This window comes from Epinephelus fuscoguttatus, linkage group LG3 (assembly GCF_011397635.1).
Source record: "Epinephelus fuscoguttatus linkage group LG3, E.fuscoguttatus.final_Chr_v1".
NCBI classification, from domain to species: Eukaryota; Metazoa; Chordata; class Actinopteri; order Perciformes; family Serranidae; genus Epinephelus; species Epinephelus fuscoguttatus.
In genome coordinates, this window is record NC_064754.1 from 20,061,640 (window position 1) to 20,163,640 (window position 102,001).

Below are 102,001 nucleotides of genomic sequence, written 5' to 3' on the forward strand. Positions count from 1 at the left end.
CTTCTGGCTCCAGGTCCAGCTTTAGGGCTTCATTTCAGATGGCAGATCCCAGCAGATTGAATCCTAATGTTGCTGCTCAGTTTTCACACTGTGTAAAAGTCTTGCAGCTGAACTGTGGGCATGAGCACAGTGTCACTTTGCAAGAGCAGTGGAAGACTTATGAATATCTCAGCAGGAGTTCCTGCAGAGTATAAAAGTGGGTTGCTCTGCATGGCAGGCAGTTTATATTGCTTGCAGCCAGATGTTTGTGCCTCAGATTGTTGGAGAACACAAAAGAAATCACAAAGGCGTTATGATGTGGGAAGTAACTTTTTTAGCGTGTATGATGAGGGAAAAGGCCCTTGAGGACCGGAGCCACAAATGTTGTTTATGTTGTAGTTTCTTAGGAACAAGTGTCACGCAGGATCCTCATGGGGCCTGCACTGCAGACAGTTTATCATAGATTGCAAGATTTCAGACGACACAAATTGCTGGTTAAGTCTGTTGCTGTCAGCTTTTGTGCATGTGAATGAATGTGCAAATTAAGAACAAAGTAAAGCTGTGTACAGTGTGAGTGTCACTGGCAACAACTCAAACACAAATGGGAATATATTGGTGTATTAAAAAAATTACCTCACCCGTTCGTTTACAGTTTATTCACATCAAGCTAAAAAGAATGCAGTACACTCAGGGGTGTTTCTAATATTTTGTCTGCCCTTATTGGTATAAATTAGTTGGATAAAAATATCTCACTCTTCAGACAACATAATAAATCAACATTGATTAAGTACCTCTTAAAACACAACATTATGAGTGCCAAAAAATATAGGATACATTCATCTAGATGTACCTAATAAACTGGCAACTAAGTGTAAATGTTAAAATGCTAAATAACTACACGAGACATTCAGGATGCAGGTGATTGATTTAACATTTACAGAAACTGTGATCGTATTTGGTCCACCCAGCTGAAGCCATGCAGAAACCACACTCAGCTGCAAATGAAACTGTATATAAAAGCGCGTAGAGCTTTTATTTCCTGTGTTTCGCCTGCCTTCGTTTTGCATGACTTAATTTCGGTGTCATCTGAATGAGGTGGTAACACCTGTTTGGTGTTCGTATCACTTTTTATTTTTGTAATTTACAAATCCATTGTTGCCATGATGCAGATCAGGATCGAGTGGATGGTTCCCATGTTATCTTTTGTTTGTCCTTTAAATACCCACTTATGAGGCAGGACTGCTTGCCAGTAAGATGATTAATGATCTCTCCTCCTGTGCAATTTTAATTCACTCTATACGCATCACAGGGGAGATATTTTTTGCTTTTTTCTTTATTTGGTGTCACTCCTTAAGCTTCATTGAATGTGATGATTTATTTATGAGGAGGTTTGATCGCTTTTCACAGGAGAATATCGCTTGCTATGTGTGTTCTTCGTGGTGATATGAAGACACAGTAAACAAGAGACCAAATTAGCCTCAGTGCATCTTTTTCTGAAACAGTGCAGCCAGTGTACAGTCATACTGAGAATAGCTGCACATACAGCGCAGCTAAGCAATTTCATTTTCTCTGGTCAGGCCTGATGCAGTGTTTGGACTACACCTCATGACTGTTTTCTGTGGTAATTAAAGAAACGTTATGCAACTTGCACACTTCTTATCATATGCCCACATAGACAGTTTTGTTGATTCACTCTGCCACTGAACTTTGTACATAGCTTATTTCAGATTGCAGGGGGTCACAGGTTTATGGAGTCACACGGGGTGTTTGTCTCTTCAGGTTTTGTTGTGCGGGCATTCATCTGACCTCGCTCGAGGTCAATGCAATCGAGCAAACGCTCGTGAGAGACTTGACCTCGACCTCTTTATGTAAGTTAGCATTCATCATCTTGCGCATGTTATTCATTTCTGAGGTTTTTGGCATTTATTCAGCCTGCATAGTTTTAAGAAGTCCTGTTTCCTCTCTCACTCAAGTGGACTTCGTCAGAAAGATGTGGCTTTTGGCTGCTGCTGCGTTTGCTTTAATTATTCAGTGACACGGTTTGACAATCATCTCAGTTAGAGTGATAACTTCAGCCAAGTGTCTTTATAAAAAGAGGTTAGTGTGGTTAATGAATGCTGATTAAGCAGACACAAAGGAAAAGCTCAGGACCTTCTGTTCTCTCAGAATGTAAAAGACTCGCAAAATAACATCTGGTTTTGTAAAATGCATGTTAATCTACTTGGATGTTTTGGATTTGGGCCTGTGTTGCATTTACAATACACTTCGAAATGGAAACTGAACCACTGTCACGGAGACGTGTGCAAATCTTTGTCTGCAAACCCAGAATTCATTGACAAAATCTCTTTGATCACCAGGAGCATTTTCACAGCCATGAAGAAGCCCAGTCATTGCCAACACTAAACATCAGTTGCCATGTATTGTGTGTTGGATGCAGGAATTATTACTTTTTATATGGATTTTTTGTGCTACAACTCACCTCATAAGCCTGACTGGTGCAATGTGATTACCAATCTAACCTTGATATTTATTTCAAATATAAAATAGTCACCATGCTCATGTTTATATCATATAAAATGCAATGACAACAAGTCACGTCCTAAATTGCTCATTACAGTACAAACATTCAACCATCCTTTTGCATCATTTGAAAGGAAATAGCCTTTGTCCCTCCTGCTGCATGTTTCTATTTATAGACTTATCATCTGCATGCTCTCTGATCATAGTGGCTCAGGCCTTGCATTGCTCATTGCTTCGGGCCTGTCAGCCAAATGACTACTCTCTCCACTCTTTCATTGTTTTCTGCCATCCATCGCTCCATCTTGGCCAAACATCTCGATCCCGTCCATCCCACCGGTTACCAGCTGCCCTCAACAGTAAGGGACCGAATCTGCACAGCAAACAGGAGCATTATGTCTCCTATTTGCAAATTTAGGTCATGATATCAGCAGAGTAAAGCTTTTGTTAATGATTATAATACTGAGGGTTTGGATTTTTAGTTTAGTTCTGTAGTTAGGTAAAAAGCAAGCATACTAGCCTGCACTATGTTCTACTGTTATTAATGTTTACTTACTGTAATTGTGACCATAAAACATTTGTTACTTTTAGAACAACTGTCCGCTTCACTGACTGTAGATAAAACTATTTCAGAGTCAACTGAAACTGCAGGCTTCTTCATTATGATCTTTTTGGCCACTCTCATTTCCCTTTTCCCTTTTTAACTTGGATTATTATTGGGCAAAATGTTTGGGGTGATATTTAAAGGAATACTTCACCCACAAAATGATCATTTGTATATCAATTAATCCACCTGTGCTACCTTGAATTTGTGAAGAAATATTTGTTTTTCTCGCATGCCTCCACAGTGAACGAAGAATCCAAAAATGGTGAACATTCTTGATCAATTGGAGTCAATGGGGCCCATGTTTACCAACAGCAAAACTATATCAAAACATCTGTTTATAAAACTCTCACATAACTTGTGTAGAGTAATCCAATGCTAGGAAATACTTCACACCCGAGTTCATAGCTTTCAAGAAGAGCAAGTCGGAAAACCAAGATTTTGTTAGCAATACAACTTTTAGAGAGGTTAGCCATTGTTAGCAATACCATTTGATAACAATGCGTCACACTATGTTTTGCACATTCAAACACTGTAGCAAAATGTTCACAGACAGAAGTTGGGCAGGACTGTGTGTATGAGTGTTTTAGTGAGACGCTAGTAAGGCAGAAGTGCTAATAAATTGTGTATACTTACAGTTTTCACTATCGTTGATGCGCAGAGCAGCCATATTGGATTTTTAGGTTGGAGTTGGTGAGGTTTCTCTGACTTTCCAAGTTGAAAATCCAACTTCAGCGCACATTTCAGTTAAAATTTCTGACCGAGAACTTGGAAATTCAAACTTTACAGTACAAATGTAACGCACTACAAGTCTAATTTATCCAGTCGTATTGTCAGTACTTCCCCAATACATTCATTTTCTTGAAACCCTTACAATTTGAAACACTTCTGTATAAAAGTAGCGCACCTGGGCACCAGTGTTGCAAACTATTTTCCAAGGATAGTAGCTAGCACTAGCTTGAAAAGTCGCCAGATGGTGTCATATGCTAATTTGCATGTTGGCGACATCATCACACCTCAATGGAAGCATTAAAACTTTGCTGAAGTTTTAAGCCTTACAAAGATAAAATAAAAAGAAGAAAAAGCCTCAAAAAACTATTTCAATGGCATGATAGCTATGGCGGTTTTGTTATAGTGTACCACTTCTGTTGCTTACAATTCAAAGAGAGTTGGCTCCTCCAGTCTGCATGTCGAAGTATCCTTTTAAAGATTTGTTTATTCAAAAAAAAAAATCCTGTACAGCATTGCTCATAGTAGAGTACAATACAAATATCTTTTTTCTTTTTTATAACCCAACCAAAATATAATATATATACTAACATATTATAGAGCGAATAAAAAACAGTAATAAACAGTATTATACATAAAAATACGAACATTCACATACACAAAACACAAGGCATGGACATATAGGAAGCTGAACTAGCTCATTGAAATGATCTATGAAGGGCTGCCATATGTCATAGAATTTCTTACTTGAGCCTCTCAGTGTGTATTTTATTTTCTCAAGTTTCAAAAAGAACATGACATCATTAAGCCATTGGGCTGTGAAAGGGCTCTTGGCGGACTTCCAGTGTAGTAGTGTAACACGTCTAGCTAATAGGGAAGTGAATGCAATGATTTGTTTTTGTTTAGGGTTAAAAGCAACCTCAACAGAGGGGGTTCCAAAAATTGCTATAAGTGGACATGGTTGCAAAACAAAGTCAAGGACTGAAGACAAAGTGGTAAAAAAAACTGCCCCAGTAAGCTTGATGTTGAAGTATCCTTAAGCAAGATACTGAACCCCAAATTGCTCCCGATGGCTCACTCGGTGTGTGAGTGTGTTAAAAAATGAGTAGCAGGTGGCACCTGCTACTCAGGTAGCCTCAGCCACCAGTGTGTGAATGTGTGTGTGAATGGATGAATGTGACTCTTCCTCTACTCCTGCCTGTCCCACACCTACTGCATGGAGGGAGGGGAGGAGATACTTCTAGCTTCCACAGAGCCATGGACTGCGATTACTTTGAGTAGCACACATGTGAAGGAATTACAACATAATATATTTCTCTCATTTTTCTTAATGGTCTGAATAAGTCTCTAAATTTTAGTGGTAGTCGCTTTTTTAGAAATGAAATCACTAAGATGGTCTGAAAAGTCGCTAAGTTTGCAAACACGTATGTTTAAACTCTATTTGCAGAGTGCATGCCCATGCATACACCTGTTTGACCCAGGCAGGCTATTTCTACACAGAAGTGTTTTGAATTGTAAGTTTGTAAGCACTAAAATGATTATACTACTCTTGGATTATACTGAGCAAATTGTTTGAGAATGTGTAAACAGATGTTTTTATATAGTTTTGCTGTTGTTACACGCGGCCCCCTTTTACTCCAGTTCATCAAGAACTTTATAATTTTTTGGATTCTTCATTTACGCTGAAAGTATGCAAGAAAACCCAAGTTTCTCTTCACAGATTTGACCTAACACAGGGTGAGTAATTGATACACAAATTATCATTTTGTGGGTGAAGTGTTCCTTTAATTCACACCACACTAAGGCCTGTGCTGCAGCTCTGCGGGAGCCTTCCACATGTAACCACTGAGAACTGAGGAACTGAGTCTTTATTTTTAAGAATTATAGGTTAATGACAAGTATATTCTCTAACGTGCAGTTCAGCCATATGCAATAGTCATCCATCATAACAGGTATCAATTTCATGAAATGAAAATGTAAGTGGGGTTTTTTTTCTTCTGCTTTGGTCAATTTCCATTTTTAGGCATGACCAAGGAACAAAATATCAGCAACATGTGTTTTCTGGTTCCTGAGCCACAGCGGGCAGTCGCAAAGTGATAATCCCCCAATCAAAGTGATGTTCTCAGGAAATAACCCAAATGCTTTCAATATGTGACTGGAGGGTGGTTCCTTTTTTGCACAAGTCTCCTCTGTCAGTCTCACTGCATTTACAGTCATGCTCAAGGCTCATGAAACCTTCAACAGTAAATAGTCTGGAGACTCTCAAGTCTTTTAATCTTAAAAGACAGCAATAAAACGTCTGGTGCCCCGGAGCCACGGCCGACAAGCTCAGCCAGTTTGTGTCATTTATTTGTTTTTGACGGTTTTTGACTCCTCTGTGGTCTCTTAAGGTCAAAATCTAATCACCACTATCTCAGGAAAGCTAATGGGAGATAAGGGGAGAGAGATTGTGGAGTGGGGGAGTTTTTTATCTTGTAGACGCTAATTGATTACTGACTACCTTTCTCCCATCTGCAAACACCCTTCACTCCATCCTTTAGGCCAAAGGTCAGTGACTGTAGTCTGCTTTCCACCATTTCGCCTCCACTTGTAATCAGGATTAGGCTTGTTAATGCCATTAGCTTTAGTGTAAGTGCAGAAAGGACAAAAGTCCACATACACTAGGTGCATTTTTTGTCAACAGGCACACACTCAGATTATTGTTAAAGGGTTAAAAGCTTTCTTTAAATGCAAATCGAGCCATACAGGCCTTGTAGGGCGTTGAAATAGATGCTAACACCCTGAGCTGATAGAGTTAAAGCCTATTACGGGGCTAAGATCAGAAATGTTCATGCCCATACTGAACAAAGGTCACGTCGTATTAGTGTGAGCACGCTCTGATTGGCCTCGAGCAACATCTCATGTTTGCTGGATTAATTACATGACATGACAAAAAAGGTGTTGCTGCTTGTCTGGCTTCACAATTTTCCATGCAGATTTGGCATGATGCAATTCACCACGTGGTTTGCGTAGTAGATACTGAAACAAAGAGATATTACAGGTCCCATCATCCGTCCCTCCCCCAGTTTCAGGAGCATCCTGTGTGTCATAGAGAGCGACGTCACCACCATAGAAATACCAAAGAGTTAACTGTCTGGAAATGTTCCTAAAGGGCGAGGTGGGGCATGTACACAACAGGAGTTGAGTTTGCACAAACGTAACCTAAATTGCATGATCCAATGTTTTTCAGAGTTAGATGAAAATAGTACTGAGAGGCAGACAACTCACTCACAACTAACTCTTTTTATTTAATTAATTTAATCAAATTAAAACAGTTAAAAAATGTTATTGTACAAAGCAAATTGAGAAAATTCTTCATGTCGATTTTTCTGTAACAGAGATCAAATGTTTCTGCAGCTACAAGCACAAAGATTTGCAAGATTGCATCATGTTATTATGATTTTAGGGCAAGGCGTTCTCATGGTATAGCTGGCAGCTTGCGTCACATAGCAAAACCTCTGTGAGCCTGACACTCATCTCAGCTCCGGGTTGAAACCTTTGATGTTGCTAGGCTTCAAACCTCAGTCCGTGGGCCTCTACTTCTTTCGTTCAGCCAGAATATCTCAGATGTATAGGGCAGTCCTCCTCCCCACACACACACACACACACACACACGTACATAAAGTCTAGACATTTTCCTTCCACAATCATCGTGCTCGATCTCATGTTTATGTTTTGCAGCAACATTTAGAAATGTTTTGGGAGGACCTGTCTGGTGGCTTCACACAGACTTTTTTGTCTTATTTACTCTGTCAGCTTTCACAGTCCAGCTTCAGTGTGCTGGCTGTCACGTCTGTTTGAGTCACATCTGCTTATCTCAGCATGTGTGATGACCATATGATGTGGATATTCTTAGGTCACAGTTTGGTTGTTTTCAAGGGCATACAAGCACAGGCCAAATTATGTTAACAGATGTTAGCATAGTTTCAGAGGTGGGACCAAACCATTATGTTGCAAGTTACAAGTAAGTCTCAAATCAAATTGGGAGTTTCAAGTCCTGAACAAGTCAGAATGCACTCTTCACTAATGCCATTTTAACAACAACAACAACAACAACAACAACAACAACAACAACTTCATAGTTTTTGTATCTGAATAAAATTATCTTTGATATGTTTTTTTTCCCAACTGGTGCTCAGTAACGTAATGTTAGTCCTTCATGGTTCACTCCTGCAACGTGACTTCCATCCATCCATCCATTTTCATCCACTTATCTGAGGCCGTTTGTCAGGGGCAGCAGTCCAAGCAAAGCACCCCAGACATCCCTCTCCCCAGCAATGCTTTCCAGCTCTTCCTGGGAGACCCCAAGGTGTTCCCAGGCCAGATGAGATATGTAATCCCTCCAGCATGTACTGGGTCTAACCCGGGGCCTCCTTCCAGTGGGACGTGCCTGGAATGCCTCTAGCGGGGGGCGCCCAGTAGGCATCCTGATCAGATGGCCGAACCACCTCAACTGACTCCTTTCGACGTGGAGGAGCAGCAGCTCTATTCCGAGCTCCCTCTGGATGTCAGAACTCCTTACCCTATCTCTAAGGCTGAGCCCAGCCACCCCACGGAAGAAACTCATTTTGACAGCTTGTATCCACAATCTCATTCTTTCAGCCACGACTCAGAGCTCATGACCATAGGTGAGGGTTGGGACGTAGATGGACCAGTAAATCAAAAGCTCCGCCTTTCAGCTCAGCTCCCTCTTCACCACAACGGTCCAGTGCAGTGCACGCATCACTGCAGACTCTGCTCCAAACCACCAGTCCATCTCACGCTCCATTCTACCCTCACTCATTAACAAGACTGAGATACTTGAACTTCTGCACCTGAGGCAATAACTCTCTCCCAAACCAGAGAGGGCAATCCACCAGTTTCCGGCAATGTAATTTGGTTCAAATAAAGTTGATCTGGGGTATTAAGTGTTGACTCACTGGGAATGAATAACATTAAAATTAGCTGATTTAGGAAATGAAGGGAAATGAATTGATTCGTGACACACTTTTGAAATAACACTTTTATTCTTGGGGCTTGGGGAAAGGTTTTTTCAAGTCAAAAGACTCAAGTCCAAGTGAAGTCACAAGCTGAGTCAAGTTGCAGGTCAAGTCTAAAGTAATTAAATTATGTGACTCCAGTCATATGACTTGAGTCCACACCTCTGTAAGTTACTAAATCTTTGAATCTTTTATGTAAATTTGAGGTAGCTACATCTCCAATGCAAATAGGTTGCATGACTATCAGCAGTATTTGTATATGTATATGTCCATTATATAATTGTCTATCATTACACGCTCTCTCTCATTAATGTAATGACTTCAGAGACTGTCGCTTGACATTTTTCTTGCACCCTATTTTCTGCTCTCACAATTTGCATATCGTTGATTTCGCATCTTTGGAGCTCTCTGTTAGTAATTTACTTGTCACCATGGCTGCGGTATGTTCTGGGTCTGTACAAGTGCATAAAGACCATCTAAAGGACTCTTTCCTCCCCTTCCACCCATGCATTCTCCCATCTGTGTCCCCTCCCCTGTCCCGCTGTCTCTGTCGGTGTGCTTCTGCCTACAGAGCTGACGTCTGTTCACACAGCAAGAAGCTGAAAGGTGGCAAACTATTCAACTATCCTGTGCCGTTTCAGCCTTGTGGTCCAACGTCTTTTTTGTGGCTCTGGTGGCAGCACCTGGACAGGTTTCAGCGTCTGGCACTGGTCTCCTGGACTCTCTCCAGGCTCCTGGGTTCCTCAGTTCCTCTGCCTGGCTGGCATGGGTGCTGCGGTGGAGCAACTGTCGCTTGGTCGTTACCCTCTTGTGCTCGTTGGCACATGACAACACCATGCTGTTGTGGCATATGTCCTCCATGGGACCGGGAGCTCATGTGATGTCAAAGCATGAGTGCACAGGGCTGCTGCCTTCACATTTGTAGTTGAGAAATATGGTAAACGTGTCAAAGAAATCTGTGACGCAAATTAAAACATACTGTCATTTGCATCTTTTACCTCACTAGGTTTTTAAATGTTAATGTTCCCACAGGTTAACTAGCAAGTCCCCCTAGTCTGAAACACAAACACCAACACAAAGTAAAAAGGCCATACAGCCACTGAAACTGGAGGAGGGGGGTGGCAGGGATGTGTGTATGCGAGGCTGAATGGGCTCAAATAAAACAACCATATCCGTGGCCATGGCAACTGGTGAACTTAAGCTAATTCATAGACTCAAACAGCGGGTCTCTAACAACAAACATCCTCCCTATAAATATGCAAACCAGGCCTATCTTCTCTGGTGGGTGGGCAGCGGAGAAGGGTGGTGACAGACCACCCACCAATGGATGTGATTCCCCTCTGATGGTGGATGAATATTAGAAAATGAAAGCGGTCTATAGATGAAACAAGAAGCAGAACCGAAGGACCTGTTCTGCTTTTAGACTTGAGTCTGACATCCCACTGAGAATCCTTGTCAGGATGTCTGGATTTATAAATCCCTGGTGTGCCATTGGCTCTAGCCTTTGTGTCATGTTTACCGTGCATTTCCGTTCATTCAGTCGAAGTGATGCTCCACCCAAAGTCTGTCTTTTGATTAATTACCCCCTGCTGGCTTGAAAGGTGGCTTCAAAGGTTTGTAATATTTCTGGGAGAAAACAGCAGCAGTGGTCAGCTCTATGTTGATTATTTTGATGCTTACTGGATTTCACAGCGTTAAAACATAGATATAATGCAATTTGGCCTTGCCCTCTTGCTGACAGAGAGCATGCTAAAAGAACAGCTCTAATGTCTGTGCATCAAAGGTCTAGTATCTAGCTGTGAGGCTGCAGATTGCAACCAACTGAAACTTCTTCTGTGTGCCAAGCGTGTAGGAGACCTAAAGTGGCAGACTTGACAACGCAAATGGCCCTATCTAGAGCCAGTGTTTGACTTGACCATTCTGGGCTACTGTACAAACAACTTAGCAGACTCCTTTAGGATGACACGCTTTGTATGTTACTACCAATACCTCATGTTAAGCTAACAAAAACACAACCATTCTTAGTTTCAGGTGATTATACACTGATGAAAAGATAGTTATAAAGGGTATATCATGCCAAATCCCACACACTGGCCCTTTAAGTACAAGTCTAGACCTGGGGGATTAGCCTAGCTTAGCATAAAGACTAGGAGCAGGGCAGGAGGGAAGCTTGAGTGGCTCCATCCAAAGTTCAAAAATATGTCTACTAATGCATCACTAGCTCAAAATAATATTGTTACTTCTCTTTTGGTAAATCTTGTTATATATTGTTTTGTTTAATCTGTTAAAACTCAAATGCAAAAAAAATTACGTGCTGTACTGCTCCTTCCAGTCTTTATTCAAGCTAATCACCTCCTGCCTCCAGTTTATATAAACTGGAAAAAGACAACTATTTAAATCATTGTTGACACCGCTGTCACAAAGCATCACTCTGTGATTTCTCAGAACCTAATGGGACTCCTTTTTCTTTGGGTGTGTAAAGTTTGCACAGCTACTTCGGTTATTCCACCGTCCGTCAAGTACACTACTACAGGTATATACCCCACTGCTGGGCATATGACTTTAAAAAAAAAAAAAGTACACTGATACTCTTTGGTACCTGGGGATAGCTACATGCTGTAAACGGAGCCTTCATTTTCCAGGGAGCTCACACCTGGTGAAGATAGAATTGCCAAGTGAAAGCGAGGTTTCCAGGGAACCAATCTAAATGCTAATGGTGTTATTATTTAAAGTATTCTCATACAATGGTTTGTATGATATCTGACAAATTAGCGCTCCATGAATGACGTTACATACATAACATAATGTTACATACTAAATGTAAAGTTACGTGGGCTGGGTTTCGGAAAGGTTAGGTTCAGTAAAAGAAACATGGTGACAACGTACTTTAAAATGACTCAAAGTTCTCTTGGTTTCACATGGTTCCAAACACCGGCTTCCTGGTGAAAAGTCCTGTGTTTGTTGACCCACCCACCACCCCAACCTACATCTTTACATGGACATTTTGGTCTTTGTACAACTTCCTTATTTGGTCATGAGATCGCAACCTTCCTCATTATGTGTGCTGTATATGAATTGTGGTACAATATATTTGTGGGTATGCATACAAACGGTGCATGAGAATAGACATTAGACAACATTTACTTCATAATAACTGCAGAAAAAACTTGTCTTTTTCTACTTTAATGCTCAAACTTGAGAGTGGTATCAATCTTCTCATCTAACTCTCAGTAAAAAGGCAAAAAAATCTGACTATTAAACTGATCACAGAAACTTTTTGAACTGCTTCTGCAGCACAGCCCACTCTTAAACTATCAATCTGTACGTTTACTTGCCAACACATGACTAAATATGCTGCAAGGGACACACAAATTACAGATATAAAACATCACAACAAGGCACAGAAAGCAGGCATCACACACACACACACACACACACACACACACACACACACACACACACAAAAACATTTACTATGTAGCCCATATTTTGAAGATGCTTTGGTTGGAATATCTCTCAGTTTCTTAGCTAGCAACTGTTAGCATCTATAAGCAGAGAAAAACACACATGCACACGTGCCCCACCAATAATTGGTTGCACGTGTGAGGGAATACCTGCATTGCTGAAATGTCTAGCTTAAGCTTTTCATCAGCTAACTCGCGAGTGGTCAAAGGGCGTGGCAGGGACAAATGTCAGAGACAACACGCTGCTGTAATTACTACCATCTTAACCGGGTCATACATCCAGCGCCATTTGTTTCTGCGACTGATTGCATGTGAACCGTTTTGTTTATGCTCTTCGTATGCTCGCACGCACACTGGCATTGTGAGTGTGCTATATGTGGATGTGTGTGTTTGGGTGTCTGTGTGCATTATTTTGCCCATCTGGCGTTTTAGGCCCACAGCTGCAAGGTACAGGGTTTGGCTCATATCCGCTGCTGAGCTGGCAGTGGAGGGGAGGGGTGTTAAAGGGTCCGGACCGTGAGGAGTCATCGCAGCTCTCTTCCTGCTGTACTCTTCCACTGCTTCACTTTCCTCACACACAACTTCAGTGGTGTGTTTTCTAGTCAGTGTGGTTTTCTCTCCAGCTTTGGGGAGGGGTCTCTGTGAGGACTTGTGTAACACTGAATGTGAAGATTTATATGCCAGGCGCTCCTCTCTACAAAAATAAGCCATCTTTCTTTTCTCTGTACACACGCTGAGGCCCCTGACAGGTGGCATCCCCTTGGGCCGTGACAGGTAATTACCCCCAGGTGCCATGTGTGTATATATGTATATAAGAAGCAGCACTGGCAATAAGGGCAGGTCTGAAGGGGCATGGAGGGCTAATCCAGACATGCTAGTATTAGTGTCACCTTTAGGACCACCGCAGCTTTGACTCAGCTCAGGCACTGGCTGGTTAATTCATGTTACACATCAGCTATTGTCCAGAGCAGCAGGAGGGAAACACATTCTGCAGTTGAGCAATGTTTTCATCACAAAACAATAGACAGAACCACAGATATGCCCGGCTGTTTTTAAGGGCTCGGAGAAAAGGAGGGCAATGAACCTCCAGGGGTGTTTTTATGAGGGAAGCAAAAGAGCAACAAGAGAGGAAACATGCGTGTTGGGAAAGACAAAAACATGCTAACACATTTTTTATTTTTCTGTACAGAGATTAGTGAGACGGCAGTGATGAGCAGCATTCTTAACATTTGTTTGCATTTAAATCATAAGCGCTGACCAAAACCAAAGTGCTCCTGCAATCCCCTTATTCATCATTTTTAGGGGAGGAAAGTGGAGCGAAGCGCAGGAGTTTCGGAGCAGGGGGGCATTTGAGCAGTGAAGTTATAACTCAGTAGGGCTCTGCGATGGCTGCTGGCCTCAGCAGACAGAGAGAATGGCCCACAAATGCACAGCTGTTTCTAATCGGTAACTCAGCACCGATGGTTGACCTACATTCTGGTGCTTGCACGTCTTTGAACCCGTGGCCCTGCCAGACTCAGCCATGGGGGAAGGTAGAGGGAATGAGGGAGAAAAACAAGAAGCTGGAGTCAAGAGGGGTAAAAGAAACAACAGGGGGAAAAGAAGATGAGAGAAAGAAAGAGTTTTGTTGCTTTGTTTTTATGCTGTAACGCCTTGTGCAGGTATAGGTTTGACACAGGTTGCATGGCCTGTATACATGTTTAATGACAGAGTGTGTCAGAGAGCCAGAGCCCTGTGCGTGCCTCCAAATGTTTCCACAGCCCCAAAGTGCAGCTGTGCACACCTAAAAAAGAAAAAAAGGGGGAAAAAAGAACTCATGAAAACCTCCTGACCGTCAATTTTCTGGTTCTCTGGATGGCCCTGTTACGCTTGGAAAATCCTCATTTTTCAAAATTGCTTTTCTTTGTCAACACCCTGCTGTCTATCAAACTTTCATAAAGTTCTGCTGTCTGCATCTGAATGAGTGCCCCCTTTCATTAAGGCTGGAGTGCATCTAGCTAGCATTCCTTGCATGCAGAGGAGGGGTACAGCCGAGTGCCAGGGGTCCCCTGGTAATGACTCATGGCAAAGATCCCTATCCACTCCCACTTGCAAACAGGACGCTTCCATGGGTCATGCAGAGAGAGTGAGGGAGTGGGGGGTGGGTGTGTTGTATGGGAGAGAAAGAAAGAGCAAAGGAGGGGAAGGGTGGTGAGAAGGGAGGGGGGGGGGGGGGGGGGGCTTGGAGCAAAAATGCTGCAAAAACAAAAACCGTTAGCTTTAACATTTACGCACACTCGGCTTCGGAGAGAGGAAGGAACTGGAAGTGGGTCACTGTGTCTCAGGACTCCAGAAAAAAATAGAAAGGAAAATAGAGAGGACCAGAGCGGGGGGAGAAGGGAAAACTGTGAGAGGAGGAGAGAGTCAATGGTGGACTCCGGCCAGCGAGGAGTTCACTGGATTGAAATCTGCAGCAGCAGAGACACCAGATTACTTGAGAAATGTTTCACTGTGAGTCAGAATGACAGAAAATAGCAAATTAGTGGCGTTTGTGAGAGTGTTGCTCCTCACGAGCACGCTTTCATCTTGTGTCACCAAAAGCAGGTGTGACACAGAAAAGTGCAAGCCTCAAAAGCTGTTTGCAATTCAGCACAAAAAGGGCATGTTTCAATACCAGTCAGGCCCTTTTTATAGATACTATATCGACAGTTTCTCATCGCATCAGACGCCACGGTAATTCCACTTGCTGCACAACAACAGCAACAAAAGAGCATGTTTTTCTCTTTGTGCGTGTGTGTCATCTACCAAAACACATCTGCAGCAGCGAGTACTTAAATCAATATTTCAAAACAGTGTCACTGAACTCAAATAAGACATGAAGATGGGGAAACAGACGAACTGCAGACATGCAATGGGAACCAGTTTTTCTGCTTGTGCCGGAGTTTCCTCTGCCGACTGACTTGCAGCAGTCAGTGGTGCAACTGAGCTCGGTGCACTTGCTGTCCTGCTCATGCTTCTCTGTTCCTCTCTGGGCTCTGATGGTCCTCTGGGTTCCCTTTTGTTTTTGTGTGGGGCTGAAACAAAAGCCTTATGTCAGCAGCAGCAGCAGCAGCAGCAAACACTGAAGAGAGACATCAAGGTCCTGTGGAGGGAGTGGAACCAGCAATGGAGTAAAGGAAGGAACTGTCCTGATATGGAAGCCCTTTTTTGAAAACTTATTCATAATTTCTCTGTCTCTCAATTCCCTTCCCCCGCTTGCTACTCATTTAAAAGAATGGGGATGAATGTTGTCCGATACTTTAGTTATTCCAGCCAGAGATTTGTCTCAGTTAGCTATGGATAATTCATTTGGAAGGCGTAGAAGCCTTGAATGAGATCCCAATTGTGGGCTTCATCTCCTTTCTCTTTGATATATTCTGTTTTTCCAGCACTCAGCAGCATTGTAAACCGCTGTTGTTTGTGTCACTGTGTGCATATTTAAGCAAGCACATCAGAAATAGACTGAAGGGGTGGCTTCTAAAAGCAGCATACATCCTATGCGCCAACTTTAACTCCCATTTATTACATTAGGGAGTCAAAAACATCATTGCTTTCTATTTATGCATGTGTTCCTCCCGAGCAAGCCTGTGCATATTTCCTCTCTTATTACTGTTAGTGGTTTGGTATTATTTCCTCCTGGCCACATATTTTAACGTTTCAATGCATCTGACGTCTACGGTACATAAAGAAAAGTTACATTAGCTTACTTAAGTATGCACATGGCTCAGTAGTCAATCCTTTTTAACCTGCAGGTAAACACAAATATCAAAACTAAAGCCACTGGATTAGAATATACATTTTTTTGTTTGTGTTCCTGGGCCACAACGCTCTGATGTGAAGCACTGGATTTCAGGCGGCGGCAGTGTGAGGTAACCTGATGCAAGTCTTCTCATATGATGTTTTGGTTGTTTCACTCAACGGCATGATAATCATGTTTGATAGCATGTGCTTGTGTGTGTGTGTGTGTGTGTGTGTGTGTCAAGGTCTCCACTACCCTCATTAAGTTAACTACGGATGACTTGCCAGGACTTGTCATGAACCCCTGTTTGGCCTGTGGTTCCAGACTGTGTGTGTGTATGTGTGTGTTGAGGGGGGGCGGGGTCTGACAGTTTAATCCGCTGTCAAAGAGAGGAACAGGAGACTTTGGGTGCAAAACAGCCTGTCTGTCATGTGTGTTTTTTTCTCTGAGTAAAACCAGTGTTTGTCTAGATACGTTATGTTTGCATCATCTGTTCGAAAAAATACGAAATAAAAAAAATGCAGGGGAGAAAAAGTGAAATGTTAGAACAGGAAGCTGTTTGTGTCAGTGAGAAGTTTGTGCCCACAGCACAACAGCAGCTCTTTACTGCCAACTCATAATTTAGCCGACTCAGAGTGTTCCCTCTTTCTCAGAGATAGTGACTCACATTAATACAACCGTCTCGCCTCTGTGGAACTAAACACCGCACACTGATTGGGCACGCATCAGCAAAAATACGTTTCCCACTGAATATCGCATGATGCCTACTCACATGAGACAAGGACGCTTCATAACGTGATAAAGCAGGACAGAGTGTGAGCGGTGAGGCCTGCTGTGTGTGTGTCTGTGTGTGTGTGTATTGACATATATAGCAGTGTATTGTGCATTCTCTGTGTTTGGTTTGCATGCGGTCGGTGCAGGGCCGTACCACGGCACATAATGACAAATGTTTGCAGCCGGATTAGCCATGTGATCCTTCGACAAACATCAGAGAAATAGTTTCGTGTATCTGCCTTCTTGTAGTTGTGTTTGACAGCTGTGGTATATTAGACTAGGGACAGCTGATTTACAATGCTGGTGATAACAAATTGCAGTCGTTCTTCAAACAAAGACACCAAAGACACTGATCCGGTGACTTGGTCTGACTTAACCAGTGACAGCTGGTGGAGGATCATCTAGAGGGCATATGAAGGCCTCGTGCTGGATGTCAGGTATTATTGGCAGGTACTTGATTGATGGGACAAGTGATGACAACGTGTCTAAGTGCTAGTTGACAAGTCCTGAAGCGCCTGAAAACTTTTCAAATGTAGAGTATTTCTTTTAACATTAAATATTTAAAGCAATCATCAAATTTAAACTCATACATAAATAAAAGTTAAGCACTCATAAAGTCTGCTAATCTGCTTCATCAGGACAGTGTGGATGTGGTTAAAGCAGAGATGACTGACAGTGGCATCGCCTGGGAAACACAGGCACCAAACCTAAACAAAACTGTCACATTTTGATTCTTACAGCATGTCAGAAAACACTTCAGTGACATTACTTTTAAATATTTCATGTGACTGTTGGATTGTATGCACAATAGAGTGGAATAAAAAAGTAGTGTCCATGGCATGTACACTGCTTGCTAACAATCTCACAATGTCACTTTTACAGATTTAACAAAAATTAAAGTCATACAACCGTATACCTTTCATTGAGGACTTAAAATAATGATATTTAATAAGGGTCTGAAATCTCAAGTTACTCCTAGTTTGGGTTGTGACCCCTTAAAATGAAACAAAGTCTACTTAAGACACAGGTAATGTAAAACAGATAGTTTAATTTTGATTTAATTTGGGTTTTAGAGGCCTGGAGAGGAAAGGACTTAGGATATAGCTTCATTGCTATATTGCTGAATTGTGATTGGGGCTTGTAAATATGTGACATCACCAAATTTCACTCTACTTCAAACTAGTAAGAGCACCACAGACAAATATATAAATATCTGAAGTTAAAACCAATATTGTTTGACTGATAATGTTGTAATCATGTAGCACCCACACTGCAACTTCCGGGGCTGAAAAACTAAGCCACCACAGAGGTGCCAAAAACCGCAGTTCCTTGAATGGCCACTTGAGGCTAGCTCCAAAAGCAAGTCAATCCCCATAGACCCCCATGTTAATTTGCACAATTTGCCCGGAACCAAAAATAGTTTGGGTCTGTTGGCTATAGCTAATAATCCTGTTCATGAGAACGGTATGGTGTTAAACTTTTATATAACTCTATATACTCAAACTGTTATTTCATAATTTAGGACGTGGATGTATGAGTGACAGATGGGCATCATCTATTGAGAAATGGCTGCCATGGCGACAATGATGGATAAGTAACGTAACCATGGCATACGCGTCCTGTCACAGCGCTGCCGGCATCTCCCCGTCGGGACAGCTCCAGGTGAAACCACGGTCATCTCAGGGCTAGCTCGATGTAGCAGGCCAAGCTTGCTGCACATCCTGAGCTCTCTCGGTTGTAGTGTTAGATCTCTGCAGCGCTTTCTAATGTCTGTTAGAAACTCGCGACTACAGCTCGCGGTTATGTCAGTCGGAGGCCTCCACGTGGGGAACACAGACAGGACAGGTACAATGGTATAACGGTATAATGCTATAATTATGGGTTTTTATTTCTGGTGGAACTGACTTACATTTTAGTGTGCCATCAGCGTATTAATAGCATTTTAACCTAGACAAAGAAAAGTGTAAAATTTCCAGAAAGGTAAGTGTCGCTTTAAGCCATTATATCAAAGCCACCAGACTCCATTGACAAACACAGTAGTTCTACTTAGCAGAGCATTGACTTGCTGGTTTACCACACCTTCGATTGGTTAGTGTGTAAGGTAAAGTGGAGCACGTATTCAAATTTAGCAACACTTACACTGATAGTGATTTTTTTAGGTGGCTAAAATACACTTTGTTGTGGCCCCTGTCCACAGCAGTGCATTGCTTCCATGCCAGTAGATTTGGTTTATCAAGGACGATAGCAAAGCAACGAAGTGCATAAAATAAACACAGCAGACATGTCAGACCACCATGTTTAACTATATATCTTTTTATATCTTATAACAGAAATCAACAAGTTTTCCAATTTTACATACCCCCTGACTTATAATCAGGTGCCAGTTTTCTACCTGGAAGTGATTATTGTTGTTAGTGCGACATCACAGTCATTCAGTTTATAAGCGTAGCTGTCGTTATTTCAGTGTGTTTTCATTCATGACAGTCAACTGTAACATTTTGATCTCTTAAAAAAGTCTTGTTCATCATTTGGTTGTATTAAAGGATCCTCCAAGGAGACAGATGTTCATTTTTTTGGTAAGTACATTTCCAAATATGGTTGCTTCTGGCACCAAAAATCCAAGATGGCAGCCAAAATGCCAAAGTCAAAGCTTCAAAATGGGATTTCACAAACCAGTGAGTGACGTCAAGGCAGTTACATCCATTATTTTTTACAGTTTATGTGTAGGAGCCTAATTCTCAACATAAGAAGCTGATTTTTTTTTTTTTTTTTTTTTTTTAAAAAAAGGGTTTTAGGGTGTTTAAACAATACGTACAGTTTGGAAAAACAGGAACAGGCGATGCAGAATTAGATTTTGTTGACAGACAAATTATCTTGGTGTGTTGAAGTTAAGCACTGATTGAGTTTTATCTGAAGATCTCTCGCCCAGGGAGGAGCAACATAAAGAGAAGAGAGGGTGACTTGCTTGCAGAAAATTCAAACATTAAGGTTTCTGACACGAACATGTGATCAAAGGCACGCACGCAGAGAAAAAGAGGAACACGCAGAACGTGGCTGTAATTTGACATGCAGGTGAGGAAAGAAGCTCAGTGCTCCTCATCACTTTGGAAAATAGCTGATAATGATGCAAAGTATATGGAATTTTTCTCTCCCCTTCAGGGACCCACAGTGCACTGTCATTTACAGTGGTATTTTTAAATGTCACATGTCCACGAGGCACAGGATGTGACTTGACAGTGTGGTAAGTGCAGGCAGATGCATGTTGTTTTTGCAACACCAGACACTTTGCATTTCCCAGCATTAGCAAATTATTAAGCTTTGCCAGTTGATTCGTGGACTTTCTGTTGGGCATTTAATGAGAAAAGGGAAGTCTGCAGTTGACTGACCGGTGCTTTTTCCCTATCAGCTTTCCAGAGTGACATCATTGTCAAGAATTATGACTCTTACGTGTTGGGAAGGTTTAAAAATAACAGCGACCACGTAGCCACAGGAAACATTCCTTATTGTCTTATAAGGGCTTTTTTTCTGACAACTGTGTCAAAGTCCACATTATGAACTCCAGACTTGTGGGCCTGGCCTGCGTCTAATCTCTCACAAAACAACCTGTGTTTTGTCACTCCCCCATGCTGTCATACAGCATCCATTGTGTGTGTGCTGTTAAAGACGTGACTGTCAGTTGTACATATGACAGTGGAAATTTCTGTACTTACATTATGTTGATCGTGCAAGTGAGATTGTATCAGACAGTGGGACAAAGAGGGAACCAACTCATATTTGTTGTGCTGTGTATACAAATACATTATATGACTATAAATTTATGAACAATAATATTATTAACATAGTATTTAATATCATAGTCATATTAATTATCATAAATAATTGCTAAACTGCAACTTCTTTAGCAGTTTACGGGCTGCAGTAACTTTGCATTTTTATCGGTCTGTCACAAGTTGAAAAGTTCTTTTAAAGGAACAGTATTTAGGGGGATTTAGTGGCATCTAGTGGTGAGGACTGCAGATTGCAACCAGCTGAAACTTCTCCCTGTTAATCAGGATTAATATTTGTGTGTCAGCTCGATGCAGAGCCTATGCTGTAGCCTACGCACGTGGCCTACGGTGTTATGAGCATTTATACTTGCGCAGTGGTGTGTCTGCTGCAGTTACACCTCCGAAACACAAGTTGGTGGCAGGGTTTCTGTGAAGTGCTCTTAAGTTTATTTGATTCAAAACACACCTAAAACACATTAAACATGGCTTAATAGCGTCAATGTCAAACACAAGTACACAAATCAGCTTCATCGTAAGTCACAGCATTCATAGACAAAGCACACGTGTTTTGCTGGACACATTTTACCCACAAAGTAGCCTAGCAGCTAGCGGACTTTTGCTCTACTCATATAAAGCCAGGGACAACAGCAACATTTAACAATGGTAACGTCACAAAATTCGGCTCTTTTACAACTCACAAGGTTCACTGACAAAACAACTGTCTTATACTAAACATGTTTTCCAAACAATATAACATGCTAACACTATTAGCACATGCCTATGGCATTTTACATTGTATAAATTAGCCTAGCGACGAGCGGAGATTTCCTGTGCTCATATGAAGCCAGGATAAATCACACACAAGACTTAAAATGCTATTTTGTGGAGGCTTTATTGTCTTCACAATTTCTTGTTTCTTATCTGTGAAATTAAAGTAAATAAAAGCTTAATTTCCACTGAGGGAAATGGTTTCAGTTTACAGAAATAGACACGCCGTGACATGTAGCTACATTTCTGGGGAGGTGCACGTCAGGCTACGACGTCGGGTAAGGCGTCGATTCGACGCAAAAGTATAAATCCCGCATTAGAATATTAGAATAACTAAATAAAACAGTTTCACGTTAAAAAAACTGATGTTTTTCTGATGCTCTTGTCGCGGAGGGGTTGCTAACTATAGCGAAAACGCAAAAACATATTTTGCACATTGTGGTACAGCATGGCAATCTCTGTAAATGAGGACCCGCTTCCTTTGTAGATGTAAACAGCTCATTCTAAGCTAACAAAAACAAAAATATTCTTATTTTCAGATTAAAATATACTTAAGAAAATATTTCTGCAAATTCATCGATCTAAGTCTGACAGACTGGACTTTTAATTTCAGCTCCTAACACCCTTTCTGGAAAGCAGAAAATAAATAATTTCATGCCAAGAGATGACTTAGTGAACCACACATACGCCTGCTGGCTCAGGAGGATTCAATGCCAATTAAATGTCCCCTAAACTGTCACTTTAAACTTTCCTTCAAATAGCTTCTGTTTGACTTTAAAACATGCGAGAGTGCAAGAACTACAAACTTGCTTTGAGAGACACGCTTTACACGTCACTTTTTTTTCATGTTTTCGTGGATGTGTAGCTGCTGCTCTGCAGCTGCTCGCCTTCTGTGGATAGTAAGCGGTGATGAGTGATGTGAGATAAGACAGAGGGAGAGAGACGGAGACGTGCTGCAAGGCCACATACTGAATGCCAGTTTGTGTAACCTACAGCACATATTCCTTGGGCTGGGGAGAAGGCATAAAGTAATTAGCAGGAGTAATTACTGCACAAATCACATGTCTTATCTCTCCGTGGGAGGGAAAACAAAACAAAATGAGTTTCATTTCACAGTTTCCTCTAAAGGGTTCATGAGAATTTGCGTGTTCTTCTCTTGTACTGCCAAGCGTTCCTGTTTCTAACAACTCACTTTTCAATGTCTGATGCACTTTTTTTTTTGCTCCCATTTTTCACAGGTTTAAGTTAAAGATCTAAGACTTTTTACGCAGTCAAAAGACACATTTTTCTCAAATGTTTGTTGCAAATTTGTGTTAGTGAGCACTTCTTTTTTCTGTGATAATCGATCCACCTGACAGGCGTGACATATCAAGATGCTAATTAAACCACATTATAGCTACACAGGTGTGTCTTGTAATGGTCACAATTAAAGGTCACTCTAAAATGTGCAGTTTTATCACGAAAAAAAAAGACTTATTAGGATTTTACATGAGTAGGGCTAAAGAAACGCATTTGTGGTCACAGATGCACTAAAGAATTATTCAGTATCTGGTGTGTCTGAACATTGGAAAGGCGAAGTGCTCTGTTACATGGATTTTCACAAATTTGCAACCAAATTTGATTGAAATAACACTTCTGTGTGCATAAAACAGTTTTAGATCTTTAACTTAAGCCTGTGAAAAATGCAGAGACACTGCATATTTCTTTATGTACCACAGCACGGGTCATTTATCTATTCATTTTCACTACAATTAAAAACACAACGTCCCTTGTCCATTAAGGGGTTTGCTGTTTTGGTGCATGAATGTGTGTGTGGGTGTGCAATGTGTGTGTGGGTGTGCACAAGTGCGTGTGTATGTGCTAAGAGGAGCCAGAGGAAGTGTGTTTTGTCACGTTGTGTTATTACGTGGATGAGCAAACAAATTGACCAAACATGTTCTCTTAAATGCGTAGGAGCATTACTGTAAATCAGGGTACAGTAGTAAATATTATGGGGAGAGCTCTTTTAAAGATTTTCAGCATTCATCTTGTATTTCTCACAAGAAAAAAGACACTGAGCTATTTTATTTCAATGTTTGTACACAGATCTAAATTAGTATTGGTTCGCTAAGAGGCAGCATTATTTCATCTACTTTTATTTTCATTTTAATAGCTTGTTCAAATGTCTGTCTTGCTCCATTTAGTCACTCACTTCAAGTTTTTCGTGTAGAGCAACCAACACTTATGAATATTGATTCTTTATAAATTCCTGTCTGCGTGTGGCTCATCCACATGGTATGAAACGCGGTGTGCTTACCATCCAACCTGTTGCTGGTTTAACACAATACATCTACAGCGCTAACACACCCTGTTCATTGTTACTCCCTTTTAATCCATATTTTACAATAGTTGTACCTCAAATGCACGACCAATACTGGTGAGCAAGCGCTCAAACACGTATTTCACTGTGACAGCTTTCAGCCACAGGTATGAAACATGGAGAAAACAATAGGTGGGCAGTGGAAATACTTATCTTTTTCCCCTTTCCTGTTTAGAGAGAGAGAAAGAGGTGCACAAGCAATGATGGATAGATGTGTAAAGATAAATGAGTCTCACATACAGTGTAGTTTCCTTTGCATGTCTTCACTGTAACAGCTGTAACTGTTTGCCAAAGTCTTACTGAGCTGCAGCCGTATTTTTCTGTTGCAGGTCAATCATCTGACCTCAGAGGCCAAGGGCGGAAAAATGTCACAAAAAGGAAAAGCCTGTACTCTGCTGCCCTCTAGTGACAAAGACACAAATTGTCATGGATGCACCTCGCTGGATTTGTGTCTACTCTGTTAGGCACTGGCTGTCATCAAGACACATGATGGTCAGTATTGTAACATGACTACGGACCATCTTCTCCTCTCTTTACACTACGTGCGCTTTTACACTACCTCACATGTACCCATTCATACACACATTTATATACTGGTGGTGGTGGCCGAGGTGACCATACCTGTTACTCAACATTCGCACGCACTCACGGAGCAATTTGGAGGAATAAAAAAGGTATTAGCTTAAAGCTGTATTTCTGATTGTACTTCATAGATGTACTGATTTTGTTTCATTTTTATTTTGCCAGGAATATTTATGCTGGAATTCAAAATTAGTTTACAAGTCAAAAAGAAACATATTTTGTCATAAATCATCATAAATACTGCGTGAACACATGCAGGCTTAGAATAGACAAAGTCAAATCTCTCAAAATTATAGGCTTTAACTCCAGTGCAGCACGTGTAGCATTTGGTCCGTAACTGTTTTATAATCTTCATGCATGGAGATATTATAGTTTGAAATGACTCTTTAACTTAAACCATCATAGCAAAGTACAGAACGGTACAAAAAAGGCCTGTTTCATAATGTAGAGTATGACCTACAACATTTTTGTACATATAGCTGTGTCAGATGCACAGTGAAGTCTACACTATTAGTGGCATAATTTATGCTGCCAACAGTATGTTTGAAATGCTGCAGATGGTAAATGAACTGCACTTGCATGGTGATTTTCTAGTCCTCCAACCATTCTCACACTACACACAGTCACACACTAGTGGCCGAGACGAACATACATGGTGCCACCTGCTACTCAGTAACCATTTACACGCTCTCACACATTAATGAAACAGCTATCAGGAGCCATCTGGGGTTCAGTTCAGCCCAAGGATACTTCGAAATACGGACTGGAGGAGCCGGGGATTGAATCGCTGATCTTCAGCTTAGAGGCTGACTCTGTCTTCCTCTGACCCAGACCAAAATAATAATAGGCCAGACAGAAGAGAAGAAGAGAGGCACATTTTATAGACAGGCACAGTGAGCAACATTAGATCCTATGTTCCTCAGCTCACTATCCTCTTAATATGACCTTTCAAAGGGTTATGTTGACATCAATGTATTTCCCACAGTCAAATGTTCAGTGTTTCCCTCAGTCAATATGCTGAAATCACCTACTGATGCTTTACACTCCTTGAAAGCCTCAGATTTGTGGACGAGGCAGTTTTCTTGCCTTGAGCTGTTTATTTAATAGCAGCTAGTGAAAAAACAAGAATTGCTGCAGTTAAACTCACACATAGCTCATTTGGAACAATAAATAGCCTCTGGTTTGCACATGATGCAACAATAATAATTCAAAGCTGTAAAGATAATAAGATAATTGCAATGGAGTGATGAAGAATTGGTTCATTGTGCCGTTTGACCTTACTAAAAGATTTAATTGATGTCAAATACAAGGAGCTCCACTATTACAACATGCCTTGTTATGGGGGTAAGGAATAAAAAATGACACATTACAAAAAATACACCTAAAAACTGATTCATACACCAATTCCTAATGAGGTCTAACTAGCTAACTTGTTCTTGATGCTTAGTATCTCATGGTCCAAAATACAAATGTGCTGCCTCAGTTAAGTAACCAATCAAGACTACCTTTTGCTGCACATCGAGACTTTGTGACTGCTGCGATCGCCCACACAGGGCAGCTGTGTTGATCCTCTTTGTCTGAGGTTTTGTAATTTCTTGCAGTGTCTGCTCAGTGTCACATGGCAGACAGTATTCTTTGGGGACAGACCATGAGACAGATGTTACTGTCTGTCCCTGCCCACCTGACCTGATGCAGATTTAAGAAGTATGCAAGCACATCCCTATCTGTCTTTTCAGCAGACTGAAAAAAGGAGTGAGCTAGATAGAGAAAATTAGTTCAGCTGTCATTGGGGTTAGTTGCGACACTTTTTATAAAGGTGTTACAACCGCCCCCACCCCTGTCAGGCCTTGTTTAGCTGGCTGTTGCAGGGTGGTGGTTTGAAATGAGCAGAGATAAAATGCCTCACGTTACTGAAGACATTGCTCTCTAACCTAAAACAAGTTACATAATCCTAACTTCAATAGTATCGCTGCTAATCCAACCATAGGGGAGACCGGGGTTGGTTGGCACACTTATACATATTTCTCTGGCATAATTTATGTTAGAATATTCTCACCAGGAGCAAATGAAAGGGTACGGTCTCAGCTGTGAATAAATATGTTTCAATGTACTCAAATGTTGTCTAATATTAGGTGATTTGTGATTAAATTCTTGTTGTGTATTTGTGCCAACCAGCCAAATCAGGGGGTTGGTTGGCACACGTTAAAATGTTAAAAAAAAATGAACCAACCAATAGAAACAATTTGAACATTTACTTTGAACAAGAACCAGAGAAAATTAACCTTTAACAGAGTAGGTAGGAATATCTAGTAACTTTTGCCATCGACCATTCAAATTAATAATAACTAACAATATAAACACTGTTTCTAATCTTTTACAATGGTTTTTATAAAAATACAGTTATAGTCACAACTAATATAGTTACAACTGTTCATTTTGCATTTAATTAGCACGCTAACCAACCCTGCTCACATTTGACCCAACTTTGACCCAATGTAGCGTATTCCTATGTTTATACAGTAGAAGTGACGCATTTCTAATATCTGTATCTAATATGGTTTTGTAACACATTTAGTCCACAGACCACTTTTTTACTTTTGAGGCAATAAAACTGAAATGTTACCCTCACTAAAAAAGTGACTTTCAGATGTTTTAACATAGTAGAGTGTAGGTGAAGAAGTGTCTTACCTTGTTACTGTTGCTAAAATTGGTCAAATTTGTTGCCATATCATTCTAGAATTAATAAACAAGTTTCAACCATAAAATGTGATCAGGTTTTGGACCTTGTCCACTTTTGTATCGGGATCGGCTGCAGACTGTCTTGACAGAGATGGCTGCCATCTTGTTTTTATATGGATTAGTGTATTTTGGTCTTACTACCACTAGGTGGCATAAAAGAGTGTCCACAAAGGTGGACAACAGGTCCAACAGTTCGCTTGCTTTGATCCGAATCAGATACTAGTTTTGTAACAAAGCTGCATAATTGCCTAGAGTTGGTTCGTGTTCTCACTTACGCATTTACAAAAAAGCTGCTCTTGATTGGTCAGAATTTCCATGCGGGAAAAATCCAGGAAGTAAACAAAACATTGAAGAAGAGTACACTTGCAAGATAAATGTGACACTTTCTAATGTCACAATGAAGGGACAACTACGCAGGTTGATTTTAGCGCTGCTCATCGTGTACTATATTGCTGTCATTGTTCATTTTAGTCAAACCATACAGTTTGAAAACGAGGCGCGGCTCCAACTAGAAAACAATGTTTTGATGCATTGGATGTGCTGAATGTGCATATTAAGGCAGTACAGGAGGAGGTGCCCATTAATAATCCTCCAGGACTGTAACGTGCTCATGTTTAACCCAAACAATGTGTCATGTGACTGCAGTTGGTTCGGATCGAGGTTGGTACACTTTCTCACCACAAACAAAGTGCACCAGAGTTCATTTGTAACCAGACCGAGACCACCTCTTCAAGAGGGTCTCGAGTGTGATTGCTGTGTTCACACCTGCCCAAACGAACTGCACTTAGGGTGCTTTCAGACCTAGAGTTGTTTTGCTTTGGTCCGAATTAGGGACTAATTTTGTTACAAAGTTGCACAGTTGCCTAGAGTTGGTTCTTGTCCTAATGGCAGCATTTTCAAGCGGACCAGATAAAATGCCTTGTGCCAGAAAGCTGCTCTTGATTGATCAGAATTTCCACAAACAAACCACACCAGAGTTTGGTCTCGGTCCGGTTGTTTTAGAGTGCACCCAAGTGCGATTGCTGTGTTCACACCTGCCCAAGCGAACCACACTTAGGGGCAAACATACTTGAGTTTGATTGAACTGAACCAAACAGGGCAGGTGTGAAGTCACCCTAGGTTGAGTAGGATGAGGTAAAGTCGAGTAAACCCAAAATGTGATGTCCTGGTATGAGGACACAGGGTCTCAGGAGGATATAAATCAAATTTTACTTACTTACATGACTCCTAGATGAGTCCTTCTTGGTGAAAGTGGTGCTGTAATAACGATTCCCTTGACACAACCACACCTGGTCTCCCCTATGAAGCCAATGTCTGGCGCACACAAACAACCACTGAGTTCACCTTTGTGTTCAACTATATTGCTCACTATCATGGCTATGTTTTACTACAATTAAAAAGCTCTGGTTTTATGTCCATGTGTAATTAATAAAGCAACAGTGTGAGAGTAAAGCCCTGTTGAAGCAGCAGCCTCTGTGCGGCTGTTGCTGGGAGCTCCAGCCAATCAAAGCCGGAGCGCTCCCATACAAGTAGTTTGGGGGCTGGAGAAGCATGACATCATGCTCAGCTCCGACCCTCTCTGCGAAAACAAAGAATAAAACATCTTTATTTCACTACAGCACGCAACAGTCGACGACAGCGACGTCTGCACTGTGATACTCCGCGGCTCCATCCTTAAAATACAGCCGGAGTCTGGCCGCGGTGCTCCGGTGTGTGCGGCGGAGTCTGGGAGGGGCATCCGTCCGTCCGTCCGTCCGGGCAATGGCGGATGGGGAGGCCACTGTGTCTGTGGAGTGGGACAGCAGCGATGGGGGCTTAGCAGAATAACATCCCACCTCTGCGTTTGTATTTTCTCTGTTTAGCTTGGTATTCATCTGTCGCCATGGATCCAGAGAAAACGCTGACATTCTGCCTCGGGTTGAAGGCTGAGGAGGTAAACGCACCGCACAGCTTTGCTTTGATACAAACAGCTGGGCTTCAGTTCTTCTGCAGAGCAACATGCTCTGCACGGTCTGTGTTGTTGTTGACAAACAGTGGCCTCAACTTGTACTGTACCCGTCTGCCTTTTCCTGTTCTTCATCCTGAACTGCATCTTTTGACATGTCTCTCCAGGACAGAATGTACATTTGTTGCACCACTGCAGCAAAGTCAGTTTCTATTTGATTGTTTGTAGAGAGAGGAAGTGCTGTCTGTGGTGCTGTTGTTCATGCAAAACATTTTATAGACAGTTTTAGAAGCAAGGGCCCTCTAATGCACAACAACATCTTTTAAAATTTAATCCAGTGTCACTAAACTCACCACAGACACACAGTAAACTCTCTCTGGGAACACTAAAGGAAAGTTATGAGTTGTATATTGTGGATTTCAGTTGTAGTTTTTTGACTTGTTGACTTGTGTTGCAGAAACTGCACTTAGATTTTAAAGTTGGTTGCTGCCATAATGCACCAAGGATTAAACTGTAATATATGCAGGCATGATTAAAGAGCTGTAACTGCCAAACCCCTTACAGCCTCATAAATCTAATATACAGCTGCTTGTCCAGCAGAACACCATACTGCTGATTCAGGACACTGCCAGCTCAACACTGGGGATGATGTTTCCTTGTTCTGAGTCTGTTGTTGTCCAGAAATATTTAGGCTTATACAGCTGTATTCATGATACCACAGTGTAAACTACATCTGTTTGAAAGTGCTCAGAGGAGACATCTATGTTCAGTCACTGTAACATGTAGAGTAACATTCACCTCAAACCCTGTGATACTAATAGTAACATGTTGCTTTAGTTGCATAATAATAATTAAAGGAATACTTCACTTTTTATTCCTCATTCTGTGTTGTGTTGAATTCGTAAAGAAAACTTTTATTTTTCTCACATGCCTCCACAGTGAACGAAGAATCCAAAAGCAGTAAACATTGTTGATAAATTGAAGTCATTGGGGACAGTGTTTAACTACAGCAAAACTATATCAAAACATCTGCCCGTTTTTACACTGATTGTTCAGGGAGATTATATCACGCCATTACACCGCTTTGCTGTACCGTACGTAAGGTGCATTTGCAGATGGAGGGACAGCGTTTTCTCGTCTTTTAGCCACCACAGGAAGTAATAACAGCGCAAAAAACTGTGTCTGTACAAACAGGACAGCTTCATTGTCTCTGTAGGGAAATTTGTCAGGAGCAGCACAAGTATTGCTACCTTACAGTAATGATGATAACGTGTTATGCATGCGACCCACCATGGGAGATTTTAAAAGTAGCTGTTAGCAGTTAGTGCCTATTTTAAAGAAGAAGAGCAGTGGCCGTAAATGTCAGCAAAACAATGGGAAAACAATTAGATCCAGGAGCTCCTTACCCTCTGAGCAGAGAACGAGATCAGCCACCATATAACAGATGCATATGTCTTATGTCACAGTAGAGGCTGAGGCTGTTGTGTTACATATGATACCCATCAGGCCTCCTTTGAGTCTGTGTATAATCACACACTGAAGTTGTTTGTTTCTGTCTAAAAATGGAAAGGAGGCATAAAGCAGGGACTGTGCAGTGGCCCTGTAGCGTGACCTCTGTGTGAAAAGGGCTAAAGTTTGTTGTTTTTGGATTCTTCATTCAATACAACAGGGCGAGTTAATAATATACAAATGATCATTCAGGAGATGAAGTATACCTTTAGGTGCAGCATTACTATAATAATGTCGGATAATACGTTTTTTTTCCCAAGTTAATGTTGTTTTAGTAGGTCAAGTTTTGGCATTTGATTATTATTGTGGTAAAGGACTTGGTTCTTATAGCTTCATATAAAGATGCAGCATCTGTCTTTATGTGTCTCGACCTTTTTACAGGCTTCAGTGGAGCAAAAAGTGTTTGTCTGGCTCGGCTTCAGTCTGACATTAAAAGCAAATCTATTAAACCCACATGATGACCACAGTTTGCTTCAAAGTCCAAGGAGTCTTGACCTCATCTTATTTACATGCAAGTTTTAGAATTTAACATATAATTTAAGTCATAATCTTGACTACATGACATAAATGCCTGTTTTTTGTGCATTTTCCAACTGAAATACCATCCTCCAATTGATTTCCCCTTCACGCATAATTTTTGGGTGTTCAGGTGGCGAGGGAGGCTCACAGTCAGATGTACACAAATTGGCGTGTTCTTCACAGGTTTCATGTCATCTATGTTGGAGTTAGTAAGGTGTGTGTGTGTGTCGATGCAAAAGAGAACTGAGGGATCCCAGAGGTGGAAATCATTTGTGGTTAGTCTGTGGTCTCTGGGGAAGTCTGAATGTACTTCGCATCCACGTGCGTGTACTCCACGCTGTGCAGTGGGCTTACCACAGGAACTCAGTTCCCTCTTGACTCCGTATTTCATAACAGTATGAAAGCTTACTTATGAACCACCTGAGGTTATATTTGACAGATGGATATACAGCAAGACTTTCCTGTTGGGTTTTGTTGTGGAACAATATTTAGTGGTCCGCATATATCAGAAACAAAAACAGTTTGCAGAATGTCTTATATATAATTAGTTGTAGCAGAGTAGACGAAAAATAGCCAAACATGAAATCCTTTTGAAATCTTGACACAAACTGTTGATTGATTTGAGTGCTTCTTTTCTTAAATTAACAAAATGTTTTGTAATAAAGCACATCTATATTTCTCTGAGCTCGATATCAAAAAAATATTGTTTTGTATTGGTACCAAAATTTAAAGGTCCAGTGTTCAGGATTTAGAGACATGTAATAGAGAGATTGCAGATTGGAACCAACTGAAACTTCTCTTGTGTCCCAAGCCTAGGAGAACTACAGTGGCCGATGCAAGAACTCAATTGGCCCCTATTTAGAGTCAGTGTTTGGTTTGTCTGTTTTGGGCTACTGTAGAAAAAAATGGCGGACTCTGTGGAAGAGGACCCGCTCTGTATGTAGATATATACAGCTCATTCTAAGGTGACAAAAACACAGTGATTCTTAGTTTGAGATGATTACAAACTGATGAAAAAAAGTTTCTTATTGTATTCAAATTCTGCCAATAGATCGCCCTAAATCCTACACACTGGACCTTTAAAGTGAAATGTAGGTATTCTTTTAACCTGGACCTATCTTCCCATGTTTTTGTGTCTAAGTGAGTAATGGAGAGAGTCTTTGAAATTGCAGCTGCAGCAGCAAAACAGGCTGCAATGTGGTCAATTTACAGCTATAAAAACTGCTTGTTTTTGCCACTGACAGACTCAGATTGTTATTAGAAGTGTGTGACAACATTATGGAAAGATACCCTCAGAGAAAAGTTTTTTTTTATACCTTCCACTGATCCAGTCTGTTGTGTGTAACTTTGTCTTGCTTAAGTAGCAGTCTTGTCCTGAAATCTCACTGACTTTTCCACATCATCGAAATTCAGCCATGACATTGAAAATCTTTTTTGTATTACTAAGCTACGCTTTATTTGCTCCAACACAACAACCTAATTTCCAGCACCACTGTTTTTCTTGCAATAACACAACTCTTGTGAGATTGCAGAATGAGACTTCTCCTTGAGCGAGACTTGGTCACAAACAGACCACCAAAAGGTACGGAACAACGTTTCATTTCTCTGTAGGGTCCTTTTCATAATGTTGTCAGACACTTAAAATAACAATATGAGCCTGTCAGTGACGAAATCAAGCACTTTTTAATGGACGTAAATTGACAGTGCACAATTGCCTGTCGAGATTACACTGCAGCCTGTTTTGCTGCAGTGGTTTCTATCAATACTGGACCAGTTTAAAACACTGTGGTCTCCCCTAGTCACTGAGACACAAAAACACAGGAAAATAGGGCCCAGGTTTAGAAATACTTAAGTTTACCTTTAAGTGTTATATTGAGGAATGTACCCAGCCATAACAGACCTGCCTGTGAAGATCTTGTGCTCATGACCACATGGTACTGCCTGCAACCTGATCACTTTTTGGCATGACTTTTTGTAATTTTAGTTTGTCTTACGCTCCTGTATGTCCTTAGACATTTCTCTTCCACCAAAGTGTCATGTAATGTTTGTGTTTGGAAGCATCTGGTGTTGAAGAAGGGTATACGTATGTGATATACTTCAGTAAATAAGAATATCTGTCGGCTAACTAACAGCTGTGTACAGTCATGGTGGGGCAGTGTGTGGAGTTAGCTGCTTGTTGAATTTTGGCTCATTGTCATTTTGGTCTTTGTAAGTAGACAGATATAATTCTGAACCTGTTAATAGCTGTGTGCATGTGTGTGTATATCTGTGCACGCGCTGGCATGTATGTACAGACACCGCAGCCAACATTGTTCCCTGTGCTGACTACATAACCAGCAGCCAGTTGTTAACAAAAGAGGTCTCATTTACATGGCTGCAGCCCCCAGTGTCTGCACATTGTTTTTGACCGTGGCCCCACATCCAGCCGGCACACACACACAGGCATATTTTCCCGTTACTCACGGTGGGCCTGAGTGACATTTACAGAGGCGTGAGTGACACACAGAATTTTAAAATCTGCACTGTGACAGAATTACATTTGGGTAGCGTAAATGCTCTATTTATTTCCACTGCAGATAGTATTTGGACTCAGATCGTTATATGATGGATCCTATTGTGTAGGATCCTTATAGGTAGGTCAGCCTGTGTGATTGGTGTAGGTTTCATTGCCTGCTGAGATGCTACCCTTGTCAAAAAATGCCACCAGGGAATTTTTTTAAGATAACCAGATGTTTCATGTGTATACTATGTGACTGATTTAGTGTCAGAATGCTTTGCAGATCAACAGAAAATTCATTTATCAAGCAAAAATGACGAACATTGTCTGATTCCAGCTTCTCATATGTTGGAATTTTCTGTTTTTCCTCCCTTTAAATGATTGTAAATTGAGTATTTTGGGGTTTCAGACTGTCAGTCAGACAAAAGAAGCAGTCCGAGCATGTCAGCTTGGGCTTTGGGAATGCACGTTTAGCGTATTTCCCCTATTTTCTATTTTCATCACAGTTTTCGAGGTGTATGCATGTGTGAATTTTGAAAGAAATAAGCACAGAGAAAGGGAGAGTGTCTGGAAATTGGTGCCTTCTGGCTGCTATCTAGACACACAGAGGAGAAATAGGTTTTGTTAAAAAGCCATTGACCTTCCCGGCTCCTTGAAGAGTGAGGAGTGTGGGGTAACCGGCGTCGTCACACATGGGAAGCTGCCTTTAGTGGCCTTTTTTTGTCATGCTCGATTCCTAGAACGACAGCACAGTCTAATTTCTCTCCTGTGAAGCACGTGTGCTTGTCAGTTGTAACACGTAGTGGTGATCTTCTGTTTATTCTTTCTGTATCATGTCTCTCTCTGCAGCTCCATCTTAACTGTTACATCTCTCTGTGTTTTCCCAGATGACCATGTCCCTGCAGGGGCTGGATGGGACTGAAGCTGCCACGGTAGGGAGCTCGACCTTCACCCACAACTAAACATTTCACACTGCTGGATAATAGAAAACATTGTCCACACGGGTAAAAAAAAAGCCTCCGAGCGTAACCACGGTGGTTGCTATGGCGATGCATAATTACTTGTTAGCACTTCTCAGTCTCATGTGTGGTAACTATGTACATAACAGATACAGCAGCCTGTTCTTGCTGCATTATTATCGTGGCTTTATGGTTTCGCTGAAGTGTCTGAGCTCATCTCTTCCCCCAAGCATGGACATTTTATCAGCCTTTTATGATGTGTCGAACATTTGTTATATTTAATGTCTGTGTTTAGGTCCATGGTTTCTTCTCTGCCTTGCACTGACTTGTAAGTAATTAAGATGTGACTGTAAAATTCACAGAGGTCCTTCCATTTCTCATTGTAGGTGGCTGTTTCTCAGAAGGAGGCTGACATGCGCACAGTTAATAAGGTGTGAGATTTTTTATAATTTAATTTTGACCTGAAGCTGCAAATAAACATAATGTCATCTCACAAAATGATGTTAAAGCTGCTCTAATCAATATGTTCTATTAATAATGGATTAAGTGTGTGGTGTGTATTGTGAATGGGGTCACTTACAGAGAATTATCACCCACTATGAGACATTTTAACGTCTTTAAAAGCAAGAAGAATGTTTTGATTTTATGAACCACAAGCACTACTACTACTGTTTACTGTCGCAGGCTCATATTAACCCTGTTTAAAGCCACCACAGGCAGCTTTATTCAGCAAAACATGCTGATAATGCCACTTCATCAGGAGTTGGTGGAGACCAAAATGGAGCTAAAAAAAAGAGCTAGAATGAGAGTTAATGGTGAATGTTGGGGAGTAGTGAACTACATCTAATTAAACTAATAGTTTAATACATGTTTGCAGTCACTTGCTGGTGTTTCAACTATCTGTCTTATTTGCACTGGGATTTAAGTAGTTAACTTAGTTTTTTGTGTTAAGTTAACTACTAAAATTTAATTTCCAATTCCAGCTTGGAAAAGGCTTGGAGGAAAATATAGAATTTAAAAGTACATAGATTTGTTCACTTTCGCTGCAATATACCAAATATTCATAACTATGTTACTGCAGAGTGGCAGCCTTATGGTAAAACATATTAATGATTACAATGATTAGTAATGTTGATAGGCTAATTTAGACTTAATGGGGCTGTGTTACTATTGTTATGATAAGGCTCAAATATATTTTGCAGCTCCACACAGATATAATTTTTTTTTTTGGACCAGAAATGGCTCTGCTGGTAGTAAAAGTTGCTGACCCCTGTTCTAGTATGAAGTAACTGATAGCTTGCATAGCTATGCTTTCAAACTAGCTTCCTCAACACTGCAAATGTGACTCTAACGTGTGCCAAAATATAGTGATGCCCCAAAGTGGACAAAGAAAATAGCTGAGTCAAGTTCAAGGTTCACCTACTAGTTTTTTGAGCACCTCTCATGGTCTTCATCAGCAGATGCCATTTGCTCAGTTGTCATAGAGAAGGTCAGTTGTCATCATATGATTGACGTATGGAATTTCAGTCAGGTGTTAACAGGTGAATGTATAAAGGGGGGATTATAATCTCTGTCTTGGTTCAAGATTGATGTCAGATGTAACCGGCCTGCTGTTCTGCTCTGACTTTATCTTCAAAAGCTCTGAGGAAAAACCAAATAAGTAAACCTTACATACATTTTCATGCTCACATTGTGTCGTCTGTCATGAGGGAATACCGTAGCCATACCAACCATTCCAGCCTTATTTCTGCAGTAACACCATTGTCACTGTGCTGGTATGTGATACTGTGTTTTGTCCACTAGGTGGTGAAGCATCATGGAGGCTCTGGTAGCCAGCCTGTTGTCAGCCCCAAGTACTGCCCTGGGGTAAACAACAATCCAGGTTACCTGTGTGAAACAGGGCACTGCTGCGGAGAGACAGGCTGCTGCACCTACTATTATGAGCTGTGGTGTGAGTTAACTGACTGACTTCAGTCCTGAGTTCTAATGCATGACAAAAAAAATCTGGACACAAAGATCTGCTTGTATTTACATTCCTGTTGCATATTAAGAACAGGTTACAACACATAAGTTACTGCACGTGAAATAATCTGACAAGGAAATTAAGAGAGGGATGTCGTGCAGATCATTCGATGTCTTATTTTCAGTGTAATTCAGAGATTTAATCTAGGTCAGCCAGACAATCAGGCTTATAATACTCTATGTTTTACATTGCTGCACTTTGCATAAAAGCATCTGCCAAATAAACTTGATGTAAAACAACAACAACAGCAATAATAATTATTATAATTATATAATTTTGTATACTATACAAATGATGCACATATTGTACATATTTCTTATTCTTATTTCCATTTATGCATTGTAACATGGAAGATATAATTTTATATTTCTAAACTTTACGTACTGTTTTTTTTTTTACAATATTCCTTAATTTCTAAACTTAACATACTAGTTTTATACATTATTTTTATATTTCTGTATTTTACATACTAGTTCTTTACATTGTAATTTAGCAAAATGTATATATTTTATATTTCTAAACTCTATGTACTAGTTTTATACATTGTGATGTAGCATAATATACATATTTCTATATTTCTAAACTTAGCATACTAGTTTTATACATTGTAATATAGCCTAATTTACATATGTCTATATTTCTAAACTTTCCCTACGAGTTTTATACATTGTAATATAGCATAATGTGCATATTTTTATATTTCTAAACTTTACATACTAGTTTTATGCCTTATAATATAGCATAATACACATATTTCTATTTTAATAAACTCAACATACTTGTTTTATATATTGTAATGTAGCATTATGCACATATTTTGTATATCTCTGAACTTGAGGGATTGTTTTTTATGGTGCTCTTACAGAACATATTTAAAAAAGCATTTAGCCTACGTATATTTGACATAGTGAATATTGCATTATAACGTTTAGGTAAAGGTAATGGATAAGCCGTATCTGGGCTTTTCCAAGTCAAGTATTTTAAATAAACACTAGGGGGCACCAAACTACAGCTTCAGGCTGCATGTTGCAATGCTGTTCAGTTAAATCTGATCTTAAAAATCACATCTGAAACTGTATGTTTCTCTTGGTCAGATCACAGGGTAATATGTCATTTGACATTTACGGATGAAGTTATGGCTAAAGGTCATGGTTAAGTTGACATTAAAGGATTTATTCTTTACTCGCGCGACTGCAGACTGTTATAAACCACTGCATTCATGAGCTATCCTTGAATGTCTCAACTTTTCATTAGATTAAAAAACAATAGCAGCATATTCGCCACTGAAATGAATTACCTGCCTCAAGTTTGAAAGCTGACATCATGGTCAAATTAATGCACAAAAGTTAGGAAATAAATCTAAAGTCGTTCAGTATGCTTTGGAAAACAGACAGCAGTAATGTGGAACATAAATGAAGTTATGTGCAATGGGATAGAATATCTGAAACCACCATAATTATAGTCCTTTTAAAACAGTGTATACCTCTGTGTGACCTGAGAAAATCTGGGATGTAATTCTGTAAGCGCGAACCGAACGTTTGTTTTCACGGTGATGTCAAGTTCATGCTGGGTCATTTCCTGCTCTCTGCAGGGTTCTGGCTGCTGTGGACGATGCTGATTCTCTTCAGCTGTTTCTGCGCTTACCGCCACCGCCGGGCCAAGCTGAGGATCCAACAGCAGCAGAGACAGAGGGAGATCAATCTGATTGCCTATAACGGAGCCTGCAACTACCCTTCCTCAATGCTGGACCTCAGTATGTTGGCTTATGATACTACATCTCACTTTTTTTTGGATCATGTTCTTCTGTCAGGAGCTGCAGAGAATGTTTAGACTCATGCTTGGGTCTTGACAGTTTTGTACTCACAGTTTAATACAAAAATCAATTTCCCAGAACTTTACATGTGTTCTGTTTTCCACAGTGTTCAGCTGCCCTGAGGACATTTTAAGAACTTAAACGGAAAAAACTTGTGGACCTCTGTTTGTTCCACTTGTTTTTCCAGGTTGTAAACTGCACTCAATCTAAAGAGCCATGATGCAGCCAAAATAACATAATATATTGGAAAGTAAGATGTCAACAAATCCCATTTCACTAACAAAGGGGGATGAACGGGTCGACCAGAGACGGTTACGGACCCGGGGGTCGAGCTTTGTGCTTCGTCAACCACCCTGGGGGTTCATAACCAGGACCTTCTTGTTGTGAGGCAATGGTGCTAGCTGTGGAGCCACTGAGCTGCCCTGCTGAGAAGGAAGAGAGGAGAAGAATGGAGCTTAGAGGAGAGGGTTGTGAGGACAGAGGGGCTGAACTCAAATCTCCACCTTGCGGACCGAGCCCTTGTAGAATTCAGTTGTATATAGTGTGAGGTATTTACTGTCATCACGTAAAGTCTGTGCGGGCAGAGACTGCAAGTGGCTGATAGACAGCCCACGAGACTGTTTTACTCGTTGCCTTGGAAACGTTGAACTATGACTGCTGTCATATTCATCTATATGTGTCATATAAGTTGATGAACAGTGCCTACTCATCTGTTCCTGCAGATAACGTAGTCCGCAAGTGTGGTTAAGTCCGGACATTTGGATTCAGCAGACAGACAGAAGAGAAAGGGTTAGACACACCTATACAGGTCTGAGCAGGTGTTAATGAGGATTAGCAAGATGCAGGTGATTGAATTAGTTAGAGAGTGAAGCGTGTTTTTGTTCTTGTTCTAGTTATAATAACTTCATCAATAGACTAACAATAAAACTAACAATCTGTCAGCATGTCTTGGGCGCTCAGCTCCAAACCCACCAGTTCCTATCAAGGACGTACAATAAATATTTAAGAATGGACCACAAATATTCAGCTTCCTTTTCAAAAAAGACTGTTTTCATGAGACAGCTGGGCACTGTAGGTCTTAGTAAGCATCACTCAAAGAAATAGTATACAGTGCATTTATCAGGGACTACGTTAAATCAGGGATCAATACACATTAGGTGGACTAGGTAGTAGGGTGTATGTGTGATGGACTGCCATTGTCCCACTGTTCCTACCACACCCACCTCTTGCTTGATCTAATTGACTGCCTTTGCTTAGTGTCACACTGATGAGCCACACCACTGGATGACAATGTATTTTCTGGTGACACATCTCGGTGTGAGCAGGCCCAACAGGTCAGGCAGCATACTGCACGTTTGAGCTGATACATGATATGTCTTTCGTCGCAGGTTTTCTGGCATCCTTCAAGTTGCCCTCCTATGAGGAGGTGGCAGCGCAGCCCAGCACCCCTCCTCCGCCTTACAGCTCCGTCTTCGCCCTGCAGGGAGGTGCCATGGGGGGCCCTAGCTCCTCTTACCCCCATCATCACCACCACCGTCACCCCTGCCCTCCCTATCTGGGCCCCGGTCCCAGTGGCCTGACTTCCTCCCAGAGCTCTGACAACTACACCAGCTGCTCCTGCGAGTCGTGCTCCCTCACCTCCCCCTCCAGCACCTCCTTCTCCGTTCAGGTGACGGACGAGACATACGACAGCAGCCACATCTCCACACCCAGTGAAGCAGGGGGCGACTGTGTTGTCATGCCGAGGGTTGGGGCCAGCTTCACACCAACTCTTTCCCTGACTCCTCCATCACAAGTTCCACCTGATGTCATACCCACGGCTACGCCAGATGTCATACCAGTACAGAGACGCTCCTCTAATGGCAGTGATGGAGTCTCACCTTCAGCTCCACCGCTCTCTCTTCCTTTGCACTCTCGTCCTTCACACCCCTCTCGCCTCCCACTTTCTCCCCTCATTCTGTTATCTTCCCTCCCTCCTGGTCAAGTCCATCCTCTCGTCCTCTCAGACCCACTCGGAGCTGTGGCCATGCAGAGAGAGAAAGAAGAAGAGGCCCCGCCTTGTGTTCCCGCCCCGAGGCCCACTCTGTCTCCCCCTAAACAGGCTCTCTTCTCTGCACATGTTTCTGTTTTCACACATTGCAGCAACAAGGAGGAGCAAAAGCAAGAAAAAGAAGAGGAAGAAGAAGAAGACGACGATGAGGAGGATCATTTCCGGCATCGACGGCTAACGGGCGACTCAGGCATCGAGGTGTGTCGCTGCCACGTGAAGAGAGAGGCACAAGAGGATGAGGAACTACAGAAGGGGCATTTTGGTAAAAGAGGGAAGGAGGCTGTGAAGGAGGAGGAGAGGGCAGACCTGCTGCACGACAGCGTGGACTGTTCCCTCAGAGCGAAGGCCGCCGCTCAGTCACCACACCTGGATGACTGCGCTGAGCAGCGCAGCCACATCTCCTCATCCTCCAGTTTCATCCAGAAGCAAGGCGAGGCCATCATCACTGTGGAGTCCTTGTAAGCTGACAGCCTGTTGATGTAGTGGAAAACAGTGAGACGTTTATGCCTGATAGCATCTTTACAGATCAAGACCAGTAGGTGAGAAGTTGAATCACTGAACGAAAGTCTTGCAGGTTTTGAGGATGAGTAATGGATCCTCTTTTTTCTGTATTCAAGCGAAAAGCTCCAAGAGAAGCCGACACCTGAAAGTCCTGTTTGTAGTTAATTTATTTATGGTTTGGGAGATGGTATAGCTTCCTCTCTAAAGTGATGAAAATGAATTGTTCTTTCTCTGTCTCTCCCCACATGCTAACCAAATCCATTTTTACCAGTGGATCGATGTCAACATCCCTTTGTCCCTCTGCCGTTTGCTTTTCGTCTCTCTTCTCTCTGCATGACACAGCATTGGTAAAATAGCATTTTAGCTCCTTGAGAAGAAATCCGTAATAGTCAGTGGTTCCCAACCTGGGGTCAGAACCAGGGGTCATGATGAGTAACAGCAAAAGAAGATGCTACATAAAATTATACGCTAATGTTTCTCAAATCTTTAGGGATAGTTTTACTTCTCTGGACATTTAAAAATGATTCAGATAAAACAATCTGAGAAGCGCAAATCAATCTTTAGCAGACCTGCTCACAGCGTCTTGACTTATGCAATGTGTGACGAGTCACAAAAAGGTTGGGAACTGCTGGCTGATACACCGTATTACTCAAATCATCCCAGCAGCAACGAACAAGACTATTTATCTTTAACTGATTCTTCAATCGAATAGGATTATATTCTAGGAGTATACGAAGTAAAAACATGAAACAATTCATTTTCAAAAGAGCAGCTCTGACTTATTGTGTTAGATAATCTTAATTTACTGGATCTTTCCAAGAGGTTCACACCTGTTGAACGTTATGTATCGCGGCCACAGGACTAACCTGCGGCCCTTTTTTTCTTGTAGGGTGAATTTTTGCTTTCACCAGCCTACTTCTCTCTGTCTTAGAGGAAATAACGAGAGAAGGCGACTCTTATGACTGATTCACAAGGTGTGTGTTTTATACATTGTGTCTTACGTTGCTCCCCAAAGGAAAAAGGGGTGCAAACATTAATTATAACGTGTGGGTGGCAAAGCTTTACAATGGTATTATGATTATACATTGTTGTTTCAGACTGTTACATGATTATACTGTATAATGAACTTACTGTTTGACTTTGGATTTTAATGTGTTGTTCCTGGTTGCCATTTTGTTCTGTTTTTTGCAAGGCAATGTAAATCTGATTCCTCCACGGACGGGAGTGTTGAGTTTTGACGAGGCAGAAACTTTAAGCCTAATCTCATCACTGATAATGAATGTAAAAGGTTTATGCATCGCAACACAAAAAAGATCAGTTGTTTACGGATCATTTTTATAGCACGACGCTTGGTGTGGCTTGGAAACCTCTGGAAAAGTTTCCTAAAACTGCAGCTAGATGATACAACCTGCCAGCTGCGGGCTTTGGGAAAACGGTTTGAAATGAAGTGCCCATTGTAACGTCTGTCTGAGTCGGGTAATCCCTGTGAGATGTCGAAGGTGTAAATGTGCAAAGTGAGGTTTTAAATTCAGAGTGATTGCTGTGGCTAAACACGTGATCATGTCTGAGAGTTGCTTTTCTCTAAACGTATCCTGGCTGATCCTGTTTTTGTACGTGAAATCATTCATTAGTTAACGTCCAGTTGTACTGACAGTAGGGACTTTGATTGATGCCCTGCACTTCCTATGTCAGTTAGTCGATCCTGGTTTTAGCAGTGAGAATAGCACACATCCTGTCTTGTGATTTATTCTGAGTACAAAATGTACTGAAGCGTAGAACAAGATTTACAAAGTGAGAATGTCTCCAATCATATTTCTTACATGTTTGTCTTGCTGTGGTTATTATGAGACAAATGGAGCTTTGTTGTGTCCTTGGCTCAGTGCAAAGCCAACTTAATTATCTGACACCTGAAGGCAAAGCTTTCAACTCATTTATGCGGACTGAAAATGTTGCCTCGGTTCAGCTCAGTAATATTTGTCAGGCAAATTATGTTTGTGTATATAGGGAGTTTAAGCAGATTTGGGGTTTGTTAGGAAGTTTGTTTCGACATCTTATTATCTCTTAGCTCCTGTGCAGTGACTCATAGGTGTGTCTCAGAGGTGACCAATGCTCTGACGGAGACTTTCCACCCTCTGAACACATCAGCATAAGGGCCTTTTGGCTGCTGTACATTTCTTTCGGCTAAAGACTGGACAGTTGTTATCTTCTCATTAGCTCTAGCCAATGTTTGTTGATCAAAGTATACGGTGCCTAGATGAAATTAGGCATTCTATAGTTTACTGCTGCTATGCGAGTGTGCGAGTGTTTTCTGTATATTGCGTATAGTCGTACGTCAAAATGGGCAAACGTTTTCTAGCAGTGCTTAGCGGTCTCTTTATAAAATATATACAGTACATGTGAGACTTGAAGAAAAAAAATTGTATTTAGCAATAGTATTCACACTTTTTTTCCTTACTCTAGTTAATGCTGGTCGGTAGGAAATTAACTGTTGTGAAAAAAGACATTTACCTCTTTATAACTGATCCGTGAGCTGTGCTGGGCAGAGGCCCGTGATTGTACATAACACTGCATTTAAAATGCCTTTGGCTTAAGGTTTCTCCCAAGTGCAAACTCAGATTATCTGGTTTTACCCCAGCCCCAGTTTGTGCCTCTCATGTGGTGTCATTTCATTTGGGTCACGGAGATAAGCAACTGTGTTTCTGGAGAGTATCTGCTCTGAAAGTATTTCCAGATTCCTCTGGACTGCTCTGTCCATGTGGATAAAAAAATATAATAGCTTGGCCATCCGGAGGGAGCTCGGAGTAGAGCCGCTGCTCCTTCGCGTCAAAAGGCGTCAGTTGAGGTGGTTCATGTGTCTGATCAGGATGCCTCCTGGGCACCTCCTGTTGGACCACGTCCCACTGGTAGGAGGCCCTGGGGCAGACCCAGAACACACTGGAGGGATTACATATCTCGTCTGGCCTGGGAACGCCTTGGGGTCCCCCAGGAGGAGCTGGAAATTGTTGCTGGGGAGAGGGATGTCTGGGGTGCTTTGCTCAACCTGCTGCTCCCGTGACCCAGCTTTGGGTATGTGGTTGAAAATGGATGGATGGATGGATGGATGTGTAGAGGAGTTTCAAGCTATTTCCCAAATTGCAAGTCTGTTTCCTACTCCACACAAAAATCTGAGCTGGAAATGTCCTCGCTTGATTTATTTGGCTCAGGAAGTAGAGCAGGTTGTTCACTAATTGGATGATCAGTGGTTTGATCCCTGGCTCCTCTAGTCCGCATGTCCAAGTATCCTTGGCAAGATACTGAACCCCAGATTGTGAGTGCGTATGAATGTCTAAACCGATGAGCAGGTAGCACCTGTGTGCGAATGTGTGGGTGACTGTGTATGAATGGGTGAATGAGACTCTGTAGTGTAGGAGCGCTTTGAGTTGTTGGAAGGCTAGAAAGGTACTTTACAAGTGCAAGTCCATTTACCATTTCTGTAATATGAACCAAATTGTAAACTTTTTTAGAATCAGTTATATTTTCTGTGATAATGTTCCCCTCTTTTTTTATGTATTTTCAGACAAAATTATGTATTTAACAGCCTTGAATCATAGTCAAATCTTGTTTATGTCGAGGCGAAAGATCTCAAGTTGATTCCTCTTGAATATTTTTGAACGTGTACGTGAGCAGTGTGATTTAGGGTAGGTGGAAAGTGAGCCCCATTTTCCTATATGATGATTTATGAGCATCAGATTTCCATAAAATGACCCAACAAAATTATGAAATATTCCGTCATGTAAATGATTTAAAAACTATAAGGATAAAAGGCAAGATTGATTATTTAATTATTATTTATTCAGATTTCTGGAGTATAACACAGTACATGTTTTGCCAGTGATTCATGAATTTCATTGTCGACATCAAGGTCTATAAACTGTAATTATTCTTACTATTATTGTATTTTATTACTAACAAGAACAAGACATTTTGAGAAAACAACACAAATGAACAACTTAGCTAACATGAATTAATAAATAACAAATAAGAGAATACTGTATGTGCAAATTTGCAAATTCCATCTTCTTCTTGTTGTTTCTGTACTTGGCGCTGGATTTGCATACATTGGCATTTTCTTTCACTCTAATGCCCCCACACTCCACTCAACCATTTCCGTTTAAATGTCACTAAAAAAAGAACATATATTTTGTGTGTGTGTTTGTGTGTGTGTGTGTGTGTGTGTGTGTGTGTGTGTGTGTGTGTGTGTGTGTGTGTGTGTAAGGGGCCAAAAGGAAGATCTGCCACCGTTACAGTAGCTATTATTTTATCCAGATGGACAGAGTTGTCCTTTTTTTATGGATTTTTCAGGTATTTATTTTTCCAGCAGATGTTTAGCTCTGTGACTCAAATGTAATCGTGACACACATAAGGCACAAACAGGGGCTGGTTTTACCCCAGCTCTGATTTTACATTGAAGCCAAACTGATCTGAGTTCAGTGTACATAGAACTAGTGTGATTTTCTTTTGCCTTGTCAGCAGCTAGTATGTACAGACAAAAACGCCCAAACTCTACCCTCATTGCCACTGAAGGCCAATGCCTGATATAAGACTGTTACCTCGCTGAGTTTTGACTGCAAAGGACTATTTACTTCTCCTTATCAAGATAGTATTTACTCTATATTTGTACTGACTTTATTTTGTAATGCCGAGAATTGAAGAATCGAAAAAAATAAAATTAAAAAAACTAACACTGAGATCACGTTGGTACGACTGAACTGGTTTGCCAGGAAAAACACAAAACATCAAACCCTGTTGATTCAGGATTACTCAAGACTGTTGATCTCCCGGAAAACAAAATGTTCTCCTTTTACTCCTGCAGCTACGACACAGCGGGATTTATAGAAGTATCTATATGTGATTGTACGTGGAATAGTTCAGATTAATATTGCTACAAACTGTGGTGTTCTTTGAGGGTATCCTTGTGTGCAATTCTACCTGCAGCTCTTCAGTGTGTTGTGCGCATGTGTGAGAGAGTTATCGTCGGCCGTGTTGTCGTGATGTTAAATCATTGTCGCTTATGATGAGGCCAAAGTTGATTGTCGTTGGTATTTGTTAACATGATATTTGTCAATATGAATATCCAAACATTTTTATGTCATCATGAGTATCAAGTTGATTTTGTATCTTGGTGTATAGCATAGAGATTTCTGATGCTCTAATGTAAAATCACATTTTTAGATATCTGTTTGGTTGCACATATCCTGGTGCTTTTTTCCCCCCCGGAGGGTGGGGTTGTATTTAGGTTTCATCCATTTGAGGTTTTTTTTACATTGATGCTCACTGGGGTTCTACCTTGTTAGACATGGACATCTGCGCTACTTTATTCAACAGAAACTGTGGATTTTGTGTCAAATAAACGCTAACAAGTGCTACCATATGTGTGTCTGTACTTGTGTAAACATCATACACATCTGTAGTCGTAGCTTGAGCAATGTTCTGCTTTGAAACACAACAAATGCACTAACTTATCACAGCAAGGAATGAGCTAAAAAACACCCACTCCTGAGTAGCTGTCACTGTGACTCAGGATGAATCATCAGGCTGCACTCACTCTGAAAGCTTTGTCTTTTCAGGAGTAAACCGCAAGGAAAATTAGACTGAAATGTGTAATCGAGTGTGGTTGAATGCACCGCGTATAAGCAATGTCAAATACAACATGCAGTATGAGAACATCTGCTGTCCTTTGTTGTCATACATGCGTGGAATATATCAACTGCTGTGTGCTTTGACAAGACCTGTCAGTTTGCATTGTTCCTCTCACTCTGATGAGATGAGCAGGGCAGAAGAAGTCCAAGAACTTGCTGTCTGACTAAAAGTATGACTTACTATTATTACCAAGGCTGGGTTACTAACCAGCCAACTGCCTAGGATCCCCTGAAACTATAGGGGGGCCACATAAGCTCCAGAATAAATTGATGTCATTATCTTGAGGCCTGCCTGGTCCCTGTGTCAAAATCAGTGGTGTAGTAGAGAGTATAAGCAGGTATACAAGGTGTACCCACTTCATTTTCTGTCTGTTTACCATATACCCAGCTATCAGCCACAAAGCCATTGAAATATATGTCAGAGTAACCCACTTCTTCTTTGGTCACCTACCCATCTACATGGTTAACACACTTCATCAACGACCGCAACACCACTGGTCGAAATGTACTTTAAAGACCTCCATTATTTCAGTATTTTAAGCTTACGCATTGCATATTCCTAAATTAATATGTTCATTCATTCTTTTTCCGAAACCACTCATTCTCTTGAGGGTCACAGGGGGGCTGGAGCCTATCCCAGCTGACATTGGGTGAGAGGCAGGGTACACCCTGGACAGGTCACCAGATTATCACAGGGCTGACACATAGAGACAAACAACCATTCACACTCACATTCACAATCAATTCGCCCATTAACCTAGCCTGCATGTCTGTGGACTGTGGGAGGAAGCCGGAGTACCCTAAAAAACCCTTGCTGACACGGGGAGAGACAGAGGGGCTTCGCCACCTCGTGATTCAAAAGCCCCAGCCTGGGTTCGAACCAGGAACCCTCTTGCTGTGAGGCAACAATGCTTTTGCAATGTCTAATTACCACATGAGAAACCAGGAAACCTAGAAAATCAGCACAAATTTCAAATAAATAAGGGTTTAATTTTGGCCCACTGGATCATTTTTTGTGCCATGATAATTACAAGCCCGATATGCCCTTGTGTCTTACTGTCAGTTTATAATAAAGACCCTGAGTCTGAGGGGTAGGTGTAGATTTGGGGAGGAAGCAGAGAACACGTCCCTCTCAATATTTAAAACGTGTATCTGTCCCTGCCAGTAAAAACATGAAAGTAGCAGAGAGCTTTTATTACACTGTAAATTGATGCAGAAAATGTATAAATTGGTTCATAGTTCTTCAGAATGCAGAAAATTAAGCATATAATGCTCAAACTTTTCTAGCAAAGACCCCCTTTATGTTCCATCCAATATTGAAATCAAACAAACGGCCTTGTTTTTATAGGTGGAAAGAGGAACCAGTAGCTCCAGTGGAGAGGACAAAACATTCCAGGCAACAGTATAAAACATGGAGAGTGCCCCAACCTTTAAGTGAATGTGATAAGTTTGCAAAGTCAAAAGAAAGTTGGCTACTAAATGCCAAGGGCACCTAAATGCTGACTGTCCATCACCTGACTTTAGCTGCACAGGTTTTCAGCACCATCTGGTGGTGTGAATTTGGATGACAAAAATACTTGAGAAGGTTTTTGGCATGTACAGGAAGTTTGCCCTTAGTACTCCCTCAAAATTGAGTACAAAGTCTTTAAGTAATTGTGGGCATGTTTGCCTTCATTAGATAGGAAAGAGTTAGGGAACGACATGCAACAACATACAGAAGCATAGATAGGTGTAGATTTCAGGGGGAATGCAGGGGACACGTTGCTCTTAATGTTTTGAACATGTGCATTTGTCCCTCTGAATAACAGCATGACAGTAGCAGAGGACAATTTCACCACACATCGGCGCAGAAAAGGCACAAATTGGTGCATAAACATTCACCAGAATACAGGACATTAAGTGTTTGATGCTAAAAAAAATTCTTGTAGAGGACCTCCAAATCCCCCCCCCCCTCCGTTCCATATGTGTGTCCTCCAATCCTGAAATGAAACCTGCGCCCTTGTCCCAAACTGGATACAAACGACAACATCTTAAACTCCCAGGCATCACACTTAGAATTATTTTACAATAAATAAAATTCATAAAGGTGGGTTGTTTGTAAAGCCAACAAAGTAACACATCCAGCAGCCACTGAATAATTCAGTTTTATTCACAAAAAAAACCCAGACAAAAAAATATACAAGTACAATTCATAAGAAATAGTGGAGAGGTGAAATGAGAATAGGGGCCCAGACATGGTGCAAATTGTGTTTTAAAATGTGTTTATGAGCACGTTATGTAGATTTAAGTAAAGAGAGTACAGGTAGTATACAGTTTTTACAGCAATACCCACAAAAATTAGCTAAATACTTGAAAAGACTGTGATTAAATGTTAAATTTAAAGTCATAAAATCCGAATATTTTCTGTTAAATTATACTTGATACATTTTAATGTTAATTTTTATAAGTAAAATCCATGTTGACAACAAAAGGAAGGAGAATTACATAATAGAATAATTAAATACACTCAAAATAGCTCATAAACACGACCAGAAGTACAATTATAAAATACATAAAACATGATAGATGCTAAATATTATAAATATGTGTGTGAATGCTGGTCCTTTTATTTATGATAAATCAATTCAAACAACAACAAAAAAAAAGCTCCACACGAAAGCAGACGTGTTTATCCTGCGCTGTGATTGGTCAGCGCCGACCAGCACCCACCCCCTCCACTAACCACTCCCCATCCGCGTTTTGTTCACGTGACTCCTCTCAGCTCGCTCTTGCAAAGTTAAAAACAGACTTTGTTTATCTTGCAGGTTGTTTGCTGAAATGCTCTCCGACTAGTTAACCTACTTTCCTCCCGTCAGCGCTCTTATTTTACTCTTCCCAGCCGGAAGCGCTGAGAAGAGTGCGAAACCCTTTTGTTATTCCACTCCCTTATTCTTTAGTATCTCTGCACTTTTTGTAATTCAATTTATTTTATTTTTTTTGCTGTGTGTTTTCTGCAGCTGACACCGTGCAGTGTGACAAAGAGGGGCATCAGGACTCTAGTTTATCCCCTGCAGCACGTGCAGTCTGCCCAAAACACTTCTCCACTAAACATCTTGTTCTGCAGACATTTTGACTTGCTGTTTTTTGGGGGGGATTTGTTGCAGCTGAAGCTCGACAGGAGGAGCTCACTGTGAGGATTTTTTAATCGAGCATTTGGGAGAGAGAGCGCCATGGCGACCGAAGTGGATACGTGGACCTCCGCTCCCAAAGCCGACGGTGAGTGAATGAACCCAGCCGACATCGGGTGCACAGTGTCGGGGAGCCACCGAGGGGCCTGCTCGGCGTGCTCTCCCTCATCTATTGTCCGTGCATGGGATGGGCTGCAGCGCCAGCCATGCTCCACCATGTGCTCCGTGTATATCAGACACACACACACACACATACACACACTCGCACAAAACACTGGAGCAACAAGCTCTGCACGCGGGTGCAGCTTCGCGCGTCGTTCGCTGCGACCAGCACCAAACTCCATTAGCGTTTTGTGCGTTTTAAGAGCTTTTAGACGCGGTGTGTTGTTGTGCTGCTTTTACATTTAACCCTTTCGCGTTTCTGATTGGACGAGGCCACAACGCTTACTTCCGCTTTGACAAGTCGTTGTTTGCACACACACTAAAGCAGCTGCTGGGTGCATTTTTATACACACAGACGTTCAACTCCTGTTCATTCTCGGTGTTAAAACAACTGCATGCATGAGTAAGACTGAGCTGTTTCGGTTCCTGTTTTTTTCCCTGGTCGTGCATGTGCAAATTGGTACAGTTCCGCAATCACCTACTTCGGTTGCGTGTCCATACTTTTTGTGTTTTTGTGTTTGAACCTGTATTTAAACCGAGGCGCAGCACAGGAAACATCCTGTTCCTGCATGACATTATATATTTCAACAAGCAAATGCGACTCGATCAGTGTCATCATTGGAAAACTGCATCAACAGGAAGCAGTTTTCTGATTTAAATCGCACAATCTATGCAGTAAACATATTTAATTTATCATCTATCTATCCACCATACGTCCCCAATGCGCACACCGTCTGGATAGTGATTGTGTTTACTCTACAGTGGCTGTGTGAATGATATTTGAGCCCACGGTACACAAGGTTCCGTGCTCTCCTCGCTCAGCCTGCCGATGACGTCGATATGTATAGCCTACTATAAGAGCCAGTAGGAAAGCCTTACATAATCTTTCCGTGGCTGTGTATTTAAAGGTTACATAAGTCATAGAAATGTATTGTTAGCACCACAACCAGTTCACCCTGAGATATCACACATGTGAGTGGCATTTAACCTCAAATGTTAATAATAACAGTTGTCCAGTGCCCCCAATAACACACACACACACACACACACACACACACACACACACACCTGATTCACCTGAGGTTACACTGAGGTAAATCAGTGCATGTGAGAGTGAGCCACCACATGGTTTGTTACTGGTGTGTTATGGTGGTGAGTGTGTGAAAGCAACTGGTGCTTGGGTGCACAGATGGGCTGTTCTGCATGTACTTGACTGACCTTTTTTCTCAAGGAAGGTCAGACACGCTTCATTGAGCAGCCTCTGTCGATTAGGTGGTCACACACACACACACACACACACACTGTCAAAGACTCTATTGTCTGTGCTGGGGAAAAAGGGGCAAAACAACTCCTTGATTCGTTGTGGGTCACTCTGGGCACTGGACTCACACAGCAGTATGGGAAATATGTAAAAGCTGAATGGTATAGCACACAAGTCTTATCAGTTATGCATCTTCCCCAATGATCAGCTGTTCTGGGGTTAAGGAGCTGCTTTGGGGCATAACCAGCGATTATGGTTTACTATACATTAATTAGTTGAGTTACCGTAGCCCCAAGTGATGTCTTAACAATTCTAGTCTGACTAGCAGACATATAACCCAACGTATTTGATTTTAAAACGAAAAATATCTGTAAAAATCAAGCCTCTCGTTGCATTTTTTATATCTAAAACATCATATTTGTTAAGTGTTAAAGTTCTCAACTCACGGTCCACCTACTAGCGTATTCAGAGCTTTCACGCCACATCTTGAAGCCTCAAAGGAACAGTTCACCCCCAAATCAAAGATACATATTTTCCTCTTATCTGTAGGGCTGTTTATTACTCTAAATTGTTTTGCTGTGAGTGTCAGAGTGTTGGAGATATCGGCTGTTGAGATGCCTCCCTTCTCTCAAATATAAGTAGATGGCGCTCGGCTCGGCGCCCCAAAAAAAAGAAAAAATAAATTTGAAAATCTCAACAGCAATGTCTCTTTCCAGAAATCATGACCCAGTTACTCAATATTATCCACAGACCTTGTTGTGAGCAGTTTCATGAAGCAACCATATATTTTCTATGAATTACACCCGTCAACCATATTACCATGCAGAAGAAAGCATGCATCTACTAGGGGCGGGATCACCGAAGGATCCACGACACGATATTATCGCGGAACTTAAGTCACGATACAATATTGTTGTGATTTTAAATATGTTGCAATATGCTGAGTATTGTGATAAAATATATTGCGATTTTATTTGTAAATTATGTCCCCAAAGGAAATCTTTGTCCACGTCTGTATTATCCAATAAGAAAGTTTTGAGTCTGTTTATCTCATGTCAGCCACTTTTTTGCAACAACAAAAAGCATCTAGTGGACTGAAAAATTGATTGATTATATTATTCTAGTGGGCTAACTAAAGTTTAATTTTTATTTGTAATATTAATTACTTGTATAATGGAAAAACAATACTTGGCACTTTGTGACAATATGACATTGCTGCACATTGCCGGAGGAGCTGTATGGTCAGCTGGCTAGTTTGGTGGTGCTAGGTGAGCTAGCAGTCGGCTAGTGTAGTTTGTTAGAAAGAAAATAGTTCCTCCATGAAACTGCTCACAACAAGATCTATGGATTATCTTGAGTAACTGGGTCATGATTCCTGGAAAGATACATTGAGTTTTTCAAATGTACTTTTTGGGCGCTTTGAGCACCACAAGCTGAGTCACATCTAGTTCCATTATGTTGTAGAGTAGGCAGACATCTCTACGGCTGATATCTCCAGAACTCTGCAGCTCAAACCAAAAAAATCTAGGCTGATAAACGGCGATACAGGTAAGAGGAAAAATATGTATTTTGATTTGGTTGTCAAGTTTTTGTTTATGGCATTTCATATCAAAACAGCTGACAGGTAGGTGCAAAGTTCTGGCATGCAGTGGCCATCTTACTGTGAATACTTGAGGAAGCATTTTTGGTATTTTGACTAAAGGAGAACATAAACTTTCTTCAACCCTCAAGCGGAAATTCAATAATCGGCAAAACACAGATATCAGTGCCCAAAGAGTTTGACTGGATTCGTTTTATGTCACCAGACTAAACGACTTATCAAGTAATATTTCACCATAAATAATGTGTTTGGCCTGGATGAGTTTGCGGAGCAACACAGAGCCAGTCTGTACCGTGAGAGGTCCCCTATAGATGCAGCTTTAAAGCCTGTGTAGAGCCCCACCTGTTACAACATTTCCACAGCGCCTTGTGTAAATACATGCATTACAAGCATCATGGAAGAAACCCACTGCCATAGGTGTCAAGCCAGATCTCTTCGTGGCCTGCTGAGTACACATTATGTTATGTTCTTGCACTCTCTTCTTTTGTTAACCCCCACCCCCCACCTCCCCCACATACACTCATGAAAACATGTTTGTGCACACCATCCGTTTGCTGCAAGACCTTTAGTTTGGAAACTGAGTGAAGTGGTGCTTTACTGTAAATCTGTTGAAGCGATCTGCTGATAATTAAAGAAAAAAAACATTATCGACCTCTTAACCGTTTATCTGCGTAGCTCTGATCTGTTGCACGCACTTCCCTGTGCACTTTATCTGTTGTTGCTCTGCAGCTGTTACAGAGGGTGACTCAAGGGGCACAGTCAGCAAATCCGTACACCTTTCCATTAAATTAACTTCCTTTTTCTCACCCTGCATTAATAAAACAAGAAACAAGCTTGTTTCACACATGGCAACCTTTGTGCTTTTATTTGTGGAGCTTTCTGCAGCCAGTTCCCCAGCTTCTGTTGTTGCTGCTGTAAATTTAAACATGAATCATCATAAGCACACAAGTTCAGGCGATGAGTCCAAAACATGTTTTTAAGCAAAATTTTGCCCCAAGTCTCCTGGCGTTAAATGAAATGACAGTTAAACCCCGTCCACACCCTTTACTCCTCTGATAGATTATCACCACAGCACCATATACAGTAGAGTTGTTTTCTACTGTCCACTGTGTTTTTCTGCAGATGCTTGTTTGACCTCATAGGACAACACACATGTTTTTGCTTTATGTTTTTCTGTGCGTGGGTAGACAAGATCTTTTCTAGTAGATCTTTAAAAGCTGACCTTTATTTAACCAGGATATTAAAGAGACCAGTGTTTCCTTTTTGGGCCACTGTTGCATTTCACAAACAAATGCAGACTAAACACCAAAAGGAGAGGAATAAAGAAAAGGAGGAGATGTATGAAGGCATTGCAGACGCATCTTAGAATAATAATAAGCTGCCCTTAATGCACTACCTCTGTCTCAGTCCTTGTGTGCAACCAGCTTGTGAAGACAGATCTGTTGTTCTTTGCATGTTACCTGGAACATTTTACACAGAAGTGTCGTCAAAATTTGTGATGTGTAAGTTGCTGGCAGTCTTGCATTTGTTGTAATGTATTTTTTAAGATGCACAGAGACCCGTAAAACTTGGCTCATTTCACAAAGGTCTACTGAATCTAAATGAAAGCACTTTGTGAGATTAGTTTAGTTGCTTCTGACAGTAGGCGTGCAAAACAAATCTGTCATCTACTTAGAAGTGTCTCGCTGTCTTTTAAGAGCCCCTACAGACATGATTTAAAGCTGGGATAGGCAGAAATCTGGAAAAGGCAAAAAATTGTCAAACAAGAAACAATAAAGCCTCCACAATATAGCATTTTAAGTTTTGTGTGATTTATCCTGGCTTCATATGAGCAGAGGAAATCTCCGCTCGTCACTAGGCTAATTTAGAAAATGTAAAATGCCATAGGCTGGCGCTAATAACATTAGCACATTATAGGCTATTTGTTTGGAAAACATGTTTAGTATAAGACAGTTGTTTTGTCAGTGAACCTTGTGAGCTGTAATGGAGCTGAAATTTGTAACGTTACCTTTGTTAAATGTTGCTGTTGTCGCTGGCTTCATATGAGTAGAGGGAGAGTTCGCTGGCTGCAAGGCTAATTCGTACAATGTAAAATTCCATAGGCTTGTGCTAATAACATTAGCATGTTATATTTGTGAGGAAAATGTGTCAAGCAAAGAACAGTTGCTATGTCTGTTTAATGTGTTACTTGGGTGTGTTTTGAATCAACTAAACTTAACAGCACTTCACAGAAACCTCCGCCACAGACTAGTGTTTTGGAGGTGTAACTGCAGAGTGACACAACCACACACGTATAAATGCTCACAACGGCGTAGGCCACGCACAGAGGCTCTGGCGTAGGGTCTGCTGCACATATATAAATCCTGCTTAAGTCCCTCCACCAGACAACCAACCATGGGCTTATGCACATTTATCACACCACAAATAACACAAGAATTAAGTAGCTAGCCAGCCCACCTGTGTTGCTTCCCACTGTTGTGAACTGCTTGGTGAAAAGCAGAACGGGCAGCTCCAGAGTCATTTACCTTTGGCAAGTGGTTGTAATGTCAGGACAACGCCACTGCCGCTGTGTGTCATAGCAGGCCAGTGACAAACAGAACCAGGCCTTCCCAGTGTAATGGCAGCAAAAGAAAGTTTGCTGATCTGGCATGGAGGCACTGCTGTCTAGTCCCTGAGAGCTGGGGTTTGCTCTGGCTGGATTCAGGTTGCTGCAGCCACTGACTGGTGGTTTGTCTCTGAAGCTGCTGCATTTTCTCCTCCTGGTGAGGTGGACTGTAGTGAAGGGGGGCGAGGCAGATGACACAGTGTGAGTCGAGGCTTTAGCTAACATTAGCTACATGAATGTGAACCACAGCTGTGAGCCCCTAGCTCTGGTTAGCAGAAGGCTGAACAATTAGCAAGATTATCTCTCCATCTGTGGAGCACTTTGCCAATATTGACACATTTTGTTTCATTTATTGTCAGACTCCCTCTTCCTGTTTTAGGGTTGCTTTGTAGTGTGTAGGCAGTTGTTGCCAGTTCTGGAATGGCAACTTTCTCTGCAGGACTCTCTGCCGTTGAATCCGGCTTTACCTGAAGGGACGTACACACGTGTCTGCATTTGAAAACAGCCAGGAGGAGCCCCCTCTGTCTGAAATGACCTGTAATTTGCCAAAGTCTCCCGTCATGGTCTAGATTTTCTAAAGCCTGAAAAAAGTCAAAAGGAAGTGCAGAAGTCTAGTGTTCTCTTGGTCCACTTGAATTACGGTATGCTCATAGTTTAAAGGGAATTTTGCTCAGTGACGCCAGACCAGAGCTTTCAGACATGTAAACACCTCTGCTTTTGTTTTTCCACAAAAAGTTTGATGACCTAGTTAGAAATAGTTGAATTGCATGTAGTCTTTTAAGCTATTTGAAATATCCATGATGTATGACTGAGTAAATGTTCATTTCACAAGTTCACCTGCAGTTGTGAGCACAGAGAAACTTTTCCAGTTCAGCAGATGAATGTCAAAACAAACTTCGAGAGTCAAACGCTGCACATACACCACTCTACACATACAAGTGCAACAGGTTTTTGAGTGGAGGGGTCTAACTGTAATGCCGTTGAACTTGACACAATCTCCCAAAAATGTCAATACTGCAAACATTGAGTAAAACCCAGGTCTGCCCCTCTGGAGGAATGTGCTCCACTGACCTCCCTCTCATTCACAACTGCTACTGTATGCAGACCTAAATCTAAATGCCTCAACGCTGCGGCTCGCTCTCTGGCTGTGGAACGCTCCCACACAGCATGTGGGGCAGAGGTCCTCTGCTGGTCTGCATCTGGCTGTGTGTTTAAGAACTGGTTAAATGTGGGGGCGGTTTTGAAAACCATCATGACAGTGCTGTGTGGTTTGGCATTCATTTTGTCGTGCTCTGGTAGGCGTGCAGGGCTGAAGACGGCAGAGTTTGTTGCTGCAGCTTTATGAGGCCGACGTTGACACACAGACCTTTCATAGAGTAAACCTTAAGACAAAAACTTTTTCAGCAGTTAAAGTCGGCACACAACTTCTTCCACCAGTTTTAAAAGCTGAGTTTGAGTCGGCTGCTTTTTCATCTGCTCGTTTTGCAACTCTAGTCTTGGCAAACTGCTCCCACTTTTTCTGCCTTCTCATTTTTCTGCTCTTTTCCAATTGGCCGGTCCTGTGTATGGCCCGCTGCCATTGGTTAGTTTCTAATTTATTGTGCTGGCAGGCCCCATGGCCTACATGAGGGAAGGAGGAGGAACAGGAGGAGGAGATGACACATGGCCGGCTGTTTACAGATTTCGAAGGCCAAGGGTGTGGTGCTGCTCTTACAGCAACAGGTTAATTCAGGGAGCTGTCCCACTTAGCTCAAAGGTGCTTCCTTTCATTTGTTATTCACATTCCAAGTCAAACATTCGAGATCCTTTGAATACCTTTTTTAAAAAGTGGTACATGTTGTTGTTTCCCTGGACCAGAGGTATGATTATAACCCCAGTTGGTACTTTTGCAGCACACAGACTGCAGCTCCTTTTTAGATTGTTAGTTTTATCTGTGGCTTGGACCGTCTCCCCCTCGCCTCCTCCCTCTCCGAGCATTTCCACTACATGTCCTGTAATCTATAGGGCCATAACTCTAACTTCCATTTGGGCCCATGCACAAGAACTGTAAGTATTCATTACACCCTCAGACATTCCTCCTCCTGCCGCTTTTCCTCTCCTACGGCCCTGTCATGTGACCAGTCATGGACCCAACCATGCCATATGTAGTCAGGTTCACTCCGGCTGCTGCGGACAGATCGCGAGAAGACGGGAGGAATAAAAAAATGTGGTGTCAGCATTTCTCTAGCATGTGTTCCCCTTTGCTCCCTCGCTCCTCCCATGCCTGCAGGAACACTCCAGTCCCACTTGTTGTTGTCTGCACAGCTCCAAGAAGCAACCTGGTCAGACGTTTTGTTACTGCATACGTTTCATCACACCCCCAGGAGAATAGTGTATTGAGTTACTAAATGTCACACTTAAATGTTACGCCTGCTGATACAGCTGGTGAGTGTCGCAAGACCGTGTGTGCGAATTTGTGCTGCCATCTTCTCGTGTAGTGTCTTGGGTGTTAAGTAACCTTTGGCTTGATGTGTGCAGAACATGGCTGGGACATATGGAGGTGGCTGTAGAACATGCAGCCAGAGAGCATTGTGTTCATGGGCTGAGCCGGTGTTGCTGCAGTGTGAAGATGTTCGGGCAATTTGCTGAATGCACCCAAGATTATCTGGCGTGTGGTAGTGTTTTGCAATGCAGATGAATCCAAGCCAAACAGTATCAGTAGGTTGACCATAAATATGTAATGTCTCACTTAAGTTATGATCTGTCTGATGTATCACATATCCTCGTAACTGTTTTTGTCTAAGGGCTGCACCATAATTTTTTTACTGATGTTTTTATGAACATTGTTGCAGCAGATCAAATGTCGTGACTAAGTATTACTTTTGCATTTACTTTTTTGTGGTTTAGATCCTTACTAAAAGACCAAATCAATAACTTGCGGGTAGAAACCCACAGCATACATAAAATTAAATGGTGCTGAGCAAATGCTGGGCAGTGGTTAGCTGCCAAAGAAAAAAATCTATCACATCTATCAGTTTAAGTTAAGACTTTCCATAAGATCGAGTTCTGACACTGACTGTAAGTTCTGTCTTATTGTGCGCCGTGTGGCCCTGTCATGTCTTTCCCAAACAGTTGCTATTGTGTCTACATATGGTATGGTGCCTGACATATGGTATGGTCCACAAAACATTGCAGGACTCTGCTTAAAGGTATTGACCAAAATAAACCAGTACCAAGTAGCATGGAAATGTCTCTATTCACACGATACCTGCATTCAGTGCGTTTTGTATACAGACCTAGAAAAAAAGACAATTTGTATTGTTTTGCTCGCAGCCAATCACTGCAAATGTTCTCCGATTCATTGCGACATGTGACTGGCCCACTATTGCAGAAGCTACATTAGACATATAGTCTGTGGTGAGGTGAAGTTGGAGCAACCAACCAACCAAGATGGCAGATTAGCATTCCGAGATGCTATCCAAACGTTAGGGAGTATGTCTATCAGCATCCCTTTAAGGGTACTGCTATTGGTGCTGTTATCGTAATGCTTTTTTAACGCTACCCAGCTCAAAATAGTGTACTTGTCTGGCCAACAATGTCTACAGTGATTTGCACATGGTTTTCTGGCAGTACAATGACTGAATAATCCTTTGCAGTGTTTGTTATCGTCTCATTGTGGCAACATCCAAACCGTTTCACTGTACTCAACTGTTCTATTTTTCTGACCACAGGGGTGTTCTCTTTAGACGACAACCTGGCAGAGGCCGACCATCCCTACAGCGTTGACGATGATCTGCTCAATGAGGCGGAGGTGAACGGTAACTGGACGCCTCAGGAGAAAGCACTCCACGAGGCGCGACTCAAAGCCAAAGCCAAGCGCCGCCTGCGCAAGTCCTCGTCCCGCAATTCCACCAGCGAGTCCCTCTCTGAGTCAGGAGAATTGGCAGGAAGTGACCCAAACAGTCCAAAGGGCAAAGTCAACACCAATGACCGCAAATCCAGGACGGGCAAAGGCAGAGGCCTGCCAAAAAAAGGTACATTTGAGCTGGTGTATGCAGCTTTCTGCCACAGCCTTTTTACAGGGGACAGCCACAGGTGCTGTGTCCCGACGGGGATATTTTCCATAACCTCAAAAAGTTCAGCTTAGTAGAGGAGCGCTTAAGACATAAGCTTCCTGTTTTTCTAGTGACTAGCTAACAACAATAAACACACAGGGTTTTGGTGTAAATAATCATCTGACAGGTTATAACCTCATCCTCCAGACATACATTGGAAATAAATGTTAGAGACACTAATTATCATATGAAGATATGACGACTGTGATTTGTGTACATGTGCTGATTGTTATCAGTAGCAGTTAGTTTGGTTGTAAATGTGTTGCATCACTGGCACTAATTGTGTTAGTGGCAATGGCTTTTTCATATTACCATAATAGTGAACATGTCTTTACGGTTTGTCTGCTGTCTCCAGGTGGGGCAGGTGGTAAAGGAGTTTGGGGGGCAGCTGGGATGGTTTATGAAGATGAGGAGCCTGATATGCGGGACCCCAACTACGATGAATCTGCTCAGGTGAGTTAGTACAGCACACTTGGACTGTTCATGAAGAAAGGGTTGGGACTCTCACGAAAACCTTGGGTGCCTGTGCATGAAAAGCGAAGCCTTCAACCGATGGCCAACCAGCATGTACGTTATGCTCCTGCGTCAGAGGAAATAACTCACCAGCAGATGGCAGTAGTCCGTATTTGTCATCCAAAAAGGGAAAGCTGTCTTGATGCTAGTTAGCCACTTAGCACTTTAACAACACAATCCAGTGTTGAAAGAGCAGAACATATTTACTGTGCACCAGTGAATACCAACACAAGCTATCCATGAATGTTTCTGCTCAAGAGCTCAGTGGCTAAAGAAAATTAATCTTACCACATGTAACACATTTGTTTTGATCTCATTCCCTGTTGACTTTAGCTCTTTGTTTACTTTCCTCAATTCCATTTCTCGTCTTATGCACTGAGCTGAACTGCCAATCAGAGTGATTTCATTCACCAATAAGCACTGCCATCGACAAGTCAATCCAACATGCTGATTCAGCCAAAAAAAAAGCAGACAGGGGGCTACGGTGTGGGACACCCTACACGAACTAGGGTGATGGACGCTCACCAAAGGCCCAAAATTGACCCAACAGCTGATTGTCAGCTTGGTGTGTCAGGGCCTTTTCAAAGATGGCAGTTTAAAGGTGTTTACAGTTAATGAGAGAAGAGAGAGAGATGGGAAATGACACGTAACAAAGATCCTGGCAGAACATGAACTTGGGATGCTCTGGCTCACAGACGTCAATTTCACTCCTAGGCTACCGTGGTGCCTGGGTTTTGTGCTCAAAGTTGAGGAAAAAAAATTACATTCGATATGATCCCCACTGAGCTGTCTGTGATTAGATGTCATACGTTTACTTTATTTCCTTTTGGCTGTGTTATTTTTATCTCTTGTGCCCTCAAATCAGTTGTTGACAATTTAGATCCGTGGAAGGTGCGCTCAAAAACAAGAGCGATGATGTCGTCGTGTAGGCAGTGGTCCGAAATCATTCACTCATTCACTACTCCCTACTCACTATGTAGGGATTTTTATGAGTGATTTTAGATATAGCCTATGACAGTGCTGGTCGTGGTCGCTCAGCAACGTTAGGCGCAACCTGTCTCCATGCCCTTGAAAGTTGGCACAAAGTAGACACATGAGTAGCACGTAGTGCACAATTTCCATGTGTTTAAAGATGCGGCATGTGTGCTGGCCCTGATAAAAACAAAGTTTGCAATGCAAAGTTTGGAATGCAGCAACGCGTGCTGCACGTCGTGTGACAAGGAACAACTAATCACAGCTGGCAGATCTCTCTCCCTTCTCCCATAAATATCAGTCTGCGATAACTATGGAGGAGAGAGGCTTCCCTGAGCTTTACATCTGTCCCATGGATAATATTTTAAGCCTAATAATACACACTTAAAATATATGATGCTTTGCTGGTAATGGTTTCTTAGCAACGTCAGGCACAACCTGCCTTTGCGCCCTTGAAAGTTGGCATGGAGTAGGATAGAGGAGCACCCCAGCATCTAGCCTTGAGTTTTCAGCAGCAGTAGACACATTCCTAGACTATCTATGGCAAAATGTGATTTCAAAACCTAGTTTGCATCGCAACTACTAGTAGTTTTAATTTTCAGTGTAAGGGCCGCGACACAGCTGCATTTTTTACATTTTGACCATCATTACAGTTGATCTGCAACCAAGAGATACCTTGAAATATTTATTATTTTGGCAACTATTGTGAGAAAATTGAGAATTTCACAATTTTACTCCAAGGTTCCATCTTCAGATAACTTGTTTTGTCCAAACCGCAGTTTAAAACCCAAAATTGGCAAAGCTATTTGACAGTTTTGCCTGGAAAAACAACCCGAAAATGTTTTTTTTTTTTTTTTAAATCAAAATAGACGCAGATTAATTTTCTTTCGGCTAACTAATTGATAATTGTTTCAGCTCAATATAAAGGGGACATTTTGTTGTCTTTTGCTCTGTCGATCCTTTACTTTTTAAACAGTTTTTTTCTACCTGAGCATCAACAGTCTGTACACACACACTCTGAACTGCCACCGATGAAAGAGCATCACCAGCAGAGGTTAGCTTATCACAGTTGTTGTTGCTCTGACCTGTTGTTAGGAGCAGCTTTTTGTTCCAAAGAGGCCCACTGATCAAAGCTGACACCTTTTATTTCCTGTGTCAAACAAACGTGCTGATGTTGAAGGGCTGCTGCTGCTGCTGAAACACACTGAATATAAAAGAGGCTTTGCTCCACGAACAAGATAATGACTGTCCGCACTCAGACAACAAGCATATGCACTCTTGCATTTATAATGAATTACACAATGCGCTGATCACTTGTGATGAGTTATTTTATGATGCATACCATCCAAGAACATTTATCATAACTTGAAGTGGATAATTAATCTGTCGCTGTTTGATGTCAAAGTCCACACGATTTGGCCGAAGCTCTTTTTTGAAACACACCTGCTCACATGATGGCTTCATCCAGGTGGCTCCGTCCCATCACAATCAACAGTATTTAATCTTTAACCCTGTTATCAAGCAAATGCTGGGCGGGATGCTGAAGTTGAGTTTGTTTGTCTCCTGTTATGGCCACACTGACTGAATGCAGAGTGGGAACGTGGCTTCTGTCAGTAAAAAAAAGTTGATAATGACTCAGAAAAGTGCAGTGCGATTTGGCCTTGAATATTGAAGGAGCATGGTGGAAAGATGTCAGTGTGTTAAAGGGGAACTGGGACAGAGTGGTACAGAAAAATACACAGGACATGTGCAGACAGTGTCCTTTGAGTCAGTCTGAGGGGATCACCTGATAGAGGATGTCTTTATGGCACAGGTCATCCTGTATGTGGGAAACTGGAAATATTATTTTTGTAGCTGTGTAATGGAAACTAAAACGTGCCTTTCCTCTCTTTTAATCCATCTTTGGTTTAAGTATCATTGGCAGCCATGTTGAGACAAGATCTGTGGATACAGGCTCAGTCTTTTACCTCTATGTATCCTTAAATTATTGTTTTAGTTCTCTCGCATCACCGTCTACAGTCACTGCATGAGCAGAAAACAGGAAAGTGAATCAGCGTTTTGGGCTTTTGGCTTCAATCCTTCTTTATACTGATATTTATTTTCCTGTTATATAAACACGGGCTTATCAAAAGAGGTCAAGACAATCGAGTAATTATTTTTTTATGCTCTAGATTTTACGGAACATTAAAACTGGAGCCAGCTTTTCTCTTAAAAAGGCCAGGGAGTTATTCTCCTGTTATTATAGTGTGTAGGCTGTTTTTTTTTTAAAGTATATTAAGTCTGTGCTAAGATTCAGTGAATCAGTGCTTCCTATTGTTCTCCAGGTTAAGCAAAACATCACCCGAAAAGTTAGTTGGACCGGTTTAACTGACCTCCTTGGCATTTATCAATGCAGGCGTTGAGACAAAAGATGAAGTTTTATGTTACATCATCACAGAAGGATAAAAGAGGGATTTAGTGTAAACTTCTGCTGCTAATAATGACTGTGCAACCATTTTGTTGTGCTTTTTTTTTTTGTTTATGGATAGATGGGTTTTTTATGCCTCCGCACTGGCGACAGCTGTGGCCGGAGGCATTATGTTTCCTGGTCCATCTGTCCCTAGTGGTCTAGTGAGCACCATATCTGGAGAACTCTTATTTATTTAACCAGGAAGTCCCATTGAGATTGAAATCTGTTTTACAAGAGAGACTTGGCCGAGGTAGCAGCCAATCAAAACACATTTAAAATGCAGCAAATACAACATATAATATGAAAATCCACAATAAAACAAGTCTTGTGGGAATTTCCCCAAATTTGGCACAAACGTCCACATGGACTCAAGCATGAGCTCAATAGATTTTGGTGCTCAGAGGTCAAGCTTCTCAAAGCATGTTTTTGGCCATAATCAAGAACTCGTAAGCAGATTATAACACAAATTTCACACATATGTCCAGTAGGATAAAATTATGTAGTGATGAAATTTTATATCCAAATGGTCAGCTTTATTGTGACATAGCTTTTTTCTCTCCGCCATAACTCAAAAGCAGAAGGGGAGACATTTGGTCGGACACTGAATTGGTGACACTAATCTTGGGTGCCCACCTTGAACTTTGCTGATTGTATAGCTCCTCTGTGTTGCCGGGTTGAAGATGTGTGTGAAGCAGTCATGTTTTAGAGGATGTAGCTTCTTTGCAGCAACACCCATATTTGAAGCATCGTCCTAAATAGGAATCTGGATGGACAATTGATGTGAACTGCATCTTAAATGTGTTTTTCTTTCACAGGGTGACACAGTTTATGCAACAGTTGTGCCAGAGATAGATGAGAAGGAACTGGAAAACATGGTCAACCCAATTGTACAGGAGTACTTTGAGCATGGAGACACAAGGGAGGTCCAGGTAAGTGAATTCAAATTATTCTTCCTGTCAGTCAGTGCTTTTTTGACCAGGGATGAGCAGGTTTAGAGAATGAATTGATGTACAAATGAATCAAGGAACGCCAAAAACACACCAAGCAGCGGTCAAGTGCAGCCTGCGTTGAGCTGCTCTGCAAGGTCTATGGCAGGAGTGGGCAACCTACCTAGGCAGCTGCATGAGGCTCTTCGGGCCCTCTCTATTGGCTTCTTGTAGCTGTGACACATAATTATATGGACGTAAATAAAGATTGTTTTTTAACATTGAGATTTTCATTCGTTATTATTGTAGACCTAACTTGATTATTGCATTCTACAACTGTAAAAATGTGTAGCCCAGACATCAAATTAAAAAACTGGCGTAGTGGTGGCTAGCCTGGAGTCTCTCGTGCAAAGCTAGCTATGAATTCCAAATCCAAAAAGGGAAAAGTCTTGGAGGAAATTAGAGGATTTAACAGTGTGTGGAGAGATTAAAGTGCTAAATAATTATGAATAGCCCACTGCAGAGTAGCCACCTTTTAGTAAATCATATTAATGAATGCTCATGAAGACCTTCTCGTAATACTGATGGGCTAATTTAGTTCCAGATGACTTTAACCTTTATTCAAATATGTTTTGCATCTCCAGACAGATTTTCTTTTTCCTTTCTGACCAAAAATGGCTCTTTTCATAAAAAAAGTTGCCAACGCCAGGTTCGTGAAATGCAGTGGTGGCCGCTCCAAGCAGTGGCTGTTTGATTCTGCAACAAATTGCGGTTAAACTACAAGGAAACTTTTGGGACCAGAGATTTCCTGCAGCCAATCGGTCAACAAGTCCTGTGTCTCCAGGCACATGTTGACCGATGTTACAAAGAATTTTTTGCCTCCTCAAACACATGATACGCCTCCCGGTCGTAGAAAAATTAGAAATATAATTATTGCAGTGAGTCAAACTTTTCCACCGCTTGGTGTTTTCAGCGTAACGGAGAACTTTAGATCAGTTACAGAACCGGTTAGGGGCTGCACAGTTCAGTTCACACTGATTCACAGCCAATCATTTAGCTTCGTTGCTGTCTTAAATTTTCTTATTTGTCCCTTCTCCCATCAGATGCTGCTGAAGGAGCTGAACCTGGGCCAACACAAGTATGAGTTCTCCTCCCTGGCCGTGTCCCTGTCCCTGGAAGGCAAGGCCAGCCACAGAGAGCTGACCTCCCGTCTGCTGTCTGATCTGTCGGGCAAGGTGCTGTCACAAAGTGAAATGGCCCGAGCCTTCGACAAGATACTCAAAGAGCTGCCAGACCTCATACTGGACACACCGGAGGCTCCACAGGTAGACGTCTAAACTTTGTCCAGTTGCTTTACACATTGGACTACAAAAAAAAATTGTGTCCTGATGTTTTTTCAATGTCTGTCAGATGTTGGGCCAGTTTGTAGCCAGAGCCATAGCGGACCACGTCCTCCCCATGTCTTTCCTGGACTGTTACAAGGGCAAAGTGGACTGTGAGCATGCCAGGTGAGCCGAGACGGGCAAAATAAAATGCAGATACAATAACTTATTCACTAAACAACCTAAACTTTCCTCCGTTCTGTGTTAAGAAAAGTGTCTACCTTTTATTTTTATTAAGGGAAGCAAATGTCTTGCTCTCCTGTAGTACAGTATGTTCATCAGATAATGTTTGAATAGAATGAAACATCTGTGTTGTGTTTTTATCTTTGTAATTTGGACCTCTGTGCTAAATTGGGTAATTCGCCAGAGCAAACTAGACTTAGACATGACCATTTCTGTGCAGAAAATTATATTTTGGTGTCGCGTTTCCTGCTTTCAGAGTGGCTTTAGACCGTGCTGAAGTGCTGCTGACCATGAAGAGGGAGATGGTTCGTCTAGATAACGTGTGGGGCGTGGGCGGAGGCCAGAGACCCGTCAAACATCTCGTCAAAGAGGTAAGCAAGTTTAAGAAAAACGGTAAACTGTAGAATCATGCGCTTGTTTCCATATTCAAAATGATTTAATGCATAATCCCTTACACCTGAGGTCAGAGTGTTTGTATTGACAAGCTCTGCTTCTTACATAAGGTAAACAGAAGGCAGAAATGCATGCTGGGTAGAGAGCCACAGGCCAACCCTCTGTTGTGTTGCTGTGTCAGCAGAGCACTTTTCTCTCCTGAGAATTTGGAATCGTGAAAAATTAGGGCACAGGAGGAGCCGACACGGATACACACCCTAGCCTTTAACTGAACAGAGTCGTCACACTTAAACTCCACGTGCTTTCCGCTTCGTCTTTGTTTACAATTATTGTTCCGTGATGTGGAATTTCTGGAATTATTTGTGCTTGTGTGGGTGGCGTGGGAGATTCAAGTGCATGTCTTCATGTCCTTCAATTTGAATTTTATGCCACATTTTAAGGAAGTTTGCGCACGAGAGTTGTCTGTCAGTGTTTTCAGTCATGTAGCATTGTGAAAGCCTCAGCAGCCCTCAGAGCCACGGGCTCTCCTGTCCAGTTTTTGATTTCCTGCCTGGTTGTGCGCAGCCTCAGGGGGGAACCCACTGGGCTGCAGGAGGCACAAGGCCTCTTTCACTCGCTGCTCTCACTTTCCCCTTATATTCACATTATTGCGCTCTCACTCTCAGCCTCTTCTAATCCTTTCGATTTCTTTGTCCTCCCTTCTGTCACCGTTCTGCCTGTCCACATTACACCCCCTCATGTTGTTTTTTTTTTTTCCTCCCAGATGCTCGGAAGACCACACATTCCCTGAGCTCAGTGAATTAGATCCAGAGTTGACTCACAGCTGTCGGTCTAGCTTTGAGGGTTTTTGAACTTGTTGCATCAATCACCCTCCCCTCGAATCTCAAGCGGGATGACTAATTGATCCATAAATAGGTTTTTAAGCAAGATGGTTGGTGAGTGTGCAGCTCAGCAGTGAGAGTGACATAACCAAGCAGTACCAACCAGTGAGGCAGAGACTGAAAGATTCAAGCACAGCTCCGAGCAGGATTGTTTTGTCTAGCTGACTGCAGATCGTCAGGTATGTTAGACATGTGTGCAGAGTTTTATTTCCCAAGGAAGTCAGGTTATTGCTCAGGTAAATCCCCCTGTATGTGGTGGCTTGATGAAATACTTTTAAGCGACGTGGTTCCGGTGTTCTTGAGCTCTCAGTCAGCTCTGTCTGTGTTCATACCTGTGAATTCATGCCTGTTAAATTATGTTTTTTTTGTAACAACCACTGTAAATACGGTTATCCAGGGTGTGTTGGAACAAATAAAGGTTTGTCCTCGATCAGACATGTCTAAACTGCTCCATAAAGGCCTGTGTGGTTGAGGTTTTCATTTCAACCAGGCAGGAGGACACCAGGCTCCGCTCATTTAATCAGCTGATCTCAGACTTCAAATGGTCAATTTGTTGAATCTGATGCACCCTTGATTGGTTGGAACAAAAATAACCTGCAGCCACATGGCCCCTTATGGAATAGTGTGGACGTGTCTGTTCTAGATAAAGGCTGGAAAATAAAATGACCTGTGCTTCAACACAGACAGTTCGGTGTAATTTATATCTCCACAGCATTGTTCCATCAATACTCTCTCATCTATCTTTCTGTGAAAGAGAAAACAGAGCAACAGGTTTATTTAGTCTTTAACTGAGGAAAGAGACAAAGATGTGTCTGTCCGTCCAGTCCTCACTGAAGAATTTCAAAGAATATTTATTACATTTGACAGACTTTATAGGCAGAACAACCCCCTCCAGTTACAATAGTTACGGCCTTGCTTCACTCTTTCTGCTTTCTGTGTGCAAACTGCACCTAAGACAATTTGTCTGTGTCCGTTTGTTTCAGATGAACCTCCTGCTCAAAGAGTACCTGATATCAGGAGACGTTGCAGAGGCAGAGCATTGTCTGCGGGACCTGGAAGTCCCACACTTCCACCACGAGCTGGTCTATGAGGTATGAAAGACTTTAAAGCTTCGTTTCCACCAAACAGTTTGCATATGGTACCTTTGGAACCAAAAGTAACCCTTCAGACATGGTACCTAGACTCAAGGGTTTCCAACGCAAATGATACCTGTAAATGTGGGCGGGGTTGTTGTCACTCACTGCTCCGTCCAGCACTCACTGTATTTCCTCATTACTGGTGACACAGTGTCTGCACGTCATTTGGTTTGTGTATTTAGTCCTTCTCAGGCAAGCTCTGGGGTTTAGTGTTGCCGGAGCCCACAGGAACAGTGCTCCATGATGCTTTTTTCCCCCTTTGAGTGAGGATTAGATTATATGCAGTTCACATAACTTGGTCAAAATTAATATATATAAACACTTGAAGATCCACTCATTACTTAAAGTGTATGTCATATAGAAACTTAAGTGATGGTCAGAGTTGTCATGTGGAATATTTAAGATGTGCTGATGGATTCACGTCATCACTTCATGCATTGAGAAACATTACAAGTTAACGTTCCACCTTAAAAGTTGTCGTTAGTCAGCCAGAGAATTAAGTCATGTTTTCTGCGACTCCAGCGGCTGCGAGAGGCGGCAAACATCCTTTATTTTATAGTTGTAGTCCACTAATATAACTCCACAGTATGAACAGTGGTTACATGAGCCTGAAACCAGTCACAGCTCAGCCCTTAACAAGAGTGACCGTCCGCTACTGACCAATCAACAGACTGCAGTGTTCACAGCTCCACCTTGTAGTACCAGATCTGTGTGCTAGGTACCCCAACAGAGGGGGGACCAAAAATGGGAACGGTATGGAAATGCTCCATTGGTACCATCCACAACTTTTCACAGTGGAAATGGAAGAAAAGCATACTGAACTGAACTGCTTGGTGAAAACGGGGCTTATGTCACTGTATCAGTCTTAGTTTGGTTTTTGTTCTGTCGTCACGCAACCTACACATAGCATACTTTTCAGACATTTTTTTTTAAAGATTATTTTTGTGGGCTTTTTTGCCTTGGGGTGCCGGCACTATCCACTACGCTACCGACGCCCCACTTCTCCGACATATTCACCAAGAAAACCGACAAGCCAAAGCACACAGATTGAAAGTCATTAAAACACTGACATGCAGAAGCATGACTCGGAACAAGATAAAACTAGAAACAACATATAAAACCGAAAAGGTGTTTGGCATAAAAAGCAGTCGAGTATAAATCATATTTGCAGAGATAATGTCAAACATGTCAGAATTTTATGTCACATATCTCTGTGTTCTCCCACATTATGACAATGAGATAAAATCAGCACAGTGAGACTCTTTTTAAAAGGGTATTTTCTCCTCTTGGTGCCTGACAAGTGAAGTGCAGCGGAAAACCAGCAACTTGTTGGTGACTGTCACTTCTGTTCTCTGCCAAGGACACTGTGTGTCTGGCAGAGGCGTCCTCTCATTCGCACTAACACAGCTCAGTCCAAATCAATCGATCCAAAATGAAGAGGCGCATTGCATAACGCGGAGCTGTGTTTCCTCCATACAAGTGTAACAGCTCAGTGATTAAGTACAGGGTGTAGCCGGATTAATGTATTTGCGATGGTTCTTTATTTAAGTAAAGACGATTAACTCTCCACTGTGTGACATCTGCTTTTGTTTTTTGTTTTTTAAAAACAGGCAATCATAAATTAGTGACCAAATGTCCAATCTGGTTCTTATTTATTCGGCCTCAGTTGTGTGTGTACCCAGTATGATGTTGCACAGCCTGGTGCTATTTGTTCTACACATGCAGCACATTAAGAACAGATTCCCTCAGCTGGACTTTTTCAGACATAGTTTTTTATTATCTACAAATAACCACAAATTAAAAAAAGAATTTTTATGTGTGAAGTGTGAAACAACTGCACCTTCTCCTCTCTGGTGAAGAAAATAAAGGCAGAGGGCAAACACCGCCACCATGTGGTGAAATGTGCAGCCTACATGTCTATGAGAAGATCATTTTTCATCATCTTGATTCTACTGATTTGACTTTATTATTATGATATCATACATTAAAGACACGAATGATGGCAACACACTCCTCCTTCTCTCTTACACATCTCTTACACATGTGTTTTGTCTCCTGTTTCCAGGCTGTAGTGATGGTGCTGGAGTCAAAAGAAGAAGCCACTGCCAGTCGCGTGATGATAAAGCTGCTGCAGTCCTTCTGGAAAACAGGCCTCATCACTGTGGATCAGATGAACAGAGTCAGTGCCTTTTTAGATTTCAGCCTAACTAAAGTTCAAAATATCTTTGTCCATGTGAAAGACATGATTTAACCAAACTTGCATTGTTTATTTGTGTTTGTCATGTAGGGTTTCCAGCGTGTCTACGATGAACTCCCTGAAATCAGCCTTGATGTGCCGCATGCCCACTCCATCATGGAGACCTTTGTGGACCTCTGCTACCAGGAGGCTGTCATCACCAAACAGCTGAGGGATGCCTGCCCCTCCAGGTGAGCTGGCTATTAGTTAGCACTTAAAAAAAGACAATGGCTTATTTTATATTTTTCTTACTGCCATCAAATCCCATGAAAATACCCAAAGCAACGTGTTACTGAAGTTGAAACAGGGTTCCCAGCACATCATTCAGCAGCATGCAACCAAATCAGGTACCTCTCAGCTCAAGGACAGAGATTCTCCAAAGAAGAAGAAGAAAGGACACCACTGCATCTTCATCAAAGCTTGGAGATCTTTGGTCTTGGCATTCATGTGGGTGCCACTTGACGTGCAGCCACCCAAACAGACCATGGCAATGGCACCCTATGATGATAATGGCCCCCCCTAGCCGGACAATACCCCATGCCATACCCCGAAAATTGTTCAGGAATGGCCCGAGGAATGTGACAGAGAGCTCAAGGAGTTGTCTTTCCCTCCAGATTCCCCAGATCCCAATCAGATCAAGCAACTCTGGGATGTGCTGGTACGCCTGATAAAGGGTCAGACTTCCTTGGATCGGACATGGCTCTGACTTCTCGAGGCATAGACACAGTACCTCTGGGGGCGTCCTCCTGGGTTGTGGCGTAGTGGCACGTCCCATAGATCAGTGGCTCAGCCAAGGGGTCCAGTCATTAGTTCAAGGTCCACACAGTTTAATATATTCAACGTGGTACTTGGCATTTGGCCGAGCTAGTTTGCTGTCTCTGTCAAGTAGCTGTCCACTAGTCACTTACTCTACAGAAGGAAATGGTGCTTTGAAATAAAAGCTATACACCAGAAATTCACTGCACTTCAAAATAAAGTGTGTTTTTTACAAATGTTCTCAAGTCACTTGCAGTCCATTCAGAATGGACCTGCAACCCACCAGTTGGGAACCACTGCCATAGATAATCAATCCCTTTTGGTATTTGGCCAATTTGGAGGCCAGGCTGACACCTTGAGCTATCTGTCAAGTTTCTCGAACCGTTCCTGAACAGCTTCTGTGGCACATTGTCCTGCTGGGAGGGCCACTGTCATCGGGCATTGCTGTTGACATGAGGGGCTGTATTTGCTCTGTAGCTGTGTTTAGGTGGGTGGTGTGTGTCATGTGGCGTGCACATGAATGCCAGGATGCCAGGGTATCCCAGCAGAATACTGCACTGTAACATGATCAATCTGACTCGCGTCACCTGTCAGTGGTTTTAGTGGTTTGGCTGATCGGTGTATAGAGTAGGTACAACTGGTGAGCAGATCTATTGGATGGTGTATTCACAAGTGGGAGTTGTCAATGTCTATGCCACACTTTATGCACCACAATCACAGCAGGAGCAAAAGAGCACAGATATTTCTTTTACACATAGAAAAGGAATAAATAGAAAAAGTACCGTATAGTACAGTACAAAAAATTAAATATATGTAGCCTGATTTTTTTTTTTTTTTAATGTTGTAAGGTACATAACCAATTTACACTCACATGTTTCTCAATCTCTCTTTCCCCCACTAGAGGACGGAAGCGTTTTGTAAGTGAAGGAGATGGAGGGGTAATCAAGAACTAATCCACAAGAGGAAGAGGAAGAGCAGGAAGAGGAGGAGGAGAGGGTGTCTACATGTTCTTACACCCCGTTTCCGCTCCGGCATGTTTTCCCCCTGATACCGGGCATGCTGGCAGTCTAAAGTTTCCTTGTCCCTCTCCTGATAGTGTTGTCATTAAACAAACCAGCATTGACGTTCGGTGAAAGCAGACTGAAAAAGTCGCCCAGGCGTTCAGTTCCATTCATCTTGTTAATCACCGTTTTTTGACCTTTTTTTTTTTCTTTTTTTTTTTTTTTTTGTAAGAAAATTCTTTATTTCTGGGGTTGGATGCGCCCCTCTCGCCTCGGTCTTTGTATCTGTTTCTCAAGAATCATTGGAGTCAGAGCTGCAGACAGACAGGCGGACAGGCGGGGGCGTGTGGGAGATGAATTTGGGTGTCTTGTCTTTTGCTTTGCTTCGGCCGTTGCCATGTCTCTTATTTTTCTTTCCATGTAAAGTGCTAAAAATGGAAAAAAAAAAAAAAAGCACATAAAAGATGGAGCATACTGTACAGTCAGTGAGCACTTAGTAATTTAGCTCAATGAGGATCTAACCTTTTTTTTTTTTTCTGCCACAAATGATTCGAAATTATTTCAAGGACGACGTGCTTTGTAACTTCTGGTTCAAGTGGTTCTATTGATCCTTTATGAGAAGGTTTTTTTTTTTTGTTCTCTTTTTTTTTTTCATTGCATTTCTGGCCTCTGAGGCCAAATGTTCATTTTGTAAAGCAAAGCAGTCAAAGCGAAAAGCGTTTGGGCACTGTTTGGGTGGTTATTTGAAACTCACAGTAGGGTCAGTATACTCTGGAAGCCCTTCTCTGAGAAATAAATTGGAGATAATGTGTGTAAAAAAAAAAAAAAATGTAAAAAGTACTTTAAAAAAATTTAAACAAGCAATATTTTGAGCACTCTGACTTTGCTTGCAGTTAAGGATTTTACAGCTCATGTGCTCGGCAATGGATTCTGGACAGGTTACCTTACAATATAAAAGCAAACCTTCTGTATCTTATTTTCAATCTTGTTCACCTGTATGATATGTCTGTGATATTCATTTATGCATATTTCAGGCTATTCTGCCTCCGTTTATAACAGTTTTACATGTTGACAAAAGTTCAGGATATGGCAAGAAGTATATTTCATTCATTAAAAAGCAACAAAATGAAGTTTCTGTATTTCTTTTCTTGGGTCATGCCTGCAGTATTGGTGGAAGAGTAATGAGGAGAAATTAACACGGCAAGTGTAGAGATGTACATCAGTCACATTTGTTGATGAGTCATCAGTTGTGATGCTTAGAGTATATTTCAGCCTTGTACTTTTTGTCAGTTGATTTCATTTCCCATCATTTCTATACAAAAACAGGTTTAAAAATGTAACTGAGAAGCAGTTTGAGGCCAAAGCTCAGATTTTTTTCTTGACTCCTGACCCCATTTATGGTACATTTAAGATACCTGGCTATGCGTCTCCATAGCACAGCTTTACTATGCTTACAGTGTAAATAAGTGGTTGAGGGAAATTATGTTAAATGGTTCATATTTGGAAGATGGTGTAATTTACAGGACACACTCATCCATGCATGCAGCTGTCCTCTGTCAGAGAGACTATAATGTTTATGTTTTGTATTCCTACAGTCATCTTTGTACTGTTGATTTATTTTGGATCAGCAAACTGTTGACGACACGCTCCCCTTACACGAGAACTTCATTTTATATATTTCAATAAAATTACATTATTTCCCTCTACAGTGTCACAGTTGTTTTTGTCTTTCACTTGTCCGGTGTATATTTTATTTAGTAGCAGATTTTCAAATCTGCAGAGGCTGGTCAAGATGTTTCTACTCTATGATTTTCACTGTATAACAAGTTGGTCACAGGCTAACCATAGCACTTTGAAACCACTTGAATTATTACACAAACAAGCACTCAAAAAACTAGACAAAAACAAAGCACTCACATCACTGCCCCATTCTAAAAAAACATCAGATTTTAAGTCGTGATGACACGATGATAAAATATGTTAACTTGTGCTTGATATATTAAGTCTCCCATGACTTAGCTCCACCACCACTTGTAGCCTATATTAACAGAACAAACATTAATTGTGTCACTAGGGGCTCCATAGGAGAGGAGATTGCATGATCCCATTGAGGAAAAGTGCTTTTAGCCAGTCAGGCTGGTCTGTAAGGGGTTCGAGGGAGTGGGATGTGATTCAAAGTCATATCAAAGAACTAAACACTTTATGTCTTTCAGTAATCAATTAAAACTATTGATGATTAATACACAGAAGCAAGCACTGAACTCTGCTGCTGCTGATAATATGTCCTGCTGGTGTTGTAATTTTGTTCTATGTGGAAATATGTCACAACTGCCTCTAGTGCTTTTAAAATTTGTATTTCCTTTTATATTGCATCAATTGTGCCTCAAGTTTTAGCACTGAATCACATATTTGATGGTCATTACATTCTGGTGACTAAAAAATCATTTCTTGTTGATGTGTTCAAAGATGTCTGTTAAACTGAATGCCCTGTTTTCTTTTTCTTTTTGTGTCATTTTGTTTTGTTTGTTTGTGCTTTATTGTATTCTAGGTAGCCTTGTGTAACATCTAGGCCACGGGACTACAGATGAAAGATAGCCTTTTGGCCAATTCTGGCATTTTTATATTAACTAAACTAAACTAAACTAAACTAAACTAAGGTGCATTTATTCAAGTACTGTACTTAAGTACTCATTTTTGGTACTTTTACTTAATTATTTTTATTTTCTGCTACTTGATACTTGTACTCTGCTCATCTCAGAAGCAAATATTGTACTTTTTACTATATTACATTTATCTGACAGTTTAAGTTACTATCTAGTCAGGCTACTTTACAGATTCAGATCAACAATACAAAATATAGCTAATCAATAAATAAATTACATTATCATATCAGTTGGGCTTTATTGGTCCCCAGGGGGAATTACAGGCCAACAGGAAGCATGTAAAGTAATAACGCTACATACAAAAATATAAAATAATTTAGATGTAGTTCTCCAAAGATGGAGTACATTAATACCTCAATAATTACAATCCAATAATACTGTATTCTGAAATTAGCCATTCTGCATTATGAATATTTTTATTTTTGGCACTTATAAATATAGTTTGATGTTAATACTTTTACTTTTGAAACATTTTAAATGCAGGACTTTGAATTATATCAGAGTATTTCTACAGTGTCTTATTAAAAATCTCAGCACGCGCCAAGGTAACTGATGACATCACACGCAGGCAGCGGAGTCCACGTCAGTGGTAACGGCTACTAACCAGGAAGTGGCTAGTAAAGCTAGCAACGGATAATGAGCAGCTGAAACCGTGGTATTTTTGACAGGTCGGTAGCCATTTGCTCAATGAACATTAAGCTAGAACTGTAGTTTAGCCCCGTATTTTATTAGCTACTAATTAATTACAGCCACATTTTATCGCGTCAGCCGGTCGGTTTCGCTAAAACTGACGTTAGCATAACTAGCGAGTAGCGTGCAACCTGCCGGGGCGGAGTGGCGAGTTACATACTGAATGTGCTCTGGTAGAACAGGTGTCGGTGATTGGAGACACTTTGCTTAAAAGCTGAGTTTAATTGTAAAATATTCGGTGCCGTAATAACACATTTCTGCCCTCATACACCTTGAAGGGTTAACCTAGCTAGTGCGCTCGTTTAGCCAGAGATGACGTAAACTTAACGAGTGTTACAGGAGGCTACTTCAAGACTCACAACCGGAATCATGAATAAGCTTTTTAATTTGTCTGTGATGTTATAATTGCGGCCATGTTTGTGTTTTCCGCTGCTTGGGTTGACGAAAACTACTCTCCTTTGTGTGTCTATGTACGTAAGGTTTGCATCAGTGGTTAGATGAAACTAACTGTACCTAAGATTTTGGATGTGCCTGTAACAGTTACTTAACTTGAGTACTTCCATTTTATTGCACTTTATACTTGTACCCTAATACAGTTTGGGAGCAAACATTGTACCATTTACCACACAACATTTATTGGACAACATTAGTAACTAGTTACTGTCCAGATATATGTTGAATAAAAAATATGAAATCGTTTAGGTGATAAATTATGATGTATTATGAAGGATTGAGCTACCCAGCAGTACAGGAAGTAGTCAGAATAAGCCCCACCATCACCGGCTGCTACATTTAAGTAATGTAGACATTAATGCATCAGTAATAATAAACCAGTAATATATATTTGGCTGAGGTGGAAAGTGAGTTTCATTTTCTTTTATACTGTACAAACTATGATGACTTGAGAGAGCTGATGTTTCATGACATGGCCTCTCTAAACCCTGACATTTTCTGGTGCTTGGATTACCAAAAGATAGTATAGTTGTTTAACTGTGATGTGTTTAAGATTGCCAATTTTGTAACAAGGCAGGATAGATTGTTTAATTATACTTATTTTGATTTCTCAGCGCTACACTGTAAATGTCTTTGTGAGTGATCATGAACTCGGTAGAGTAGAGTAGTAGAGTATGCTTTTGTGTCTTAGCTCCATTTCCCATTCTTCCTAATGATGTCTGAAAATACGTACTTTGGACTAAGGTCCTGGCTTGTTTTGGTTTTATGGTGCCTTGTAAGCCCATGCGAGCTGGGTGTAACTATTTGCATGACACAGTAATAAAATCAATCCTTCATTCATTCATATGTTGTTCTCAAATGGGCCCTTTTGCATAGTGAGTTCTACTTTTACTTTTGGTACTTTAAGCATATCTTGACGCTAATTCTTATGTGCTTTTATTAGAGTGAGATATTGAATGCAGCACTTTCACTTGTAATATAGTATCTACATATTGTAATATTGCCACTTAAGATCAGAGTACTTTTTCGGCCACTGTAACAAATCCTATCTAATGCACCAATACGAAATAAATTGTACCTCGTGCTTGATTCAGTTATACTGGGAGGTGTTTCTTACATATTCTTTCCACTCAGATTATGTCAGTGATAGTGGACAAAATATTGAAATGTACTCTCAATACATCGCAACGCACTTGAATAGCACCACATAAGCTACATCCTCCAAAATGACCATTAAGTTGAAACAACGTCTCTCTAAACATTATAACCTTAATGAAGGTAGGATTTACTGCAGAAATGTTTTATCATAATGCATTAGTTGTAGCTTAGTGCACCTAAGTATACTGGAGACTGTGTGCAACTACTTTACAGTGGAAACAGAAAAGGTGTAAAACATACGATGCCTATATGCCTGGTGTTTGGTGGATCTCTGCCTTTTTGTTAGAGCTGTGTGGCCTGCACCCTGGTCCCACTTTGTCTTTGCTTGCAAATTAGCTAGAATTTTGTGTACTAATGAATTTTGATTTAATCAGGTAGTCTCATTGAGCTCAAGATCTTATTTATAGAGGAAGAGTCAACCAAGCCAGCACACTAGAGCGTCATGTCAGTTTCAAGTCAGTTTTATTGATGTACATATTTTTTTCTTTTTATAGGCCAAAAGCACAAATCACAAATTTACCTAAAAGGGTTTTTTGTCTGTCCTTAGACTTTAGTCTGATTAGGAGTTGTTTATATATAATCTGAAATAGGAGGAACATAATGGACGATGTAATCTCAATTACCAGTTTGTTAAGTACATACTACCTAGCTAAAACTAATGCAGTCTACCAATTTATCGATTTATCCATCTATTATCTATTTTTTATTTATTTTTTATATTCTTACCCTTCCTCTTTTTACGTTCTTATCTCATTTAACCATTATCTTTTCTTATTTTTGTTAGCCTATAGGTTTTAGTTTTGATGCATTTTATGTCTCTGTTTTCGATCATTCTTACCTAGCTACTAACTCAATTTTATGAGCTAAATAGCTTTATGTTTATTTGGTTCTTTTTATACCTTTTATCATATCTTACTGTTTTAGTCCCTCAGCTTTTAGCTCCAGTGTTTCCTCATGGGGGCCTACCACACTGAGAGTTGTTCTCCTGACCTCTGACCTGGGTGGCTGTAGGGCACTGCACCTCGGTGTGGGGCCTCATGTCTGCCCGGGTCGGGGTGTCTCTATGGCGGCACTCCCTGTGGCCGTGGACCATGGGCCCTCTCAGTGTGGACGGCCCACAGAGGTGGCTTTTTCCATGCCTCGGGTCTCGGTGCTCGGCCATGTCTCTTTAGTGATAGCTTGTGTGTGTGTGTGTGTGTGTGTGTGTGTGCGCGCGCGCGTATATGTATATTTACGTATCTCTATGTGGGGTGGGAGGGTTGGGTTTTCTCTTTTCTTTTTGTTTTCTGTTTTGGATCTTTGTTGTTTTTAACCTCTGTGAAGCACTTTGTGTTACTGTTGTATGAAAAGTGCCATATAAATAAAGTTGATTTGATTTGATTTGAATACAGCTGCCCTGCAATGAAACCTACATTTATGGAGGCTGTAATGTCAGTTTGGATTTGTGGTCAATTTGGAGGCTGTAGTTCATATTTTGGTGTTTCTGATATCTGATCCACCTGGTAGTCTAATATGTTTGTTTGTAGACTGAAAAAACCCAGCTCTCAGCCTCCAGAAAAGATAAATGAATGCTTCGCTAAATAATTTAAACAAAAAACAATCATAAGGTTAATTTAAATTGATTTTTTTTGGTGGTCCTTTGCATTAGTTGCAATAGTTTTAGTTAGGTATACCTAATAATCTGGCGACAAAGCGTAAATTTCGACTGAGCAAGTGACAAATATATATAATAAAAACAAATTAAAAACATCTGATCAAAATGTTTTTTTTGAAAGGTTACCTAAAGTTTGCAGTTCAGTTCAGTACCTAAACTGAATTCCGCTAATGTTACTGCACACTTCTCGGATATTTAAAGTGAAATAATTATTGAATCCTGTACTGTAGTTACAAGATTTAGATGAGTTGTGGCTTTATGTTGGTGTACACTTTTTGTATATTTGTGTTTTATATTTAGATACATGCACAGAACCAGAGCACATTTATGAAACAGTATAAAAAGGCACCGTTTTGAACAGGCCTTCAGATACGTTTCAGTTTCCCTTCACATTGCTTCACACAGAATAAGCGCATTATATCAAAATATCTTCCTCTCTGTCACCTCCAGCTTCAGCAGGGCAGGATGGGCAGGCAGAGGAAGAGGGTGGTGACCGGTGAAGCTGCTCCCCTTCCAAGGAAAGACGAGAAGCCCCCTGCATTCCACCGCAAAGAGAAGAAAAAGAAGGTCGACATTGGCAAAGTCTTCATCAACATCTCCATTGGCCTCTGCATATTCAGCTTGATCTGGTTCTTTTATGCCCTCTACATGCGCTCCAGCCTGGCCAAACGGGTGGTGACCCTGCACCCGTCACCTCCTGTCCTGGATGCCAATAGCAGCAGTGCCAAGGTTTCCTCTGAGAGGTTCTGGGGCTCGTACAGGCCTCAGGTCTACTTTGGCATGAAAACCAGGAGTCCCAGGTCGATGGTGACAGGTAGGGTGACACATTCAGAGTCAAGCTGGAGCTACTGAGTATATTTTTGGTAGATAGTAACTTTCTCATGAACTGAGTTACAGATCAGATTCATTCATTCTCTTTCTTAAGGGCCAAATATGACAGTAGACAGTATATGATAGATTGTATTCATATTTTGGATTTGTTAGCTATAGTGACAAAGCAAGTTTAGAAGCATTGTTCACTCAGATTAACACTAATGAGTTTAAAAGATTAAAATATTTTGAACCTCTTAAATCCCACTGATTCTGTGCAATACACTGACCTTTTTTTAAATTCTAGCGGAGATCCTACAGTTTCTAAAGATACTAAATACATACAGGCTAATTTTTTTGGAAATGTGTATAAAATTAAGCATAATAAATCTCCAGCATTTTCACTTTATGGAATGGTGCAGCTTTAAAAAACACAATGTCTGTAGTTTGAATATTTCACTCAGTGTATGCATCATATCGCTTTAATGAACTGGAACAATGTGATACAACATATAAAATATGCTGTCATACTGTGATATACGAAGTTTTTCCAATCAAGAAGCTACTTGAGGAGAAATTAAAGGGGAAAATGGATGTTAAGGGTATCATACTATCATTATGTTAGTATGATGAAAACATAACAGTGACAAAGGTGTACATACATAGACGGTTGTCTGTTTTTTAGATGCCCTCTTTACTGTCAAAACCACACTAAATTCATGTCTCGAGTCATTAGAATCTGTTTTAGGGTGGCTTTTCCCTTTAATATTTAATTGTTTGCTTTCACAAAATATTTGCCTCGTTGCATTAATCAAATCCTCAATGTTTAATTGCACTCGATCAGGGAAATGGTGGGAAACAAGCCCAGGCACTTGTCAAATTCAAGTAAATTCTGGCCACAGTTCCTAGGACTGTTTACCCTGTCAGCCAATTTGGACGACCAATATTGTTTATTAGTTGACAGCACAAAGTGCACTACATTTTCCAATATTGAGTAACAACAGTTAATTAAGCACTGCTGTTCTCAAAACCCAGTTGGCGGGTAACGTTGCGCATGTAGCCAGTGAGTTTTGGGACTTACCTTTTATGTGAAACTGGTGACTAGTTATTTTCCAAATGATATATTTGTGCACTGTCTCTGCTGTACAACCAAATGTATTTACTTTTATTGTCATATCTCAACAGGCATGATGTGGATGCGTCAGTTTACGGACATGGATATAAACCTGAGGCATACATGTGAGCAAGGGGATCGTTTGCACGGCTACGGCTGGCTGATGCATGATGGGATCACCTTTGGCGTGCAGGAAATCCGAGACAATGATTTCACGCTAACCACAGAGTTTGTCAAGAGGATGGGAGGGGATCACGGAGGAGACTGGACCTGGAGGATCACCGCTAAACAGCATGTGAGTACTGACTGTTTATTCTTGATATTCCCACTTTATCCAAATATATTTTACCATTTATTTGAAGTTTACCAAGCAGATACATATATCACTTGTGTTTAATGATTCCTGTTTTAAGTTTTTATAACTGTATTCTTTTCTTGTCTTTACCCAACAGAGCTCGGCCCCCCAAGCGCCAGTCATCTCCCTGATGTTATACGCTGCAGCAGACACCCAGGGCTCACTGGAGGCCCACATCGAAGATAGAAACCGCCTGGCATCCATCACTGGTTTCTCAGATGAGCTCGGCAACTTTAAGATCACCTTTCGAAAGCCAGTCACCGGCGAATTGTCCAGTGCTAAATATGCAAGGTAAATGCATTAATACAGGAGGGAATGGTCAGTTTTAAGAGTGATCTCGGATCAGACAGCTATAAAGAACATAATGTAGAATGACTGCCAGAACTGTTTTAGTGGTATTAACATGCACCATAGAAAATTGACATTGAGGAATTACCTGCAACATTTGGTCAACTAAATGTTCTTTTAAGTGAACAGAATATAGTTCTGTTTCGCTGTCTATCCAAGTAGTTCAATTATCAGTCAGTGAGGGGAGGAATGTGTCGATAAATCTCCATAGAAAGGTGAGATGACGTTGTCATATAGCAGTGCTGAATAGTCAACAGTTTAAACTGCATATGAATAAAAGATCCACGCATTAAAAAACGCATGTGGTGATGTAAAGTCTGATGAGTCACTGAATCTTATGTAGAAGAAAAGCATTATTCGAGTGACCTTGGAATCTGGACATCTGTTTGAGCTCTCCAGACTCCCAGCATCAATTGTACGGTCTTTTGATGATGCTCAGTAGAAATGTCATATTGTACTGCAGTATGACCCTTCATTACTACTATGGTTAAAAAAGAAATACAGCCACTAGATGGCAGCAAAAGCAGGACTTTCAGCCTTTGTTTCATCAATTTGTTAATCCAAAAACACACTGGAGGAATTTCTTAATTCTGAAAGTTTCCTGAGCGTTCTGACGTTAATTATAACAGGATATATGTAACATTTGAAAAGCCAAAGAAAAGCAGACCCCTTTCCTGCCTTTTTCTGCAACAGCACAGCTGTCGTTTAATTAGAGAAGGTGTTTATCCACCTTCAGAAAGAACTGTCGTCTCAGTATTTTTTTGCACTGAGTGGATCAGGACTCTCTGCTAGCAACACCCACAGGGAGCACCAATATTTCACACTTTCATGAGGGCCAAAGAAGACCAGCATAGCAAAAATTAAAAAGGTACAGTATGCACTGATAGAAATGATAAGAATTGTTTGAATTATAATTTATTGTAGGAAGATGGGTGATGAGGTGTAAGTGGGAGCTTAACGTTTGATGTTACTGTGAATGGTCACTTAACCTCTGACTCACCAGTACAATGTGAGACCCTCAGGACACACAGGTTATGACACGGAGTACTAAGCCTTCACAAACGTAGCTAGTGCAGTTGAGATCACTCGTGTGTTAGTGACTAACTATGAAGTAGTTTGAGCTCACGTTTGAAAACACGAGGCCGTTAACAATACAATTCTTGTCTTTTCAGCTACAACTTTCTTCAGACCGTCTCTCCCGGCTTGGAGAAGCTCACTGACATTGTGAAGCAAAGTCTGAATCGCAGGTTTGTCTACAGCCCTCCCTCTGGTGAGAAGAGGCATTACATAGCTGTAGACACCTACAAGCCCCCCCACCACCAAAACCAACAGAAACCCGCCGACACGAGGAAAGAGAGTGACTTCGTGGTTCACCAGGTGACCGTCCAGATGCCGTTCCAGATCGAAGTTCTGTTCGAGTCCGGGAGCTTCCACAACCGTCCCAACCAACTCGTGGGCTCGATCATGACTCAGGAGCTCGAGAAGAGGAAAGCTGAGTTTGACTCAAAGTTTGAGAAGACTTTTGGGCTCGAGAGCAAAGGTTTTACCAAGGCACAAATTAAATTTGGCCAGGCAGCTCTCAGCAACATGTTGGGTGGAATGGGCTACTTCTATGGACAGTCGGTGGTGCAGTCGGTCTACAATGAATACCCACTCCTGTACCCTGAAGGAGCTTTATTCACTGCCGTCCCATCACGCTCTTTCTTCCCCAGAGGGTTCCTTTGGGATGAGGGATTTCACCAGCTGCTGCTGAGCAAGTGGGATCCCCAGGTGACAAGGGAGGCCATTGCCCACTGGATAGACCTGATGAATGTGGAGGGCTGGATTCCCCGGGAACAGATCCTGGGAGACGAGGCTCGCAGTAAAGTCCCAGCCGAGTTTGTAGTTCAGCGTAACGAGAATGCCAACCCACCTACCCTCTTCTTAGCTCTTCAGGAACTTATTGAACAACTCACTTCAAGTCCAGAGAACCCAGCATCTCAGCCAACCTTGCCTTTCCTCCGACGACTCTTCCCTAGACTGAAAACCTGGTTTGAATGGTACAACACCACACAGACAGGGCCCCTGCCAAACTCTTACCGCTGGCGTGGGCGTGACAAAGACACCAACCTTTTCCTCAACCCCAAGACCTTGACTTCTGGGCTGGATGACTACCCTCGGGCCTCACACCCATCAGCAGATGAACGGCACGTGGATTTACACTGCTGGATGGCCTTGTCCTCAGGCATCATGGCAAGCATCGCCCGGCTTCTAGATGAGCCCCACCAGGACTATGAACTCACCCACCGGGTGCTCAGTGACAACAACCTGCTGAACGAGCACCACTGGTCAGATCAACTTCGTGCTTTCAGTGACTTCGGCAACCACACTCAGTCTGTATCCTTGCAGCAGGAGAAAGTGTACGTGCCTCCTGGACAACCTCGTCATCAGTTCCCCGTGGCACGCCTCGTGCGCTCAGTCCGCCGGGCCCCCAAGCTGCAGTATGTTAACGCTTTGGGTTATGTTAGCTTGTTCCCTTTCTTACTGCAAATTCTTACACCGGACTCACCCAAACTAGAACATATCCTCCGTGACATGAGAGACTCCAATAAGCTGTGGACACCCTACGGCCTGCGTTCAATCTCCAAGTCTGATCCAATGTATATGAAACGAAACACAGAACACGATGCCCCCTACTGGAGGGGACCTGTATGGATTAATATCAACTACTTGGCAGTCAGAGCCCTGCACCATTACAGCAACACAGAAGGGCCATACCAAGAGAAGGCAACTGCTCTTTATGAGGAACTCAGGACTAACATCATCGATAATGTTTATAGACAGTATGTTGAAACAGGGTATATCTGGGAACAGTACAACGACAGCACCGGCAGGGGCCAAGGAAGCCACCCCTTCACTGGCTGGTCAGCCCTGACAGTATTAATGATGGCTGAACAGTAGTGATACTGTAGATTTCACCTCATGTTTTATAGACAAGATTTCGGCCTTCATTCATCTGGATGTGATTGAAACACACGACACGGTTAGGTGTTAAGATACAGTAATAGGACTCGTCTGGTTGATTAAACTCGACAAACTGTAATTACCAGATCCAGCTGAAGAACAGGCATTTATGATCACATTTCCACATTTAACCTTTAATTAAAATAACAGGTGTCACACAGGTATTCTCTGAAGGGCAATTTCAAACAAGCATAAGTGCAGCTACCCTGTCTTTGCTGTATGTGGAGCCGAGCACTGTCTAGTGCTTCAGTCATATACTTAAGATGCATTCAGGAAACACTTAACAAACTCATATCCCTCACAGCTTCAGACACACACAACGTCATCGCTTCACATTGCGACATTTTAATATGGGAATTCAAGACACGTGATTACAGTATTTTTAGTATTTAATATGTAGGAAACTGCTGGTCCACATCTCTGAGGGAGAGTTCATGCTTACACACTGTAAGGTATGTGTGATATATGAACAACTCTTCAGATTTGTTTCTATCTGGGAAAATAAGTGCTTAAATGAGCAAGTTTTGCATTCTTACTTACCTAATGAAGGCCATTCTCCGTTTTTGTGCCATTTCTCTTTCAGCATATGTCCTCAGTTCTCTGTCTTTATGATTGCTCATTTTGATATTTAATTGTTTGGTCACAGTCTTAAAAAAATCTATACAGTCTTGTTCAACATTTCTAAAATCACTGCTTTTAAAAGCAGACATATTTTGTATACAGCCTGTGGTTCGACTGGCAGGGAATACAACAGTGACTGTGACGTTTTGTTTTGTTAAAAACAATAAACGGTTTAAATAATTTTTTTTTGTCTTACTGGACTTTTTTTGATGATATTGGTGTTTTTTATATATATATATATATATATATATATATATATATATATATATATATATATATATATATATATATATATATATATATATAAATATACACATATATGTATATTTTTTAATCCAAGCCTATAGCTACAGTCTCTGCTTGAAATGCAATGAGGAAATGACCTTGTTCCTCCTCCACACTTCGCACAGGGCGCTTGTATTTAATGATTATTCTATCAGTACTTGTGAGTTGCTTTGGATGAAAGAATCTTTCTTTGCAAACACAACTGAAAAATCCTTGTCCTTAATTAACCTAATGTGTTACAGCTAGACTAGAATTGCATTTAATTTAAAATTCAATATTACAACTTACTCGCTAAGAAAGACGGCTGTGAACAACACAAAAATAAACAAAAACGGTGGTGGAATGTAACTAAGTACATTTCACTCAAATACTAAGCACAATTTCGAGGCACTTGTACTTGAGTACTTCCTTTTTATGCTACTTTATACTTCAGCTTCACTGCATCTCAGAGGAAAATAATGCACTTTTTACATTATTGCATTGATTTAACAGCTTTAATTGCTAGTGACTTTTAATGTTTATATTATTAGTACAAAATATAAACCAACTAATCTGTGGTGCATCATTACAGATTACCCAGCAGTATGTAAAGTAGTTGAAATAAGATCCACATTTAATGACCACATTAATGCCTCAATGATAATAATCTAATAACAGATTAAACATTATACTGAAATAGTATTTTAAATTTGCTGCTTTAATTTAAAGAATCTGAATATTTCCATCACTGCAAAAAAAAAATTCAATTAATTATCACAGCTTGTTTCTCCATGTTACAGTACATATATGTACAGTAAATGCACAGCAGCCAGCATAGGTAGGTTTTAAATGTGAGCACATTTTATGTCTTGGATAGTAGGTGAAGTCTTGAAATAGAGAAGTTGCTGTTAAAATCCCACCATGTCTCCTTTTTCTTGTATTTTTCAAATCTTTTAAATACTTCCAAAAATGCCTAGGGGTGCATATTATCCCAAAAAATATGAATAAGCTCAAGATCAAAGAGTTGTAATATTTAATAAATGTTTGATAATACAGTGGAGAGCCAGGGTGTTCTACCTTTATACTAAATATACAGCTTTAACAGTAGGAATTTGATTGATTTGCTTGCAATATTACTAAGTAGCCAGAATTGTCACCTGCCTCCAGCTCCAGCTATGAACACAAACTCTCCCTGTTTTGCATGTGATGTAAAGTATTGAAATTGCAGTGTCTTTTTTTATGCAGATTGCAGTCAATGACTCCTCATATGTTCAGCACTGATGTCAGCACTCGTCTGTCAGTCAGAGCAGACAGTAGCTGCAGCACGCTGTGACCTTAAGTACAGCAGCCCTGTCCTTTTCCTTTTGTCAGATGGCACATTCGAAGGCCTCTAGCTGACGTCAATCTGCTTTCTTACATGGTTTCCATGGAGCGCAGTTGCTGTGAGGGCTAGGTGCCTAATTAGCTAAAATCAAAAGGCATGGAGAGTACATAGATGGCAAATTCTCTTTACTCCTTGACTTGTGCTGGCATACGTTCGCACACCAGGGCATACAGTGGCAATGTTCTTATTAATACTTTGACACCAAATATAAAACGCAGGTACTGGGAGCACTGATATGGGCTCTCAGTCTGTGTGCATGACCACTGGGTTTCCAACCTCTACACTTTTGTGAATCCTTTGAATGGGCTAGATGTGCAGTTGTATAGTCGAAGGCTTAGCATGGTGCATTAAGGTTGCATAGCTAAAAATAGTGCCTCTATCAGTTAGCAGAACAGCAGATACACTGTGAAGCCACAGATCGGTAGCTTCAGCACAATTATAAGAAGCTACAGTATGTCCCTCAGTTTTTCTATTCATGATTCATGGCAGATAGTGTAGATTAACAGCACCAGAAATAAACACAGTGCCTGCATGCATCTTGGAAAAGGTTTCAAATCCATCTTTTAGCAATATTTTTTTCCAACATTTTGAACCGTTCTGTTGACTCAATCGTGTGTTTAGATCACAAAAAACTAGCGTGTGATGTATCAATGTGCAATGATTGCCTTCGGGCTCAGTCGTGGGAGACACAAGCTCATCATTTGACCCTGTGACCTGTTAACACAAAGCACGGTATCAAGGGATTTGGACAAAGATGAGCCATATCCTCTGCCATTCGCTGTTTCTGTCAGAGGAAATGGATTCCACATCCCCTCAATGCAACCACAGTCGAAAATGCATTTATTTCTTTGAAGAGTGCGGACAATCTGTGTGACTAAAGCACTCACTGCGCAATCCATCCCCCTCACCCAAGACCCTTTTTTCACAGTGAGATGGGATAATAGCCAAACAGCATCAGAGCTAACTAATGTGACTGCATAATAAACAGATGAGTCAGGGAGTATTCATTTGCATATCATCCCAACCTTATCAGAGCTTCTATATAGTGAATATTTTTGTGATTGCCTACTACCAATGAATTGGCCGGCGAGTGCAGGGAACATGGAGAGAAGGCTGTGTCCAAATGGCCGCAGCTCGGTGTTGAAATAGAATATTTTTTTATGATGGAAATCGTTATACATCTGCAGAGCAATTATAAAGTTGTCTAATAGTTGCTGGAAATACCCCCCTTGTAGCACTGACTGCTGTATTGAATGTAATTACTGGGAACTTATGCTAGAGGGAGCTAATTAATAAGGCATTTGTGAGTGGAAAAGAGGCTTTTTGAATACAGCTTAGCTATCATTTTACTTACAATGGAGAGCTACTTAGAATTAAAGCAGTATAAGTGGATAATTATGCTAATGGCTCAATTTGGATTTAAGATATGGTGGCAGGCTGTATTTCTATGATCACTGCTCCTGCATTACAGTGGCTCTCACACAGGTTTTCTGCGCGTATGTGGGCTTATATGTTCATATCATCTCACTGGAGATGTCAGATGTTCTGTCCTGAGGCCACAGTATAATGTGAGTGTGTGTGTGTTTCTCTGACACAACTTTTTTGCCTCCCATACAAACAAACAAGGCCTCTGGGCAAACTGGCTGTGAACTTGTGCTCCTTGTGACGTTTGCATTTATCCGTTTTTCTGTCTTTGTGTATCCCTTAAGCCTCGTGGCTGCAAACTGTTTAATGTTTTAATTTTTATTATGCTGACTGCGTGTCAATGTTGTTCGTGGAACTCCGTCTTTGACATCACTGCCCTCCCAGGACAGTGTAACAGCATTTGTTCTCCCTGACATCAAAACAGCAAGGCATCCTTCCTCTGTTTAATTCAGTTGCTGTCATCATCCACACAGGCCTAATTGCTGTTTATGTCTTTCTGTAAAATACCCTCCAGGATCCAGCATCTCCAGCTCTCTGTACCCTGCCTTTGCCCCCCAGAAGCTCGCTGTTGAGCACCAAACTTGCCTCAGCCAACATAGGTCTATGTATGTTATGTAAGGCCCACTATAAATAGGTTCACCCGGGATCTTTTGTCTTTACCTGATTCGCTCTTAGCCCAACAGTTTTTATTTCTGGAGAGAGCTGTGGAAGCTAGTGCAATGTAGAGCTGGCCGTTTCCATAGTTACTTTTGTTAGCTGCAAGCTCTTAACATTCTTCATCTGTTTCCTCACATGTCTGCTGTTAGCTATTTGTTTGAATCTGTTTGCATTGCATGTCCCCCTAATGACTGTGCGTGCATCGATAAAGCAGTGATGGAAACAATGCTTTCTGATTATTAACATTCATATCTTTTCGTACGTGTTGTGGTGTCAATGGACAGGGGGGAAAGAGCAACAAATAGAAATCAGTGTGGGTGCAGATGAGTCAGAGACGAGAATATGTAGACGTTAACTTCTGTTGGTCAAAAGTACATACAATTAGTTCCATGCTCTGTGATAATGATTTTGTGTAGTGGATGTTATTGAGCCTCAGTCTAAGAGGAGTGTTGCATCTCATAAAGCACATAACCTAGATATTTGCATTTTTACACTATGTTATAAGAAACTATCAGCTATCTGCGGGGCTGGAAGGCATTATTTAGTTTGAATCAGATATTTGCAAAAATATGAAAATCCACTGTCCTATTTCACGGATTTCTCCAAGCAGTTAGGTAACAGCAGGTACAGTAGCTGGATCAGGCCCAAGAATTTGAGTGCTGCGAGCTTGGATCTAGCAGAGAAGAGGGCAAGGTGGGAGCCATGCGAGTGCAATGTGTGTGGAGGAGTCTGGGGGCATGGTTAAAGAAACACTGGGGCATTCCGCAATCACGATTGGAGAGCTGAATATGATTCTCACCCATCCCTGTTGTAGAACCAAAGAGTACAGGCGGCTGGGGACCAAAGTGGGCGAGTGCGAAAGTATTTTTGGATCGCACGGGAAACCTGCCACACCAACAGCAGCAGCAGCATCGGGGCCTGGTACCGGGCTTCCCTAACCCACTCCCACTCTCAGAGGAAGAGCAGGAGAGAGATGTTCCTTCAAAAGAAGAACCACGCTTCCGCCGCTTTTATTTTTCTTATTTGTGCTATTTTTCTTTCAATTGCCCAGCGTTTGAATGATGATGTAGTATATATAACTATGCAGAGCCCAACATGACAGAGAGAGAGAGAGGGAGAGAAAATAACGAACTTGGCAGCTGAGGCGAGTATCTTGTATTTATAGAAAGTCGTGTTTCCGGCAGAGGTTTCTGTGGTTTTAGCACTCCCAATCCATTTTTGCGGTGTCTTACAGGCCCTATTGTATCCAGGTTTAGATTGAAGATGTTCCCTCATCTAGCGCCTTGGGGGGAGATTTGACTGTGAGACATGTCAGAATGTGATTTGGGGGAGGCAGATGGATTTCTCCGGCTCTTGTGCAACCCTGGCTTTCTAAGGATTGCTCAAAAAAAAAAAAAAAAAATCTGCTTTGCATCCACAAACTTAAAAAGGCATTAGCCAAAAGTACAACACAGCACTTGAGGCTGAATTTAAATGTGTGTACTGTATGATCTATATGCATTTCATTACTGTGTGGATGCAGGCAAAGCTGAAGCCTAAGTTTGTTGTTTCTTTCTTTCTTTTTTTTTTTTAAATCTCAGGTTTTTCTGAATTTGTCTTGTAGATGCAGTACAGTATTTCCTGTATAACCTCTCCAGATCATGGCAGGTTTGAAGTGCTTTTTTATTTCAAACAGCAAATGGCAGCCTCTGCATCTCAGTGGATTTCCTGGTATGGATAAGGTTCTTCTATTATTTACTCTCAAACCGTGTGGGCTGCATAGTTGGTTGACAAACTGCCAAGGCATTGAGACTTTGAGGAGCTACTGTACATCAAGAGAAATATATCTCATTTTGAAGTGAGAATTATCAGCACAAAATGGTTGGTTTTTTTTATGCTGTCGAGTAGTAATGTGGACGTGAGAATCGGCTAATGCTTCAGTTCTTGTGGTCTTGAGACAGGAGCTAGTCTGGGTTTAAAGGGTCTGAGAAAATAGAAAACAGTGGAGGTGTACTGTACACTAAATTTAGCACTCCCTTTGCAAATGCATAGATGAACAGAAACTGGCTACTGATTTTCAATAATGGGTGAGAGTGCTCCACTTATCTGATTCGGCTTACACCAGAACTGCAATGTGCTTTTCAGAACAATAATGATAACAGAGATTTTGCCAGCATTGCTACTGAACGACATCTGGTCACATCTGGCTGAGACTTGAGGTCATCATTTCATTCTCATTTGGACTTGAAAGTCCAGCATGGACACAACCCAAATTAGATGTAATCCGATACATTGATACGCCTTTAGTTTGCATCGATAGCTTGACTACTGCACAGTTTTGCAAAATCAACAACATGCCACAGCTCGTAGATTTTGTCCTTACCCGTGCATCAGCTTTGTCTGGAGCAGAATGTCGTCTCTTGTAAAAAGGCAATGCTTTTCAATTCAATTTTACTTGTACAGCCCAATATCACAAATCACAATGCGCATCAGAGGGCTTCACAACGTATGACACCACCTGTCCTTGGACCCTCACAGCAGATAGAGAAATACTCCACCCAAAAAACTCTTAAGCAGGGAAAAATGGAATAAACATCAGCAAGAGCAACTGAGTAGGGACCCCTCTCCCATGATAGCCAGATGTGCAGTAGATGTCGTATGCTTTAATTATAATATGTTTGTGGTAATGTGTCAGGAAAGTTCAACACAGCAAGAGACAACTGTCTGTATTGTTGGGTTAGATTAGCGTTGTCGGCATAGCAGCTCTTTTTTATTACAAGACTAATATACACTCAGGAATAATAGTCAAAATAAAAAGATATACAGACAACACTGTCCACCCTATCCTTCATCTTGCAGGCGGTGTTCTCAGAGGGCAGTCACTCCTCACTGCCTCTTCAACTCTGTCAGGCACCCACCTGCAAGCAAAACTCCCACACCTTGTCCAGGAGTGAACCTGAAAATAACACAGCCAGGGGGTTACATATGCAGTATAAAGAAAAGCATTTACCTTTCCCTGGGGCACAAAGCTTTCTCTACAGTTATGAAAGTAATATCAGCCATCAAACACACACACACAGTCAATGAAGGTGGTGTAATGTAATCAACTATTTAATTAGCAGAGACTGAGATTCCTTCTGTTTGACTGTTTAAATCGGAGTCAGTGAAGGTCTGTCAGTGTCGGGGGCATTGATATTTTTAAGTAAAGACTAAACTAGAGAACCTTGAAAAACAGGATTTGTCTTTTGTAAAAATGTGCTGTGTTGTTGCTGTTCAGGAGCATTTTTAGCCAGGCAACAGGAATAGCTCTGGTGGTGGTAATGTCAGTCTGTCGCTCCAACACTTTGGCTCAGACTGAAATATTTTAACAGCTATTGAACAGATTGCCGTGAAATTTTATTCGTGGTGCCCAGAGGATGAAGCACACTGACTTGGTGATCCTTTAGCGCCACCAGCAAGTCAAAGTTTTTATTTATCCTGTGAAATATCTCAACATTTACGGGACAAACTCAGCACAAACTTATGTACAGATATTCATGGTTTCCAGATGATAGACCCAAATGACTTTTGCGATCCTTTGACTTTTCTTCTAGCGCCACCATGAGGTTGACGTTTGTGGTTTTTGAGTGAAATATCTCAACAACTGTAGGATGGATTTGCTACACACATTCAAGCTCCCCTCAGGATATGGTGTAATGACTTTGGTGATTCTCTGGCTTGTCCTCTAGCGCCATCATCAGGTCAAAATTTAAATTTGCCACATACTTTAGTTTATGGCCAAGTATGCCAAACTAATTCCCGTCATGCTAAACTAAGATGGTGAACATGGTAGAAACATCAAACCATCAGCATGTTAGCATTGTCATAGTGAGCACGTTAGCATGCTGATGTTAGCATTTAGCTCAAAGCACAGATTCAGAGACTCTTGATCTTGTTTAAAATGCATTATGAATTGTATATTTGCATATATATGTTTGCATATATTGTAGATATTTTTCTACATTATGTAGACAGATAAATTAATGCACTGGCTAAATTAAAAAGAGGAAAAGTTGAACCTATTTTAGGTCAGGACTATATTAACACATTCAACTTGTGCTTTACTGAAACGATCCATTCAGTAGAAGTGCCAAAATATCCTTTCATTAAAGCAATGTTTCATCTTCTTTCCTTAGCTGGTACTTTGAACCTCTTTTGAAGTCAATATCCTTATTAAAACACAGAGGAAACTTTGTATTGCTCCACATTCTTTCTCTACCTACCACACCGTTCCCTAAGAAACAGGAGCATTTTGTCTCCCAGTGCTCAGATGCAAAGGAATAAAACAAAGGCTTTTCATTTAACTTTCTCAGGTATGGAGTTACCCCTGCGCTATAATGTCAGTAAGTGCTAACATTACATAAATCCATTACTTAGTCCCTGTGCTGTGGCATTTTATGGAGGAGAGAGGTGAGCCACACTGCAGTTATCATAACAGCATCCCGTGATCTGAACTCTGTGTGATCAGATTGGTTTTAATAGACTCTGGATTACTTGGAGGCAGTTCCTCAAAGCTAAACATCTCTGGGCCTAGAATTAGAGTGCACATCTGAGGTGAAAACGATTTGTTCAGGAGAATGTCACTGCTGCAATGAAAGAGCTTATATGCTATTATCATACACTACCTTAAAAAGATGACAGGGCAGCGGCTCAGAGATCCTTTGATACATTTTCCACTGCTAAGTATCGAAGGAGATAACATTAAATTTGAGTAGTCTAGTATAAGCAGGCTGTGTATTATGTCTAATAGTCTTTTTGCATTCGTGCCGCAGTAGACACAATATATTATTCCATATAGCTGACAAGCTTTCTTATCTTCAGCTAATCTTGGTCATAACAACTCTCACTCGGGTACTATTCAAACAGACTCTGAGCTCACAGGAGCCCTTTTAATACAGTTAAAAAAAACCTGTAGTTATTGGTAAAATGCTGTCTGTGTTGGTGTGACGGTAGTGCTTTGGTCTATTTATCTTTACTATCCACTGTGCGCACTCTTGCCTGTGTACAGCTGTGTGCACTCTTGACCTCCTATCACAGGTTGCTTTCAATAAAGTCTAAAATGCCTTATATTTATACACGCATATGCTCTTGAAAATGTCTTACCTTGACAACCTTGTGACCTCTTGAGGTGGATAAAGCATTGAGATAATTAACTCAAATGAAAGCAGCAACACCATCACAACAAACACACTCCATCTCAAGTAAAATCCTGCATTCAAAATGCTACTTAAGAAAAAATACAGAAGTATTTAGCAACACATTGTACTCAAAGTATCAAAAGTAAAGCAACAAAAAGGCTCCTGTTATGTTATTAGATTATGATTTTCATAAATTAACATCTAAGCAGTATTATATTGTTGTATTTCATCAAGATGGAGCTAGTTTTAATAACATTATATACAGGTTCCTGGGTTTTCATATTTTACAGGCTCAACATATGTTTTGTTTATAAAATCTTAATCTAAAAAGTATCTATTAACTAAAGAAGTCAGATATGTATATGTAGTGGAGTAAATATTGCCCACGGAAATTGGGTAGAATTTAAAGGAACAGTGTGTAAGATTTAGGGGGATATAGTGGCATCTATTGGTGTGGATTGCAGATTGCAGCCAGCTGAAACTTCTCCCAGTTAGAATTCATTCACTATTTATTGTTTAGTACTTTTTCACCCGGAGCCGAATTATTCAGAGGTCTCCTCCTTTCCTAAACAAATGGAACGGGGGATTTCAACCGGTGAAAACACTGAATAAAGCACATGGTACAAATCAGTGTTTCTCCTATGCTGTTTGGCTCGTCATAGACAGGCTGCTAGCCCAGCACCTGCTAATGTGTGCTCATCTTTTTTCTCTGATAACTTAAGATCCAGATGCATTTAGGAGGTTTTTATCTGTAGCCACATTATCCGCAGAGGTCTCCTCCTCTACAAAACAAACCAACATAATTATTTCAATTGGTAAAAACACTTAATAAAACAGTTTCATGTGAAAAATCAGTGTTTTTCTGACGCTGTTTCGTTCATTGCTAAGGGGGTGCTAACTACGGTGTGGCCAATTAAAACTGGTAAAAATGCTGAATAAAGCAGTTTCCACCACAAATCAGTGTCTCTCAGATTATGTTTGGCTTGTCGCATATTGGGTGCTCGCCCACCACCTGATTATGTGTGCCCTTTTTTCTCTTATAGCTTAAGATCTAGGTATTCAGTTTTTTTTTTACTGGGAGCCGAATACTCCACAGAGGTCTCCACCTCTCATAAACAAATGGACCTGCTATTTAAACCGGTAAAGACACTGAATAAAGCAGTTTCATGTAAAAAAACAAACAAACAAAAAGTTAAAAAAAAAAAAATGCTGTCCGTTGGGTAGCGGCTGCTAATTACAGTGGCTGATGCAGAAATGTGAAAACACAAATGGCCATATCTAAAGCCACTGTTTGGTTTGTCCATTCTGGGCTACTGTAGAACATGGCAGTACAACAGGGCGGACTCCGTGGACGAGGATCCACTCCCTATGTTAATATAAACGGCTCATTCTAAGGTCACAAAAACCCAATAATTCTTATTTTCAGGTGATTATAGACTAGAAAGAAACATACCTATTATATTATATTCCATTTCTGCCAAAATATATATCCCTGAATTCTACATGCTGGACCTTTAAGCACAGCATAAAATAGCAAAAAAAGGGGGAATATGGAAATAATTCATTAAAATAGTGATTTTTTTTTTTAGCTGTGTGAGGTTTGCATGTTTATAATAAAGGACACAAACATCCTGGTTTAGTCAAAAAGACTAAAATCACCCGATAAATGCTCTGATTTTGTAATGCCGTTGCATATTGCACATGTTAACATGGGTTTAATGCAAAAATCATTGTGATAGCAGTGTAATAGTCTGATTGGGTTGATTTAATGCACATTCACATGAATGCAGAACGACAGGAGCCACTGAGAGTAAAGTGAAAAGTAAAGAGTGTGTTTGTGCTGCTGGTTCATGTGTGATTACATGGCTGAATGCTGCTGCAGCGTCGCTATCCATGGTCCTGAACCTCCAACTAGTGCCAGAGGTCTGCAGCAGACTGCAACGTCCTATGAAAGAGTATCGACTTTTTGTAATAGGAAGTGTGACCACGGAGTGCACCCAGCAACAGATGCGAAACAGAAAAAAAAATGCTTTGGGGGTTGAAATGTCATGTGAACAGTTGGGTTCAACCACTGAACACCTCAGGGGTGTTATCGACTCCCTTCAATGCTTTTAAAGGCCAAGGGTTCGTTTAGACTGGGCTTTGCAGTTATTCGCCCTCATGGTGTAAGCGACCACAATTTCCAGCGACCACAAGAGAGAGAGAATTTGTGAAAGTAAATCAAAGCGGTGGACTGCCAGAAGGAGTTGTTCAGTTCAACTGCGAGAAAACATGTAGGCCAGGCAGTCTGGCCCAGATATGAGGCGGATAGAGAGGGAGGTGTCAGGGGAGAAATTAGTTCAACTGGACTGCAGGTTGTTCTTGTATTTCTCCTTTTAAACCAAGTAATTCATTAACAAGTGTTTGCCTCAAGACAACCTTACTTGAGAGAATATCTCCTCTGTTCAGCTTCTCTGAGTTTTGCCTCAAATCGTTTAATTAATCACTCATTAGTGTGGTGCTTTTCCACTCTTTTGTCTCACTGTAATACATTTGGTACGCATACATTAGCTTCACTTAGCTATTACATGGCCTTGAGCCGCACAGATATAAAGTGCTTCATGTCAGGTTTAAGAGCAGGTAGTCCTGCAGTACCTGTCAGGCAAAATAAAAAACTCTTGAGGTATTACAGTTCTTCATCTATGTGCCATGTGTTGCTTTAGTTTGTTGATTTTAAACTTGAACTGGACATTGGACTCAACCAACAACAACAACATGCTGATAATTGTTGACTGTTGAACTAGTTATATGTAATTAAATTACAAAATCAATGTAATCAAATCACAGTTATTAATCAAAATGCTGGTGATTACAAAGGAATTACATTACTGACATATGGCAGTAAGGATGGCCCCTAGTGCGAGATTTTGCATCTAAACTAGCTAGGACTTGACACTGGTCAACATCAACATACATAATACCTAGGATTCATCAGCACAGATCTGTATATGACAAAAATACTAAATAAAATAAGAAAGTATTCATTCAATTAGTTTATTTGTGGTTTTATTTTTAACAGGATAAAGTTGTGTTTTGTTGGTATGCAGGGTGCCGTAATCCCAGAGGGCTGTAACTCTTTCTGTGATGTGCTGTCTGTTGGAGCTAGATCATATAAATGATTCATAATTGAAATATTATCTGAAGCCTAATTTGAATGTTTAAATAAACAACTTGATTGTATTTCCCATATTTGTTGAGCAACTGTTTTGTTTAAAAGGAATTAAAGGCCTGTCCCAAATATAAGCCTGTTGAGTTCAGAGATTTAAGCAAATAATAGCCTGGGCTATTAATTGAAGTTTTATGGTACACACAAAAAAGAGAGACCAAGATGAAGATGGGTTTGCCTTTATGGTGGCCTAGTTGGACTCACTTGTTTAATTTAACATGAGCTCTTCTTTGAACATGGGTGTATTTCTGTATTTCCTACATCTGGACATTTTTAAGCTTTATTTCCCAGTTTAAAATATGAATGAAAAAGTAATCAAATTTGATAGCCTAGGTAGCCAAAATGACTTGGCCCAGCATTGGCCTAAACTTGGCATGCTGGATGAAATTAGCTGGCCCGCTACTGGTTGCCTGACTCAGCTGAGACTTGGCATGAATAAAGCCCCAGAATCAGGCCAAATCAGATACCCAATTCTGGCTGCCTAAACTACCATCAATGGGGCGTTATCAAAGATGGCCCAGCTTTGGCCCAAACTTGGCATGCTGGATGAAATTAGGTGGGCTGCGTCTGGTTGCCTGACTCGGCTGAGACTTGACATGGATGACGCCCCTGAATTGGGCCAAATCAGCTACCCGAGTCTGGCTGCTGACACTGCCATCAATGGGCTGTTATCAAAAATGACCTGGCCCAGCATTGGCCCAAACTTGGCATGCCGGATGAAATTAGCTGGGCTGCGTCTGGTTGCCCGACATAGGCTGAGACTCGGCATGAAAGATGCCCCTGAATTGGGCTAAATCAGCTAGCCCTATTTCAGCTACCAACACAGCCATCACTGGGTAGTTACATAACTTTGATGAAGTCATTAAAATAGTTAAAATTACTTATAACATTTTTAACAAGTAAGTAATCTGTAACCTAATAAATTCCAAAGGTAACCTTCCCCACATAGTTTTTATGATATTCATCTGTGTTACTTTAATATTCCCTTTTTGGACATAGGCTACAGTTTAATTTGCTAAAAAAAAAATGATAATAATACAGGCCTCAATATCTCTGTAGAATGTGATAGACTGATTTCAATGTTGTTTTCATAGCTTATAATACATTATATAAAATAATAGTGATAAAAAATCTATCCAAAACAGTGGCTTTTGACCTATGATGCATATCCTGATACTGCAGTCTGTGCCATTCACATAATATTTATTATCATTTATATATAATAGTAGCCTATATCCTGGAATATGATACTATGATTAGATTGTCTTTTAGTTTCCAATTTATAGCTCAGAAATATTTCATTTCTGGTTCTTATTTCAACACTGTAGACTCCCTGAGAGTACATCTGCCACGTTACTCGTTACATTACCTTCCCGTTACACCGTCTGATCTACCTCCAAACACTATACTATCTGTCCTGCTGGTGTCCATGTCTTATGGTCAAAACTACATCGGCGGATGGTGAAGGTACCAACACCGTTTGAGATATTTCACCCTCACCGTCACATTCTGAGTGATAGACGGTGGTACCAAGACAAACCAGCCTGTCTTCACTTTAATATTCTTTTAATTCAGATGATAATTCGTTAATGTGGAAATAAAATGCCATCATTTCAACGTTAACCACCCAGCACTGGTCGCCACTTGTTGCAACGTCAGACTCCATCTCTCCGGTCTGGGAGGAGGGAGGATTAGAGGAGGGGGGGACTCCGTCACATCCTCTGTCCATGTATGGGCATGAAGTTTACACGCAGCGGGGAATCCTCTCACTGGAGCTGATGAATGGGGAGGAGGGCCGAGGGAGCTGCCAAAGTGTATATAAGGAGAGAGAGGGGAAGTCGCTGATGTGAAATCCACAGCAAGCAAATACCTACCGAGGAGCTCAGAGACGAAAAGGAATACCTTTAATTGCTTTTTACACCTTTTGACACAGACCACTTTGGATCATTTGTTGAAAACCATCAAAAAGAGGGGGTTTGAAAGCAAAGTCATCTGCATAATTTGTTCTGCATCTTCCCCTTTTTACCCTTTTCCCTGGGAGAGACGGACTTCTAAGTGCATCAGTATGTTGAACAATATGGATTTGAATGCGAAAGATTCTTTTTACCCTCAGTTTGAGAATTGCAACAGTTCTTCCCTGGGAATGGAAAACAGCGTGCGGAAAGACAACCAGGAGGTGTATGTCGATGCAGAGCGGGGGGTACCTGCCCAGTTTGGCCACGGTGAGTTCGCATCTTTGCACAGTCGATAAAATGGGCATGCATGAGAATTTAAATGTGTTGAATATGAGCACCACAGGGAATAGAGAACTCTTCCCGTGCAGTCGTGTTTAGATATATAAATCAAGGCATCTTTTAAGGCATCCCTGTGCCAAAATACGCATGAATGTTTATGTAACGCTGATTTTTTTTTCATCCTCGTTTAATTTCACTGATTCTTAAATATAAAACACTCGCGATGACAAAGTTTTCTCTCTTGCTAATTCAACAGAAGGAGCCCCAGCAACCCTCAAAACCGAAGCTTCCAACTCGGAATTTGCTTTTAACCCCTGCGAGTGCCCAAAAGACACCTACACCCCCTCCTCGCTCGCCTACTCGGGCAGTTTCTATGTTGAGGCATCTCAGGGAGCGCCGTGCAGCACCGAAACACTTCTCAATATGATCACTGAGATCGTGGGTATATCCACAATGCCACTTTCAGAAGTGCAACACAGCGGCAACAGTCGGGGAACTTATCCGTCGCCTGCGCCGATGGACAGCAGCAATGGCAATTTTGGAGACCCCGGCGTTAAAAGGCAATCCTACACCTGCTCCGGACCCACTCCCCCTGTGTACTCTCCAGACCAGACGTGCCCGAGGTACGCGGATGATCAGGCCGGTAGCCAGACCCAAGACCCGTCCACTTCCCAGCTGAGCTTCGGCTCTCCCCGAGCTCCAAACCAGAAGAAGGATGAACCAAAGTCAGAGGCCGCTTCTTTCCCTGTCGTGGTCAAGAATGAGTTTGAGAGCAGCTGCTACGAATGGGGGACATTTAACAAATCTGGCTGTTTGGAGACGAGTTTCCAGACAGAGACCTTCCCGATGTCGAGCGATTTCCCCCCTGACCAGCAAATGGATGTTAAGGAACTTTTAGACACGTTTCCCCCAATTTGTCCCAACCCAGAGATGGAGTTTAAAGTGGAGGGGGGTATCAAACAGGAACCGTGTTTCTCTGACACCTGCTCTCAGAGCTACTCCAGCCCCCTGTACAATAATTACCTCCCACCTCCTCCGATGGGCCTCTCCTCTAACCTGAAACCCTTCCCCGAGCCCCCACAACCATCTAATCAGTGTGATTCCTTATACACATCACCAGCTTTACCCAGCACCATAGACTCCATCCTGTACTCTTCCTTGTTGCCAGATTCTTTCGCCCAAAGTTACACCACCCGTGCGACGAAGCCCCCAAGGGCCAGGAAGAGCCCGGCCGCCTCTCACGGCCCAGCCAAAGAGAAACCCTTCACCTGCCCTATGGAGAGCTGCGACCGACGCTTCTCTCGCTCGGATGAGCTCAACCGGCACATCCGCATCCACACAGGCCACAAACCTTTTCAGTGCCGCATCTGTTTGCGCAGTTTCAGCCGTAGCGATCACCTTACCACCCACACCAGGACTCACACTGGGGAGAAGCCGTTCTCCTGCGACGTCTGCGGCAAACGGTTCGCCCGGAGCGACGAGAGGAAACGGCACGGACGCGTACACCTGAAACAGAAGGAGAAAATGGAAATAAAGCCACAGGTGACCACCGGCGCATGGACTTTCACTCTTCCCGAGGGCATTTGAAGACAAAGGCTGTGTGTCCACACATACTATATTAGGATCTTTCCGTCTTGGAAGATAATAAGCCAGCTAACTACTAAGTTGATGTCTGAGTTGGTTTGACTGGCACGCCAATGCCTGGCACAAGAGGTTTTGCAGTTTTTTTTGAGGAGCAGAAAGGGGGAGAGAGAGGTCTGCTTCGGCCTTATTGCCTGCTGCTGATGCTGCTGACTTTATGCAAAGATGCATAAGTTGTAAAAGTCGGTAAACAGATCAACAGTGACTTGTTGCTGTTACTGTCAGTAGAGCCAAACCTCTCTGCTGCGGCATTGCATGACTGCTGTTCAGCACCTCTTCATCTGGACAGCTCCAACCTCCATCGCCTCTGAGCCTGGATGGATTGCACTTACAGATTATTAATATCTCCATTTAAGATTCTTATTTTCTGCTTTTAGCATTCTTAGAGCAATTGTTTGGACTATGTTTCTTAAAAATGCATGTTTATGTCAGTGTTTTTATTTTGTTTTATTTTATTTTTTTCCTTTCAGCGGAATAATCAACCACTGTCAAGGTACTCCTTCGCTCCACAGTGAGGGTTATTGACATGAATGTAGGCTAATATATTTATGGCTTTGACCATAAAGCTGTCCATCTTTTATCAGATTTAGTGTTTGTTTAACTTCTTATCATTTGGCTGTCAGTGTTTTTTGTCATTGGTCTTTGTGTTGTGTTACAATTGTTTGGATTATTACAATTGTGAAAGATATATCATAAATGGGAAATAAATATATTTGTATTACTGTACTTCTTTGTATTTTTATAGCTAACTGTATATTTTACATTTATCACATTTGAGCGTCATTTATCGAGGTGAAATGTATTCTGAATCATTAATAATGTCTTGGTTTTTTTCGAGGGCTATTGTTTAGTAACACAATATTTTAAATGTTACAATTTGATATCAGAAACATTTTCG

General features: G+C 41.3%; 4 protein-coding genes across 5 annotated transcripts; all 4 read left to right on the forward strand.

Moving 5' to 3' along the window:
• The first annotated feature begins 28,335 nt into the window (after window positions 1-28,335).
• Window positions 28,336-46,262, forward strand: LOC125886096 (proline-, glutamic acid- and leucine-rich protein 1-like). The gene is made up of 6 exons (XM_049572041.1): window positions 28,336-28,990; window positions 34,415-34,459; window positions 34,873-34,917; window positions 36,290-36,437; window positions 38,101-38,262; window positions 39,711-46,262. The coding sequence occupies exons 1-6, from the start codon at window positions 28,940-28,942 to the stop codon at window positions 40,832-40,834; spliced, it is 1,575 nt and encodes a 524-aa protein (XP_049427998.1). The 5' UTR covers window positions 28,336-28,939; the 3' UTR covers window positions 40,835-46,262.
• A 3,041-nt stretch (window positions 46,263-49,303) lies between these two features.
• pdcd4a (programmed cell death 4a) lies at window positions 49,304-73,974 on the forward strand. Of its 2 annotated transcripts, none has more exons than XM_049571639.1 (11): window positions 49,304-49,806; window positions 59,057-59,359; window positions 59,796-59,893; window positions 64,190-64,303; window positions 65,404-65,625; window positions 65,711-65,808; window positions 66,122-66,236; window positions 68,123-68,230; window positions 70,341-70,454; window positions 70,563-70,702; window positions 72,169-73,974. In XM_049571639.1, exons 1-11 carry the CDS (start codon window positions 49,761-49,763, stop codon window positions 72,218-72,220), a joined length of 1,410 nt encoding a protein of 469 aa, XP_049427596.1. In that variant the 5' UTR covers window positions 49,304-49,760; the 3' UTR covers window positions 72,221-73,974. The 2 variants fall into 2 exon arrangements, with proteins under 2 accessions (XP_049427596.1, XP_049427597.1); XM_049571640.1 differs by lacking the exon at window positions 49,304-49,806 and adding an exon at window positions 57,626-57,770.
• A 1,550-nt stretch (window positions 73,975-75,524) lies between these two features.
• mogs (mannosyl-oligosaccharide glucosidase) lies at window positions 75,525-85,302 on the forward strand. Its single transcript, XM_049572251.1, has 5 exons — window positions 75,525-75,599; window positions 79,337-79,700; window positions 80,882-81,105; window positions 81,263-81,456; window positions 82,686-85,302. The coding sequence occupies exons 2-5, from the start codon at window positions 79,352-79,354 to the stop codon at window positions 84,451-84,453; spliced, it is 2,535 nt and encodes an 844-aa protein (XP_049428208.1). The 5' UTR covers window positions 75,525-75,599; window positions 79,337-79,351; the 3' UTR covers window positions 84,454-85,302.
• Window positions 85,303-98,775: 13,473 nt separating this feature from the next.
• LOC125885774 (early growth response protein 1-B) lies at window positions 98,776-101,798 on the forward strand. The gene is made up of 2 exons (XM_049571544.1): window positions 98,776-99,450; window positions 99,719-101,798. The coding sequence occupies exons 1-2, from the start codon at window positions 99,294-99,296 to the stop codon at window positions 101,047-101,049; spliced, it is 1,488 nt and encodes a 495-aa protein (XP_049427501.1). The 5' UTR covers window positions 98,776-99,293; the 3' UTR covers window positions 101,050-101,798.
• Window positions 101,799-102,001: the final 203 nt, after the last annotated feature.

What these genes read in the sequence shown, in the direction of transcription:
- pdcd4a (XM_049571639.1), top strand. Translation starts at nt 49,761, where the DNA reads ATGGCGACCGAAGTGGATACGTGGACCTCCGCTCCCAAAGCCGACG. An exon ending in GAGACACAAGGGAGGTCCAG is followed by an intron (nt 64,304 to 65,403) that starts GTAAGTGAATTC and finishes TTCTCCCATCAG; the next exon opens with ATGCTGCTGAAGGAGCTGAA. An exon ending in ACCACGAGCTGGTCTATGAG is followed by an intron (nt 68,231 to 70,340) that starts GTATGAAAGACT and finishes TCCTGTTTCCAG; the next exon opens with GCTGTAGTGATGGTGCTGGA.
- mogs (XM_049572251.1), top strand. Translation starts at nt 79,352, where the DNA reads ATGGGCAGGCAGAGGAAGAGGGTGGTGACCGGTGAAGCTGCTCCCCTT. An exon ending in TCCCAGGTCGATGGTGACAG is followed by an intron (nt 79,701 to 80,881) that starts GTAGGGTGACAC and finishes ATATCTCAACAG; the next exon opens with GCATGATGTGGATGCGTCAG. An exon ending in TCCAGTGCTAAATATGCAAG is followed by an intron (nt 81,457 to 82,685) that starts GTAAATGCATTA and finishes TTGTCTTTTCAG; the next exon opens with CTACAACTTTCTTCAGACCG.
- LOC125886096 (XM_049572041.1), top strand. Translation starts at nt 28,940, where the DNA reads ATGGATCCAGAGAAAACGCTGACATTCTGCCTCGGGTTGAAGGCTGAG. An exon ending in ATGGGACTGAAGCTGCCACG is followed by an intron (nt 34,460 to 34,872) that starts GTAGGGAGCTCG and finishes TTCTCATTGTAG; the next exon opens with GTGGCTGTTTCTCAGAAGGA. An exon ending in CTACTATTATGAGCTGTGGT is followed by an intron (nt 36,438 to 38,100) that starts GTGAGTTAACTG and finishes TGCTCTCTGCAG; the next exon opens with GGTTCTGGCTGCTGTGGACG.
- LOC125885774 (XM_049571544.1), top strand. Translation starts at nt 99,294, where the DNA reads ATGTTGAACAATATGGATTTGAATGCGAAAGATTCTTTTTACCCTCAG. An exon ending in ACCTGCCCAGTTTGGCCACG is followed by an intron (nt 99,451 to 99,718) that starts GTGAGTTCGCAT and finishes CTAATTCAACAG; the next exon opens with AAGGAGCCCCAGCAACCCTC.